Raw genomic sequence first — 113,389 nt, forward strand, 5'->3', positions numbered from 1 at the left:
TTTTATTTAAATACTTAAATAGTCATTATATTATATAATAAGTGATTTTGGTGAAATTATATATTTATGAAATGAAGGGGTGCTAAAATTATATGGGTACCTAAGAACAAAATAAAAATGATATATTAATTGATTATGTGTGTGAAATGGGATAAAATTGTTTTTTTTTTTTTAAAGAATCATTTAACATTATCTAGATAATACCTCAAAGAAGGTGATGATTACCATTACTTCTTAAAAATGTTGTTTTATTTTTATAATATTATTTAGTTATTTATGAAAATTATTAATAGGGTACATATAGGGTACATAATAATTACAAAATAATAGTTTTGTTGTTCGTCAAAATTTGTTACTCTTAATTAAATTAATAAGATATACATAATTAAGTTTAAATAGGTATATTTTCGAAATGTAATTACTAATTTCTAATTAAATTGTAAAAATACAAAATTATGTAATAACCAAACCTGAGGGAAAAATGTATCCAGTACCTATTAATATAATTTTAATAAAATGTCTTCCTGAAAGATAACATAGAAATTATTACATTCAAAAAATCATATTATTTATTATGAAATACAATTACCAGTTATACCTACCTATATTACATTATTTTAAATACACAATAAGACAGTTGATTGTAATATTATATAAATTTAACATTCATTTTTACCACGATAATAAAAAACGTATATAATAAATCCTCAGTCATCTATCAAAAAATGTAAATAATTTTAACTATCGCCGTGGAAATCTTTAACAAAATACATAGGACGTGTCTAATATTAAAATAACTATAAATTATAATTATTTATTACTAATAAGTTAATACTTAATTATAAATATAATTATTCCATATAATAATTTATGAATTTTCAATAGTTTTACCTTAACCAAAATATTTCAGCTAACTGATGTTGTATATTGTTTTGGAATTATTTGAGATTGAAATGCAACAACTAAGTTAAAAAATACAGCAAATATAAACTAAAAAAAAATATATTAATTTAATCAATTAAATTCTCTACTTTATATTATGTAATTAAATGTGTTATTATAATATATAATAATGAACAAATTTAAAAAACAAATACTTGCGTGTTGTATAAAGGAACTTACATTGAGAAAAAGTTCTCTATTAACGTCACAAAAACCACCAAAAGTAATATTCGTTCTACAAAGTTGGATCATTTCTAAAAAATCTTGTACCTGAAATAAATTATAAGTAATTTTAAAATATATCAAATATTTAATCAAAATTGCATCTATTTTGTGGAAATTATTATTAATTATTATATTGTTCCGGTCTACACTATTCCACACTAATAGCGATTGACATTCAGTGACGTAGTTTCTTTGACTATTGAAAAAAATTAATTTGCTTCTGTCTTCTGTGCAAATGTTCTTCTAAATCTTGCTGACTTTTAATAGAGTATAGTTATAAAAATTGCAATATAAATTTAAGAAATGTCTACCCCCAACTTTTAAATTCTCTTAAAATTATATATTGATGACTGACACTTTCAAATCCATTATGGAACTTTTCAACTGCTTATTTTTATTTATAACGATATTATAAGCCATTCTCTCCTCAGTTGTTTTCAATAGTTTTACCTCAGATCAATTGAAAACTTTATAATAACGAACTATACGTGGACTGCAAGCCAAATAATACAAACTATTAATTATAGACCATTTCAAAGCTTTCATAGTTTCATGAAACCATGAACTTGTATAAAACCATACTAGAATCTTCCTTTAATGGAAGGCTATTAGAAAAATCGGTGATTAAAACTTTAAAGTCAGCTAAACCAAATTAATTCACACTATACATTTATCATAAAAAAAACCTAATACTTGCATGTAACACTATTGGAAGATTTCTCCCATCAATCAATTCACCGTCACTTTTATTTTCACTTACCTATTATCAAAATTTCTGATTGATCCTACAGATTAATCTTTAATCATTAAGATATATATCTTTTTAAATAAAATAAAAAAAAGTAATTAACTATTTATTTTAAAAACAGCTGAAGGAGCACGACTTACTTCTTTCTGTGTTTGTTCCATAAGACCACCCATTGTTGAATTTAGGATTTTCCACTGAAATTTTTTTCCCACCTGAAATTTTTTTATGAATAATTTCAAATTGGTAAGTATATTAAAGTTAAGTTGTATAATTGTCAATCAAACAATAGTAAAATACTTTAGGTTAGGTATAGGCACCTCTGAAAGAGCTATGTACGACGCTTCACTATACACCATAAGTATAGAATTTGTAAATACAAGTGGCACAATTATAACGGAAACAAGGTAGTTCTCAGGGCTTATAAGTGTCATGGTGAAATAAAACCAAAATACCGTACTGGATATATATATGATAATTGCAGTAGAACAATAAATTCCACCATGAACGATCCCAAAATCTGTTATAAGATTTGACATATAACACCAAAGTTCTGCGTGCTCTCTAAACCTAGTTGACGATCCTTTGGTCACTATTAATTCCTGTTAAAAACAATATATCTAATTATTATAACCAGCTTGAGCGTTAATGGTCCAGAAACCTTCTTAATGATTAAATCCTACATCATCCTTAGACAAATAAATATATAAAATTTGAAGCATTATTAATATTTTTATTTAAATCCGTTCAATCAAACCATTTTGTCCTGTATTTTTTTTTTTTTTTTGAACAATATTTAGATTGCACTCAATGATGCACCTATACTTAATATATTGTATACTCCATTCGCGGTCAATGTTAAACTCAAATATAACGAGCGATATACAAAACGATTTTTATTTCGTATTTAAAAGTTTAAAACCACTATATGTCTATATAATAGATTTTTAACTAAAATTATAGAGTAATATCAATCTAAAAAGGGATATAGTTTATCTAAATATTTGAAATTTATCTAAAAACCTCATTTAAAACTACTAATATAGACAGGGATTGTCCTCTACCCAACTGTGGTGGAGAATACTGTGACTTCCAACACCTACTCATACATTTTTCATCTCTTTCTATCCAAAGATCTCAGCTAAAGATTCTCTTTTCCACCTCTGGTATTAATTTTTCCCCTATTAACGCTCTTTTAAACGACAATGTTAATATAATCAATCATACGCTAAATTTTGTTTTGTAATTAGGCCTCCGAATTGAAGAGTGTGAGCTTTACCACCTTATATTTATTTCAGATTCATGTACATAATTGTCGATACATTATAATTTAATGTTAAAATTTCATTGATAAAAAAAAAAAAAAATAAATAATATAGATAGGATTAAGTGATTTAGCTTTAATTTTATCTTATTTTCCATTGTATTTGAGTGATGAAAACTACAAATGAAAGTTGGTTCTATATTTCCTTGTTAGCTATTATAAGAATGATTTTAGTCGACTCATTTAAATAGTATTAAAAATTATAAATTCTTATTATAAGCTAAGTATTACAATTAGATTATTAAGTTCTTACCATGATGCGCTGGTTTATGTCCTTGCTGACATTTCTAAATATGTGGCAGTTAATATAAAAATATCCAGTTGTTAGATTTATGACGCCAAATATAGCTATAAATAATATAGAATTATTTACTTTCCACCCTTTAACAAATATCAAACTTGTTACTATATTAAATGTCATGAGAGCGGTTGGCAATATTGTCACGACCCATACTCGTTTAGTTATATTTAATTGAAAAGGTTTACGCATACACAATTCAAATTTGTCCTGAAAAATAATTGTCGATGTTTGACTATTTTTGATCAATATTGTGTACAAACTTGAAAAATGCTCCATCGATTCCAATATTCAGGTATATTTTTCATGTCGGTCCAAAAAATGGGAAATAAAAAGCAAATAAGAGCTAACGAAGATCCAGTAACTCTATGAAGTAAATTAAAAACAATTGTATCTGATTGGACGAAATATTTGTAATCCCCGTACAATTTATAAAATAACAAAATATTTAAGCATACAAAAATTGACAAACTGTATAACATAATCCAAGAGAATAATGTAAACACTGGCCCTATAAAAAATATAAATAAATACAATTTCATATAATATATATATATATAAAGATAGATACAGAGTATAGTCAATACTGTATAATAAGTACAATAAATAGGTATTATTTAATAAGATAAATAAATATTAGAATTAAATTTAAAATAAGTTAATAAAACTACCTTCAGGCTACTTACATTTATTATTCAATTAATTTTAAATTCTGAACGGAGGGATAAATGTATTGATTTTATAAAGATGTGTGGTTTGTGTGTGTAGGTGTACACGATATTTAATCCATGACAGTTTCGATTTTCAATGTTGAGGATGGTTTTGTAGGCAAATTGGATCATCTAGTCTATTGGTACTTAAGAGAGGTCAAAATTAAAAATTCTCAGTATTTTTTTTATAATCAAAAAAAAAATTTGAGGAAAAACGGGAATTTTCACGCAAATCCAATATATATTATTATTAAAATAATTGTTTCGTAATCATGATTACCTTAAAACTTTTACATATACTATAAGTTATTATTATTGAATGTAGATTAATTTATTTTAAGATATTAGGTATCTACCTATTTAAACAATAAACTTCTTCACACTGCTTTACGGTAAGGTGCAGGTATTGACTTAAAAGCTAATAATAATATGGCACGTCATAATGTCATATGTAATAAATTATAATAATTAAATAGGTATTAAGAATGTAGAATAGGTTAATTCAATGTTTTGGACAGGAATTAAATCAATTTACCGTAATATTAATGATACAATTAATTATTTTAATTATTTTATAAAAAACCATACCATGAAAAATGTACTTATTCAATTAAAATAAAGAATTAATAACTAATGATTTCAATAGCTGCATTAAAAAAACATTTCATGAAATATTACTTAGTGATATAGATTATAGGATAACGGACCGTTTTCGCTTAAAATCATTTTTGATATACAATTATATATTATTGAATTCAAATTTAACACATCCATAATAGTGCCCCACTGGAGACCAGGCGCCTAATGTACAGCAGAGCGGTACTCACTTGTCCACCTTATTTATAACAAATAACTATGATGATTTACATATAACTACGCTTCTATAATATCGACTAAAGATTACGTTAATATGTTGTAATCATCACATAAATCTTTGGAAAATCTATAAGTAATAATATATTTCAAATTAATAAAAATAGTTGAAGATTTGGTACCCGTGTAGTTATATACTTATTTATACTATTTTAAACAGTATTTAAATTTATTGACTAACACAGTTGTAAAGCTATTATTGCTTATAGATGTTTATATTTAATATTTTATTTATCTGTATAAATTGTAATATATAAATAATTTAATTTTTTTTACTATACCGCTTGTATGTGTAGTAAATGGCATTACTCCGAATAATTTTAATGCTACGATTATAGGTTTTAACTGTTTAAAGTATGACCTTTTTCTTTTTGTTCGAATCATAAAAATTGTTCTGATGTCAAGAATATAATTTTCCTGGTTGAATAATTCTTTTGGTAGCATTTTTCTTTTTTAAGATTTAAATTTTAAAATTTCAAGCACTACTAATAAATATGATGTAATAATATAATATATTGATTAAGAATAATATGACAATCACTCGCATTAAAAAAAAAAATATATATAATAAATGTATACTACGTGCAAATAACTCTATAAATAGGCTATAACTGCTGTCTGCTATTTACTTTTAAAGGTCAGTAATGTGCATGTATCCTAATCGATTTTGAACTAAAATTTTTAATCATATTGAAAAAGTTTGATTATACGTTTTCACTAAACAGTTATTAACGTTATAATTGCATAGATTTCAGTTGGAGATAAGTCGTGTACGGCGTACATAAACCTATAAATTATCAGTTTATACCCTATAATACACTATACTTAGCCATATTTCAAACAAATTATATTTTTGATGAAATTTCTCTATTTATGAGTTATTTTGTTATAATTATTTACTAATCTGAATAATCTAGGTACAATAACTTGAATATTATTACTACTAAAAAATTAGTCTACTAATATTGAAACTACAGTATATATTTATTCATTGGAACAATATTATACAATATAATTGATTGTACCTATACGTAGGGGACGTACCCCATATAAATACCCAATGGATAGATAAATATTTTGAGAATTTAGATTTGAAAGTCATTATTTTTTTATAGTATTATTATTTTAAATAAGACTGTTCAGTATTGACAGCAATATATAATTAAAAAGTGGTGTAATTTATATTAAAAGTTTTTATTTGTCATGTTAGTTTTCTATGTATTCATTCAACTTATAGCTAATAATTTAATTTTCCGAATAACATTTGTTCAATATATTTGCTGTTAATTACATTAAAAGTTATTTTCTATATTTAACCAATATTTTATTTGTCAGATATTTTCACTTTACTTATTAAGTGGTCTTAGGTCCCGGTTTTTAATATAACATCTTCAATAAAGTATTTTGGAACGGATAATTATCGCAGAATTAATTTTCAATAATTTGAATTTATGTTAAATACAATTTTAACTACATTGTTTGTACACCTAAGAACCACACATATACCTACTATACTACCTACCATACCTATTATACCTACAATAATTTTTAATTTTTTTGGAATATTGGGTGATTTGAGGAAATTATAGATTTCGACCTTTTTAAGATCTAACATAGAACATTTAACACGAAGTAAAAAATACGTCACTCTTACTTTATTCAAATAATCTAAAAAACTTGTATCATAAGTGTTGAAATTATCAAGTGTCGTGTGACCCACGTAGACGCCATTCTAATTTCTAACACCAATTTTTATTTTTTACATTTCTTTATCCGTCAGGACCATAGTCTACAGATATATTACTATATAAATATAAGACCTTAATATCTTTTCTATGATCAAGACTCAGGAATCTTGAGACAAGATACTAGGAACAGTAGGAACAAAGGAGTAATCAGCGAAAACTGAACTGCAGAATATGGTAAGAAAGCCCCAGACAGTACGATCAAATAATGATAATCACAGTTTAAAATAAACGCTGTATACTAATTGAGTCCCTATTATACGGTCTATACCTGAACAGGAGAAAAATAATATACTTATTGAATCCCGGGTACAAACGGTCCAAATACTAGTATATGAATTGAGTCCTAGGATTATTTTGAGTAAAATATAATTTTATATAGTTTTATTCAGTACATCCAAACATTTACCAGTTTATAAACATTTTGTTGAATGTACAATGCGAGACATATATAAAAATTAAAAGTGTTCATATAATTAGTACAATAAATTCTATAAAAGAAAAAGAAATCGGATATCAAATGCAGCTGTTGCAATCAAACACAATAACTAAATTTGAATATATACAATGCTTACACCATACATTTTTACCAATATAAACAATGTTATTTTATCATTATCTATATTTATTTAATTATACACAAATTATTCATATTATATTATACCCCTATATTATTATAAAATATTTTTAAGAAAAAACATTTTTAACCATAACTTACTGTAGATTTTTTTTTGTTACAGACAGTTCTAAGTCTGTAAAAATGGGAAGGAAAATGTTTTTTTTTTTTTTAATTTGACGAGACTCAGTATTAAAACATGGACTTAATTAGTATTACACCTAAAATTTCACTGGATTCAATTGGTATATACCCTAAAACAAACCGGGATTCATTTCGTCATAAAAGGTTATACTGGGACTCGTATGCAGCCAAAATAAACAATATTATAAATTATTATAATAATATAAACAATATTTTAAAGCATGATAATAAAAATATTAATAATTATACTTACTATAATAGCTGAATTATTTGGGTTCACCTGTACGCAGTTTTGAACTAAAGTGTAGTTATTTATATAATAGGTATAAACCATATTATTTTTTACCAACAAATTATAAAATCAAACAAACTCCAACTTTACGAGTAACCTTACGTACTCTTTCCTGAATATCCTTCTTTTTCAAATTGAAAACCAGTTTTCACATTTATCCTTTAATCATCTTAACCTTGATATTTCTTATTTCATAATCACCTATACCAACGGCTCAGTTTTGCCCTTATCAGCTGGAGATTCCTTCTATGTACCTACCTGAACTGCACTTATTTTACCAACAATCTGCACGCTCTATTATCTTATCCTATACCACAGAGTATTATGCTATTTACGAAGCCTTTTTATTTATTTCAAATGTCTACCTTAATAATTATTTAATAGTCTCCGACTCTACGACTTACGAGTATGTTTAATTTACAATCCCAAGAATTTAATCTATTTAATTCTAAACTATCATCACTTGTTTTTTATATCAAATCATACCTATATCCGTATATGGCTATATAAATTACCTAAACCAGTCAAATCGTGTGATTCAACTTATATTAGTCCCTCGGCACGTCAGCATACATGGTAACAAAGTGGCTGATAGGATAGCCAAATCTTTCTCTAACACAATTCACCCTTCCTCCTTTATTTAATAAACTTCTATTTAACGAAACTATCCACAAAAAAATAAAAATATGTTATGGAACCATACAATTTTTATGTATAAACGTTTATATTTAACGAATTAATTGTATGTTATTTTTCTACAACAAATCTATTGTATTGTGATTTGTTATGTACATATTATTTATTAAGTAAAAACTTGTCAGTCAAGCATACAATGAGATTAGGTAGGTCGTAGATATACACGGTCAGCGTATTTCCCGACCCTCGTACGTTTGAGCGCAGGGGGCGGAGGCAAAACGCGCTGAACCCACATAGGGTTCGTAATTTTAATATAAATACTTAAAACAAATATAATATTACATTTTACATAAATTATTTTATTATTAATATTTGTATTTATGTATTAATCGTCGTTTTGATTATGATTTAATTAACAATAAATACATATTCAGTTCAGTTACATTTTTTTAAACATATTTAGACAAACATCTTTTAAGGGTTGTCTTTAAGGGTTGCTTTTTCGTCTATTTGTCATTTGCTACTGCATACAAATATAGGGACTGTGTCATATTATTTTATAACCATGTTGTTTTACATACAGTGTTATTTGTTAATATTAATAATATCGTCGTTTAGTGTTATAATATAAAATGTATAAAAATTGTGTGATGATAATGAATTGTATAAAATGTGAAAAATGTGTAAAATGTATAAAAATTGTTAGTGATGTGTTGCATTTAGCTTGTTTGCTTGTATATTTGCACCTATAATTCTTTTAATTTTTTTTAATTTAATTGTTTCGACTTTAGATGGGCGCCCTGCTTGAATACGTTTTGATCCTTTAGTGAGTCCAGCTCTATCTTTACGACGTGCGATTGAAGTTGATTGTACACTTATATTATTTTTTGTACTCCGCTTACCGATATTAACTAAAAGATTTGATAACTGAGCAGGTGTTTGTATTTTTTCCAGATTACTATTAGTTTTTTTTTAAAAATCTTTGTTAGCTGTGACCAAATCGCAAATTGAATTAAAATTATTTTTCAATTTTTGTACTTCAGAATCATATTGTGTATTTATATCCAATAAGTTATCTTGATAGGGGTATTGTATCATTTTTTTATTATCGACATTTTTTTCAGATACATATAAATTAGTTTTTTGATTTGTTATTCAATTGCAGATTTGAATTAATCGTCATATCATCAAAAAAAGTTTAATCTGTTTTATTTAAATACCCTAGTGCAAGTTTAGCTAAACTTAGTTACTTTGTACAGCAACATTGTACAATTCGCAATGTATACAAATTTTAAATTTAACGAAACACAATCCAGTTGGTTAACGTTTCTTCAGAAAACTTGTTAATCCAATCTTGAGTTAGTTTTGATAAATCATTATTACTATCAAAGACAGTCCGTATTACAGTATTAAAATGTTCACAGATTTTAAAATCACTATTTAAAGTAACACACGATGTATCAAACTTAAAAATTTAACTTATATCCATTTTTATTTTAATGAACTATCTAATAATTAAAATTACCGCGGTAAATAGGTATACTTAAACGCAATATAAAACGTTGTGAACACACTAATATATATTTACAATTTTATCTTATTTGGGTACATTTTATAGACGAGTTTGATAGTTACCCTTTGCACACAAATAATTGCTATGATAATCGTTATAAACTTATAAAGATAACTGATAATATATGATATAAAAGATAAAATTGAGTAGAAAAAAGTTGCAATTATACTACAACATACCTATAGTAATATCAATACTACCTATAGTCATAACTATTAATATTGATACCATCTTCTTTAGTTGAAACCATGATTATGAAATTTACACCTTTATTTATACGCTGTGGATGAAAAATATTCAAACATTGGAACAGCACCACTATTATCACCAATTGATAGAGTAAGTTTAACCAAACTTGCGCTAGGTGATTTAAATAAAACAGATGAAATTTTTTTACGAAAAAAAGTATATGTTTACAAGTTACAACCCTTAAAAGATGTTTGTTTAAATTTGTTAAAAAAAAAAATGTAACTGAATTGAATATGTATTTATTGTTAATTAAATCATAAAAAAAACGACGATTAATACATAAATATAAATATTGATAATAAAATAATTTATGTAAAATATAATAATATATTTGTTTTAAGTATTTATATTAAAATTACGAACCCTATGTGGATTCAGCATATCACGCTGAATCACATTAGGATTGGTAAAAATAGGTATACATCATGCAAAAAAGTTTTGGCTCCGCCCCCTGTGCTGAAACGTACTAGGGTCGGGAAATACGTACACGGTCAAGTCAGTGCACCTCGTTAAATTGTATTAGGTACCTTAGATTAGATAATTTGGTACTTTTTATTATTATTATTTTTTCGTTTTTTTTTTTATTATTAAATTATCTAACTATCTAAGATATATAATAAATATATATATATATATAACTGATAAAGCTGTTTCTTTAGATTATATTATACATGATCTAAGGCTGTGTCACGAATTAAAATATATTTGCCCGAATAATTTAATTCGTGTCTGTAGCTGTGCTGTAGACATAAAATATTCATTCTATTATATGTCTATGGCTATGCCGAACAGTTATCATGTGTGGTTATCATGGTTAAAGATAAGACTTTCTCATAAAAAGTTGAGTTGTTATCAACATCAATTTTAATTGGAAAACTCTAAATAAGTAAATACTAAATAATAAGTTTACTGTAATACTGTATAGGTTGTGTATAATCGTTTAACACAGTTCAAATTTTGAATTTTGAAATTCCACCTTAATCGTACATCCATTGATTAATACCGAAATTCAACAAAAAAAAAAACAATTCTACTTTAGTTATTATTTAAAATGTAAACATTATTAATTAATATATATTATGTTAATTAGTTAACGAATGTTAATTTATATTTTCCTGTTTAAAAAAATGTAATTGTTATTAATTTAATCATTTAATATTGTTCCATGAATTCAAGTAGCTATTCAATACGGCCAAATCCAACAAAATGAAATACTTGATGGAAATGGTAATATGGTTTTTAACTTTATTAAAATGTACATACCAATCGGATTTTAATATTGGTAGGTTGTTTATTTAGTTAAAGTTGAATGCTTAATTTATATTGTTATAATTTTTTATTTCATAGCAATAATTGGTGGTGGCATAGGTGGAACATCATGTGCATATTTTTTAAAAGAAATATTTAAGGATTTGGTTAATTTAGATATATATGAAGGGAATAAGGTTGGTGGAAGACTAGCCACAGTAATTATGAAAGATGGCAATGAATATGAGACTGGTGGATCAGTCATACACCAGAGAAACAAATATATGTCTAATTTTGTAAGCAATTTAGGTAAGTTGCCCTATACATTTTTTTTCAGTTCAAACTATAACTAATTTTATTTAAATCAGGACTTCAAAAACGTAAATCAGTTTTTAAAAATGAAAGACTTGGTTTGCACAATGGGAAAGATTTTGATTTTATAGAGAATGACAACTATTTTGTAAATTCAATGAATATTTTATGGCGATATGGTTACAGCATTAAACGTTTGCAAGAATTTGTTAATAATATGCTTGACAAGTTTGAAAGGTCAGAAAATTAGGAACAATATATAAAAACCTCTTAAATATTAAAAAAACTGTTCTGTTATAGAATTTATGAACTACAGACCAATGGTCTAAGTTTTGATTCGACATATGACTTACTAACAGCAATGGATCCTTCATTTGTCAACTATCTTAATATATCAGTGAAAGATGCATACTCGAAAGAGGAACATTTTTCTGAGTCTTTAATCACTGAACTTGTACAGGCGTCCCTTAGAGTAAATTATGGACAAAATACCAATGTTCATGAATTTGTTGGTAAGAATTTGTAAGCAAAACTGATTTTTAATTGCATGTAATCAAATTAAGTTAATGTTACCTTATTTAAACTATTTGTATGTAGTACAATTTGACAAAATATATTTCTGAAAAAAATAATTGTTAAAATTCATTAACAAATGATCATAAAAAGGTTTATATTAACTTGGAAAAAATAGTTCATTTAGATTTAAGTTTTCAATATAAATTGTAGACTTAAAAGCTATAATAGGTTATGTATATTTTATTTTTCATATTATAATAATTTAAAACCTTTAATATTAATATAAAAATATAAGATATCATATCTTGCAATATGCTAATATTTATAATTTTAATATAGGATCAGTTTCTATGGCAGGAATGGATGGATCATTATGGTCAGTAAAAGGAGGTAATAAAAGAGTTGTAGAAAAACTACTTGAAAAATCCAAAGCACATTTAATACCTGAATATGTGGTCCAAATAATTAGAAACAATGATTCATATACATTGATAACTAATTTTAAAAAAAAGGCAACTTACAATTATGTTGTATTTGCTTCACCTCTTGCAGAAAATCAAAAAGTACCAATCACTTTTTCTAATATGCCATTGGCATTGAATAAAGTTGGTAAATACCACCAAACAGTAAGTACATTGGTTGTTGGCGAGATGAAAAGAACAAGATTTCCTACCATCTCTGATGATCTTTTACCAATTACTATTATATCAATCAACGAAAATGAGTTTTTCAATTCAATCAGTAATGTTGAAGGAGTCAATGAAACTGGCAGTTTAAATGTTTGGAAAATATTTTCTCAACAACCACTTTCCAACAACCAAATAGACTATTTATTTGAAAATATTAGTGATGTTAAAGTTGTAGATTGGTTGGCATATCCTCATTATAGCGTTCCAACAGAATCACAAAGTTTTCACATAGCTGATCGACTTTATCACATAAATGCCATAGAATGGACAGCAAGTGCTATGGAAATGAGTTGTATTGGTGCGAAGAATGTAGCACTCTTAATCAAAAAACACTTTTATAGCAAAGAACTAAATGAAACAAATAAACGGTCTCATATGGAATTATAATGAATTAGAGGCTAATATAATATCAACAACAAAAATTATGTTATGTATTTAAATAAAACATAAATTATAAGTGTAAAATATACAAAAGATTCCAGATTTAGAAACCTAAAATTAAATACTAATAGTGTGGTTTCAATGTACAATATTTGTTTAAATGTTTAATGATAAGATCTACCGCTGTTGAAATGTACCGAATCCAAGACCCAACCCTCGATGAGTATGTGTTGCCATGCGAGCGACTTCATATTGACTTTCCATTGAGTTAAACATTTCTTCTTGTTTTTTAATAATGTCTTTTGATTGTCCTTGTTGAGATGATTGATTATCAACACCTACAAGATAAAAATTAATTTGTTTAAAAAAAAAAAAATCTAGTTTGTTACAATAAACTACCTATCCCATTATCTTTGATGCCCATTAGCCTTTTGAATTTGGCAGTAACTTTACCATCTTGATCCCCAAATTTTGTGGACTGCCAAATGGTTGCAGTCTTGTTGTTAGTTATTACAGGTGGCTTAGCCTCTTCAATTTGTTTAACAACCTCATTGTTTTGTTTATTTCCCCATAAAAGTTTGCGTTTTTGAATCTGTTCAGCATATTTATTAGGATTTACAGCTACTGGATTGTAGTAAGATGGTAACTCTATTCCTGTTTGTACTTTAACTTTTTCAACTTGTGCTTCCATAGATTTTTGTAGTAGGAGTTGAGGAGTGACTGTTGTAGTTGATGGCAATATTGAATTTCCAACTGTTGGAACTTTTAATTCAATACCCAATTTATCTAAAACTAAATTATAATCATTAATATAATAGCTTTTCTTAATTTAAATTTTTTTTAAATTAAATTAAACTAAAGAACTACTTTACTTACTTTGCCGTTTATTATTAGCCTTCTTTTCTAAGAAATAATTATGTGACGATGTATATTTTTCTTTACTTTTAGACCGACTGTGTTTATTGTGATTCTTTGTTTCATGTCTATAATGAGGACTGGATCTTCTGCTATTACCATTTCTTTATCAAAAACAAAATAATAATATCAAATATAGTAAATAGGTTCTAAACTCTTAATAAATATTAAATTATTTATAATAATACCTTTCACTTCGGCTGCGTGATCGACGTGATCGTTTTTTGTTACGGCTATGACTACGAGATCGTCGAGAACGTTTTCTACCACAACTGCGACTTCTTGACCGACGAGAATGCTTTTTAGTATGACGGTCTCTTGATTTATTTCTAATTTTTGTATAATAACAATAATACATTGAATTTAAAATAAATAAAGAAAAAAAAATTATACCTTCTATGACGATTATGACTTTTTTTTTCTTCATCAGAACTACTTATTTTTGTATCACTATGATTTCCATGTTTGCTGGTATGACGTGATCTCGAAGTTTGTGATATAGAAGTAGGAGATGATGCCGAACTAGAAGGTGAAGTTTGACTTTTAAGTGGAGGTGATTTGGTTGAGCTATGGTTTGATTCCTGCTGAAAATATAGAACTAAATTAATTATTAGATAAATAAAGTATTAACATTTTTTTATCATATTAAATATATTTGTATCTTATTATCAGTCAATTATGTTTTAACATGTAAATATTACATAATTGATGAGATATTTTCAAATATAATTTAATAATTAAAAATAAGAATGTCAAAAAAAAAGTAAGAAGATTGTCAATATCGGCATTTTAAATTAATAATTAAGACCTAACAGTTAATGATAAATAAAAAAAATATACCTTCTTCAAGGCCACAGCTCACAGAGAATGACGTCTAGCGGGAAAGGGTTTACCTGATTGTTTTTGTTATTACTCACCAATGCGAATGTACAGTATTGATAATCAGCCGCATTCAATATTCCTCTTCAAGCGGCGCAAACAATCAGTGGCAAGAGACTCTCCCACAGTCGATTGACTACTCGTGGACTATTTTATATATAATTTCAGAACAATTTCGTGTTAATATTGGTTTTAACCGGAATTTACTTTTTTTTTAGAATTGAATTAGGTACATTAATTAGCTTACTTATTTTTTTTTTTTTTTTTGTATAGCCTACTTCAAAATATGTTTTACCCACCTTCAGTTTTGATAATATGAATTTAACCAGGACGACTTGTGTAATCATACTGAATGGCTGGTCTCTTTAATAAAATCTTCAGAATGAAAACAAAAATATCATTATGAGGATTTAGTGGAATTAAAATGTACGAAATTAAGATATGTAACTAATAATCTTTTAGTTTTTTAACTAATCTTCGTGAGCCAAAACAACATTATTATCATAAAAATGAAAAATACATTATTAAATACTATATTTTTAATATATTAGTACCACTACCTAAACTATATTCTTAATAAGTTGTATTATTATGAGGAAATGAAAGTTTCAAACTTTATTATGATGAACAGGAGAGAAGTATTTATCTAAATACTACTAATTTTGAATAAAGTTGTGTATGTTAACAATTAATATGTCTTAAGGATGTAGTAATAACTACTTAAAATGAAAAAATAGTCATGCCATTTATTTTTATTCTGAATATTAAAAATAAAATCTAGAGAATTTAATTATATTAATAGACACCATTAAATATTATATTTTTCTAAGTCTGCCCAGAAATAACTGATTAAAATGACAAATCATACACACTTAAAATCTAAAATATATATTCTTCATAATATTAAGATTAAGATTTTATGTTATGATATAGAAATTCATTTACCTAATGAACTTAAAAGTAATTTAAATGTCCTTAGCTAACATTAATCAAAATAGATTAATGTTGTACTTATCCATACCTCACTCATATCCATGGTAACTTGTTCATAATTTGCATCGGCTTCCATTCCATTAGTTCTGGTAAGTTTAGTCTAAAAATATTTAATAGAAGGTGTGATATAAACTTAATTAGGCATGTGTAGATAAATTTGAGTGAGTTAATTATTTAATGATCTAATTTTTTATTTCTAAAAATATCAATAATACCTACTTTCATGGTTGTAAGTAATAAACAAGTAGAATAATCAATATTATTTTAAATACTCAATGTAAAAAATTCTTCACAATAAAGACGCAGTTAGCTGCTGATTAATAAATGATAATATTAAGCACATACCTATATTATGTAAATCACCATTTAAGTCACAATTATGGGTAATTAATTATAGCCTATAGGTGTAGCTGTGTAAGTAAATATATAATATGACCATGAAGTAAATGAGTTTAGGTCTTATTAATAATATTATAACACTCGACGTCAAGATTTATGAAAGCGTGACCAAGTGGTAGATTATAAACACTAACTGAACTTACAGTGACTTCTCTTCGGGGACTCGAACTGTTGTCGTCGTCACTGGCGTAGTTGCACAGACTTTCCATATTAAGTGGTATTCGTTTTTCGATCGTCCGTTGTCCGTCACTTTTCAGACAAAATTTAAAAAACAAAGAAACAATGGAAATATTAATCGACTGACTTTAAGATCGATCTCAGACCATCGCGTAAACGATGAAAGTCACAAAACGGAACATAGACGACAATCCGTGTGAACGAAAATAACAAAGAAATTGAATTGATTTGTTAATAGACACTGACGAAAACAGGAAAATCGTTGAGTAACGATTTGAGAATAAGTAATAACGTAATAAGTATGTACTATGCCACTACGCGACCAAGAAACTCGCAAGTCCTAAGTCAATTCCCTTCTCCCGCTCTCCACGTCCACGCATAATGGCTTTGGCTCAAATTTAGTCGCAACACGGATCGACAAAATGGCGTCGCCCTTTGTCGACTCCGCCCACCATCATATGTTTCATTTTCCATGGTCACACTGTACGATTCATAAACTTAAAACTTTCAGCATAGACATATAAACATCTCTTTAAATGTATTATGTATATTGTATATAACTTTTAGTACTTGATCCGTTCTATTTCTATGCTTATCTTATTAAATAATATAATAAATTAATTAATAAATATAGTATATTCAATATTGCACAGATTAAGATATATCTTGGTCCGTAGTATACTACCATTGATTAAATATATATATATATATATATATATTATATTAAAATATAATTATAATAAAGAACATGATAAAATATAGATCTAATTTGTCATGATAAATAATAATACTAGTGTATTGTTATATTCTGTGGTAAAAGGTATAACAGTATCTTAAATTGTAAGCCTGATGCCTGTATAAATAATTTTATATCTTATTTTATATAGTATATTTGTTATATATTTATACCTGTCATTCCGGACCTCGGGAGAGACCTCTGTTTATATTATTATAAATACTATTAATATTTAAAAACGATTTGAATTTAGCCCCCTCCAAAAAAATATCCAAAATATTAAAAGCTTAATCATTAGTTTATAGGTCTATGATTAAGACTAATAGTACATATAGTAATATAGTACACACTAATACACTATTTTTCTGAACTATTACTCTATGAGTTCTTGATGTTCTTCTTTCTTCTTCATTCTTTCCTTCATACTCTTTATAGGCTAATGTGATTATATTAATTTCTATTTCCTATGCCATGAATATTTGTGTTGTGGTTCATACCCATAGTGTAATACATCGATAATATATATTATCATTTCTGGTTCTTGATCTTATCAATTATTCAATTCACCTAACCCACGTGCGCCAAGAGAAGACGGGATCAAAACAAATAACCTTAAACAGTATTCATAGTAGGTATTCATTATTTATATGTTCGGTAAACGCTAAACATTACAATACTGTATTTAAAGTATAAACATTAAACAGTAAATACCAAATTTATCATTTTTTCAAAGGCAAACGGTTAACGCACAATTTTATTATGACGGAAGACACAAGCTTAGTCGATTCGACCAACAAAAAAATTCCGTATTCAACGAGAATCAAATACCTCAATGAAATTGCAAAGCCCCTGGCAACCAAAGCGCTTACAAAAAAGATTTATAAACTCGTTAAGAAAGGTTTGTACCACTATTAATAATAAAATCTAGATTTTTTAGATAGTCTAACTTAAGAACATAATTTATATACTAACAGTCGATCATTAATCTACAATAGTCGTAACTTCATTAATCCCTTCTAGCTTCCATTTAAAAAACGAACCGAAGCGATTACTTTATTTACTCAATAACACCAAAGCATTCTCATATAAAACTATACCTTCATTACCTATATGTATTTGTATATTGTGGTGATGATATAAAGTATATACAGTCTTAAGAGAACATAATACAAGTACAACATGTCTTCGTTTTTTATAAATATGGAAAATATATGCTCAACTTGATTAAATTAATAGCATTAGTTTTTATATTAAAATGCGTTGTAAGTATTATAACATTTTAATATTCTAATATTAATAGTATGTTCATATTTTAGCATACCTATTAGTAACTCACTTTAAAATAATAATAATAAAAAAAAATGTGAGAACAGATACATTCTTAATTTATAATGGATCATTTACTGTATCTAATATTAAAACTAATAAATCTGGTGATAATTGTTTATCAACATGAATTCTGCTGAATGCAAATTTGTTATATAGTACATTTTACTTTCCATTAGCACTAAAACAAATTTTAAGAATTTTACATGTAATGATATTGGCAAAGATTTGATCATTTTTAGGCGGGTTAGTATTTTACTCGATAAAATTACTGTAGTGCATTTTGCCATTTCACATTAAATGTGACTTGATTATAATGCACTGTTAGGCGGTTTTTGGTCAGGGTTACTCACAATAGTACATAAGTAAGATAGGAAATTTAAAATTATTTTATTTACACAACTATTTTTTATTATTATAAATTTCCAAACATTTTTTCTGAGCAGAAACCATCACTTTGTACACAATCTTTTCGAATTGCATTTGATTTTAAACACACTGTAGTTAGAAGTTTAGTAAATATTATAAGCTATAAAATCTATTTTAATATGATTTATATTTCTTTAATACGTTTATATTATTGGTTGTCTCATTTGATATTAATTTGTAAATTTAACTTATATTTATAATTTAGAATGATTACTGTACTTACCTAAAAAAGTATGATTGACAATACGACATTTAATATGGCAATTAAAATAATAAATTATAATATAGAAGAATTTAAAAAGTTGTTTTTATCATATATGCAGACATACATTACATAAATTTATACACATTTTCTAGGTATTTATTTTGTACATAGCCGGAAAACTGCATTTTTTTAAGTTGTTAAGCTAATTGGCAAAGAATATTTGTAAAATATTAAACATACAATATTAAGAAATATATATATTTTTTATAATATAACATATTTTATTTTTGGATGTTTCCAATTGTATAATACCATTTTTAACTGCTGTCATCTTTGAAATCTTGGCTAGTAACTTGTACAGAGTGATCCATTCAAGTGTACACATTAGTTACCTCAAAAAGTTCTATGTTAAAAATATTATTTTTTTAACTATTTTGAATAATAACATACATATTCAAAATCATATTCCAGAGCAAAATATTGTTTGGAGTTTTTCAATATTTAAAAATTAAATTTTAAAAGAGTTACCACTTAATAAATTGTGATTTTTTTTTTAATAAAAAAAAGTTTAAAATTATGACCAGTGTGTTACCATAAGTCCAAACATGTCGTGGGAAGTACTAGAAGTACTAATATTAAATGACACAAAATGTACAAACCTTGTTGACACTATATTTACAAAAATTAATAAGTATTATTCTTTTATTTTTATTTATTTTTTTTTATTGTGGGTTACAAAGTATGAAAAATTTTAATAATGTCGCCATAATACAAAGGTTGAGAAACACTGATATTTAGAAGATTGGAGTAAAGTGATACAGAGATATCCCCTATAGCATTAATCTATTACTCGGTTCATATAAACATTAATAAATTATAATAACTGCAAAAAATGTAACTTTGGTCAGATCTGTGAAATGTTTCAAAATACTTCTGATTATTGGAATAGTGTAATAAATAATGTTTATGTGGGTAAACTAGTGAAAATGAATTTTTACCTGAAAGTTTAAAATAGTGAAATTAATTATAAATTACTATAAAATTAACTATAAATTTACTTATTAATTTTTTTAGTGAGCAGTTAATTTGAATTACTGAATAATTCTGATTTTTTTTTATTATTAATTAATAATTAATTATTAACAGTATATTTTTATTATAGCACATAAAGAAAAGACTTATTTAAGAGTTGGCCTGAAAGAAGTGCAACGAAGAATCCGAAGAGGCGAAACGGGCTTGGTAATTTTTGCTGGCGATGTTTCACCAATTGATATCATGAGCCATATGCCTGGTGTATGCGAGACAAAAAATCTGCCATACTGTTATGTGCCTTCGCGCGAAGATTTAGGTTCATTACTGGGTGTTAAAAGATCTGCAGTCATGGTACTTATTAGAAAGCATGAAAATTATACAGATTTATATGATGAATGTCAAAGCGAGATCAAAGCTCTGCCCTATGATTTTTAGACCACTGGGTTTAGATATCAACTTTTTATTAACTAAGAATAATATTACAATTAACTATAATTAAAACAAAATATATTATACAAGTAAAATAAATTTCTTTGTAATTATTTAAAAACAAAATTCGTATTAATACCCATGTATATATAATATATATATATTAACCACCAATTTGAAAATCTTCCTAATGAAAAGTGTACAAGAGTATTATAAAAGTACATATAACAACAACTCCTCCAACTATTAAAGAATCACGTTTTTTACGCATGTTAATTTTTTGAACTAGGGTGTTGAGAGCAGGAAATCTACTTGATAAATCATGAAGTCTAGATTGTAAACGTTTAAAATGATGCCGTTGCGACACTAAGTGTTCCCTGGTTTCCATTGCAATTGCAATCTGATCCGATACTAAACGGTCTGAATTACGTACATGTTCATGCTCTTTAACATACAAATCCATACGCCTGTTTTTTGTTCCAGAATTCTTGTAACCACTGAAAAATAAAATTACCCATTAAGAAATTTATTCAGGTTTGTATGTATAGAATATGCATTTACTCAATGTCCTGCCGAACACTATGCAGCAAATCTTCCCTTTCCCTTCGAGCTCTAACATTAGATTGTATTTTTTGAAACTCTTTAGTATAATCTTGTAAAATATCTCTGTGACGCTGTACAGTATGCATGTTTTGTGAAACTGTAGATTGTTCCCCATTGGAATTCCATTCGCCCATTTTTTCATTGACTGTATTAAGCTAAAAACCCAAAGACAAATGATTGTGTACATTTGTATAAAGGGAGTTTTACCTTAGACAGCAGCTCTTCAATTTCAGATGTGGCAGTTTCAAATCGATCATCAGACAACAACAACTGTGATTCATCGTCACTATACATCATAGGATTATTAGTACTTATTTTACTTAATGATACTAACATAGAGTCAATTTCTGTTTCCAGCCTTCTAGCCTGTTTTCTCAAATCTGTAAATAATAACAAATGTCAATTAAAAATCATATTATTTTTTATAGGAATTTTGTTTTTGGATTATGGTAGCTATTTAAAAACAACATTTTCCACATTTGACGATTAAAATGTGTAGTATGGACATATTTTAATTAAATTAATCTATCAAAGTTAAATTATTCAGACTGGGGCAGCACTTTAAAATAAAAATACTAAATAAAGTTAATACTAACAACACATTTTCTAAGTCTTATACATTAAAAAATAAAAAGTTATGTATTGTTACATAAATAAAATAAAACGGAAGGAATTTGAAGTTTTACTGTAATACATTTGTGATAATAGTATAATAGTTATAAATTTTTATTATTTATTTAGAAATATAACATATATCCAAAACATTTTTAGCAATACTTTCCTCAAAATGTTGTATAAACAAATTAATGAATGATCGAGTTGATACATACTTAAATGCCCCCCCAATAAAAAATATCTGGCAACATCACTGTGCTCAGACAATGTTCTGCGTCGTTCAAATACTAAAAAAAAGCCTCTATATAATCCAAACGTTATGAACGAAATCCAGAAGATAAATATTATATTGTAGTATTGTACCTTCCCATGATGGCGACGAAGCCATGTTTTGACACTTGGGCACAGCGAGCGACGATTTTGAGGCGTATTTAACTTGTCATCCGATCAAATGACCGGACCCGGTAGTAAGATAACAAAAACGATAATGCACCAAATTTAAGAGATGCGTCGTAAACTCCGACACTCATAATTCATATGAAAATCGAAAAATTATGACGAACCGTTGATTGTGTCATCATGATATATACATAGAAAAAATATACATAAGAATATAATATTGCTAAATTTTTACTTCTATTCTTGATTACAGATAAGATAATCTATAATCACACAACTCCTCTTACTAGGTGGTGGTTACTGATAACGAAGAGATATTTGAAGCATTTATTTTGTTCTGTGATTTAAAAAATAACCAATATGTTTATTTTTATGTGGTTTGTGCACAGATTATATAAAATGTAGATTGAACTTTATTATTTATATATTCTGTGGGTTTGTGTTGCAAAAGAGCCCCTGACCACGAATAGTAAAGTTATACTAGTATAATATCTTAATTCATGCCCCTGACTTTAACATTCGTTATGATTACTTTGTTATCAATTTGAATTGTTATCTTGTTCTTGTTTCCCGTTTCCTTATCTTGTTTATTTATTTGAATTTTGAATTGCTAAAAGTTTGAAAAATTTTTTTAGTTTATAGGTCTATGGTTACAACATTGATATAATATTCAAATAAAGTTACATATCTTGTTGTTATCTAGATACCACAGATATATATTAATAAATAATAATATATATATTTGTGCTAAGTACTCACTATTCAGTTACTTTGATACAATTGTTCTATTTGTACTATTGTAGCCTGTAGGTAGTGTAGGTACTTATTTTATTTCATACTTAGAATTTGTTCATGTCTGAAATGTATAAATAATAAATATTTTAAACTATTTTTAATAATTGGTCATTATTAATAACATTTATTAATTATGCTACATATTGTATAGATTGTAAGTTAAGCTTTTTCAATAACAAAATTAGAAATTTATCATTCATTTTCCTGAATTAATAAAATAGTCAATTTTAATGTAATTTTAGATGATTTTTTCAATTAGTCTTAATAATCTTATGTGGACTTGTTTGATTTCAACTTAAATTTTGAAATATATTAAATTCAGTGCTTAAAATAGTTAAAATATCTTTAGCTTGTTTTATTGTTAAAAGAAATTTTTATTTTATTTTTAAACACATGTATGATTAAGTGTATTTTCTGTAATTTTACACATTTTCACTAAATTTAATTTGTACTCTCAATTGACCGCCTAAATTAATTAAATAAAACTAATAATATTTTACATAAATATACATACTTAATTAATAGAATATATTTCTCTAAGTTAATTATTTTATAATTCCTAACTATTCTCTAAATTGCTATCAAATTATTTAAAATATCCATAACCAAGGCTTGAATATAAAATGTATTCATTAAAAAGGAATCATATTTGTGTCTTGTGTATATTGAAATTTGAAAGAAAATAGAATGTATTAGAACTCTAACCACCAAAAAATTATTGAAATAATTAAACAATGTGTAGTACATAGCTCAATTTCTATTTGATTTCTAAAATTTAACTAAACATTTAATGGAAGCCACACTGAAATTTTTCACTGGCCGTACTAGCATGCGGCCACGAATTCCGGAAAAAAGTCCGATTTTTATTTTATTGGAAAATAAGTCCGACTAGAAAATAATTATACGGAAAAAAGTCCGGTTTGATTTATTGTTCATACATGATTTGTATGATGTTATAATAATTTAATATTTATATAATTTAACACATTAAACTACAAATAATTAGTCAATAATATTAAAAAAAAAATAACTAAAACTAATATTTAATTCGTTTTCGGATACAATGGCCAATATTAATTAAAAATTCTTCTACCGATATTTCATTAATGGCCACTCTAGAACATTCGTTTTTTAAATGTTCGTCGGTGTTACTTAACTTACATTTTTTTAGTCCTGGAATCCCGTCTCCTAGTTCTTGTAACGCTATTTTAGCTCTATCTACTCCTAACTCTTCACAGATTATGATTAACTGTGTAAGCAAAACCATTCAAAATAATTTTTTTCCTAACTTTAAAAATTACTACTTCTTCCATTTTTATGTGAATATTTCGATGAGAACAATTACGAAAGTACGAATGTGGACAACGACTGGATTTCTTATGCGTTATCGTAACCTCAATTTTATTTAATATGATATATATTGGGGAATTCATACTTTATCCTATAATACAGAGTAATTGTGCTATCTTTATTACTGTATCTTCTAATACATATGATTTTTCTATCTATCTTACCTTCTATTTCTGTATAGATTTTATAATCGCACTTTTTTCCATATAATTATTTTCTGGTAGGACTTTTTTTCCGAAAAAAATAAAATAAGACTTTTTTATATTAGTGTTATATATTTACGATTAAATTTTCAAAATATTTTGACTTTTTTATAGGTATTTATAGGCAATTGAATTTTTCAAAGTTTTTTTTTAAAATGCCAATAAAAAAATTTGGCATTCCAAAAAATCTTTAAAATTTAATTGGTTTAATATAATAAAAAAAATAAAAATACGTGTTCACAATTTTTGTTTATAAACATTTAAAGTTCAAATAAAATATATTTATATTTATTTATTTATATTTAATTGCTGGAGCTAGATACAAAACTCAAGCCGTAATTTTACATATTGGACAAAACACGAGCTTTGGTCAAAGTAGCGCGGATGGATTTCTGTGCAATTGTATATTTTTTTCCTTTTAATATTTTTGGATTTTTGTCAGTTATCTCCACGAATCATCATAATTCGAAGCTAATGGTAAAATTTTTTTTGCATATTTTTGCATATTTTTGCATATTTAAAGGTTATTGCATATTTTGGAAAAATTCAAAATGTATTGCATATTGAAGCGAAAATTTAAAATGTATAAAATAATATTTTGTCAAGTAGAAAAATTAAAACTAAATTTCATAGTCACTAAATAATAATTTATATATATATAGTTATAAGATAAATAATCGATTACGACGTAAACTTCAAATATGCCCCAATAACTTCGGTTGACGTCAAACGTTCGTTCTCAGTCTTTAAAAATATGTTAATCAATAAACGACACAGCTTCACAGAAGAAAAATTTGAAGTGCATATGATTATTAATTTTAATAATAAATACAATTTTAAAAATAAATTAAGTTTAGAAAATTCCCTAAATTTTTTTTTATTAAGTATTTTAGTAATTAATTATTATAAGTTTTATTGTAAATTTTAAATAAATAAAAAGTTCTTGCATATTTTCATAATTTTGATTACATATTTTTTTTTACATATTTTCATGATTTTAACTGCATATTATATGGCATATTTCGATATTTTTAAATGCATAAAAATCCGCGCTCTACTCATTAGTCATTACATAGCATACCTGAGACAAGAAAATTCCAATTGGGTTTGCGTCAATGACACAACAGTTATTGAAAAAAGGTGGCTAAACAATACTAAGGATGTATAATGTATATGTTATCATTCTAAAAAGAATGTACTAATATTGGATTAAACAAATATATTATCATCCTCACTTCTGGCTATCTGTATATTTTTGTATTCAATACTTAAAATACTAACAACAATTATCATCATTTATTAGGTATCCATTTTGTAATATTTAAAAAATTAACAACATTTTAACACTGAAGCACTCTTGGCAATCGATGTTTATACATTCCTAATTAGTATTAGGTTAATTTAATTGTCTATTTTAACTGAGAGATCTAAATTAGCATTTGTTTAGCTCCTAGGATAACAATATAGTATTTTTCTCTATACTTACTAGCATAATCTGTGATACAAAGTGATATAAGGTACTATGATAACTACATTCAATGATTTAAAAAAAGTTAAGTAACCTTGCCGTATGGAAATATGCAACTCGTCCTAAATCATACTTAAAAATTAATTACTTGCATCCAGCGCCGGATAGGCAAGGTATCGGCCCACCGAGTTTTAGGATTTTAACCGGCCCTAAAAAAGTAAACGGTCCATTTTTCAATAAGACAGACATTAATTCCGACCCAAATTTTAAACGACCCATCGAGTTCAGCTGGGTAACTCGCTGGCCCTATCCGGACCTGCTTGTATCAAAAATAAATATATTATAATTTAAATATAGGTAGTATAATATATCCTAGACTGACAAATCATCTCCGTTCAGAATTGTTTTTTGTATACAATGATACCTGTCATTGCATTCAAATTTAACATATCCATTATAGTGACCCACTCTCCGTCTCTACTATACAGCAGAGCGATACCCACTTGACCACCTTTATTTTTCACATAAATGTATTGGAAGCAATTTTTCTGTATTAGTCTAACACAGACAACCGAATATATAATTAATTTTATATAAATATAAATAATATAATTGGTCATACTCAAGATCGTATCCATAAATATGTTTCGAGTGGGGGAGGTCCAAAATATGTATATTGTAATTTTATAAAGTACTGAATTTAGGTTTTGACACTATTAAAAATAAAACAAAAAATGATTTGACGTATTTGTCACTGTATGACGGATTGTTGCCATATTCAAGCTAGTGCCCAACAGGAAACAAAGAACAGTAGTTGCATCATTATTAATCAATATCTTCACTCCCGACCAACCCACCTCCTCCTTACCACCACAGCTGACTTTGCAGACGATAAAAATATTCTGGCTGCCATATTGATCCTGAAATACTCAGCGTAAAATATTATCCAAGCCCGCCTAAATCTATTAGAAATCTGGTATAAAGATTTGGGAATCAAAATAAACCACTCAAAGTCAGTAACACGTTATACATCCATGCACAAACATAAAGACTGTATCACTATCACCATTGCCATGAATAACATACAAACACTCCAAACTGCCCAGCATATTCGTTATTTAGAACTACACCGTGACCGCCGTCTTAACATAGGCAGTAAACACCTCACATCCGCAATAAATCAATAAATGACTCATTCAAAATAATATATTCCGATAATTTTCTCTTTAACTCAAAATACATAAATCTCCATTACAAAATATTAATCTACATTACCTTCCTACCACCCATCTAAACCTATAGGATCTAACTCTGGGGCTAAGCTAAATTTTCTCTAACATAAATCATATTCAAACTTTCCAGTCAAAGTTCCCCCGTTAAATAACTAAAGCTTCATATACTATGTCTTCAATCACTTACTTCATACTGGTCTAGTGATCTCTCTATCCTTCTTGTCTTCAAAGTCACTAATATCCTTTACAAAAGATTCAAAGCTCGTCTCCAAAGCCATCTCAAACCACTTGTGATGATGAATGTTCCATACTTACGATTTTCGATTTTAACTTCTTCAAAGATTGAATTACAATTTCTTAATTTCCATCTTTTCATAATTTAGCAAAATAAAATTGAACACTCAGCATAGTTGTTCTCAAGTAGATATAAAGAAAATTTTTTTTTTAGAACTTATCGCCTCGATTACATAGATTGGTACATTGGAAATATAATACATCTAAATTCCTATGTTGTACGTATATTATTTAATTTAGAAGTTTAAGATATTTAAGACAGAAAATCACCTTTTTCAATCCCTCGAGGATGACACACCTGTGGTATTTAGTCAATTTCAATCTAGCATAGTAGACCATTTGCCATTCGGTACACTCGGTACAGTAGAACGTAATTTCCACCAAAAGTTATTGAAGGATATTTAAAATAACACTTAAAGCCTAAAGGGATTTTCATACTAAAAATACTCAGAAGACTGCACGATTGATATCAAATTTCAATATAAGTTTAGATTCTTTATAGTCTTTGTCTTATTTAGATCCTCATAAAAACTTGAAAAAATTAAACATTATAATGTAGTGTAGTTTTGTATACTAATTATCTCTCTTTAGTTAAATTAATGGTTAAAGTTATTCGTAAAATCTAAAGTTAACATTAAAGTATAGATGTTTAAATTGGTTTTAAATATCCAAAAATCATATTTTGTGTGATTCTTGTAAAAACATATGTACCTATAGTGTCATAAGTGCATTTTTTTTAATTAGTCAACCTTTTAAGCTGTGCAAACCACCAATTTTGTAAAAAAAATCTTTGGGGCACACTAATAGCATACCTTTATACCTACATAAATATACAAAACAATTGTTTATTAAAAAACAACCTTAGTGAACCTAATTACAAGTTAAAACAATTTATTGAGATTCTTGACATTGCTATTGTCCTCTAGAAGAGAGTCCACACATAGATTAAAACCAGATAATATATTGTGTTAGTTGTGTAATATCATACTATGGTCCAACGGCCAACCTACTCGTCCATAGGTTGAAAACCGCTAAATTATATCATAATACAACTTACTCGAAACACTGTACAGCAATAACTAAATAAATTAATATAAATATTTTTTTAATATAAAAATATATACTTAATAAGTAATTTAAATGATTAATATGTAAATAATTATTTCTATTAATTTTATAATTTTTATAGGTTAATGGTTTTTGGTTACCTACATAATATTATGCTACTATACACCACTGTGATATGCATAATACATAAACTAAAACTATATCCAGCCAATGATATTATATATTTTAATAATTATTATATTTTTTAAGTTGCGACAATTTTATCAAAGATTGATCTCTCCATAATCTACGTTTTGGTAGGTCTTCCAATGGAGTATTACTATTTAATTGATCTCCAATCACTTTTACCAATGGTCCTTCAAACTTAGGTGATGGCTTGAATTGTTGGCATACACCATACATAGAGTTTGAATAACGCTCTGTATAGTTCACAAATCCTAAAATCAATATTTAATAAATATTATAAAAACTGACAAAATGAACTGCACAAAAAAAGTAAACAAATATTTACAGTTTTTGTTATGTATAATTCATATTATAAACTATAACAATGAATTCAATAGATTATAAATGTCCACAATAGGATTAGGACTACAGGGTAATTCTTTTATCATTAAACACTCATTATTTTATCAAGTATTTTATTTTTTTTTTTCAAAATATTGTGCTTCATGCTCTTTTCAAACTAAGAAATTTTTATTTTTTCCACCCTTTAATTTAGTAGTGAAACCACTATTGACTTTTGATTTTCAAATGGCAACCTATATTTATAATGTACTTAATAGGGCTATTCTTTTTCATGAATTTTAATGTTCAAATTATTATTTTCGTTAATTTTTTAGTGAGTATAATATTCCAAAGTTGGGCGGTTTTCGGTTTTTATTATACTTGTTATTTCTGGAGACCAGTAATCATAGGGTAATAAATAATAATAAGAGGTACATATTTTCATATATGTATAATAAGCTAGTTATCGAATATCAACTATTGACGCAGTGATGAACTTTGTACCTGTAGTTGCTACATCCAACCCTTAACCGAGTTTTTGAATTTCTAACATTTGATTATAGCTACAGTTACTGTACGGTTTAAATAATTCAAATCAATTATATTTTCACCCATGTTTGTACTAATTTATCACAAAAATAGACCAAACACTCAAGACCGGCCCATATTTTGGACGGCCCACCTAGTTTTACTCAGTAGCTCGCCAGACCAATCCGGCCTTGATTGTTTAATTTAGATTATAACCAACGTTCTATTCAACATCTCACAGCCATAATAACCTGTAGGACAAACACTTGGAAACCTCAAATCACTCAACTTTGAGCAGCTATAACTCACTAACAGTTAAATGAAAAATAATAATTTAAACATTAAATTTCATAAAAAAAATAGCCCTACTATTTTATGGCACTTTAAACATTGGTTACCATTTGAAAATCAAAAGTTGATAGTAATTTCACAATAAAATATAAGGGTGAAAAAAATTTAAATGTTATATAGTTTTAGAATGCATGAAACTAAAATTTTTGAAAAAGTCTACTTTTTGAAATGAGTGTTCAATGATAATATAATCTCTCTGTATAAAGACTAATATATAAGTAGTGAGTAGTTATATCAAATAATTTAATGTATTATTATAAATTTATAAACTATGATCTTTAGATCTATTATTAATATACAATATAGATAACTTAATGATAAAATTAAATATGATATACCTTCAGCATTTAAATGAGCAGTTTCTAATGGACCAAGAAATGCATAACGCATACCTAGACCTTCAGACATGACTGTATCAACATCTTTCACATTAAGTACTCCATCATTTACAAGATGCCAACATTCATTCAATATAGCATACCTATTAAATTATAAAGTTATAATTTCAATAAAAAATGTTATAAATTATCAATTTCATTTCTTAACTGAATGCGGTTTAATGCAAATCCTGGTACTTCTTTAGCAAGAGTTACAGGGGATTGTTTGATATCTTCCATAATTGTTCTCGTTTTCTTAATTACCCATTCTTCAGTCCATTCAGATGGTACAATTTCTACTAATGGCACAAAATATGGTGGATTAACCTTTAAAAGTACACAATGTTATATTAACCTTATTTAAAATAAGTAATACAGAATATAGATTTTGCATACTGGATGTGAAACAATTAATTGGTTGCGATGTTTCATTTTTTCAGAAAGAACCGATGGCAAGAATGTAGAAGTAGAACTTGAAATAATTGTTTGAGAACCAATAAGTTTATCAATTTGGTCATACAACTGTTGCTTTAAAGATAACACTTCTGGTATACATTCTTGAATAAGAATTGTATCTTCTACAACTTCTTCCAATTTAGTTACACCTGTTTAATAAAAATGAAAGTTCATGTAATACTTCAATGGGGAGAGAATTTAAGTTAATTATATTAAAATGTTTCTTTATGAATAATATAATTAATGTTAAAATGCTTACTTTTTTAATTTTAACAGAAAATTTCCAAATAAAAATTAACACTTAATCATTTTTTTTTTGTCAATAAATTATTTGTGTATTTGAACATTGGTACAAATTATAATTATATAGCATAACATGTTAATTCAATATAATTTGTCAGGTACCTTTAATAAGTTCAATTTGTTGTTCAGCAGTAAGATTGCCTCTTAGAATTCCATTCTTTTCCATTGTTTTTAATTCTGATTTAATTTTTTCATATGCAGTATTCACTAACTCTAAATTAATGTCATAGATGATTACATTGTAACGAGCGCTTGCAAATAACATAGCCCAACTCTGACCTATTAGACCACTGAAAATAAAAAAATTTCTTAGTATAATTAAGTTAAAGATGCACCTAATACAACTCATTTAGTATGGTGTTCTCTAAAAATTACAAAACCTACTTGTTATCATGTGTTCTTTTATATTCTTATAACACATCCACCTTTATAAGACAATATTTAAATAATAAAGTATATTATTCAACATATTTTAAGTTTTAGTAGACACTTTAATGCTTAATATGTAGTATTAACAATTTAATATTTATTTGTCAATTAAGAATTATTAAATAAAAATAAAAATTGTATAAATCTAGTTGAACAATTTTTTTAAATTTTATTTTATGAAACTTGATTATTTAAACATTTTAAAAATGAAAATTGAAATTTTGATAATTTTTAAGTTATAACAGATACAACATACCTTAAGTATTTTCCATATAATCGTATATTCACAATTTAAAATTATTGATGTTTTATAAAATAAATAGGTTTATTTAAAATATAATTAGTTAATTAATAATTACTTAGGTATTTTATAGTTTTTACCTTCCAATGATTCCAATTTTTCCTTTTTCAGCCATGTTAATGTAATTAATTAGATTCCTGAAATCAGTTAGTTTTATATGTTAGGTTAATAACTAAAATTATATTTTACACTGAACAAATATGTTTTTAACTTCGAAAGAAAATGACCTATTTACTACTTCTTTTAATGCAGTGATTTGATCAGACTGATTATAAGAATTATTATGAATAACAAGAATTTAGTATACCTATTAATGATATATTATCTTTGTTTCAGTTAATTGAATATATTTCAACTAGTTCATTAATCAATAATCATTATAAATTCTTATGATTATATATAATAATATATTATAATACGTTCTAATTGCCTACTTCAAGTTTAGCTAGTTAGAAAGTCGTTGGAAAAAAGAAGTAAACACTGTCTTATTAACTACTATCACGGCTATAGATAATAGTCAATATTATACTATTCATTGCTACTATTCAAACATTTCAACATGAAATAAGTTATTTCATCAGTCATTTGAAATATTAAGTAAAGGAGGTCAACGGTTCTTCGGACACCTTTTTGCCACCCACTTATGACATTAATTTTATTTCGTATTTACCATGATTAACTAAGTCTGATCATGATATTTACTATTTATGAAAGATATAGCCAATATTCATTGATATTTAATATATTAATAAGTAATAATATAATATGTAAATCATATATTTTAATATTTGTAGACTGTGGTTAACGTCTGTATTATTATTAATATTCTCTATCTTTTTTGTGATATCCTGAGGCTTCGTGCTGAAGCTGAACCATGAACCACAGAATAACCATGAACTATAAAATATACGAGTGTGATAAAAAAAATGATAACATATTATCAGGTTTATAATATATTATTAATTATTATACTCTGTAGTCTATACTCTAAGATCTATTCCCAATTCCCATTTCCCAGTTTATAATTAAAAAAAAAAAAATAAAATAATGAAGTGAAATAGTAGGTAGATAAAAGGTATATTAAATTTAAAAATTGTATATTCGTATAACAAATATTAAATAGTCCATACATCATTATCATTGATAGTTCAATTATATAATAATTATAGTTTTCTAAAATGGCTAGTTTCAATAATTCCGAAGAAATTATTTATCATTATAAGATAATACTAAATAAAACAAAAAAGTAATACATCACGGTTTTAATTTATAATATATTTTGCTATTTTGGTTCTTTAAATAATCATATCTTTATTTTTTTAGAAAACTATTTAGAAAGCTAAACACATTGGAGCCAAGTGACCAATTTGGTAATGTTACTTTAAATTATTATTAAGGTAATTTTGATTTTTTGATTTTTTATATTTTAGCCAAACTAGCAAATTTTTGCCAAAAGAATGACAAACATGATTATGCTGCTTTGTGTTGGCAAGCTGTGGCTAAATGTGAAGAGTCGATGGATCACAACTGTGAACAAGCTCTTGCTCATCAAAAAGCAGCCCGACAGTTTTTTTCAGAATTTAAGAAGACTGAATCATCTGGTTTAATATCTCCTTATAATGAAAATTTACAAGTTTGTTATTTACACATGAGTTTATATCTAATTGGTTATTCAATTATTTATAATATTTTTATACTTTAGGCTGGGCTAAGTGAAATGAGACATGCCGAGGATAGTTGGCAGGGGAACTCATTTGAAAATATTTTGAAAACTTCGATTCGTCTAGAAACTGCTGAAACTCTTGTAGGTTTAGGTAAATTGGATGATGCAGCTTTTATTGGAAGTAGTTTGATTGATGTGCCACATGAATGTCATACACTTAAATTGGCTATTCTTGAACAAATAACTTCCATTCAAATTCTTTCTGGTATTTTTATTTGTTAATAGAATATTTTATTATTTTAAATTGAGAATATTATGTTATAACTCAAATGTTATATTTTATAGAAGATTATGAAGGTGCTTTGTTAACATTCACAGAAATCGCAAATACTATTTCTTGCATAGATAATGATACAATTGGTATTTATAATGATATTTTATTCAGGTAATATATTTTATTACATTTTAATTTATGATTTTGACCAATTTTCTTTTTTCTAATTTTAGATGTGAAATATCACGAGTGTTCTTACTGCTTATACTGAAACCTACTCGTCAAAAAATGCCAAGTGATTTAGCTTCAGTGTTGGAGAAATACATGTGGATTAATGGAAACTTTGATTCTCCAGGTAATCTTTATATTTATTTTTTCATTATATAGTTATTATAAATTTTTACAATTTTTTACTTTTTCATTATTTTAGTTCCTTATATATCAGATATAATGTTCCGTCTTCTTCGTTCATTGGTAAAAGCATATCAGCTTGGTGAAACTACCTGTTTAGGTACAATTGAATCTGATTTCACTCCACATCTAACATCAGAACAAAGACATTTATTAGCAGTATTAATCAATACACTGACATAGCTTCATTTTTTATACTATCTAATTATATTTATTATTTATAATTTTTAAAATCAATATTAATTTGATATAATATAAATTATATATTTAATTTTAAGTGTTTTATACTAATTTTTGTATATTAAAAATTGTTATTGTGTTGTAAGTGTTATACATAGATTGTTAAAATTTTAAATTTAAAACAAATACATTGTATGATAAAATTCAGTTAATTTTGTAAACTGTACGCAAAGTTAATTTAAAGATGTCCGAGAGTTAATTTAAAATGTTGTTATATTAAATTTATGTATAGTGTAGACTGTAGGTTATAAATTAATATGTTTTTTATACAAATTGATATACCATTATACACTATACTTATATTGTATTCTGCATTATCAACTTAATTCAGTGGATAAAATTACAGCAGAGTAATGATATATATTATAAATAGTATGGGGTAGTCATAATCAGGGCCAAGCAAGCTGAACCAGCACAATAAAATTATTTATATTTAAAATATAATAATACATTTTCTGGATATTTTATACCATGTTAATTCATAATTTTCCAGTGAAGAAATAATTTGTTTTTTGTAGGATTATAGTATACCTAATATAATTATATTTATACTGTTTTTATACACCAAATAGCTCGGAACTGTTATTATATTACCTATTTATAGTTTGGTAGAATGCATTTTATTGGAGAAAATTTTTTAATTTAGTACTGTCAATTTGTATGAAAACGAGACATAACATATTTCGCTAAGGGTCTTACAAATCATAGCATTGGCACTCTCTATGTTCCTTACTTTATTCTCATTAACTTAAAATCAAATGCTTATTAATAAAAACTCTTAATTTAATGTTTATACATACAAATATATAGGTTTTTATTTCAAAATCAATTATTAGCAAATAATGAAGTATAAGAGTGAAAGCAATAAGGACAATATTAAATATTACGGTTGTATGTATTTTAAGTATATCATAATAAATCTTCTAAAATTATTTGATAAATTAATTGATGTGGTATTGTACTACATGAAACATTATGATTTACATTGTAATTAGGCCTTACTAGAGGTAATGACTTCATATAATATAAATTTAAATTGTTTTTAATTGCTTACTTTAAGTTAGTGCTGAAATTTAATTCATTTATATATTGTACTATTCAGTAAATTCAATATTAAACAACCAAGTAAATAATTTATGTAATATTTAATAGTTATAATTTATTTTTTTGTTTTTAACTGTTCTATATTACAGTGTTTCCTAACTTTTTTATAATGACAGCTATCTAACTTCTTGTTGGATATAAATGTATAATAGAGTAATATTAATAATAATTTTTATTAAAAGCAATTTTATCATTTAATTTTAATTTAGTGATAAAATAAAATGATACTCAATTATGTTAGCTATAAAAATTATTTTTCTTGTTATTAATTTATGAATAGCAAATTTGGTTGTAAATCAAAAATATTTTGTGATCCAATTTTGTATTGCGACCCATATGTTAGAAAAAATTGGTACCTATAGTATATATTAATTACAATTTAGGAATAATAGTTTACCATAGATGTACTAAATGTTTCATCCTTTGTAAATTAATAAAAATATTCATTCTTATCTAAAGCCTAATATGATGAAGTGCATAACAAATACACACACACATACACATATATTTATTTTCTCAGAATTGGTCATACTTACTTAAGAATTACTTATCCAAACGTTATATTATTATAAATTAATAAACTTTGTAACCTTATTTAATTGTCAACAAATATTTAGTATGAGAGCTCAGAGCATACCGTAATTAATAATGATAAGAATATTCATTAGTTCATTCAGTTTTAATATGTTTTAAAATTCAACATAAGTACATATTATACTGTATGTAATACACAGTTTTAACTAAAATAATATGGATGTGAACAATGTACATATTATATTTGATAATCCAACAGCAGTTTTTTTCCCTGGTGAAATAATTACAGGACGAGTTCTAATTGTTGTTAGCAATTTTATTAAAATAAAAAGTAGGTAAAATAAATTATTGATATATTAAATTTATAAAATAAAATTTGTTTTATGTTTCAGAAGTAAAATTAAAATTTAAAGGAGAAGGTAATGTGTCATGGAGAGAACATAATCTTATGTCCAGAAGAAATAGTAGGAATGGAAATAGAAAGCATAGCCTTACACATAATAAGGCTAAAACTGAAAGATATACTGCAAAAGAAGAATATTTTAATCACAAAATAATATTAGCGGGTGGGGAACGTAAGTGAATATTTTAATATAATTAATTATTATTAAATATTGAAATAATTATATAAATATCATAAATATTGTATGAACAGATTTAGTAGTCTGCTGAAGTTATCTATTTTAAGGCAATTGCCTCAAGTCAAAAATTGGCAGGTGGGTAGATGGATACCAGGCAATAAATTAAGTGTGATAAAAATCTTTAGTAATAAAATTTAGACTATTAAGAAAAAAATTTAGATTAAAATCTATGTATGCATAGTTGGTCAAATTATAGTTTATCTCAGGTCTAAAAATTGTTCAGTACGCTATTAAATAAATTGATTGTTTGAACAATTCATTCCATTGTTGCAATAAAATAATCAGTTAAATAGTATCTAATTTAGTATTTTTCAGTAATTTATATTTTAAATTTATAAATTATAACTACAAAACATTTTTTTTAATTTTTTATTGCAAATTATTAATAATAATAATTCAGACAATTGCATTTATAAATGTTATAAATATAATAAAAAATAAGTTGATATTTATGTAACATAATCAGATTTAATATTTTTCTAATTAATAAAAATATTTTGTATGTTTTAGGAAAATTACATTTAAATGAAGGGGAACATGTTTATCCATTTAGTGTTTCCTTACCAGACCACTTACCATCAACATTTGAAGAAGAGTATGGACGTGTACAATATACAGCCAAAGTAGTAATTAATGTACCTTGGGATATCAAAAAAGGTAAAGAAATTACATTTGAAGTTGTTTCTGCCTTAAATTTGAATGATGACCCATCCTTAGCTGTAAGTATAAGTTAAAACATGTTTAATTTTATATCGTTGAAGATTTAGGTTAATAGTTATAATATTCAAACAAGTTTGGTTTGCCATTTCCAGTAAAAATTAAAATTAAATTTCTGGAATTTAAATTTTTTATTTTTTAAGAGTTAAAAACTTGAACTCAGAACTTTGCTTTGAAATTTTTAAATAAAAATAAAAGATGTGGGTGGGTGAATAGGATTATCCAATCACTCATTAGTCATCGATAGTTGGATTCCTATGATAGATAAATTATGAATGTATAATGGCTATTGGTCATGGTAAAATTGCTGTACACCTGTACCCACAGATACATATAAATAATACCATTTTTATTGTACTCGATATAACTATATAGGTACCAAAGTTTAAAACCTTTCAGTAGGTAGTATACTTGATAAATGTAAAAAAAAACTACTTGAAAATTAAATAAATTAGAGTCAACAGGCGATAAAAACATTAACTTTCCAATTCATTTTTAAATCCTTAGAGCTGAATTTCTAAAAATCTCTTTCCCAGAGCTTGCCTACATTTATAAAGAATATAATAATATATTTATTATATAGATAAAATATACAGTTTTTCATAAATATGACAATACCATACATAATAGGTATTTATATTGTACGTTTAAATACTTGTAAATAAAAAATATGTTAAAATTTTAAACCTTCATTGTATACATACAAATATACAATATATATATGTTATATAGAAAAACCAATTTAAATACAATAATGCCTCATTAAATCTAATAAAAAAATGTCATAAATAATAATTTAGCTAACTACTAAAATTATACTTGCAGGAACCTAAAATACTAGAAAGAGAAAAGTTTTACTGTTGTTGTTGTTGCAAGTCTGGACCAATGACAATGATTGTCTATGTACCTTATACTGGTTTTGTTCCTGGAGAATCTATACCGGTTACAGTTGAACTGGATAATAACAGCAATGTAGATGTAGATTCTATTAAAATAAAACTGGAAAGAGTAATAATTATGAGATAATATATTAAATAAGATGATATTAATTGATTTTAAGAATTAATTTTGTTTTCTATTAAATAGGTATTGAGATTTAAAGCACGATTTCCAAGTAGTAAAATAAAATCCAAACCATTTAAGATTGTTAACATATGTTTAGATGGTATTGAAAAATACACTTCAAAAACCCGCATGGAACAAATTAAAATCCCACATAGTTTGACAATACCAAATTTAAAACATTGCGGTATTATAACTGATACATATTCTCTAAATGTAATTACATCACATAATGTTATGTTATGAAAATAAAATAATTCTATTGTTTTGTTTTTGTAGGTCGAGGCTTGCGTTAATGGCGGATATATAAATGAAGTAATTTCTGTTAATATAAAATTGGGTAATACACCATTGACAATAGCTACCAATGTTCGTCAATTTGATTATTCTTTCCAATCGTTGAATCAAAATTACTTTTCAAACGAACAAATTCCAACAAATCCTCTTCCATCAGTAGGGTTTACTGAGCCAATTTCAGTTCCTGGATATGCTCAACTAGTAATTCAAAGTAACTAATTATATTCTGTTCCACACAATAATCTATAAAATTGGACGATTCTCGCACAAAACAGTTAACTTCATAATCTGCACACCCAGATCCACTAACACCTTGTCAATTTTCGGATCCAGAAATAGTAACTGATATATTAATACATAGCATCTATTAGTACATTATTCATCAGGCTAAATTTATTTGTAGTACATAAATTATCGTTTATCTACTTCCATAGAAAATATCCGAAATATTAGATTCATAAAATTTATTTTTTCAACTACCAATGTATACTATTCAACTATCAGATTATCTAACTATTTATAAAATTAGAATCAAATTTGCTATAACTTGATCATGGGAGTAACTAGAATTTAATAGTTATTCAAGGGCTAGAGTCCTAGAAAACCAAAATTAAAAATAATTTGAAGGCTAATTGAGGCTAAAAAGTAAAACTTTATGGGGGGGGGCTATATATAAATGCGAGGATGCTAAGATGTTTCTCCCCTAATTATGCCGATGAACTTAATTGAAGCAAATTACACATAGTATTCAATATTTACATTAAACATATGATGTGAACTACAAATCAAAATAAAGAAATTTTAAATGAAATGGCAGGTTCTAATGGTCTTATACAGATAATTAAGTTTAATTATTTAGAAACAATTATAAAAGAAAAAATTGTCACTAAGATAACATCAAGGTATCATGGAATTATACATTTAATATTTTAATCTATACATGATGGCCGATCATAGAATTAAATTCATATTTTATTATTTTATGAACATAAATATTTTATTGAATAAAATTGTTGTAATAATTTTAATCTATCTTTTGATTTTATAAAATATATAGTTCCTTCAATAGCTTAAATCTTATTAGTATTAATGATTGAAACGTAATATTTGAAACAGTATATACTTTATTATGATGATACGTTTTTGTGATTCTAAATAATATTATATTTAAATGTTTAAATAATTTATAAAATATAAATAATAATAATACAGTTACAAAAGTTTTCATTTATAGTACCTATAATCTAAATAATAGTATATTAGTCATTATTGAAGTGGTTAGATATCTCACACTACTTACATTTACACGTCATAATATCCAATATCTTAGTTATAAATTTATAATATTGGTTTTTATAATCTCATACATTTTATTATTATTTAGTTTTATTGACATACCTACCTATATACTATTTTTTACCTGTTTAACATTGAGAGATAATTATGTTATAGATCATACTCATGTTATATATTATTATGCAAGAGATACAGCTTAGAAATGTGTAAATATTTGTTTATATTAGTATTTTAGATAAGACTCTATCATGAAAAAATACATACTATCTATCCTAACTTCAATTAGTAAATTGGGAATATCATAAAAAGTTGTGTTCTGTATCTTTTAACTTATATAGTTGTATAAAAAAGAAAATTTGTTTTTTTTTTATTTTGTCGAATATTTTTAATTTGAAATTCCAATTTAATGTTAATAAAATTGTTTAGGTAAGTACATATTTTTAGTTGTTTAATAATGCTTCCATGTGAAAGTGAATACATATTATACATATATAAGGTATACTATCCTACAGTTAGTCTATAATTCCATAGTAGCTACAAGCTATTATATAATATTAAATACTTCTTAAAATTAGATCACTTTTTAAGAAAAATTAAAAACTTATTCATTTGATATTTAATGAAAATTGTCATATTAGTTATTGTGATATAAATTTAAATATGAAATTATGATATTGATGTTGAGTTGCTAGTTTAAAGTTGGTCCTTTTTTATAAAAATCTATACTTAGTTATTTTCTTCTTTATCTAATTATCTATAGTGTATGAATGACGCAACAAAAAATAAAACGTAATATTATATTATATAACTTAAGGAGTAATTTTTCAAGATTTTAAAGTAAACAAGTGATAGATTTTTTTAATTGAATTAAAACTGGGTAAAAATTTTAAGTGTTTTTAAAATTTTAAGTTATTCAGATGACAGCAGTGATTAGGGGACAATTTTCAATATCTTCCAAAAATACTTAGTAATCAGTTACAGTTTAACTCATGTAATAACACACTTGAATGTTTTTTAAGAAACATAAAATTATGTTGTATTTAATGTAAATAATAAAAATATTTGTATTTTTTAATATTTTTAATACATATTGACACATGTTGTAATACATAGTTTTTAAATTTAGAATTGGATTGTGATGTATATTATTGAAATATTATTGTAATTATGTATTATTAAATATACTATATTCATTTATATTTGAATGAAGCATAGAAAGTATGTGGTAGACCACATATGACATGTAAAAACATGCAATAGACTGTATATAACAAGAATACCAAAATCACAATGGGTATGCAAGATATACAGATCATTTTTGATGATCCAACAGCAGTATTTAAGCCCGGCCAAACCATTACTGGACGAGTCTTAATTCAAACTAGTAGTTCTGTGAAAATCAAAAGTAAGTTTTATTAGACAAGATAGCACATGGTAGATTATAAAAAATAGTAAATTGAATGTATATTAGTAAATATTGGAATGTTAACAACTGGATGTTTTTATAGGTATAAAATTGAAATTCCGAGGAGAAGCTAATGTTCGTTGGACTGAAACTAGATCTCGGAAAAACAAAGATGGTGAAAGTGAAAATCATTTAGTTAGTTATTCTGCAAGAGAAGAATATTTTAAAAATAAGATTTTTCTGGTAGGTGCAAAAGGTAAGAATATAAAAATAATTTATTTTATTATTTTTATAACAACTTTAATACGTTGGTATTACCCTCAAAAGTGAATTTCCTTTCAGCGCCTTCACCAAAATTCTATAGTTTTAAAATTGTACAAACAAAATATCTGAGGAAGTTTTAATATTTTTTATCTCAGAAGTGAGTTTCATACCTTCAAAATGTTATAGTTAGTAACTATATTATTTATAAATTATAATTTTTCATCAAATGTAAGATTTGACAATAAAATAAAAATATTTTGCATACCATTAAAATCAACCAATGTGCAATCTTGGGTGTGCTTGTCTAGGCTTGCCACTCCTGAACTATACTGGGCTATACCTAATTCAGCAGTTTACTATTAATAATACAATTTGGTATAGGATAAGTTGGAAGTCTTAAATCTTTATTTTTATTCTATTTATATTTAATTATTATTTTTAGGTGAATCCCAATTGGAAGTCGGTGAATATGTTTATCCATTTAATTTTTCTTTACCGCATCAATTACCATCAACATTCAATGGTAAATATGGGAAAATATGTTATATAGTAAAAGTTAAAATTAATATACCTTGGAAAAAAAATATAGAGAAAGAAATAATGTTTGAAATTATTTCTCCTATAAATTTAAATGATGATCCATCATTAGCTGTAAGTATAATATTTTTATTCTGAAATTATAATTAATTCCCTAAAAATATATACAACATAACTATTAATTACATAAGATCTGTGTCATCTGTCATTCCTGGGACTCACTTGTAATGTATAATGATAATGTTATTAAGATGAAACAGCTATCTTCCATTAGGTGATCTACTGTTTCATATACTACTGAATTATAAATATGAGAATAATAAATAATCTGATTGAGCTACGATATCAGTTTCATTATGATTATTAATATTTATTTTGTCTATTTTAAACTGGTAATATAATTGATTCATTCATTCAAATATTGTGAAAAATCTAAGTACTTGAAAATATTGTCTTTAATTATATTTAAAAATTCCAAAATCAGAATTTGAAAGTATCCATGATTTAAGTATAAAAATGGGATGAGCATGCTTAAAAAATTATCGTGTATATTAACTGTTTGATTTTCTCTACTATTGTTCTTTCTCGATATTATGTAGAGAATTTTGTAGATAATTCTTTATAAAAAGCTTTAGAAATATTAATACTGATTTTAACTTATAAATTTATAATATTAAAAAAAATTAGTAGTAGCTTATAGATTTATTTTTTATTTTATGAAATTATTAATGATGCGCAATGGTTTTTATTACCTTATTGGAATTGAGAGGAAGCAGTGTACTTTGGATTATTTAAGACTATTTACGTCACTGTCTATTTCTTATATTTCTAAGAGGTTGTAGTAATAGTCAATAGATGTATATTAACGTGTCAATTTTTAGGAGCCTAAGAAAAAATTAAAAGAAAAGTTTTACTGTTGCTGTTGCTGTAAATCGGGCCCTATGACATTGATAGCATGCATCCCTTATAGTGGTTTTGTACCCGGACAATCTATACCAGTTACAGTTGAATTGGACAACAACAGCAATATGGATGTAGATACTATTAAAATAAAACTGGATAGAGTAATAATCTTTTCATAATATAATTATAATATAGATTTTAAGAACTTGTTGTATTTTATAGACTTTAAAATTTATAGCCCCTAGAAATGAAATAAAGTCTGAACTATTCAAGATTGTTAACGTATACATAGATGGTGTAGAAAAACACACTTCGAAGACACGTGTAGTACAACTTCAAATTCCAAATGGTTTAGTGATACCCAATTTAAAGCATTGTGGAATTATGTCTGATACATATATTTTAAATGTAATTATGCTGCATAATATTATGTTTTGAGCAGATAATTTAATAAATAACTAATATGTATTTTATTGTTGTAGGTTGAGGCTTGTGTTAAAGGTACACATTTAAATGAAGTAGCTTCTCTTCAAATAATATTAGGTAATACGCCATTAACAATAGCTAACAATGCTCATCAATTTGATAGTTCTTTTCAACCATTGAATCAATATTATTTTCCAAATGAACCAATTTCAACAAATCTTTTTCCATCTGTGGGTTTTAATGATTCAACTTTGATTCCTGGATATGCTCAACTGGAAGTGCCAAATAACCAACCATGTACTGTGCCACAATTAGCTTCTCAGAATCTAGAAAATAGTATGATTCTTACACAAAACAATTTACTGAACATTCAATTAGCTGGATTTCCAGATCCACCACCACCATATCAATTTGCAGTTACAGAAAATACATCTGAAATTCCTACAACTTTTATTAAGAAAAATTAGATGGTGACCTACAACTAAAAACAATGGTAGTAATAGTCAATGGTCCTAGACAATTTATAGACTACTAACTTTTAAACAATGATCAGATAATTTTGGCATGATCTTTAGTTGTGTTTATTATATTTATTTTGTTTTATTAATTTGTGAAAAACTTTATCATAAGAATACTGAATACTAACTACTTTTCAATGATAAGTTTTAAATATTTGTATTTGAATTTATAAATTATACTCTTTTATAAAAATATATAAATATTTCACAAAAAAAAAAAAAAAAAAACAATCATGAATAAATGAGAAGTTTTCTAAGATATTATGTAAGAAAAGTGTTATTTACAATAACTTGTTTTAAAACTTAGTTAATTTAACAAAATTTAAAAACATTGAAAGTAATACTATTGTCACTATAATTACTCATGAGAAAAAAAAATAATGCAAGTGTAACAATATTACTTTTGTATTTTGGTAACAATGTAAAAGTAATATAATAATCTAGTAACTTAATTACTTTTTGAAAAGTAATTTATCCAACAGATATTAAAAGAAGTATAGAAGACAGAAACTTATTGAGAAGAGTAGTATAAACTATACATTTATAACCATTTGAAAAACTAATAAACCTAAAGAAGATGAATTTAAACAACAATTTATTAATTTTATTTTTATTCCTAATGATAATCTAATTTCTCTAAAAGACTATAAATAGGCAAACAAAAGAAAAAAATAACTAATTTGATTTTATTATTAAATAACCAGTTTATAAGTTTAATCTAAGATTATAAATAAATACTTTTCTTTATCAAAATGACTTACATTTTTACCACTATTTGCATTCAATGATAAATGTTCAAAAATAATTTGAATTTTACATTGTTAAACGCAGACTTCTTTAAAAATATTTTACGATTATTAATATTGTGATTATACCAATCAGTTATATGGACATAACATGAGGCAAACTTAAAAATTTGTATTGGTAGATTATTCTTAAATTGTTTGCTAAATTTATACAAATAGATATAAGATTATATTTTCCTAATCCTTATTTTGAATAAAAAATGTTTTTGAAACGTAAAAAAATGTATAACAATCTATAAAATGATTAAATGGCTCAAAGTAATTTAAATTCATCTTAAATAATAACACTTACTAATCACCAATAATATATATAAATAATTAATTAAAATTTTAACAATACACAAATTTCCATGAAGTACTATGATGAATAATTATAGTTATCTATTATTAAATAAATAATTTGAATTTAGTTGTTATAACTAATAATTTATCAAAACTTTATTAATTTAAATTAGGAAATGTATGATAAAATAAAAAAGTATATGTGTTTATATAATTTACAACACTATTTTGACTTATATAAGAGTAACATCAGACAATTACTGATTTTCTTCCAATTTGATCAAATCATTTCCATAAATTAAATCAGTTTTAACTCCTCGTCAATCGTCAACTTTTGTATCTGATAATCTGACAAGATTGAAAAATTATTTTGCTGTATTATAGCTAATTTTAGCACGATGTAAGCTAAGCACTAGGTAGTAGTTGAAATAATATAATGATGCTCCTGAAAATGCAGCATTTGACACATATTAGCTATATCTATGTAAGGAATGTGCTTAAGAAGGTTTAATACCTAAATATATTACAAAAAAACCTTTTGAATATTTTAAATATTATTCAAATAATTTTTAAAAGTATTTTTCATAACAGTGAATTAATAATATATCCCTTGTAGATTATGATGTGAATTCTGAATGTCACATTATCTTTTGTTGAAGAGGATTTCATGGTAATGTGATGGGGATTTTAAAAATATAATAAACGTGTTGTTATATATACGATAGTAAAAATAATAAGCATTTATTTAATTAGTAATGATAAAAATTAAATATAAATTATGGTAATTTTTAATAACTTTGCACCCCAAAGTTTCCAATTTATTACATGTTATAGTTCAAACTTTAAATGTATCATAATTTTAATATATTTTCTATTAAATGAATAATTTAGTAAAAGTTATTAAATTCTCAAATATATTATAAACTAGTTCATAACATAATACAGTTTAATTAAATTAAATTTAGAACTCCAACACAATATTGATTAGTTTTAAAATATTTTTATTTACAATCATTTATTTTCTATTTATATCTAAGCGAAAGAATTCAAATACATTTTAGGATATTATAAAATGGTTTATGAAAATAATAAACAATAATTCAACCAAATATGACTATACACATATGCTTTCAATAATAAATATAAAATAAATAATTAATCATATAATATAATTTTTATAAAAACCATTGTGGTTTTAATAAAAAAATAATGAATAGAAAAAATTATAAATGTGAAGTTAAAACAAATTAACATTCAACAAAATAATTACAGCAAATGTTGTCTCTAATACACATATTTTCATTATTTTGTTTAATATACATAAAACACAAAAATTATAATATTAAATTTAACTAAATCTACATTGGATGATATTTTGTACAAATTTTATTTTAGTTATCTAAAATTTAACCCATTATAGTATTAAAAGCATAAAATATAAATTAAATTATTTATTAAAATTACGAATTTTAGTTTCATAACATTGAATAGCATATATAATGTATAGTGTAGATAAGTAAACATAATTTAAATTAAGTTTTATAATGAAAAAAAGACAACAATTTTAACAATCAATTGGTAAAATTGAAATTTACCAGTTGGGTAGAAAACAAGCATTATAATGTCTACTTATATATTAAAAATATTTGATAAATAACTAATTACAATTGAGACTCGGGTGAATTGAAATAGTGCAATTGAAATATATTTTAATTCACGTATATAGGAATTTATATATAGATATATATATATATATATTATATATATATGTAAAATACCTTTTGAAATAATAAACTGCCAATTACTAGTAAAATGATGAATCGTCATCAATTATTGTTATTATGTTATAAAAATAATCATAAATGATTTAAAAAAAAGTGTTTGATTAATTGTTATTAATTGAATATATTTCTTTCATTTTCATGTATTAAACAGTAAACTCATATTGTACTAAAATCATACTTGTTTTTACTAGAAAAGACTAGGAATTATTTGCATTATTCACTGCAGGTAAATTTTGATCATGGTCAGTTTCCATAGGTTCAACATCAGCAGTTGAAGTTGACAACCGTTGGTCACGTAAGTTTCTAGCTGTGACGGATGAATAAGTGGACATACCTGATGCTGCAGCTGGAGTCTGTGTAGCTGATGATGATGACACAAGTGGAAGTGGTAAACTAATACCAAGTTGTGTAGGCCAGTCAGATGACGTAGATGCCATATCATAATCATTCATTCCCCATACTGGATCAGTATTAGTACGCGGATTACTACGAGCTCTATTAAAATATTAATATTAATTAATTAAATCAGTAAATCTGAAAAATGCAATATTGTTAATAATTTTTAACAATTATAAAGTATAAAAAGTAAAAATATTCAATATAAATAATTATGATACTAGATTTACATTCAACATTTTAAATTTAAATGTAAAGTTTAATTACTTTCTTCATTAAAAATTTAAAAATATGATACAAATTATATTTATATATATCAAACCTAATGAGTGCTGCTAAATTAGGTCCAACACCTAAACTGATTCCTAGTGGATCTGAATTCATTGAACTTAACCCATCATCTGCTAAATATTTACGACAAATTGGACATGTACCATGCTATAAAAATAAAAATAACACATATATAATATTATTTATTAGGTATAAGAAAAGTCCAATCATCTATTAGAAATCAGATTTTACTAATAAATGCTAGGAATTTAGTAATGGCATTTAGTTAATGTTGAAGACATTTAAACTTATACTAAAAAAATTTAGTTCAGCTGATCTATCTACGATGTAAAAAATATTTTTAGTATAATAATGTAATATTTTCAGCATGTGATTAGTAAATCCTAGCATTTATTAGTAAAATTTTTTTAAATTTTTTTATAAAATCAATAATAAAACTTAAATTATACTGCAATACGTAGTCATAGGTTTATCGTATTAGATCTATACGTTAATTAAATAGTCTAATAAATGAGTTTTATCTTTTAACTTAACTTATATTTAAAAAATTATAATTTGTAAAACAATAACTAGATAAATCATAGAATTGTTTTTTTAATTAATACAATATAAAATTAATTTTAAAATTTGAATATTTAAATGAGACAATTTTTTTTATTTTCACTTGATTGAGATATCCAACCACTGTTATCAATGAGTTGGTTATAAACGCTAACATTAAAATAAATCAATACACAAAGATAGTCTAGGAAATGTGTTGATAATTAAAAGAATTTATTAAATAAATTCATATGGCATAAGATTTAAGCTCATGACTCAGAACATCATATTATGAGTTATACTGACACATAATCAACTTAGCAACTACAATCTTATCAATTTAACGTTGATGCTCTCCTAAACAGATCATTGCACATGTTTTAGGGCTGAAGAGAAAAGTGACTGTGACCAAAATACAACTCAAAAATAAAAAAAATAAAACTTACCAATTCTAACCAAGGTATAATACAGTCTTTATGAAACATATGATCACAAGCTAGTTTCATTACTTTTTCGTCAATTGTAAAATCTTCCCAACAAACAGAGCATTGGAGTTTCAAATCTAAAAATTAAAATCCTTTTTTAATTTTAAGAGAATTAATAATTTTTATTTTTAAATAATTATCAATAAATGTTATAATATAGAAGTGTATAGTTCAATTAACATCTTTGTCATACCAATTATCGAAGAGATTTATAACTAAAATCCATATTATAATAAAATATAATTATAAAAGTATTTTTACCTAAATGTTCTTGAGAAATAACTGCTGTAGGAATTTCTTGTATTTTCTCTTTTGTTAATGGAGGAGGTCCAGCTCCATCAATCTGATTTAATAACTGTGATACAATTGAATCTAATCCATCTCTTCCCCAAACATAATCACCAGGGTTACCAAGTAAAAATCTACTGCTGAAATTTTAATTTACAAGAGGTAAAGTTTTGATACTAACGATTATAATATAATTTTCTTACACTGGACTTCCACCTGATCGAGCATAATCAGCAAAGTTGACAATGACATCTTCTACTAAATTTTCAATTGTCCCACCTGAACTACGCCTTGGGCCTCTGAAATAATATATATTTTTTAGACGATAAATAAACTATGATTTAATAGGCTATATTATTTATTTTTATTATACTTGTAAATTTTTTTTTTTATTAAGTACCTTGGTTTAATTAAATATATTTAATAAATTTAAAAGTTCTATAAATACATTAAAAAATATTCTTTAAAAAAACTTGATATCATTTTATCATTTAATTTAATTATAACTCAATAAACTCCACAAAATACATGAATTGTATCTTATACTAAGGAGTAAGGATAATATAAAACAATTTAAACTACTAAATAGTAGGTTCAAAATATCTAGTTATTTCCACTGACATTGTCTAGTGTGTATAAAACTAAATCAGTACATGATAATAATAGTTTATGCATCTGCAGAAAGATATACAAGTTGAAATTGTAGAATGTGTTAAGGACAATGTAAAATACAGGCTTTATAGTGTATATACCTTGAATCCATATCCATTCATTATATTTAACCTAAGTGTTAAGATATTGGTATTTTTAAATTAAAAATAACAAAACTATATTGATTATGCTAAATGTACATTCACTGATCTATGTTATTTTAGGCTTATTATCTAAGTTTTTTATTGTTAACTATAAAGTAAATCTACTTTTAAGTTATAAATATAAATGAGAATTTCAGAAACTTAATAACAGACAAAAAAATAAATTCTGCTATTAGTTGCATCCACACATTAATTAAAATATAAATGTTATACATAATATATACAATATATAATGTAAGTTACATCAAATTTTATAGATTGTGCCTATCATGCTAAGACATAACCCGTAGACATGCCTATGAAATTGAATTGAAATAGATAAATTTTAGTAACTACTAAAAATATATCCTTAAAACATCAATATTTGTTTGTTTACCTTCCAGGTTGTAATGTCATTAGATGAGGACCTCTTGTTGTAAATCTACGACGACGAATATTTGACCTCCGTCTTCCTGCTAGTTCACCATCTCCTAATATTCCATTCACCTAAACATGTTATAAAATAAAAATTGAAGATCCATAGTCATAAATTAATATAAATCATTTAACTATAACTCTTATTTAATTTATCTATAATGGTTTCCTATAATTATTCAATAAGTTAGTGATGAGAATGTGAGATGATGGCATATTTTAAATGACTTATACCATTTTACATAAAAATAAAACGACTATTACCATTTTATATTCTGATAGATATAGAATTAACAGAATCCGAACAGTAAAATATAATATTTTTAGTTTAATATTCAAAATTGTAATCAAGAAGTATCTTAAATGTCTGAAATAATTAAAAAATAAATATAATTTTTTCAAGTACCTCTTGATCTATACAACATTTTTATGGTCGATATCTTTTTTTTATATAATATACTGACGATACCGCTATTTTTGCTACCAGTTAAAATCCAAGCTAAGTTACCAAAGTACTTCTAGATCAAGCAAACAAAATCGATACATGCGCTAAATCATGGAGAATCAAAAGGAATACCAATAAATCTTCACATCAAAAAAAATTTCCTTGAAGTGTCCTCAATTATGAACATCTCTATCCAAACAGAAATTAAATACTTAAGCATTAGATATAACTATTGATACAAGATTAACCTGGGGTTCCCATTTAAAAGTAAAAAGGAAGAGAACAAAAGACTCTATCTCCTTTGTCCTTTCCTTAACTCCAAAATACCTCTTTAAGACAACTTATATTTAAAGGAATCATAAGGTGGGTTCAGTCTTATTGAATTGCAATTTGGGGTTCTGCCAAACCTTCCAATATCAGACCAATCCAAGCTTAACAATCAATTGCACTGAGGTCTTTACATAACTTAAAATTAAGTACCACCACTGAACTCACTAAAATAATGTACAAATACTTCCATCATATTTTAAACACACTAATATCAAACATGTTCACCACCATACAGACTCAAAGGTAAATGTGTAAAGATCTATAAATTAAAAATAGATGTGCTACCTATAGATTTTATCCAGCACACTATTCACGTCAATTTTTTTTAATCAAGTAAATATCTAATTATAATATGTAGTTTATATAGTTTATAAACTATAATAATTGTGTATAAATTGAAATTTTCTTCTAAAAGAAAAAAAAATTTCTAAAATTAGTTATGTACAACATATCCGTTTTACATTTAAGATTGTATTATTTAATGTACTTATCAAAGTATTTACTTAATGCTTATTTAATTTATACATCATTTAAAAATATAATAAATTAGAATACAAGTTCTTATTTCGCACTGCATATTCTTTTTAAATAACTGACAAACAAAACTGCTAGTTTAATAAACTATTCATAGCTGAATAGTTTATTAAATTGTTAGATAGGTAAAGAATTAGTTTTTGAAACAGGATGAGGGAGTATAATCCTGTAAACAACTGCAGTCATTAGTCACAAAAAGGATTATCAAGATATAATATATATTATGTTCTTTATAATCACATGGTCATGGATCATGATGCTGATGCATTGAACTGGTAATTTTATTTCACAACACAGTATATGTATAAAGCTAAAATATAATTAAATGTTCATACCTAATTGAATTATAGAAAAAATTGATAACAGTATCTACATAATTAAAATTTTAAGTTATTCCCACTCACAATAAGAATTTTTTAATGAAAATTATAAAATAAAATATTAAACAATAAAAAAATATTTTATAATAACACGTAACTTGGTTTAAAACTATTTTAATCTCTGATAAGTTGTCACTTACTTTACTTCAAAAATAGTATGAGTAAAATCTATTAATTACATACCATAAAGTGTGCATTAGAAAAAACCAATTCGTCATCATCTAGTTCTTCAGGAGTTTGCTGTTCTTCAACTTTTTCAATAAATCCCAAATGACATGTTGGACACGTAAAATCCTTAGAGAAAATAGTTTAGTATTGCCAAGCATAAATCAATAAGTTTGTTGTAAACACTTGTAATGGGAATACTTAATACATACATCAGCTACGCTCCCTATTTCGGCATCACAGCTGTGGCAAAAATAGCGATTATCTGCAATACTGTCAATAGGTCTCGATGCACTATCCATTGTATGTAACGTAGGTATGCGGTCCTATAATAAATATCAGTTGCCCGTTTCTGGCAAACTAACGTGTAACTTTCGCGAGAGTACGACAAAATGCCTATACTTTGGCTACCGAATAATATATCGTCCACACTAAAATTGAAATATATTAAAAACGAGCTACTTTTAATATGCTATTATAATAGTTTAGTTATAAGATAAAATGTAGATGAAGAATATTAAGTTATCCTTATCCTCAACACTCGAATTCGTAATTTTGTAGTTTGTACTGATAAGAAAATTACCTTTTTTTAAGTTCTTGCAGGCTCGCGTCATCACAAAATCGATTGTTTTCTAAACGTAACATATACATATTAAATTATATAAATGATAATCTATTCTGTGATTAAACATTAATTACCATGATTTATAGATTATAGATAAAATAACTTAACTTCAATATTTCGACGAGGCAATTATTAAAAAAATTTTCAAGTCGATAAATTAAATAATATTTAAAGAAACAAGTACAAATGATTTTTATAGTTGTGAATTTTAAAAATCTAAAATTAATCAAGTTACTTACCCAATGTTGGTAAAAAATATCGATGTTTGTAATGTAGTCATACTATAATATTGTACAAATTACAGCAATTAGATACATATGTATATTATAGTAATTCTCACAACTAAGGACGGTGGACTGGAGCGGCCACAAAACGTGTGGTTTTTTCGGACTGTAGGTTATAATATTGTGCTATGATTTAAGTTCTCGTGCTATTGCCTGCACTGACCCACTGGTCATACTGATACGTTAGGACGGAAATTCAAAAAATTACGTATTCCAATTTCCGAATTCAAAATTCTAATTAAAAGTTTTTGATTATCATAAATTCATAAATCATGAATCATAATGTCATAGTCATTCTCATAAATAATAAAATAACTCATCATAACTCATATTTTTATAGTACGATATTATTAACTTTTATATGTTTGTGACCGTTCATTGTTTACATTCCGTCTGACATAGAACACACACACTGAACTCTATACTCTAGTTCAGTGAACACACATCATAATGTTAGCATTTATAACTTTTGGAATCATAACTTTGTCGTTTGTTTTAGCTACAATTTTCAAATTTAAATTCGTAGCCAAGAAAAAATGCCTACTTGGTCGTCATGTTATAGTAACACAAAATAATTTTGTATATTTTTCTAGTGCATTATATTTTTATTTTTTTCAGGTCACGGGCGGTTCCAGTGGTATTGGTAAATGCATTGCTATAGAAGCTGCTAAGATAGGAGCAAATGTGACTATTGTTGCAAGAAATGAAAATAGACTTCGTTCAGCATTGGAAGAAATTAAAGGGAAATGTTCAGATAAGAATCAAAAGTTCAACTATTTGTCTGGTATATTGTGTGTTAAATATTTGAATACCAAAAAAAAGTCCATAACTAATAAAATGACTGCTCAAATAGGATATTTATCTTTACTTTATTAGATAATGAATTATTTAATAATTATTCATTAAATAAGGTTTTTAATTATTTGATTAATGTTTAGTTGATTTAGCGGGTGATTACAGTATGGTAGAAAAAACTTTTAATAATGCAATTGAAGATAATATGGGACCTTTATATTTGTTCATAAACTGTGCTGGTATGGCTATTTGTGGAACGTTAGAAGACAGTTCCACTAGTGATATAATGGTATTTTTAATATAAAATATAACATATTATATAACTAATTAGTTATTAATTGTTATAGCAAATGATCAATACTAATTTGATATCTACGATTCAAGCCACTAAAGCAATAGTGAATAAAATGAAACAAAATGGTTATGGAAGTATTGTTATAACTTCATCACTAGCATCTTTCTGTGGTATTTACGGTTTAAGTATATACTGCGCCACAAAATTTGCATTAAGAGGGTTTGCTGAAGCTTTGAGCATGGAAGTAAATAAATATTAAAAATCTGAAGATACTTGATATAATATTTACCTTGTTATATATTTTAAAATTTTTATTTATGTATTCATGTAGACAAAGAACTTTGGAGTAAAAGTGACATTGGCCTTGCCTCCTGATACAGATACCCCAGGATATGCTAACGAGTCAAAAAACAAACCACTGGAAACATTGCTGATATCTGAGACAGCCAAATTGTTTACACCAGAAGAAGTAGGAAATAAAATTCTTCAAGATGCATTAGTAATTTCAAAACTATTTTATTCTAGTATCTCGATATATACTTTTTTATTTAAATTGTCTAAATGTATTTTTTAGGATGGACATTTCTTTAGCACTGTTGGGTTTGAAGGTCTCATGATGACTATTTCTTGTGCTGGAATGGCGCCAAACACTTCTTATTTAAAATTAATATGTCAGGTATAACTTAAATATCAATTATTAATACAGTTTAAGTTACTGGCCACAGAATTTACTAATAAATTGTTATGCATTTCAGGTTTTTGGTGCTGGAATTTTAAGGCTGATAACTGTTTACTATCAAACTATGTTTGATAAAATAATTATAAAATGTAAATTAGATAGAGAAAACGTTAAAAATAATAAAACACTATAAAATAAATTTATAAAAAACTTGTTAGGTTTTTGTTAAAAATATTTGATATTATTACTATTAATTGTTGAACAAATTATTTTAAATGTTTGAAATGACATAAAACTGTTTATTTAAAATATAAAACAAATTATAAATATATATATATATTATAAAATTATATAATAAAATTTTACAATAAAAAAAAATATATATTATTGTTATAAAAACATTGCATATTTAAGTGTTTTACAACAGTTTAACTAAACAATTTTATTTATTTATTTTGTTAGTAATAAATATAATCACAAAAGTAACACCTTAATTTGTATTATCTATTATTTTAAAAATATATAATAGATAATATTTTTAAAATTATAGTATAGAGAAATAAGTAATTATTTATTAGAAAGCTATTCAACCTGTTTGTAAGTTTAAATAATTTATACTTATTATTTATTTAGTTTTCGCATTTAAAATAATAGGTTATATAAAGTTCATTAAATATATAATTAATAAGGTACATTAAAGCTATGATATAAACTATAAAGGCACATTGATGGCATAATATATATGTATTACAAAATATTTTTAACATCTGCTATAATAAATTAATTTTTACATTAAACATGAATCAATTGTAATTCAAATTGAAACCTTAAATATTTTCTCCAATAAATTATCTTTCAATTTAATATTCTTAAATTGTATTACTGGTTATTAAATGTTTTTAAGTTAGAACAATATAATATGTTGAAGAATTTTGATATTGGAAATTTAAAAATTATTAAATACTGATCATATCTATATTAAAATTCAACATAAGAACTTAAGTAGAGGAAAGTTATGTCACAAACAAAAAAATCATCCCTGCCCGGGTCGCACTCTTATATTGAAAATAGTATATATAAGGTACAAGGTTAAAGATTAAAACTTTGAATAATAATTGTATTGAAATGTATATAATTAATAAATATAATAAGGAAAATATAGTTAGATAAATGTATAAAACATTTGGCATAACTATAATTGTTTGAAATATTTTGTTAGTATATATAGTATACAGAATAACTAAAAAAATTATAACTAGTTTAACTGAATGCTTTTCTATTTCCAGAAATCCTATATTATGTTTAAATTAAAAATAAATGTATACTATTCAAATAACTGTTAAATTATCAACAGATCTTCAATGATCTGGATGTAAACTTAATTCAGAATATCTAGGATATAACATTAAATAGAGGGAGCGGAAGGATTTACTTCTGGAGTATTCAAATTTTGAAAAGATGGATTAAATGCTGGTTGTTGTATATTCCCATCCGGATAGGGTAACTGAGATGGGTTATACATTTGTGCTTGAGGATACAATAGTGGCTGACCAGAGATTTGTGATGTGTTTGTGGTTTGTTGTGGATAAGGAATAAAAGGAGGTTGGCCATATGGTGGAATTTGCTGTGCAAATCCAGGAACAGGAGCAGGTAGATCTACGGGATAGGTAGGATTTGTAATTAATTGGCTATTTGCAGCATTATTGTAATTAGGCAATTGAATTGGAATATTAAATTGAGGTGCATCTTGAGCAATAGTTAATGGAATATTACCCATTGCAATTTTCACATTAATATCAGTGTTTTCATACATACCTCCAGCAATAGCTTCTACCTGAAAATAAATAAATAATTAAATAACTAGGTACTGTTATATAATTATAAATAATAAATTAAATTAACTATTATTTATATTACATTTAATACATATTGGTCAGTAATAACTCCACAATACTTTAGATTAGAAAACATCAAACTATTAGGAACCACCATTTGCTCTGTCCATGTTTTTGAAGCATGAGCTTCAATACCTTGTAAACGTAAAACTGCAAGCTCAGATGAACTGAAGTTAGTTTTTTCACTTGGGTGTCTTGCTTTAAATGTTAAATCCTAAAATAAAAAATTATTCGTTAGTAAAACCATAAAAATAACACATTTTAAAGCATTACTCGTTTCAACTTAATTTTAACAGCATCAATTGCTACATTACTATTGTTATCTAGTTCAATTGTAAGAGGAATAATTTGTCCAGGTACAAAACCACTATAAGGAATACAAACTACCAATGTTGTTGGACCAGACTCACAGCAACAGCAACAATAAAACTTTTCTTTTTCTTCTTTTTTGGGTTCCTAAAAATGGCCAAGTAACAAATCTTAGTAATTGTTTGTTATCTATTTCTTTAGTCTAAGTTTATTAAAACCTAAATCATATTAGATTGTTTAAGTTATTATATTCTGTTCAGTGAGATAATAACATACCGATCCTGTGAATTCCCATATGATGCCCAACTACTGAAATGGTTATAGATGGTAAGAGATCTCCATTAAGATTAAATATTGCATAGGGATACAGAGAAGAATTGATTTTTTGTCGAACCACGGTATATTATCTCGCTGAACAGAGTATTGTATTCATTGTACTGTTAAAAATATCAAATAACAAAGGTGATGTGAACAATAATACAATATAACAGACTATGCTCTGTTTAAGTTAAGTAACATAATCAGCAACGTTTTTTAAGGTGGGGAATCAGAAAACAATTGTTTGTCCCAATCGCGATGACAATTCATAAGCCTGCTGTATAGTTTTAGCCATACTTCTGTGCATTAATTAACCGCCAACTATGTTTCTTAGCTTGAACAGAGTATAGAGGTTGGAATTAATACCAAAATTATACTTATATATTTTATTTAATCTACATACCAATGAATATATAAAAACAAATTACACTTAAAATAAATAAAATATCATTAAAAATAATAAATAAATAATTTAAATAATGTGAAGAAAATTTTTTAAATTTTTTATATTATGTATGAATCAAATTGTTTAAATAGTATTGACCTAGATTTTAGCATATAATTGTAGTTTTCTAAGTGAAACCCAGTAAAAAGATGAAATATATACTATACTCTATTCAAAATGAGTATGTGTATGCACAGAGACTAGTTTTTGTTAGTGGTGGTCGAATAAAAAATCTGTCATTCCTATTGAGTTTACCATCTCTTTGCCTGCTATGTAGTGAAACCATGACCATACGCACAAGTTTACTGCCAGAGTATGAACTCATTCTGAATAGAGTATAATAGTATATTATATTTTATGAAGGGAACAATGATACATGTAATTTAGGAGAAAAAAATTGTCTACACTATATAAATATATTATACTTGCAGCTAGTGATGGTTCATCATTTAAATTTAATGGAGAAATAACTTGAAATATTTTTTCTGTTTCTTTATCTTTGCCCCATGGAATATCAACTTTAACTTTTGCTGTATAACGAACGTGTCCATACTCGCCATTAAATGTAGATGGTAATTGATGAGGTAAAGAAACATTAAATGGATAAACCTGTTCACCCGTTTCTAATTTTGATTCTCCTTAAAAACAATGATAAGTGTAAATAAAAAATGTAAAATGTAAAAAAAAAAAAACTTATTAAGATTCCTGACTTAATTTTTACCAAATTGCACTATCAGTATTGAATTACTAAATAAGTGTAATATTAGTAAATCATTTTCATTTACCTCCACCTCCAACCAAAGTCATTTTATTTTCAAAATATTCTTCTTCAGCATCATATTTGACAGAGTAATTTTGAGTTTCACCATTATCACTTCTACGAGATTCTTGTTCTGTCCATGAAACTATAGCTTCCCCTCGAAATTTCAATTTAATACCTAAAATAACATCCAGTTTTGGCCACTTTAATAATGAAAAATATACCATATACCTATTCTTCTAATAAATCACTCACTTCTTATTTTTACAGAACTACTAGTAGTTATCAATACTCGTCCAGTAATAGATTGACCAGGCATAAATACATCCGTGGGATTATCGAAAATAATCTGTAAATTTGTCACACCCATCGTAATTTAAATTTAGTAGTAGTTGATATAAGGTATAAAAAGTGAACTGTCAGACTGATGACAATTAAATTGACTGTGATCTAAATGACAATAACATAAGTAATTGAAATCGAGTGCCTACGATTATTATGTCAAATATTCAAATGACTAATTTTATGGTATGTACTATGTAATTAAGTAGGAGGTATGTCACAGACACAAAGTGGCAAGAGGGTACTAAAATCTACATCCGGCTGACAGTGAAGGAGTGGATAGCAGTTAAAAATAACATCTTGCATCGTATCAATATTTTTGTTATCACACTAGTCATTAAGCAACCATGGTTGTCATTATCGATAATATTGATATAGTAGATTTCTATGATTTCATAGACCTTTCTAAACTTTTAAAGGCTCATTCCAAAAAAAATGTTGATTTTCAAATTAGGTAACCTAACCTTCCGGGATTTTAAAAATAACTTTTCCGATTCACTCTATTTAACAATAAATTAAAATATAATAGTTTACAAGCTATGATTTTTGAATAAATATTATATAGTTCACGAACGTCATCCATTGTAAACACTATAAGCAGGCATGCAGTAAGGTGGTCTTAGAGACTAGAGAGGAAAGATCCTTAATAATATTACCAAGGCTCTCCAGGGCAGGACATGTGGACCTATAGTTTACCAGCCAGTTTTGTATTACCTATTTTTTATGTTTACCGTGGTATGTAAAGTTACTCCCTGGTTCCGTGATAGCATAATGTTAAATTTGTTATCAAAATATTACATTCAATATTGCATAATAATAAAATAATATAATATTATTATGTGTATACATATTTTTTCACTAGTTTTTTTAATCCAAACATTTTTCATAATGTGTTAATGTATTTAGTGCAGTTATAAAATTAAATCTGCACTAAAGCGTCTAAAGCAATTGATTACTTTTTGTTTGATTTTTACTTATTTCTGAAATGTTTTGCTATCAAATTAAAAAGTTTTCTTGATTTTAAGTTGTAAAAACTATTTAAATAAAATTATATAATTACCAAAAAGTAGTAAGTATTTATAATGACTGACACATTCATAAATATATATACGTTTTTAACAATTATTGTCCATAATATAATTATATTTAAACTAATGACGCATATGATAATAAGTCTCAAGGACTCATTGTTTTGCTATTACCTGTTCAATTCTTCAATGCTTTTACTATTCAATTGTTATTATAATTAAAGGTTTTATTTGGGATACTCAGCTGCTTAATATGTATTTATTATTCAATGTATCTAATCATCAGTTATATTAGTTTTTTTTATTAATACTGATTTACTAATCACTTATAACAAATATTGTGTTAGTACCTAGAAAATACTAGTAAATACCATTAGATAGATTTTCTTTGATATTATTAATTATGACAATATGTTAAAACATTTATAGTTGTAAAGACATCAATTTTATCTCACTAGGTCATTCCTTAGCTACAGATATTAATTAAGATTATAATATCAATTCTTTAAAAAGTAAAATAAAAATATATGGAATACTAAACTTTATTTTTGGGATTATTAAAAAAGACACATGAAAAATAAAATAATTTATCATATGATTATGTATGTCAGTTAATTAATTTCCATGATGCATGTGTAAGTATAAAGCCAAATAAAACATATGTCAACAACATATTCTCTTTTAAGAACTTTTAAAGTTAATTACAAATTTAAATAATAATAAAAACAATCAATCATCGCTATAGATACATATTTTTAAATATGTAAATAATATGTAATAATTATTAAAACATGTTGCAGGTACTTATAATTATACTTATAAAATTTGGCTAATTGCGTAATTAAATACTGAAATGTATAATTAGTGAAGTATGTCTTAATCAGGTAGTCCTAACACCATAATATTTATATTTTGCTTATACTTTTTTCAAATATATTCCTGCAAGTAATAGATGGAGGCAAAAAATTGGCTTTAAAAATCATATAATTTAGACTGCTTATAATAAAAATATTTGTCTTTATATCTTAACGGTAATGAATATCATTCTTTAATTCAAATATTTGTCTAATTGGTACATGCTTATATTCAATTCAAAACCTTAAAAAGTTTTTGATGGTCTTCCTATTTCTTTTACTTTCTCCGTCCTACATTCATAGTTAATTCTTTATTAAATATTACAGGTACGTTATATACAGGTTTATTATAACCCTGCCATCCATTTAACAATAAATACATCGTATAAATATAAAATAATGAGTTTATTTATTGATATTAATCTAATAATTTGATGATAGATATATTGATTTAATATAATATTTAGAATAATGATACTTTTAAAACAATGATAAATTAAAAAATGTATAAAAATGTTATTATGTTAAAAATTATGATTTCTATGATTCTCAAAATTCTTGTTTAGTTTTGATTGTCACATAAATTATTAGATTAATATCAATAAATAAACTCATTATTTTATATTTATAACATGATGTATTTATTGTTATATGAATGCTACGCGGGGCTATAACAAACCAATACCACATCACATTTTACATTCCTATATACATTTTCTTCTTAGTAAAATGTATACCAACTTGTTTATTGTATTTTATGATAGATGATTAAAGAATAACTATAATTTATTTTCCATACATATATTTATGTATTTAATTTTGTTATGAACTATTTACAGCAGCTAAATTCTACGCATAGGTTTACCATTATTACACCAGAGAAATATAGATAATCATTTTGACGGAGATGACAAATAGGTATGGTCTGACTGCCCCTTGACATAAACCAGGCACCTTTGATTACAATTCTTAACTTGAATACTGTATACATATTGGATGTATTTACATATACAAACTATGTTTTTAATTGTTTTAATTAGTAAATCAGCTACCGAGTCATTTAGTTTTTTTAATTTGTTTACTTATATAAATACTTTACAAATATTATGACATATGTATCACTTAGTCATTAAATTTTTTTTTTGGTTCAACAAACTGCAATTATTAAATTTTAATTTTAATTTTATTATTTTTGTTAGACAACAAAATATGAAATTGGCCACATAAACTCAAAAGAATATATTAATTAGTTCTATGAATTCACAAGACTTAAATATTGTATAAGCGTTTGTGCTTAATATGTCATATGGTGGAAGCAGTGGACAAGAAAGTGATAAAAATGGTATATTTATATTCTATTATATATTTATAAATAAACACTACTTGCATCCTAAATATATTATATTTCTTAAAAATGTAAGAAACATACTACCATATATTATATATGTATTATTAAATATTATTATACATAGGGTTTTCATATATGGACAACATTCCTGTTAAGATTATTGAAAAATATAAGCCTCCAAAAAAGATAGCATTACCTGGTGTGTTACAACATAAACCTACATCTAACGCATTAAAAACCCAGGTAAATAATTACAATATTCTATTTAGATCCCAGTAAAATTATGTATTCATTTTCTGAATTATGATTATTTTTATTTTAGTATGATTTTAATTTGGAAAAAAATGTACTTGAGAAAATGGCAATATGGAGTAAAATACGAGAAGAAGCTAAAACTAGACGCCATTTACAGGCTGCTGAGTTCAAAACACAAGATTATTTAGATTTAGATAAGTTAACACTGTTAAATCCAGCACAACCGCAAAATACTCAAGTTTTACAACCAATACCTGCTCAACAAATGAACTTAAAAATGTCTTCATATGACACCATGCTCACTAAAAATATAAATATATCAGATTTTGAGTCCGATACATCCAGTCCATTTGACAACATGGAATTAAAAACTATTAATGATTTGGAAGAATTAGCTTCTGTCTTAAAACCAACATCAGTCTATAATAATACCAATATTAAAAATGTTCAACCATCTGATATAAATGTTTCTCAATATTATCCAAAACCTATTTACAATAATTATTCAGAACATTTTAATAGCAATGAATTTTTACATAATCCTAATATAAAAACTAATCAGACTATTAGTTCTATTCCTAAGTCCAATTCAAATGTTATTGGTGATAAAAATAGTGTAGCAACTTTGCCACCCGTTACTATGCCAAATATTTTATTACAATTGGAGGCTGATTTAAATACTTTAAAGTATAATGATGAATCACCAGTAAGTATTATAAATCTTAAATAATTGTTATTGTGAAATAATTATTGTACACATTCTTTTCAGAATGATCCACAAAAATCTGTACCTCACATTACAACAAATGGGTCTAAATCACCTACATGCTCATTTCCTAATCCATACAGATCACTTTCTCCAACTAGCCAATGTCTAGCAGATCAAATGCATCAAATGGGTTTTCCTTTATCGCGTGCTGCACGAGCATGCAAACTATTTGGTAAAGATGAATCTAAGGTATGTGACTTAGTTACCTAATCATCTAACAAAATTATAACTATCTTATAATTTCTAGGTGATAGAGTTTTTAATTCAAGTACATTCCATTGAGGAGACTAGCGGATATACTGCTGATCGTGTAGAACAAGCACTGGTGGTTAATAATTTTAATGCTGATCATGCAATCACTTTTCTTAAAAATGTTGATAGGCTTATTGATTTTGGATTTCGAGAAGAAAATATATGCAGTGCACTAGTGAAATGCAATAATGATCCTGATAAAGCGCTTGATAGTCTTGTGTCTTATTAACTCATTTGTGCACAAGAATATATTAATCTATAAGATAACGATGTACTGTTCAGAATTATTATTGACAGCCAAACAGGTGTATTAGATTTATTGTGATATATATACATTATACACGTATTACAAAAATTGAAACATTATATTTTAAAATGGTATACATGTATAATTATTATAATATCTTTATTTCATGTAAAATTGCTTTACACTGCTTTATGTTCCCTACTTATATTCTGTTATAAAATTTGAATACAATATGAATGATTTTTATGTATACATATTTTTACCAGATTATACATTTTTATTATTATATTTGTAATTAATATACATGTGTACCTTAAATGTTACTTTTTTGTTAATTACATTTTTTTCTTATAATTTATTATATTTTTTTATTATTAAAAATATATAATATGCTGTTTTCATTTGTTGTCCTTTAAATACTTTAATCACAAAAAGATAAAACTATTATTATTATCATTATTATTATTACTTCATCTATCAGTTATCAATTTGTCATAATAATATTATATAATTAAAAATTGAAATGCATAAAAATAAAATTAGAAAATTCAAATTATTCTACATATTTATATCTTAAATTTATAATTTATAATCAATACAGTTGGGTTATAAGTTTATATACATTTTATATGCCTATATGGCTGATATCTGGAAATAAACACTGACTTTAGCAACAATTAGTTATGACATTTTTAAACAATATTTTATTTGTTATCATTACATAACGAAAAATGAGTACATTTTTATGTACCTACTTCAGCCATTTCCTTAGGCCATGTATCTAAAAACAAATACTGTCCTTCTAAAATAAATACATCTTGTCAGCATATAATTTAATTGATCTATTTTTGACAAGTTACTTCAACTTATATTGAATTACATACATAGACAAACAATAAAATACTAGTTGTTTTTATTTCATACCTAATTAACATAAGTATATTTTATACATTGTATACATAAACAGGATAACATTTCATTACGTCGATGGAAAAATTCATTCAATTTTTCTGATTTGATATCAGAATATTTTATAAATTATTCGATTGAATATATAAAATTATCATTTATTCTTCACACTGGGTTAATCGATTATTCCTTGTAAGGTTTAGCTGTTCACATAACATAATACATTATCAATGATTTTTTAACAATATATAAGAATGTAGGGTATAAATCTAGTTTAAGTCCAAGCTCATTTTTCAAATTTTTTTTTTTCAAAATGTGTGTTTTAAGGCACTGAATTTAGTGGTTTATTTTAAGAGGGTGTTTTAAAATTTAATAGACATATGGTATACCCCCCCCCCGTATTACATAAACAAATACCAGTATCGGGATATATTGATCAATATATCCCGATAATTGGATAAATTATTATATTAAGACAGAATGTGTAAGATCTACAAATTATAGAACAATTCTAAAACAATCATAGATATACTATAACTAAAATAATAACTTTTATATTCTAAATCAATAATACTAAACCAACAACTACAACCTATAGTATTAAAAAAAAACATGAAATTGAATAGAATGAATATAATGATACACATATTATGATTACTTATTTGAATTGTAAGCGACGGCATTGGAGAGCAAGTTCATCAATAACCTCTACTGTAGATATAGGTAAATCTCTATGGATATTCATTAATTCTAAGCCATTCAGCCTGTTTTCTTCAACAGTATTTTTTAAATAACTATAATATATAATATATAACATAAGTCTATGGAGAGTTGAAAAGGAGCGTTTACTCTTAGATGTAGTGACAAGGGTCGTTGCCAATATAACTAACAGCTTGTGAATTGTAGGAAAAATAATAGAACTACTATTAGGAATAATTATTTCTTGCACTTCGTGTGCAAGTTTTGGAGTTTGGTCAAATAAAACAAAATACGGCCGATGTACAGAGTGTTCTAACACCCATATTACCCCCCTCCCCGCTAAATACGTTCTTGACTGAATTTGAATGTTTGAAAAAATTGTCGCTCATCATTATTACGGAAAGTTATACCAAAAATACTGGAAAACAATTGTATTTTAAATATCATGGTATTTTCGATAATAAAAAAACTACATTTTTAACTGATTTTTGTTGTTGAAAAATTGTGTTTTTGTACACTGAAGTTTTTGAAGGAAAACAGTTTATTTGTTTGCGAGTAATTACAATGAGCGAGTGACCTCATGCGGTTTCGAGGTACACTCAAAATGCATTTGATTTTATCCAGTGCCTATTTTATAGTCTGTCCAGCCTCCAGCGAGAGAACGCGCCGATTCTGCGCAAACCTCCCCCCCCCCGCGTCACCATGATATCAAAGCTGGTTCGCTTATGGCTGAGTATCATTGGGGAAAGCGCAGAAAAACTCATTTTGCGCGTTATCTCGCTGGACAGAGTATATGTGGTTTTGCATAGCAAATCGAGGGATGTTTTCGTTTTGAACAGTCCGAGTGAGCGCAGCGAGCAAGTGACCCTATACAGTTTCGAGGCGCACTAAAAATACATTTGGTTTTACATTGATTATTATTAAATGAATTGTCTGAATTTTCCGATGACATATATAATCATTTACCATGGTTGATTTTTTGTTTACTTGCAAAGGTATTCGGGAATGGAAAAAATCCTAAATATTTATTGTAGAGGTTTTCGGATTATCGAAGTTTGAGCTGTAACTGGAAATCACTGAACAGCGAACAGTATAGTAGCAAAATGGAAATTTTGAAGTATGGTACCTTGGTGCAATAGATGTTTTCGATTTCTTTTCGAATAGTCTTCGCGGTCGTTGCATGAAAAGATCGTTCACGTTTGTTGTTCATGTCACTGAAACTTGTTTGTTACCTAACGGCTAACAAGAATAGAAAAACAAAATGCAATAATATATAACTTATTAATTAAATACGCGGAATATTAAAATGAACAAATTGTCATTAGAACAAAATTAATGTGAAGTTTATTTGTAAATTTGAACGTCACGTCGTACCTATCGTTGGTAGCATGATTGAATATTATTTTGATTTTCAGTCACAAAATAAATGCTTTAATCGTATTTGTATTATTGTATTATTAATATTATATATTTACACGGTTTTTTGCTAATTATGTAGAAAAATTGGAAGACAAATATATATTTTTTTTAAATAAAAAATTTGTATTTGATCTATAAACGAAAATCTAATTAGGATTTGTATGTGTTTGAAAATTGTATTATGATTGGTGGTTTAATCGCAATATTGCTTTTAAATTATATTCTTATCATAAAATACTTTTCATAACGTTGTGGTGAATAAATAATGACACTTTTTATTATATATTTTTAAATTTTAATATAATATTGCAGTTTTTATTGAACGCTGACACTCTCGTAAATAATTTCCAATATTTTTATTAGTTCCTAAATAATAACAAATAAAATTCATAAAGGTTTAGTTTTATACTCTAATAATCTAAAGGAAATATGGTTCAATGGTTAGTTTTAATAAATAAACACAACTTTTTATAGTTTCATAATATTCGTTTATATTATAAAATATATTTAAAAATACATGATATAATTATACATGCCTATAAAATATTTAATTTCTACGTCTTTAAATAAATTAATAAAACTAGTTGTTTAAATTAAATTAACTTAAGTACAAAATATTTATCTATCTATATGTAATTTTTTTTTGAATTTAAATTAAGTATAATATCTATTTTTTTTTTATAAAAATTGGTTAAATTAATTTGAAAATGCATAATATTATAGGCTTTGTAGAGAGCGCCTAGATTGAGACATAAATATAATCTTATTAAATTTTATATTTAAAATGAAGTAATACTCATCAAGAAGAGGAAAAACTTAATACGAATTTAATTTACTAAGGTTTTCCTAACTGTATTTAATTTTATTATAAATATTTATAATATATTATTCAAGTTTTTCATCTTCATGACAAGTATACTTTACACACATATAGTAAATAGTATCATGCATGTGTATTATGCATGTAAGTATGACTACAAAATAAATATATACAATTATTTTATAACGACGATAAAAATAATTGTATTGGGGAGGGGGAGGATCACGGACATGATGTATAAAATATATACTGTATGGAAATGCGCGAAATTCCAATAGGCACATAATCGAACTTAAATTATTCAAATTATATAGGACTTAACCTGTTTTATATACAAAAATTTTGAGTTTGTCACCAGATGCGATAACATTTACATTAGCTTATATGAATTCGATTTCTGTAATGTGTAATAGATACACTATTTTTACTGTTCCTATCGATATAAACAGTGGTAAAAAAATGTTTGTGCAGTAATTCATAAGTATACGAAATTAATTTTGTGAATTATTGCATATTTTACTTATTACATTTTTGGGACGTTACGTACATAATATATTGTTGTTTTATCATTATTGTCTGTTGGTTTTAATTTGAGTATATATTATCAACCATGGCTTATTGACAAGAGTAGGCAATTTTTTTAGTCGACACATTTTCTATGCCATCATTTTCCTTGGAGTCATCCATTTCTTCATATAGTAACAAAACACTGTGCTGACGTAAATTAATATGAGTAGCATGCACGTGATGCCCAATGCGAGTACGGACGTTTTGGTCGGGCACGGTTCCACAATGGTGATAGTTTTATCTGTAAAATAAAATGTTTACAAATAAATCGGCGGAGCAACTAGAATTTAGGTGTTCGAGGAGAAGAGAGAGAATTATTTTTTATTATTTTTATTAAAGTCGTAATACTATACAAAAATTATATACGCATTATAGTGAAAAAAAACATAAATAGATACGTCAGAATTCAAAATCAGAAAATACTACCAATCATTGGTATTGAAAATATCTAATTATAAATTAACAACGACCACAAATTAATAAAAAAAAATGCAATTGAAAAAAAAAATCAAAATGTTGATAATAATTTGACATTTAACACGGCGCGCGAAAGCGAAGAGTCCACGAATCGAGAATGGTAGACCACGATGAAAACAGATTGCAGTATCGTTAATCGAATTATAAGTTTAGATTTCAAAGGACGTAAACTATACGACGCGCGAACTGCTATAATGTATAATAGGTATTATGAGGAGTAATTAATCGATGTGCATCGTGTTGCAATCGCTATAAGAAAAGTGAAGCGTTAAATAAAAATTTGTCAATTATTGATGCGGTATAGGAGGTACTTGTCGGAAAAATTAAGAAGAAAAATTGTCAACTCATGTCACTTGTACCTGAGTGTAGATGCATATTATGGATATCACATTTGATGATGATGCACTAAACCTGTGTGTTATTGTTATAATTATTTACCTTTGTTGAAATCCGTGTACTGCGGCTCATTGCTCTTCAAGAATTGCGATTGTTTTTCATCGCCAAAGTCCAACACCAGTATTTCCTGACTGATCTGCGTCATGTCTTCACTGTTTTCGGCAGTGTCGTTGTTGTTAGGCTGAGCACTAGACACCGACCTTCTGCGCCGTCCCCAGGACTCCACTGAGTCTCGGCCCCATTCGCAAACAGCCTGATGTCCGCCGACGGAATAACCGGTAACAAAAAACGTTTCGTTGGTATTATTGTTATTTTTATTATTGATAATTATTTATTATAACCGCTATCACGACGGAAAGCGGAATCATTACCGGTTCGCACGGGCCCAGACAGTATTTAACGTTGCACTGGAATATCACGCCGTATGACTCCGTGAACCGGAACGCTTCATAGACGGACTGCAGTGCGTTGCCTTCGGGTGAGAAACCGGGGAATATGGTCGGGTCTACCGGACACCCTTCGTCGTCGATGATCTGGAACGTACTCTTCGAATCCTTGGCCATAGCCACGCAACTCCTCGCGAAGATACCGTACGGTGCTACATTGTCGGAAAAACACGCGGAAAAGTCATAAAAACCGTGGTGACAAAAACGAGGGTCAAAATATAATACTTATGCATATAGGTATGTCAGTTGGTATGTGGTATAAATTAGTCGAATTTAAGGGGGAGGGTATTATTATTTTTTTAATAAAACTTATAATATTTGAATAGGCGAAGATATTTGCATACAAATAGATCATATAAATGAATCATTTTTGAATTAATTAGTAATTAAAATATGATTTATTCTATGAAATAATAATATTTGTTAAACAGGGATAATTGTGACTTTTAAAGGGCTATGATCTCTTAAGCGTTAAGTCCCCACTCGGCCAATCATAATATCTGCATATACTATATGAACCATGAATGTATACATATTAATACAGTTGTGGGGAAAAATGATTTTCTCGCCCCAAACACAGATGATAAACGCCGGTGGATTGGGCTCAACAGATGTTTGTATACTCACTGTCTTCAGGAATTTCGATTCTGAATGTCAACTTGTCGCCGATTCGGACCGTCTCTACTTCTCTTGCTCGGGAATCAAGGATTCTAATTCTTGGTGGCGGTGCTTCTGGCGCCGAAGTAATGCTTATCATCTCCGGGTCCCTGTAAAGTGTTTAACACGTTTAGCTTCAATTAGATTACGTTCATAACTATGCTGTTATCCAGCTAACATTGCCTAACGGCGGCTTATTTAAGATTAAAACGGCATGTAATTATATCAATATAAGTTTAGGTGTATTGATAATATTAATTCGTTTACTATATTTTTAAATTTTTATAATAGTGAAGTAGCAAATACATTTCAATAATACAAGTATTTGGGAACAAATTAAGATATTCATATAATTAAAAAAATGCTATATCTAGACAAATAATAGAAAAAAACTGTTGGAGGTACTAATAATTATTATTAGTTGTATACTCGAAGAGGTGAATTAGACAAACGTGTCATTGTTGACAATCAAAAATATAATAAACATTTTAGTAGTTATATAATCTCATTTTTACCTGATTGGCATCATCCCGAATGTAATGTTCTTCGAAGACATGTCGTACGTGCACTTGACTTTGTAGATTTTGTCCGCTTTTGTCATTACTACGCTATGGTGTTGGAGGACTACTGTATTTGAGAACACTCCGGTCTAAAAAAAAAAAAGAAAACGTAATTTTTATCAAAATAAAAATCATGCTGTTTTTAATGAGAGAGTTCAATAAACCGGATTTCCCGATTCTTCTCTGTTATTTTCGGTGTAACTAATAAATATCATCTACGAACAGACTTAGAAAATCCTCAACTTATTACAAACTAATCTTCCATTAAAACTGTTTCATGTTCCAGTATCGGGTTTAAATTACTTACCACCGACTGGGTATTACAGTCTTGACCAGCCATTGTTAGATCCAATCGGAATTGGTCACTGTTGAGCACGTCTATGTTGCATGTCTCCGATCTGCCGAGCGCGTATATTCTACCGTTGAATGGTTTGTTCGTGCGTACTTGAACAGCTATCTTTGTATCTTTACAATGTACCGATACTGTAAATATTAAAAAAATTAAACTATAAGATCACGAATTTTATTTTATTTCATAAAATGTATTATGTTTTTTTTTTTTTTTTTAATTTAATTTGTCGAGTACAGTAGCTACAAATTACAATGTGAAACCATAAAATTATAAATTTACTTAACTAAATTGTATTACCTATACTTACACTATAGGCACGTTTAATAATTAGGTACTTGTTGTATAATAACTAATAATTAATTATAGTAACGTAAGTATTAAATACTCAAATTTATCTATGAATAAATGTTAAATATTTGTAAAGGTTTTTTTCATAAAAATTATAAATATAAATCAATGTACTTATTTAAACTAATGTAATGACTAATGAGAAAAAATAAATTAATTTGGTGATTTTAATTAATTATATTCGTTGTATATTGGTGATAAATCTAACATGGTAAATATAGATAGATAAAAAAAAAAAAATCAAAATTGATTAAATTCAAGATTATTATTTTAAATAAAAAATTTATTTTGCATATCTTAGATGTTATAACTATAGTTTGTTAATATCCGTAAATGCGTGCAACTAGCTTTTCAAATGTCTTTATTGCATAGTTGGAATTGTTTTTTTTTTTTTACTGCATTAAATGCACATAATTTTAATAATAACTATACATCTCAATAGTCTATAAGCAGCTATATAATTAGTGTAAATTGAAATATGAATAAAATATAAATTGTTTTAATGTAAAATAATATATAGACAGTAGACACTGACCATCGTAACACGTTCCTGTCTTGTCACAGTTCAAATCGGTTCTAGTCAAGTTCAACGCCGGATCGTCGGTACTCTCGAACACGACCGGCAGTTGTTCGTGAGGCGGTGTCGTGGATTCTGCAAAAAAAACGTGTCTTAGTGAGGTTATTTCATTATTGAAATATATGAAATAAGTACATATAATAAATTATTATGACAACGACATCGCGTGCGTTCAATGCACGTCACTCATTTTATCCGCTTGCATTATGAATATATAATTAATATTATAATATAAGTAGATACCTAATAGATATGTTATAATACACGTAGGTGTTAGGTATATATTATATAGGTACATTATACAAGGCACAAAGCATACTCAACAATGCAATTATTCAAAATTTGATTTTTGGAATTTTTAAATATAGGTAGTCAAAGATCATATTTGAAATTTCTTATACTATTAAAGAAATGTCCTATAATTTTTTAGCAGATATATTTTTTGTGAATTTTGATGTACCTTAATCAAAATTTGTATGACAAATTGTGTACTGATTACTGAAGATAATAGGTTTGAAAAATATGGTGGCTAAAATGATTTAAATTCTATATAGTTATTTAATATTATAGTTTATCCACATTTCATAATTTGAAAAATGAAGTATAATAAATATTCAATTTAATATTACATACATTTTATATTTTCGTAAAAATATTGGTAAGAAAAATTATCCTTAATATAAACATTTTAATAATTCAAGAACTACTGTTCCGAATTTTGATTTAGATATATCGAAATGTTCAAAAATATTGTCTGCTAAATAATTTAAATTAATAAGGAAGATTTTTCGTTTGAAATTTGAAAGTTTGTAACTCCACATTACACTTAATAAATTTCAAGTATCCATGCAAAAATATGATATTACGTATACTTAAAAATTTCAAAAATCATATTTTGAATAATTGCATAATTAAAAAAACATGGGTAGTATGGTCGGTAAATCACCTTGTATATATAGTAAGGAAAATATAACGTTTTAATATTTTAAATTACACATTGCACAATAAGAGACGCGGTGGTCTATGTCTATCACCTAAGACATAAACGTGGATGACCGAAGTAAAAAAAACCAACTCACTCTCGCAGTAGTTTTCATAGTAGTTGCCAATCTTTTGCCCGTCGTCGATCAATGGTCGTTCCGCAGTTTAAGTACGTGCTGGGTCCGTCTGGCAGTGTCTTGTGGTCCAAATGGAACAGCTCGCAGTTGTACGTCGTACCCTACCGGCGGTCCTTTGAAGATGAACGACCGGCAGAGGAACTCATTCTCGATCTCGCAAGCCAACCGACAAGCTGATTCGCTGGTCACCTGGGAAAATGGAAATAATATTCGGTTTACGCGAGTTTTCTTCGATAAATATGATTTGAACTTGTTTTTATTATTATTGTTATTATTTGCTGTTCTGTAGTAATATTTTTGGTCATCGATCCCAATGACGACTAAACCCATTCGCACTTATAGTATATATCGATACCAGTAATGGTATATCTAAAACTCTACTGGTCATTAGGGGAGCAATTAAAATACCTTCCTTTCTCCCTCTTGATACTCCATGCCCTTTCATAGATATTAATTAACTTCTTGAATTATTTTTAATACCTAGTTAAATTAGTTTTAGATTCTGAGCAGAATGATGAATGTATTGGTTTTACAATTATCTGTATTTTTTATTAATAATAATTTTTCTATGTATGTCTGAAGATTCCTGTTTATTATAGTAGAAATGACGCTCTGGTAGTCTTTTAGAGAGACGTTTCATGGTAAAAAATTGGATTTATAGTTTGGACTTGTAGGGGCAGTAAAAAGTAGAAAGGTATACTAACTTTACGTGTAAAATGACTAAAATAGATTAAGTATTATTTGCTGTCAAAAGTTGAAATAATAACTATGTGTAAAAACACTATAAGAACTAGTATTTAATTACTAAATAGTACAGGTGTGCTAAAGTGCTGAGTGTGGTTCGGTGGTTTTTACGTGTTCAATTGTAATAGATTTTAATTCTAATTGGAATGACAAGCTCTGTACATAGTAACTTTTTTGTACATTCAAGTTCGACATTTGAAATATAATTAATTATACTTAATAAATGTTACACTCCTACATACACGAAGATTATTTTATGCACTTATTATAGTGTTGTACCTATCGCTGTTGGCTTATTGTCTTACGTATTCCAAACGATTGGCACGCTACACGCCATAATATAATAATATATTCAGTTGACCTTTACTTATTCCCCACGATGTTAATACACTCGGTAACCGGTTAACTATTCATGTGGACAGTACCTATAGGTACCTACTCTATACACAAGCACGAGTAGACAATGTGCTATATGTAAAAAACTGTGCTAGTCCCGGACATATCTCCGTGTATAACAGGTATGCAGTAGCCAGTAGGTACCTACTTTGAAAGTTGCAAATTGTTACAATACACACAAGTGCCTTACGCATTTTAGTCAATGCGTGTATTATACTACGGTCATATTAGAATTTAATGTTACCTGCAGTTCCTTGTCGTTGTAGTAATGCAATGCGGCGTATTGTGCTACTTTGTCGTCGGCCACTCCGATCCTGGGCACTTGAAAAACGCGATTTCCTTTGCAAGCTTGATTACCTGAATACAAAAATAATAAACGTCCAATATAACGCTAAGTAATGTATAGTATTGATGGTAATAGATAATATTATGTACTACATATAGTATATTATTATTATTGCACAGTAATTATTATTTATTTATTTTTATTTTTTGATGAGAAATTAATAGTGTGTAATTAATTAATCAGCTCATATTTTATTAGATGTACGTCAATATTACGTCACATTACCTTTGATGCAGAGATTTTCAAAGTAATCAACACCCTGTGCTTCGACAAATTGCACGTACTGACCAGTGGTTCTCCTGTCCGAATCACTTAAATGACACTGGAGTGTTACGTAATTATACTCCACAGAACGGCAAGTGAAACGGTGCTACACAAAAACAAATTATTTCATATACGTTGATCAATTTAAAATATATTCACGTTTTCAGTGTATTATTATTATTATTAATATTTTTGTATAGTTTTATAGTCGGTAACGGTTGCATTTAAATTTATTTACACATTGGAAAAAATGGTTATTAATTGAGATTAATAATTACCTCATTTAAACAGGCGGCTAGACATGCTTCTTTCGTCGACGTGTAGATCAACGCGTTATCTAGTCCCCGAATCATTTTGTTTGGTACCCTCTCGAAAGACCATGGCCTCAAACATACATTATCTGAACAAACGAATTCAGTTTTTAAACATGACATAAAAATAAGACATTTTAAGATAAAATACATTTGTATAAAGAAATGCGACTGGGAAAAGTTAAATCACGCATTAGTATATTATTATCGTGTTGCAGTTTTTTTTAAACATAATATTATGTTATGTCGATATAAAAATATTTTTTCTTATTCATATACCGACTTGGGTATCTTCTATATAGTATTTAAATAATCTAATTTACATCTATTTTAAAGTATAATGTACTTAGTGCAAAGACAACAACTATATATATATATATATATACCTAGCGGTAGATAGGTAGGTAGTTCTTTAAATGTTCATTATTATAATGTCACGCTACGCTAAATCTGATCAAAACACAAAAACAACTAACGGGCACCATTTTCTTAAGAACGGCAAATTTTTTGTTAACGTTAACGACTATATAAACGCTCGGCGTTAAGATAGCAGACATTCGATAAAATAATATTACATGGTCCTGGTCAGATCTTTTATAATATACCTACTAGTCGGTAGGTACTTTAGTAGTTATTGCAGTTAGTATAGTACCTAAATAGTAGTTATCTGTGGTGGGTAGGCACACAGCAATATTACTCTTCATTGCATTCAATGGTGATACTTATATACATTTGCAGACCTAGATAATAATGTAGATACTAATACGAGTACTCGTCTGCATACAATAATATAAGGTCTACGGATAAATCACTGTTAACAAATGACCGAGATCAAAAATTCCAATACCGGTGGTATATCACGGAGGACAAAGGCGGATGAAATAGACACGCGGAACCCATAGGAATTCACAGTGTTGTGAAATTCCTGCAGAGTTAACCTAGATATACCTATACATTTCAGCGGGAACGTTGTACTCGTAATATTATAACTATGATATGGCGTGCGTGGTATAGGCACATACACTATATATTTTTTTAACCATGATCTAACTTATATGGGTTATAAAAAATTTTTTATACATTAAAATAACGGATGATTTTAAATTAACTAACCAGATCGTATTTGCATCTTCACCATGTAATACAAGTTGACAGAGCGCTGAGGGGCTGCCGCTGGATTATTGGCAGTTGTCTCATTTTGTAATTGACAAACAGTTTCTTGTATGGGCGTCAACGGGTTTAAGACGAAACTAAAATTAAATTAAATCGATATTTTATTTAAATGTTTCAATTTTAAAAACCATTTAAAAGTGATTCATTTTTTTAAATGTAATATAAGTGTAGTAATAACCTTTGGTTGAAATATTATAAAACTAATTAAATCAACTATAAGAATATTAAAAATTTTAAATGTTGAAAACAAAAATATTTTGAATACATTTTATAATAAATTGTATTATTATATTACTATTATACTATAATGATTTTATTTAGAACACGTTCATCATTTAAATTCTTAAATATTTTCTAATATACTCAATTATTTTACCTAAATGAAGCTGCTTGGCACTCTGGCTCTTCTCGGCACCATCCTTGGCACTCGTACAGCGTCAAGTTTTTTACTGTGTAATATGTAGTGCCTTTGTAATCTAATTCAGTGAGTTTTTCAAAAGCGGTTCGACCTAGAAATAAAATAGAAATTATTAATTAAATAATAAATATAGTTTCAAACAAAAATATTTTTTATTGAATAATAACAAGGTTATGTTAACAGATGACTCGAGAAAAAAAAAAAATAGCATTTTTTTTCTTATTATTTCATTAACCAGAATCTAGATCATAATAATATAAATATTAATCTTTCTTCTTTTAATGGAAATGAAAAATATTAATACGATATGTATATCATAAATGTATAAAAATCAAGCAATGTAAAATTATAATTAAATAATTAATTTTTATACAGATCATGTTCTCTCTTTTATTGGAACTGGAGAAAGTAATAAATATGTATTGATTTATGTCCAGAAAATTTATAGACCGAATATGGTGTGTCGATAAAACGACGTTAATAAGTAATAACCTACAACCTAATTATTTTTGTCCTACCATCAAGGCTTTAGCGTAAAGAGAAGATGTCCCCCATTATAATAAAGGTAGGTATTACAAGAGCGCTGCCAAATATCAATTGGCGTACGCGGACAAATTGGTTTATGCATCTTGAGCAGCCAAATGACGCCCCGCGATGTGAAAATTATCCATTTCCTATTCGTATTGAGAATTGGGTTGACGATATCGATTGTTGTACGTAACTCGACACTTTTGACCCGGAATTCCATGAGATGGGTACTCGGTGATTATTATAATAGACACGTTATATTATTGCATATTATCTAAAAAAATATATTTGTGATGGCCACAGATAAAAATTGGCGGCTTGGCGGAATCGATGAATAGGTATACGCGTATACCTACTGCGTTTTATCATCGTTACTTTCGTACATCACGAGTCCATGACTGACGGTGAATTACGAATACGTATACGACGGTTCATGACCGCGGATTGGTAGTTTTAATTGTTGCATAGTAATTGGACACGGATAATAATGGTAAACCATTAAAGTCATTGCATACACAGTGGATGCGGCAATTAAGTACCTATATAGGAAGACGATCGACGGATTGCGTCATAAAAAACAAAAAAAACAAATTAATAAGAAAAAAATGTAAACACCAAAAATTAGATTTGCTTTCCGCAAGTGTGATCCCCGACGTGTGCATCCTGAATAGATTCGGATGAACAAATCGTTTTTTTTCCACATTAAAAAATCGGTTACACTTCTCGGTGTGAATACATTGACTTTAAAGTGCGATCGATGTAGACAATACATAGATATATTTATAATAGTAACATTGTTCCTATATAAATAGTTAAGTATCTAAATTTTACATTGAAGTGTTGAATTAATGTAATATTACAAGTTTTGAATTTGTCATCTTCCTATCAACATTTCAATCTATCTTTGCGTTACACGTTAATTATATTTGTTTGTTTGGATTAAACGAAATTGCACTGAAATATCTTATTTTTTAGTTGAAAAATAATAAGGTTTGAACACCTATATATATACATTGACATTCGGTGAAATTAACATTGAACAGTTTTATACGAGTTATTTTGTTATTTATCACGGCACCTATGAAATCTATATTTTTTGTGTTTTCTGAACTAGTTGTGCGGTATAACGTATAAACACACTATACATTATTTAATTTAAATAAATACGTATAATATCATAACTTAAAAATAACAATGTTTATTATATGTCCCTACCTAATATTTTTTTTAAATCATGTACTGATATTTATCATAATTTATAACAATAATAATTTTTTTTTATTCCTCAGTAGAATTTTAAATAATTCAAGAAACTTTCAACAAAAATATTCTCAACATGACTTGGACTTCTAATTTTAAACTTATTGTATCACATACATAATACATATTATTCTATTACAATATATAATATAGATTATATATATATATAAATATGTATTTTAAAATAATAAAATACTATGCAATTTATTATTTTATTTACCATATAAACAAGTGAGCTGTAAAACTCATTATCTCAATAATAAAAGATTATTTGGTGAATATAATATAATATTATTTAAAAACATAATAAAAATTTGTTCAAATACATTATTAAAGTTATATGAAGTTTAACACTATTAATTGTTTAAAAATTTATTGCACTACTATAGTAAAAATAATTACTAGAAATAATTTACTAATTTAAATTGAAAGTGTTTTGAAATTATTTTAAAATTCCATTGTAGGTTTTTCATGATACGCCATGGGAAGAGAAAATTAACGTAATAAAAGGAATCTTCAAATAATTAGATACCTAGTATATTTTTTTTACACGGTAATAAGACAGAAAAAATCGAATTGATGAATAGGTATCTAATCAAAATAAATGAATACAGAATTATTATAAGAGAAATCAATACTATGACTATGTCATACCTATATGAATACATTAAACACACAAACTCCGTAATTGTTTAAAATTTTAACATTATTTTTATATTATTTATTTGTTTAAATTTTATATTTTTTATTATTATAGTAACTGTTCGTTTGTACATTTGTCTGATAGCGGTATACATATTATTGTGTATTACACATTGTCCACTAACAAAAGCGTTAGGAAAAACTTAATTTGAGCCGTTGACATTATAAATTCCTAAGAAAATATAATGTTGTTTCCATAAAAAAAGTAAATAATAATAATAATAGTAATGTATATATGTATAGTGAATACAAATAATAAGCGGTTATTTCCGAACTATGTATAATAACAATAAAATTAATAGGTTTTTTGAATTTCACGATATATAGCAAATATAATATAACTGTAGGTGGGTACACATCAAAGAAAATTGGCTATTCTCGTCATATACGGTCCTACGAAGACTAAATTATATTCAGACTTACTGAAAAAAAAACAGACGTTTGAGTATCGAAAAAGATAAAAGAAATATTAGTATAACGATTTCGATTTTCCATAATATATTTGTTTACAGTATGTTCTATTGTATTATTATTATTAATTTTCAATCTTTGTTGGTATACGTGCAATCTGCATGTACCGTGTAGGAACTTCGGTTCCATGCGTAACAAAGGAACTGTATCGTGTAAGTGTTTATAGATATAGCTAGCCTGGCTAGGAGCCTATAGGTTATGTTGACCTAACGATGATGATAATATTATTACGGATGACTTAAAATAATTGGAAATGTTAACATTTAATTTTAAATTAAAAAAAATTTATTTAATTATGTGACATCGGTTAGAAGTATAAAAGGGCAAACTATAACCTGCAATTGCATATATACAAGTAATCTTTAAAAATTAAAGTATGTTTTAATTTACCATAACAAATAAATAAGTTACATAATTACTCAATATGTTCCATAAATACGAACGAAATAAAATTATATTTTAATTTTTTTATACAGTATACCTAGGTAAAAGTAATTTTTACATAAACTTGTATGTTTTTCGTTAGTTCTTTCAACGGTAGTATGATACGCCACCAAATCGTATTGTTTAAACAAATTAAGGTGCTAATTAATAAGTAATATTTGCGTACCTAACGTATTTTGTTCGTCGTTCTGGCAATTATAATTATTTAACAAACGTCAGGATCAAGTGAGTATACATTATTGAGAATCACCGAATCAAATCGAACCATGATAGTACCGTACTTTTACTATAATATTAGTAGGTACCGAAAAAATATTTGAAAAACAAGAGATGGTTTAAAGGAAACGAATAATAAACAAACAATTAATCAACCCTTCGCGCCGAGTACGATTTGTAGTAATATGCACCAGTGGGTAATTATATATAGTATATTATGGAGAAGAGTTCGATTACCTCGTTGAATGACGTGTTTTTTCGTTGACTCGTCTGCACTGCGAAATACGTTCAACGAAATTTATGCGCTGTGCATAGTGAAAAAAACAAATCCATAATATACACATATATATATATATATATATATTTATATAAGTACGCACTCGAAGCCGATATTGCTGATCACTAAAGCCTACATAATAATATTATAATATACATATAACCGTCGTAACACTATGATGGAAACACGAATAATTCCGTACCTATTATGTATATAGTTTGAAGGACTATTTAATATATTGATCTGCTGCAGCTGGAACCGAAGAATATTATGCGCGCGGTTATATGCTTTGTTCTTTGGACGGTGTACACGTCAACGTCGTTCGGACACGGCCGGCGTGAGTGGTTGTTATAATATATTATGCGGACGGCAAAAACGAAAGAAAAAAAATACAAAACGCTGGGTAACGTCGTCGCTGTCTTCGTGAACATTTTTTTCCGGTAAAAAATTATCTTCTTTTTTATTGTGCGGGGCGGATGCACAAGACGGCGTCGTAAGTACCTGTACTCAAATTGGTAACACAGGACACTGAAATATTTCTTTCGTTAAATAGTATGGTTAATAGAAATAATTAGTTATTGCTGGAGCCATCAAGATTATAAACTGTACACCGCTATGCTGGTATAATATAAACGATAAAATAAAACATGATTTAATCGATATTTTTTACAAATCGATTTGTGTCATACAACGATGTCGCGTATAATAATATAGTCCCGCCGAGAGCCACAACCATCAGAGATCTATGAACATAATAATATAGATAATATTATTGGTATTGGGCAAGACGGTAGGTAATATAGGTAATATACTAATATGTATATAATATAATAGCGATCAGTTCACGTTTTAATGGCCACTCACCGATGGACAGCTTTTCACGGTACACAGTACATAAGACACGGCAACCAAAGTTTAAATGTCTAACACGCAAGTAGGGGCTTAGAAAAATATCACGAGAGGGTGGGGGGATGGTGACAATTTAGTATTACAGCACAACAAAATTGTCATTACATGTTTTAATATGTTTATAATATATACGTATTTAAAGAAATAAAACAATTCTCAAGGATAATACACCACCCGTTCTAGAAACTAGCATAATATACTTATACACACTTATGATTTTTTATTGAATCGCTTAACTTTAATTTGGATACCGGCCACCGGGACACGGAAATATAAAAATAAATAACAAAACGGACTAAAAAGCTGATGTTGAGAATCAGAATTTGTCAATAGACACAGCTTTTCCAGATCACAATTATTGAACTGAATTCAATCAAATAGAAAACGAAATTGCGTAAAAATATATTAAAACTAAGAAAAATAAAATCATACCTAATACACGATTGACAAAACGCTGAAAACAGTGAAAACCCCGAATTATTAAAAATAAAATAAAAAACAATACTTTGTGAACTAAGAATAACAGATGGTTTTTAGAAATCAAATGAAGATCCACTTATATTTGAAACACACGGAACAAACACTAGCGGTTAAGCATCTACTGACGGAATGTTGCAAGTACAAATAAGAGTTCGAAGAATGTAGAATTGCCAATACCTTCGATGTAGCCCTAGGACTCGGCCTGAAAACAACTTAAACTTAATACTTTTCTTGAGAAAAACTAAATTATACAATGACCTTCAGTTAATGTATATATATACTGTTGATAATTGCCATACAGTTTTTCTTAATATTTACGTATTTAAAGGAATCAACCAAGTCCTATGGAATAAACTACTCCCGCCGTCCCTCTCAAAACCACACCACCACCTGAATACACACACGGAAAATTTGTACTTATACTATTATTATTTCGAACAAAACACGAACATAGTGTTTAATGAATGAATATATTGTAAATTACTGTATATACCTATTAAAACATTGATTGCGAGTGCCTGTCTGTGTGTGAACGGACCGCGTCATAATTCAAAATGTCGACGGGCTTTTTATATCGTCGTCACATTTATAGTCTTATTTCCTAATAACGCAATATAATAACAAATAAATCCGTCACGTCAGTCTCGTCTTATAGTACTCATCGTACACACACACACACACGCGCGCGCGCGCGGCTTGCACATTTAAACATACCTATATATATATAATATATAGGGTAGGTACTGCACCAAAATACATATCGATGTCTCGACTACGAGACGGTCCAGCCGCAATTGTCTCCTCGACAGTGTGTTTCATATAATAATGCACATCGCAAATAATATCTATCTATCTATCCTATATATTATTGTGATGTAGGTATACATATAAAATAACGTTCGATAACATATAGACGGCCGACACGAGTGTGTTATTTCATCGATTCCCATTCGATTTCGCGTCCGTCTGTCATCCGCAGCACACACAATTGGACGTCGCTAATAAGCTGCACCGATCCGCGAGTGTGTGCGTGTGCATAATATATATATATATATATACTATAATATGTGTCTATATAATAATAATGTACAGATGGCTGGCTAGCTGCTGTAGGTATTATTGGAATTTATTTATTTTTCACTGTCTTCTAGTCAGTTATATTCTTCTATACGCGTCGTCATAATATTATCTTCTGTTCCCAGGTCGATTCACACAATCCAATTGTACATTTTTAAGTTACCGTACACACACACACACACATATTACACATACACACACACATATACACATACGATTTTATTATTAATGTCGGTATATTATTATATTATTACAGGTGCGTTTATAGTCTGTATGTAATATAACGGCCAGTGTCGCCGTTTCCGCCGTCCGTCGCGCCGTGCCTTATACTACGCGGTCATCCCATACGACAACAACAATAATCATAATAATATATATTATATTACATTGTGTCACACTCGCACATTCGTAATAATAATAATAATAATAACGACTATATAATGTGGAATACAGTTTTCGGGATTTACAAAAGCTTAAAGCAAAAACCGTTCACATTTAATCGCGTATATATGCGTTGGTATATTATGCCGATAATATTATATATTTCCCTTTGCGCACGGTAGTAATTGCCTTATACATATACATTATACATATTATACTATTATTATACCATACATACGGTCCGCCGTCCTGTACGTATACTGTATAGTATATAATTATAATATGATATTCTGATATGTATAGGTACAATGTATTATAAGATCGTACACAAACACAGGTGTATCTATACCAAATTTCGATTGAAAAAATGATTACATATGGGAATGAAAAAAAAAAATTCAAGTACCAAGAGATCATTTTATATTCAGCGTGAGCGTATTGAGGCCATTAGCGTGATGTACGTGGGTAGTTTACGACGTATAGTCAATTGCTATATTAGAACTTTCAATGCCAAAAATGAAATATTCAATAATTATTTAGAATTTTTAATTCTCAGTCGGTACTAAAAAACATACTAGATCGTTATGAAAAAATATTTTTTGAACCAATAACCAAACCAAAGTTGAAAATCTGTAACCGCGATAATTACTAACATTTTCATTTTTACCATTTAAAAAATATCCAACACAATATGCGTATACCTAATAATGAGTGAACATTTCAAAATACCTACGTTTTTTAGCATCAGATAATTCAAACTAGTTTCGGAAATTAACATAGGTACAATTTTCATGATTTTATACTGGAAAAGTATTTTAAGAAATATCCAAAAACTAGTTTTTTAAAGTACAAAGTATACTTGAACTTAATTTTCATAATAAGGGCTTAAAGAAATTATCTTTTTTGATTGAGAAGAGAACATTTTTATTTTTGACCTGTCGTGATAAGTTTTTTACTATTGTAGCCTACCACCGTGGAAAAGAAGTGCGTATATACCTACTAACATATTTTGTTAGCATGTTAGCAATACATAACTGTTTGTAATAAGTATAATATTCACATCGAAATTAATACGTATTGTAATAAGTACGCTATAAAATAATCAATTCGCCATATTCCATATTATATTATGAACATTGTTTTTTTTTATAATATTGACTCGATATCCTTACACGCTATATTATAGGTGCGTGTACGCAATTTTAATCATCACGAATAATCGTTCAAAATCAACTGTCAATGTTTATTTATACTACTATGTATACTAGACCGTCTAGACCATTTAAAGATTTGTCGATTACAATATTTTGACGGACAAAACGAGTTTATTTAGTCAAATTTATAATTTAGGTATAAGTATATTATTATAATACATACCAAGCACGCTGGCAAAGTTTGTCCACAAAATTAAAAACAGTGACCATCTCGACCAACTACCGGGATGTAGTACTACGCCGGCAGCTTTCATATTTTAAACGACTCCTGAAATAAAAATACACATACTTTAATATTATACTATAGATTTCATAAAAGTAAACTATCAACCACTTATATACTTATATAGTTATATAATATATTTCAAATATTGGATAGAACATTCTTTTTTATATTAGGTACATACTTAATAATAAAGAATATTTTTTTTATAAGTTATTCAATCATTCTTTTAATGTCCCTGCAATAATTAGAGCGGTCTCTTATAAATTATAATCATTTTAAGTGTAAGAAAAAAATATATTTTTAAGTAGATAGGTTTACTCATCGAAGAAGAAGAATACACTTATAATTATGTTGTTTTTCACGATGGTTTATTATATATTATTTTGTTTGACTTAGTAATTTATTATCAATGTATATATAGGTAATTTATTCAAAATGTCTACACCCTATTGGTCAACAATTTTCATTGACGAAATGCCATTTATATAATATAATATTATAAAAATTCAAGTTATGGTTTTTTTTATTTTTATTTTTTTTTAAATTTAATCATCATCACGAGTTGAATAGACTACTGAAATATTGCTTGAATATTTGTCGGATGTCAAAAAAATCTCCGTTTATGATTTGAATCACGAAATACCAACCATATTTTATACTAAAAACTACGTAATTTTTTTTTCTAATAATTTTTTGTCTTCTCTATCCGTTCGTATATGTATATAAATTGAATTCTCCGGAGCAACCGTATAAATCGAGTCGAATCGTTGTGCTGAGTTCAAGGAACTATCTCGGAAAATCGGTAGCCGCGTATGTCATTTTCTGTCTGCAGTATACGTTCGCAAACCACGTATGAACGATGTACCCATTGCTGGACAAAATTTTTATGATGAAAAAAAATAACAGAATATAATATAGAAGATTTGAAAAAAATGATTTCCCCGCTTAAGGAAATATTTTTAAAAATGCATAACTCAATAAAAAAAAACTATATATATGGCTGCGTGTCCGTTCACGTTTCTGACCATACGAATGTTTTTACCACGTCCGATTTGATTCCGAATATTGAGTTATTGAGTAATTATATTAAAACATTCATCCAGTAAATTGAACTAAAATAAAATTATGCCTGAATGTTCATCCTTGATTTTGTACAAAGTCACGTGCACAATTTTCAATTTCTAATTATTTCTTCGGAAATTCAAAACAGGATTTCTTATTATTATTTTAAATAAAATGTTCATCATTTTTAGTAAAAATTAGATTTTATTTCACCCATTAAATCATAGAAACCATGGTCTAACACTAAAATATTCGTTCGTGGTTTTTATTTCAGTGTTACACATTATTACTAATATACACATGGAAATGAAAGAATTTCCGAACCCTATATTTATTAGTAAATCCATTTATCCATTATATTTGATAGATATTTTATTATTATTTTTGATCACAATAAATTGATTTGTCCATTGTAATATACACGGCCAAAAGTAGCAGATTTCAAAAATAACACTCACCGTCGGTGTTATTATCATAGCGGATGTAGTAAAATGTATAAATAAAATATTTAAACTACGGTAATCGTCTAATCTCATCTAAATTGAAGAATATCACGTTAAAAAAAATACATTATAAAATAACGGAATATAACATAACACCGTCAATTTTAATGCATACTTAAATTGATACCAATTATTTTTGAAGTAATAGCTATCTAGTATACACACACCTACAATCTACATGTTCATAAAGTAAAACTTTTAATATTTCTTAAAATTCCCAAAATAAAATAATGATCCAACACGTATTATATTATACGCCATAAGTTTAAATGTATTTATTTAAAAACCGTAACCGTTTTATTTAAATTCACGCATGTACATATATTATAATTTAAGTATAACATTGATGTTTGTCCGGACTAGATGTCATATACTGATTTGATATGACTATAAGTGAGAACTTGTGTATTATTTAAGACTCACGTGCGTGTTATTATCGTCTATTTTTCTGAATAATATGGTTGTACTTAAATCGCGGGTCTGCTACAGTATATTCAGCAGAGATTTAAAGTTCTTTTAAATAAACGAACAAATTAAATTATACGCCAATTTTTTTAAAGGTGTACCTAACCATGCATGGAACCCATTAACGTTTGAATCGCTTTAATAATAATTGACGTATGACATGCGGGTATTTATTTTGGCAGACGGGGCGTTAAACTCTCTTTGAACTGGGTCAGTGCACTGGCTGTATTAAATAGTTTATTGTAATACACTATCGCGGGTAACGAAATAGTAAAATCTAATCGCATAATCGTATACAACTTACACGAGCTAGTAATACGAATATCGAGTAAAAAAGTCACATTTGTTTAGTTTATTTCGACGACAACTGTATAGCGGGCGAGTAGATAGGTATTTGTATAATACGTATATTATGATCACTGTGATGGTCAACTCGTGGTGATTTCGACAATGACATTGACACCGCGAGAAATAAATAATAGAAAGCAATCCGGTATTCCGGTCTACGATTTTGCGCACAGGTATATCTAGTTAGAATCGTGTGATCGTCTTGGATTTTTATTATATATATATATATATCTGCTGCGCCAAATAAAAAATGATAGTGCTGATGGTTGCCGTTTCTACAATAGGAAATTTCGTCGTCTTCCGAATTCGACCTGAATAATATTCGGCAGCAGTTGAGATGATAAAGATTCTAGTAAGGACCCCCCACACCATAGGTTTTTGTCCATCCGACACGGTTATTTTTCCCTGTTTAATTATATCAGCAACTGCGCCCAGCGGAAGTGTGTGGCGCGGAGCAGCAAGCAGGGGCATACCGTATATAATGATATCTGGATTGTTCGGACGACGCGTACCAAAGCTATTGTTTTACCATATACCGACGTGACGGTATACCGTTAATCTCGAGGATCTGCGGAGTTGTTAAGCCGTCTATAAAAATATAATAATAATAATAACAACGATATAATATAATAAAGGCGGGCATGTGATGATGATGATGTCTGGCTCAATTTTATTCTTTTCGGAGTGTATAGCAATCAGAATTTACACGATCTTCGTTCCGCGCGTATACAGTATATATATAATAATATAACGATGTATAATAATTGTTTATCTGTCACACTCGGGTTGCTGTAGCAGTAACACATTTTATTATGTATACCTTATTAATACGTATAAGCAGCGCGGTGAGCTCTGCCTGCAAATAAAAATCAAACACAATGGCGCGATGAAGAGTTATATTGGACTGAATTATCACCTCGATGACGATTTCACTTGGAAGTTGCAGTTTTGACGATGAATAGACGCGTCGTGAATTATAAATTCAACGAAAATTGTCAATTGAAAGATTGAGTTCACGTAGACAATGCTCCGTGACATTATACACAGATGTCCTGCACCCTGCGCAAAGCGCCGTCGCCACGATGAGCAATTGTCGTCTAGCGGGCAGACGAGAAAAATGGGCCAGTTCGACGGAAGAACGAAGGCGGGGGGGGGGAGAAAAGAGAACTGGAAATAAGTTCGCTGTTGATTTAATTAGGTTTTCTCGATTACCGGTAATTGTAACACAGTAGAACGGAGGAGACCTGGGCACGTAGTTCAATACCGTTGGCGCGTTTTTTTTTTTTAAATTTGATGAGGTCATCTTTATATGTAGGATATGCGATTTTCCATGATTTAGTCAAGCATTCTCAACATGATGGATTTTTTAGACAGTATTTGTACCTATACATATTATATACACTATAGACATATTATTGTGTTATTTGCTTGATATTAACGATTGATATTATTATATATACCTATACACATACTGATGATATGTAAGTGCTGGTACAATGTAACTTACACATTAATACATGGAATATGCATAATGCATAAACAATTTAAAAATTACGTCGTAGAATAGTATAATAATTGCTAAAGACATGATTTAATATAACATATCTATACCTACTATATAATGTCTACGGTATACTTGAATATTAATTTATCATTTTTCTATATTATAGATTTTTGTATATTATGTTATAAAAATAATTATAACTTGTGATCTATAACAGCTGTTGAGATTAAAGTTTTTATTTTTATTGTTACTGAGATCGTATCTTTAAATTACTGAATGCATCAGCGCGTCCTTTGTTTGTGTTTAATGTGTACAAAATAAATTCACTTACATTTTTAATATTTAATGCATTCCTTGATATAATGACTAATTTAAAGATTTTTCTTTAATATGACATTACTTAGTTTCCCACAGTGGCTGAATTATTATTAGATAAGTACCCATGTTGCAGTTCTCAGAGCATGTTCAGCTATGATACAATCAAATTTCAATTCGAATCTCTCACCATCATGTATCATTCTTATAAATGCAATCTTCTCACAAACATGGTTTTTATAACTTCATAAGGTCCGCCATTGCTGAAATCGTTGATAGCGTAGACATAGCATGCCTTAAGGTTTGTATATTATAGTGTCCATAATATGTACTTATTCCGTTAATATATTTATGATTTGCTGTTGATCGAATCAACATTTTTTTCTCCTTTTCTTCTCTAATTTATATTCTTACAGTTATAGCCATAAACCAATGTGTGTTAGATATTTTAATAGCTGATAGCCAATCGTGCTCGCTTGAAGCGCTCTTTAGTATTTACAACTATTAAATATATCCATCATAAGATATTTAATAATGCATCCATGAACATAAAAACATGCCACTGATTACCCATGTTTAGCTTGAAATAATATACTACATAAGATTTAAAACAAAAAGGAAAAATATTTTGAAAAAAAAAAATGTTTGTTTGAATAAGTAACTGTAATATACGTACACGTTTATTTATTACAATAAACTATGAAAAATTATACTATCTTAATTTACTATGTATAGAATTATTATGATATTTATTTCTCATACCTATTACACGTTTTTTATATTTGTTTCTTTTACATTAATAATTTGAAAATATGATTATTAATTATTTGTAATTTACTTTATATTGTATTTACAATAAATTACATAAATGCTTAGTTAAATAATTTGAATTTTCTTACTTCAATAACAGGTGGATATAGTTTTTACTCATATAATTATTGCAGATTTTATATGTGTACTTTGGCTCATAATTTCTGATAGGCATAAAAGAAAAAAGGTTAGATTGACAGATTTTTTTTTACTAAAAAAATATGTTATATTCAAATTTGCAGAAGATAAATTCCAAATATAGTATCATTCTAAGCTCGATTTAACAAAATGATTAAGCAAATTTCTATAGTTTTGTTCATACAAGCTGTTAATTGCGGTGCTCTCGACCAACAAGTATACCTATAAATATTATAATAATATTATTTTAAGCTGATCTGTTGTCAACAATCTGTCACATGATTATTTCTTATTAACCCAAATATTATATTCTTCACTGTATATCTGATATCAATATCACTGACGCGAAACGGACTACGCACAGTAAGAACACTATAAAAAGGTTTTGTCCCTGTGTTTATCCTCATTTTTTTGTATCCTGTATACTATTGTTATTCTGAGTATTATTCAATGCACGAATTATCTAGAAAAACCAATGATTTTGAGTTACCAAAAAAATAACAATAATAAATATAGGTACGTACGTATATTATTATAATCAACGGAATTAACGGGTTTCTTCTACGGTTTTGCGCGTATACGGTGTATGTCTTTTCGTTATTATTATCACCGCACCAGTGATTATGCGTGGATATCAATGGTGGGTTTATTATATTATGCGTCCTGTGGTACGGTGTCACTGTAGTTGGCTATCTTGTGTCATCCGAAGCGGAAAATCATACGAGTAGCTGTTAATGCTAACTATACCGCTAATATTTTACCATTAAGTAAGTGCGAATTGGTCGTTATTATGTTATGAACATGTGGCTTAATAATCGACTTAAACAAAAAATAATAATAATAATAATAATAATAATTTAAACTCTACGTTGCAGGGTTATAGAATATAGATTATAGGTAAATAAAACTGTTTTTGGACTTGTAGAACTACGGATTACGGTTGTTTATTTACATAACATCGTGATATTTTATAGCTATTATATTTATCTTACAAGTATTATGTTTTCCATTACTTATTTCTCTGGTTCTAAACGCTACAAAAATACCAACATCAAATTTATAGTCCTCTGAGACACCGAAGTTCAATAGACGATATTCCAAGATCGGCTTATTGTAAATACATTATTATATTATCTTTGATCTTCGCATGTGCAGTCGTTTATAATAATTTCTACATTTTCTTTTTCAATATCGACACAATTTTATCTCGGTTATCGTTTGATATAATACACGTGCAGACATTGAACGCGTACCTATATTTACAACACAAAGAAAGAGTATTCACATATATCATACAGATGACCGTTTTAATTCGACTTGACTACCCGAGAAAGCAATATATACGATGGATAATATCTAGTTCTACTATAGTTTATGGTCACAATTATATATGAATTTATAAATTTCACGCTAAACGATAAAAGGTTAAAACAAAAATAAATACAATTTTCTACAAATAGTATCAATATTTTATGAAATAAACTTGTGAAATATATTGTGTTTCATGGAACATCTGCATATGCGTATAAAGATGGTATTTATAAATAAAAATAAAACTGAATATATGCATTATAGTTACTTGCATCGAGTCGTATATATTATACAATAGTATTGATCTGCAATTATTAAGTATAATAAATTATGAATGATTGCTTAAAAAATGATGATTAACCATATGTACCTATTTCAGTTGAAAAAAATCTTTAGAAAATGATTAAAATTACTGATTTTCGGCAGTTTGTTTGGAAACTGTATAATAAAAAAATTAATTAAACGGTTGTAATAACTTTAGTAGATTAATGTTAGATATATAATGACACCACAGCAGTAGACTATACTACATATTATATATGGGTGAAGGTCTCGAGGTCTTTAAACCATAAGCTGACCATTATCTATTTACTGCGTGACAAATTAATTTGGTCCAATATATTCATAAAAGCTACCATCATGATCAAGAGAAGAGAATCTCAGATGAACATAGATGAATACGGCAGTGAACGTCGTCATTATTAGAATAGCATCTACTCGTACGTATTTAGTATATACTATTATGGTCCAGTTTAATTTTTTAATTTTTTTTTTTATTATTGTCTATTTGGCATTCATTTACTGGGTCATACCGTACACAGACGTCCCCCACGATATATCTACCTATTTCTTTTCGCATCGTTTAGCGCCCGCACACAATTCCCGTTTCTATAGTTGTCTACTGAAACGAAACAATTGTCAATTACCAATGGAGATCATTAACTAATCAATGCACCGTTAAAATACTATTATGATGATTATAATATTCTATAATATAATTGAGTAGGTATTTTGAAAAATAAAAATGCTATAAACAAATTTAAATATATGGGAAAATTATATTATAAAGGACATTTTAGATTTCCTATCAAGAACATTAGTGTTTTATCAATAAATAATAGACTGTGAGTTGATAAATAATTTAAAATAATTTATAGTCAATAATATTATATCTTAATTTAGAATTAAATCAATAGTGTTATACATAAATATATTTATACATATTACATAGACATTGAATAATTGTTGCGTTCCTTATTTGGTTTAACCATTAGTTTTTAACAAATAATAACTTTAAATTTTAAATTTAAAAAAAAAAATTAAAATATTGAATGCCTATCATATTGATATTTACGTGATTTAACTGTTGTCAACACGTCTATAAAATTTAAAAACGATGTTTTCCCTTTTTGAAATGTCGTCATAATTTGTGAAGTCTGTCAAATGTCAATACTGTCTGATTTTTACTACCCGCCATAGTCACGAATCATATTCGAAATTTCGAATTACATTTAACACGCTGTGATAGTGCCTATATATACTATAATAAATAAATACCTATAATCGAAATTCGAACACTACTCTACAAATGACCTAGAATGTGCTCATCGTCTTGTTAATATGTAGGTATTTTCGGATGAAAAGAAATAAGTGAAATATCAAATATAACGGATCATTATAATAGCTATATATACGAGCCTTCTGGTTTTTGTATAACATTATAAAGGTTGTCAGGAAGAATAAAGTAAAACGCCCCGAATTATTCTTGATGGTCTTTTGTTCATTGGCTTGCATTAAATTGTCACTAGAACACAGTGGATAAAAAATATTTGAATGATACAACGGTGGTGACCTAGTTAATGAATTCGTTTAATAATCAAAACGAAACATAACCGTATCACGATTCACGTACATATAAAGGTATATACCTACGTAGTGTATAATATGCAGGATGCAGGAACTACTATAGCTGCGATGCTGTTGGCGTACATAACATTAATTATGGTTGAAATCACATCGGAAAAATATGTTTCCAGCATAAATCGATTTTATATACAGCAGTCTAGAACATTGTCCAGCCATTTGGATTTGGATTAATGCATCAGTCTTGTTATAGCTTATAATATGAATATTTTTTCGGTTTAATTGAACTAATGACTGGGCATTTTTTTTTTTTTTTTTTTATATCCATAAACGCTCCGATTCAAATCGAACTATTCTGTCAATAATCAGTCCAATAATACAATATAATAATATATATAAATATAAACATAAATAATGTATCCATCAACAGCAATCTACATAAGTACCCACCTAATTATTGTTATTTTCAATATAAGTAGAAAGTGCAAAAATGTCAGTACTATCATGGGCGAATCATATTTTATTTAATGTTATTATACTATGCTCAACAATCATTTTTTGCGTTTATATATAAATTAGATACCTATATATTTTATATATACGTATAGACTATAGACGGACAAACGATTTTCCATAAACGTTTTCTCGTACCATTTCCACAGTTCACCGACAACCTACAACCGCATGAACCAATATACAACCGTAATATTGAAACCATTTTAAATTGTAATTTATTTTCATTTTTTATTTTATGCATTTTTCGAAAACGATTTTCTTTAAATATATTTGAATATTGAAGTGTTTATAAATTTATTAATTTGATACGGGGTAGGAGTAGATATATATATTTTATTATCATATAATATTTTAGATTATTTCAATCGAATAACACTTAAATGAGCCGTATGCGAATTTTGTGACTATATATATATACCCATTATGTATATCATCTAATAAAATGGCGAATACGCGCGTAAGATGACGGGGCCATAATAATTAATCTGTTTGTTCGTTATATTGTGCGCTGGCCGCAGATACGCAGCGTCTCGAGCAATCGGGATAATATTTTAATCGTTAGACTTATTATTTTCTACCGTGATAATGCTGACGATGATATAGTGTTTTACATGATGGTTTTCCGACGAGTCACCACGAGATGACTACCTCATCTGTATCCGCAGTGCAAGTAATCTTTGCTTTTCCGACGATACACTGCACGCGTCTGCCGGAGGAGCCTCGGAAAAGTGTATACATATAATAGAATAATATTATTATATTATATATTTGTACGTGTGTACGTCGCCGCCGGATTCCCACAAGAACTAATGCACCACAAAACCGACGGACATTAACCCGGCGGGCCGGGCCGTGTACATAATAATATAAAGGTACGCCGTACGTCGGGATGTTTAAACGACAGATATCACACACGCATATAATAATAATAATGATAATATTATATGTATGTATTATAATATAATATATGCGCGTGTATTATATGACGTGTGTTTGTTCGCGACATCGTTACATTATTATCGAGAATAAATGATATGTGTAACATTATAAATATTTTTATAAAGGTATAAGTAGGTGGTAGGTATATATATATATATATATACATATATATAAGTATATAATATGTGTTATTATAATATAATATAATGCGTTTATGTGCGGCAATATTGTCGCTTAAATATTATTATATCGTTACGCCACGCCATCCGAAACGATAATAATTTCCACTGTCAAATGTCACTTGACGTACTATATACAGTGAACGAGATCGTCGCAGAAGAAGAGTGAAAATTTACTTCTAAAAATAAGTTATAAATCCCCCGGATTTTTTTCGCACCCTGCGATGTGCGTTCCCATGATGTCAACGACATTGTGATTCCATCTAAACACACGTTAAACACTCTGCTGTGTCGACCACTCCCGAGTCAGTCGACTTGTAGGTATTAGCATTGATTATATAGACCATGGTTTATACTCGTATAATCAATGGTACTGTAGGTACTTAATAGGTAATATGTATTACAATAATAAGAGCATTGCCGCAATGGTCGTATACTGATTTTTTTTATTAACCACACGTACAAAACAAATTATGTCGCCGTTATACAACTGCAATGATATCCAGAGTCGATTGAAAACGCAATTCAGGTTCTGAGCTAATATAATCAGTTTTGAGTTTTTTACTCAAATCGTGAAATCGTCTTCTTAGATGTTCCAAAACATCATACTTAAATGATATTATATTATATTCTCTAGTTCTATGCTGTAGAATATGGCTTGCATAAAATGTGTGTTATAAATAATAATTTATAGATATTGGTATTGGTGTTGGTATTAGTATTGTGGATGTACCGTGTAGATCGAAACCTCTTGCGCGCGGGGTAATTGATCGATACAAATTGCAACTGGAGTATTCATTATTAGGTATAATACATTGTGCTAATCGGAAATTTGAAACACAGTTTCGAACCCTGAAAATATTGCATAGGATTTATACGAAAAATATAAAATGTATAGTATCAAATAACACTTGTTACCTATTTCAGAAACCATTAACTTTTTTTTACATTATTTTAAATTATTACATAACAAAGTACTTTATTGAGAAAATGTTTTTTTATTATTTTTACTGTTACCTATTTTTTTATAAAAGTTTTTTTTGTTTAATGGTAATATCCATTTTTAATTTCTTATTCTAAAACAGAATATTTTTGGAGTAGGTACCTACATCGATTTTAGCGTGCATATATAAATCGAATATTAGAGGTGTTTCGAGTTTTAAACTTTTGAACTAATATACTGATCCGTAATGACTAAGTTATTATATATTCGTTCGAAATTTGATTTTTATGTATCCAAATACTGCGAATAATTTTCTGAAAAAAAAAGTAAGAACTTTTTATGAACTAGACATTATTATGTATTCAATCAACTGATCTTTATTTTAAATACTTAGAAATTTCTTGAAAAATTAAAATATTAATATGTAATATTTATCAAGAGTAAATAAATTATATTATACGTTAATTTAACTATTTAAAGGTGTACACATTTTATTTAAGACCCAGTCTACATGAATTTATTAAATGCAGACATCTTTTTAGTGTAAATAAAATGCCATAATATCAGTATATCCTTAACATTATTTTAAGCTTTTAAAATTATGATACAGGAAAATTTACACGAATTTTCTAAAAAATGTTTAATTTAAAAATTAACTTTTTTACTTTATTTAGGTAACGAAACTGGAAACTTTAAATCATACACTTTATGAGACGCAGTATAATATTTTTTATTATCATTAATACATTTAAAATAAACAATTTATGAATATTAAAATTAAACACGTAATATTCATAAATTGGTCATGCCATTACCATAGACCGTTATTTTTATATAATATTTTATCTTTGTTATTTTCGAGAGGAAAGAAGTTGTTCAAAGTATAAGGCTGAATATTTTGCTTACCTCATGTACGCGCATTAATATATTTAGTTTTTAACTAAAAGTTGTCATCAATCAAAAAATTAAAACATTTAAAACATCGTTAATTTACACTCTGACATAGATATTAGATAATATAAGTAATATTAAGTTGATAATGGTAATAAAAAATAATGTTTACGATGTGAACAAATATTTGTATTAAATTTCAATTCGCATTGTACGAACACAAAAGGAATCTCAGTACACCTGTTATAAGATGCATCGGTAAATATATCACTAAATAGTAAATATATATAATAATATTTTACCGTTGCGTTGGTTTAAATACAATATTTTTTACGGCAGTTGTCACACGTATTATTATTGAAAACAATATCTGTGTGTGTGTTTGATTTTGGTATAATATCATGGAATGTTCAATATTATTATGTTAAGACCTACTTATCGAAAATGGTTTTTTTTCTGCTTCTTTATTTATTTAGTATTAAAGTTACAGTATATTATAGGAATAACACGATTCGTATTCGAGGTTGTTAAAAATGTTTTAACCCATCATTATGACCATGGCATGATTTTTTTTTTTAAATAGGCTTATCATTTTATTGGCATACCCGATCTTGTATTAAATACAGTGATTTTCTCATATTAAATACTTAATGACGGCATTACGGAATTTTTCATTGTAAAAACCGAGCAAAAAAAAAAAAAGAAAAATTGTTTTTACTCGTTACAGTTGTAATAATAAATTAATTAGTGGATATCTATCGTTAAACTTCAAAGGACTACCTGTACAATTAAACCAATAACCGATTCCATGATAGGTCATAGTGTTACGATTTTATACTTACACAAGAAAATAAGATGTTTATAGTCTTAAATTTATTTCATAGATTCACTACTCGTTTGATTCACATTTCAAACTACAAAAATAAAAATATATTGTCCATTGATGCGCATGTAGTATGTTTATGTGTATGGTTGTGTATATAATATAATTACTATAAATAGTTACAGGTATATGCAGTCAACCGCTAATCACTACGGCTATACAAAACAAAATATTGATTGACGTTTGACAAGTTAAACTATGTTGGGAAAATAAGAAGACTTCTGATTTTTATTTTATACGATAGCTAATTAGACAAATGAAGAATATGGAGTTAACCGTCCAGGAGGTCTAATATAAGTATAAAAGTCTCCTGCTGGTTTGCTTCTATTAACAAAACAAATCATTTTTTTTTCATACATCTTAATCTACTTGGGATTTGCATCAATAATACGCGTAATCATTTGTTGTTTTTTTCTGGAAACCACATACGTCGTACAAATGTACAATTGCGGTCCAAAACGATATTCCCACATGAATTATGGAACATGCAGTTAATGATTACATACATATATAGTAGTGTAAATGTGCATAAATGTATGTAAAAAAAAAAATCGATAAATTAAACTTTGTCCGTTTAGCATCCGGTACAATTAAGGATTGCAAATCAATTATTATTGTAATATAAAAAAATGTATAGTATAATATTTTAGTGTAAAAGCAATTACAAGATTCAAAATCAGAAAAACAATCGTTTCCGTAATAGAAATTAACACCCTAAATTTACACAACTCTTCTACTGGCAAAAAAAAAATATGTGATTGAAAAAAATTCAACATTCTATACGCTCCGGCAGAGGAAAGGTATCAAGACTCAGAACCTTGAGTCCACCATTTGCAGGGTGCTCCGCCACTGACCAGAGGTTTATTAGCCTCAGTTTAATTGATGGTTAAAAACACATTTGATGCTACAAATTGCTCTGCCGCAAAATACCGATTCTACAGTGACTATTACCAATTAAAAGGTCTATGCTCTATAATACGAGTAATGTTCGATTTTTATTTTTTTTATGTATATTCCCCCCGGAAAATAATAATACCCGTTAAGTTTTTGCAATATGCCTACCTATAAATACAACTTCACATTCCACAATTAAATGGATACGCCTGGTCACCGTTACTAATTGTTTGGAAACATAAATAATAATGCATGTTATTTTAAACCCACACAAAGAAAATATTATTGATCGAAAATGTTAAGTTTAAAGCAATTTTTATGTACAATTCCCTTTTGAGTTGTGCAGGTGAACGACGGTTCTCATGTGTAGTGCAAATTCCATTACAGTGACGAATGAGAATGCCGCCCGCTCACCCTCTTGACTCTCGACCTTACATTTCATTGTTCACGAACCTACTGCAGGTGTATTTTTGCGAAGTCTAACATATTTATATATATTATATTATATAAATGTATTTTTTTATCATTTACGACCCGTCATTATAGAAGTCAACGAGGACCATGAGAAGCAGACACTTCCCTCGATGTGCTTTGTTACGAAAAAAAAACATTTATCTTAAAATCTATAATATAACATTATTAACTCGTTAGTCATTTATGATTTATTATTAAAAACAAATGTTATAAAATATTATTTTGCTATAGCATACACATTTTTAAGATTGATTGATAAATAATTTTAGTTCAAAAGTGAAAACTAATAATTTCAGATTAATTGGTATACATGCTTAATATCAAAACGTTCAGTGTGAATGAGATGACGATGTACGTAAAAAAAATAAAAAAAAATGGATTTGTACTAGAAATATTATTCAGGACGATTGTTTGCCGAAATCGATTTCATTGGCCTTAATTTATCGTTACAATATATAAAAAAAAACATTACATGGACGGATTGTAGAACAAACAGGAAAATAATAAAACTAGTAGCTTTTCTACATGATTTGTATTCGTTCTCTTGAATAATATTGATGCATTATTCAAAAATGCTTCAATAAATCTTTATTATTGTAAATATTACATTATTATGACATAGTTTTATGAACTGATAATTATAATATTTATGAACCATTATTTTTAATTTATTTAGATATTTATGACAAAAAAATCTGACTTTTTCGTATATAATAGGCACTGTTTTTGATTATCCATATGTACTTACAAAACATTTTAATTGATCAAACTTAAATTATTAATAATTATTTTGATATTTGTTTTGAAATACTATAATTCGAATCACCCATATACCCACATTAGTTATCCGTTATTTATTAGTAGTATTTATTCAAATCAGATAATTAGCATTTAGCAGTAAATATAGGTCTCTCCATACACTGTAATTATTTCATTATTATGCTTATTACTAGGTTACTTTTCGTGCATACTCTGGAGTCTACACGTGCCGACAATTTTCAATATTCCTTATTTACTTTACAAATTCCATTGTATAATATACATATATTATAGTATATTATGTATAAACTATGAAGAAGAACACATATGATTAAAAAAAATAAACTGTTTTTACAGTAATAACTAGTCGACAAATATCTGGTCTACAAATTCACTATTAAAATATTCCGAACGTAAAAATTAAAAAAGTTAGAATTTCTGTTCTAGTTATAGGTCACGGTACTTCTGTATAATATATTAATTTAAAACGCATTCTAATCACGGACCTGAGATAAAATATTATATAAAATGTTAAAAGTATTTAAAGATGTGTCTATATGTTATTGAAAATAATATGTTACAAATGGGTCTTTAAAAAACAAATAGATAATAGTAATAAACACACATCGTATAATATAATATGTCCAATAACAGTGTAATACTAATAAACCATTTCCATTTACGGTGTTCTCGATTCATATACCGCAGGGGATATAATATTATCTTTATGTTTTATCGCTTTAAAATTATGGGGATCATTTCCCGCTAAAACCCTTAATTTAGAGGTGTATGCGGGTAACATCGGAAAAAAAATACGGAAACGCTTGAACGAAACCGAAACGTAACGGGACCCACGCATATCGCAACTGGTTTATAACGCGTACCGTGAACTGGGCAATTACCCCCGCGGGAGTCAAAGTTTTACGTTCGATGGAACATACTGAAAACGAGGCAAACCGGTTTATTGTTTTTGTCGGCTCGCATGTTACGTACTCACTTTATGTACATCATCACCCGAAAGAGTTCATCTTAAAATAGTATTAACGTCATGTTTAGATAAACATACATAATAATTGGATCATTTCCTATAGAACACATGAGAGATGAAATGGACTGCTGCTTGTATTCATAATAATATCACGTTGTCGGTCTAGTGTCTGCAGCCCGTGCAGCGACAAGTCGAATAATAATAACTATTATTCCATGTACTCAGAGGTTAAGAATTTAAATCAGAAGACAAGAGGCTACGAGAAAATTGCAGTTTGCGTTCACGAATAAACGTAAATATAATTATTATATAGGTACACCGTGTATACCTATAGTAATCGCGTTTAAAAAAAAATTAGAACGTCGTTCGTATCCGTAGTAGGTATTTTATATATTTTAAGCGTATTACATAAGTCTTATTACGATTTACAGCCAATTTCAATCGAAATACGGAATTTTGTCGTTTTCTGTATATTACGCTGCAAGCCTAAAACAAAAACTCATCCGTGTAAGTGTAATAGCAGGTACTGTACCATACGTTTAAGTCTACACGTTTTTGAACGACTACGTACCTACGTACACGCACACGTGTCGATGTGTGTTCACAATATTGCTTTGTAAAACATGCGAGTGCATATTATGTTTTAGTACGCGCGCGCGTGTGTGTGTGTGTGTGTGTGTGTGTGGCTTGCGTGCAACCTATGCGCTATGAATTAGTGATGATTCAACTCATTACTGGAGTATACATACACCGATGCACTATGTTTATGCATCTCTACTAGTGGATGCATTGATTTTAAAACGGCCAACCTGCAACCATAGTCGCCGTGTGGATCCGAGTCGTGGCTTCTGAAAATTCTGATTATTATTATTACTACTTATTATCGTTATACGCTAACAAGTGCGATGTTACACTCGAATTCAGCAGCAGCCTTACTTTAGTATAGTCTTAAGTGTACGTAACTGCACGCGCAAAGTATGATGATTGTACACAGCAAGTCCACTTTAATAATATAGATACGGTATCTACCTTATACACCAGGTGCAGTACGACTGTACATGATATCATTATACGAACTGGTAAAAACTTGTTTCAATTTTTTCTACGCCATTACCTACGCACACATCCTATTTATACACCGGCATAAAGTGTTAAAAATTAAAATATATCATAAGAAATGAGAAAAAAGTGAAATACCGCAAACCACAAAGTCAATGACTTTGCAATTTTGATTTTATTTCCTGAGATGTTCGTACGATGTTACTCTACAACACCGCAAAACGGTAAATATTAATAATAATCGTTCATTGATGTTTGTTCCATATGGCGTATCTGGTGTTTGGATTCGTGCGGTTTCACGTTTTTGATTGTCACCTATTTTAATTCACAGTAAATGCAGGTACACCTTCATTTTACTGTAATAAAAATGTTTATCGATTGGTTCGTGTTTGTAACAGTAATTTAAATAAAACGAATATGAGTTTGAAAATTATTAGACGAATTAAACAGAATAACTCAATGGTGGCTAATTTTTAAACATATATACATATATATATATATATATTATATATGATTTATCTAACATTCTTTAAGGCTTTTCTTACGAAATTAATATTAAATATATCATTTATTATGGTAGATGAAATGATAGTTATATTTATTTGCTAATAACAAAAAATTGCCTTTATTTTAAATTACTAAAATATATTTCTTTATGTCATTGAGTATTGAAGTATTAGACAATTATCTACGATGTCTATATATTTTAGTTGCATTTATAAGTGTTTGTAGATATAATATATCAACAACATACATTTTTCAGAGAATAAAGTTGTTTCTGCTGAAAATTTCGATAGTAAAACATTAAAAGAAATTAAAGTTTGTTAAGTAGATCTTGAAATTCCAATTAAATAATGTTTTAGGATCAAAGTAAGTAAGATTCAATGTATGTTAATTTTTAAAAATACGTAATGCTAAAATATCAGTATATTACTCAGCAAAAATAATTTCTTCAGCAACTAGACGTGTCTAGAAAGTGTCTGGAAAATATACAATATTGTATAATATAATACAATTTTTTTAAATTTTCAGACCCAAAAATTACATATCGCCAATTTATAAACCAGTTGTTATTAAAATAAAAATTAATGAGTTGAAAAACATTTAAAGTACTTAGTCTTAGAAGTATAATCGTTTATTATTTCGATCTTTCGGATTTTTATTAATAGTTATCAATTCCCATAACCTTATTAACATCAAATAATATTTTTGAATTAAATCTTGTAATTAATATTGCCTAATGAGAAATTACAAAAAATAGTTTTATTTAAATAATAATTAAGTACTTGTAATAATTAATTGAATATATATATAGTGTATCAGTATTTCATTCATTATGATTACTGTATTGATATTAAAAAATCATTATAATAATTATAATATTATAATATTATATTTTTTGTCAGAAGCTTTTTTTTTTTAATAATTTGATTTTTAAGAAAGTTATTAGTACCTACTTAACATTTTAATTTTTTGTAATTTATAATAATTAACTGTTTATTTTTTTAAATAAAAACCGATGATAATGCTATTATTTATGAAAATATTTGTAACAAGTATATAATATCTTTGTCTAAACAATGTAATCGCCGTTATTGGAATACTAATAAAGATTTTAATTATATTATATATGTGTAAGACAGAAAAAATATTCAAATGGTGTGCTCTCTAAGTTCCCATATCATAACTTAATGATCAAGTATAAATAAAAAATGTTAAATATAATTTTAACAAAATAAAATAATTTAAATATCAACAATATTAATAGATTTCGTATACCTAATTCTGTGGTTTATTATTTCATTTATTTAAATATATCCATCGCTCTGTTTAGAATTTAAAATATTAATGATAATGATTGTTTTGTATACACAAAGAAAAACGCACACACGCCAAACCCAAACGGTATTTGTCCAATCATTATATTATTACATTTTCCTTCAAACAGTGAATATTATTGTTGCGAAGATGAGTGGGAGTTAACGGACTGAAAGTAAATAATGACGATGGCACATTTTTAACACTGGAAACATAAAAATAATGTTAGGTTGATTCCGGTGCCGTAAGAGCATTTTACTTAAATTACTCATGATTTAGAGTGCCGGTGTATGGTTAACTATCGAATCGGATTATCTTTGCAGAGTTTTTTTTTTTTATTTCGATTTTTACCTCCAGCACTAGGTCAAGTTGGAAAAACACGCGATCGATTTTAGACCGCTAATAATGGATGAAAAAAAATATAAATTCATACGGTTAAATAATTTACGGCAATAAGATATTATAATATTATAATACACGCGTGTGTTAAGCTATTGGACATAGAGGACACCACGACAATGGAAAGTGTTCCGGATAACGACGGCATAATCGAATTCTCATTTGCGTTTATCATTAGCGTATGGGTGCATGTGGGTGACGATGTGGGCTGTCTTTCAAGTATTAACACAGTTATAAAACGCACATTGCAATAGTAGGTCAACCGTATTAGACTGTTTTATTGTTATAATTTTTATATTTTTTATTTATCGTGTTGAATATTAATATTGTAATAATAATTAATGAGTATAGAAGGTAGTTACCTCATGTATCCATCTACTGGTTAAAATGTGTACAAACAATTACATTGTTAATAATTTTTCATTCACTTATTCATTTTATTTCGGCGATAATTATTATTTTAAAACTTAACCATACTACGGCTGTCATTCCCATGATTACATGGATCATCTTTCATCAAATCCTCAAAGACAGTCATTAATTTTACAAGAATGGGCGGTCATGTCAACAAAGATTTTCTGCATTGAATAAATAGGAATTTATTTTTTGTACTTTAAACAATTAATATCAAAATATTCGGAGCTATCAACTATTTATCAAAAAGTTATTATATATTTAATACATTCAAATCTACAATACTCAAAATATTAAACTGTAGAATTTAAAAATTTAACATTGGTTTAAAATAATTTAATATTGAAATTCAAATTAAAAAGGTATACTTATTGAATATAATATTTTTAAGACTTATGAGTTATGACTAAAGAAATGTTCAAAATTGATAAATAACAATATTAAAGAATCTTAACGTATAATATTATAATTTTACATTGTACAAATAATATAGTTAATTTTTATTCTTTATATGAAATTTATTTAATTTTCTAAAATTGTGTTCTTATCATTTATTGTGCTTTTATCATCGTTATTTTTACCATTATTTTTAAGGTTAATAATTACATTTTTACTATAAGTTTTAGTAATACAACAATAGTTATGGATTATGGTTAACTAGTGAATAAAATTTTCATTAGCAATATTATGAAATGTACTATAATGTAATGTAGTAAATTAATAATCATAGTTTACTTACAATTTCTTCCTTCACGTATCGTCCTATACACCTATCGCTGGAATATTCCCGTTCCACCAATATTCACACTAAACTGCTTTGATTTTTACACAATTTACGTATATTATAATCACTATAAATATACAAATGCAATAAACGTGAAATTATTTTATTATGACGAAGAATTTATAAAACTAAATTATATAAATATATATAATAAAACCGACTTCGGTATACGCGGAAGCGTTTAAGTCTCGGAGACCAGACCGTACTATAATCGTAACAGTAGTGATGACACCAGTGCACAGCGCGACATCGGTCAAGGACTGGTAAACTGCACTGCGTCCAAGATCAATGCCACCGGTTCCTTTTATAACTTCTGCCCTACCACCAGGCGCACGCTAGGCCGGTCATTTATATTAAGCGTGCGGTTGGCTGTTCGTTTTCCATCTATACTTCATTTCTTCTATTTTTTTTTCTTTTTATATCATTATAGTGCATTGAGTACTCTTGTATTCGCATTCTTCATTCGTTGTTATTATCTTCATTACTATTATCATAAAATGGATTTGTGTTTTTTTTCTACTTATATGGGTAACGACAACAACATTTCACATCGTTTGTTTCGCCCCAGACATGTTCGTTCTAAAAAGAATATTTATTTTTTCCCTGCTAAACCTAATGGGTGCTATAAATAAATAATGAACTTTTTACATTCAAACAGAAGCCATAATAAAGCAAAAAAAAAAAAAATTACCAATAGGAGGTACACTCCTAACTATAAATCAATTATAAAAATAAATAGGTGTAGATATTAAATTGGTAATTAGGTATATTGTAATTTTTTATGACATATTTATTTTATTATAAACCATTATTCAATAGTATTTATTATGAATATTATGACGATACATATAATTGTATTAATATAATTCAATTTTTAGACATTCATTATAAATAGCAAAACACTAGCATTAATTTGTTTTCTTGATTTTTAGTTATATTTTATAAAAAAATATACAATCGTTTTTCTAGACATTCAGTAACATTAAGTTTGTAAGTATATTATGTTCAATTTCGATTTTTCAATTAACGCATAACATTAAAAAATATTATATCATTGATACGTCTTAACGAGGTAATTACTAATCACATAAGAATTTTCATGCCTATCTTTCTTCGATAATGTTGTAATTTAAAATCTGATTTTTAGAATAAATTCGACTTTACTTAAAAACTATATTTTTAAATTCTTAATATTGTTTGTATTATTTAAAGAGTGTCATATGGAAATACAAATTTTTGTTTTCAAATGGAACCCACCTTTTATAGTAAATTATTTAGCAGATTTTTTTTCATAATTAAAATTCAAACGAATAATGTTAGTTATTCAGTTTTGTATAATAGCTACAATAGATCCATCTAATAATGGATTTAGAAGTAATAATTATTTTAGTGATCTAAAAATGTTAATAATTAATATTAATCGACGGACATTTATAATTTGTAAAAATTGTCTACACACAAAAAATACTAGATATACTAAATGTATTTCATAATATTGAAAAACCATTTTTAGAAAAATATTTTATTAACTGAGAAACTATTCGTTCAATTGTTTTAATTGGTATAATTTTAATTAACAAAAATTATCCACTATCACGAGGTTATCATCAAAAAAACTGAAGTTTTATATCACCGTAGGACACTTTTTAATAGTACAAACTATCTTAAGAATTTAAAAATACGGTCTTTAATATTTAAAAACTCCAGAAATCAGAATTTAAATTCATCATTAAAGAAGTGAGCATATTTAGTAATTACGTTTAAAAATAATTCACCACTTAATACTTGAAATTAGATTGTGTTATATCATTAATATTAGTATTATTTAATTACCGTAGAATTTAAAGACTCTGCCAATTGATAAGTAGCAAGTGGTAACAAACAGAAAACGGATAACTCCATACTAAAATGTACTTTATAATAAACCAATGACAGTAAAAATACTTTTAAATTTAAAACTTGTGATAAAAAATGTTGTATTAAAAATTCGGCACATTATTATAGTTTATGAACATTATATAGTGATACATTATTAATTATTTTGTATATATTATTACCAAAACTAATCAAAATTAGCGGGGGAATGAAAAATATATTCTTAAAGTATTCAAATGCATATTTTGAATAATACCTTCTCATTTATCCTAATAGTTCTGAATACAAAACAAAAGTATTCTTTACAAGACTCTAAAAATTGAAAATTAATTATTTACCGTCATTAATAAAATTATTAGTATTTTAATCATTTTACTGAGTTTACTTATTTTTACTGAGTTCAAACTATATAGGTTAAGGTATGTAACAGAGTAGTTCACAAACTATACTGCAATCTATTTAATAATATGAATTATGAATATGTTATGACCTTATATTTCCGGTAATGCACTGTGGCTTTTCTCTCCCGTTAGAAAACTGTTATAAGTTTAGTGAATAGGAAACTTTATGAGAAAAAAAGATTTTAGTAAAACCCTCATTGAATGCTGACCATAATATACTGTATACACGCACCCACCACAAAAATCCGTAAGAATAAAATAGTACTGAAAAACCAAAAACTGATACCACATAATAATTGTGTTTTTAATCCGGAACTAGAACATGTAATTGACGATGAGCCAAGTTATTGAAAAAATAGCGATGTGCAATATCGGAATAACATGTTCCTATTCAACGCACCTCGATAGGTATAGGCATACAAGGTATCTATTTACCTATTATTGTTTATGTGTGAAACAAAACCAGTTTAGAAGAATATTAAATATAAACTGAAATTCTATGGAATTTACCGGAATTTTTTTTTAAATTTGTTTATACTTTATACGTATATACACATATATTATTATTTATTGTAAATTTATTATACCTACAAATTCCTAAAAAAATATTTTAGTACGATTCTAAATATTAAACGTTACTAATGAAACCAATCATGCAAAACCTTCTAAGAGGTAAGAGTAAGTGAATTTATCTTAACAGTTAACAATCTTATACAGATGTATGTACCAGAGGTCAGAGGTGTGTATTTAAAAAATATAATAAATAAATATAGGAACTAAGCAAATTTAAATTATCATTGATTATAAATAGCGTGAATACAAAAAAAAATATACGAAGTGAATAGTTTAAAATAATACGATTTTAAAATACCTAATAACATGTAAATATATTATATAATTTATCTAGTTTCTTGTATTTCGAACAAAATGCAGGTATTCACTACGTTGGAATTCTGGCAGACTATAGTAGACATTCAAGGTACCTATCTGTCATGCTGATTGTAAAAATAATGCGATTTTATTTTAAAAAATCAAAACAAAATAGTATGGTTTTTTTAGTAAATGGAATAAGATATTCCGTCTAATGTTTTGGAACTAAAAATCTATTATTATATAAACATTGATCGTTACAGATAATTACAATCTAATCGAGCCCATCGACCGTTCTAAGACATTAAACATGTTTATTATCATTATTTCACTGAATGGGCAACGACCTCATCAACACTCAATGTGAACTTAATTTTAAATTTTTATTTAATTAAATACTTCATTGAAATTTCGTAGGCATTTGTGCACTGTAACAAAGTATTATAGGTAATAGATTAATAGATGACAGAATACTAAAAATGTTTACGCAAATCTAAAATATTAAAAAAAATAATATTTTCTCTCGTTTCATAACGTCATTCGCGTATATATACCAATTACCTACTATATAATATATTAACACTAACTGTATAGTGAACACAAATATAATGTGCATAAGGGAAATTGTTAAGTTTGTGAATAATTTGAAAAGTAATTTTTATAAGTTTCCATCGAATAAAATGTTTTATGATTTAGCTCAATATGTTCCACACCATCATTGACTAATGTTGTTTATTGCACGTGATGATGCAATTAAACATATATAAATATATATCTTCAATACTGTTCTCAAGAGTTCATTGTACCTCCTACAAGTACCAAAATTCAATAGAAAAATATTGTGAAAAAAATAGAATTAACTATTTCAAAAAGACGTAATAAGCAGCGAGTGGACACTGTTATACAACTGATAGCGACAGACTAAATGCAACCAGTAATTTATTTAATAAATATTAACAATAATATTATAATAAACAAACACGTTTTAAATATTATATAAAATACATTTTAACATATTATGATAGCATATGCGTATTATTAAACTATATTTAAATATTATGTTATCATATAAGGTAATTATTGAAAATCCAATTTTACGCTTATTAAATCAATGTGCGACAACGTAAAATTCGTCAAGTAATCTTTGTACGAAAGAAACGGGACCAATAGACAGTTCTTGTGTACTTATTAAATTTGATAATTGGATGAATACGTGTTGGTACAAACTGTATGGCAACAATGTATAATAATGAAAATTATATAAATAATAATAATAATAATAAATGTTGCCCTTTTGTATAGTTTTCAATCATTGTTGTATACAATTATTGTAAAATAGATACGCCACGTGAGCATTAAAAAGTCTTCAGTGTGTCGCTATATTTTTTTACGTAGGTGTACAGGGTGATTTACCAATCATACTCAGTGAGCATGATCACCTGAGAGGGGACACCTTTTTTTATCCTTTAATAATACATTTATTTAAATTTGATCTTTGAGTACCTATAAAACAGTGCTTAATTCAAAAAATAAATAATAAGTTTATAATATCTGAATCTATTGGTAGAAGTACTCTGATAACACATAATATACACAATTTAACTAACATCTAATTAAAATACTAAATATACCAAACCAAGAAAGGCTTTTTTTATAAAATGAATATATTATATTATATTAACTTTATAATTTATAGAAAAAAACCAAAATAAAGTACTCAATATTTTATGCATCATAATATCATACAAAATAGGGATACGCTATAGTGCCTAGAATATCTAAAAATGTAATTGAAATAAGTACCTATTCAGTTCCCTGCCAAATTCAAGCATTGCTTAAAGATTATCAAGTTAAAAACACTTAGATTTACATCGGTGATATAAACACATTTTTTTCAAATAACCACGCCATTTCTTAATGCAAATTGATAAATTAATTTTTCCAATGTTTTAATGCTTATAAATTGAAATTTGAGCAAGAGTTATTAAACTTTATGTTGGCACTAAGTTAAGGTTAGATCCTTAATAATAAGGGTTTTAAATAAAATGAAAAATAATTATAATTCTAAGTTTGGTACTTACCGCTTTCACACAATTTAAAAAAATTTTATAATGTTATTAGATGGATATTTATTAGTAACTTTTTAAAATTATTTATTTCATTATCACATATTCTAAGAGTTATTTAATTATGATCAATTGTCTCTAGAACATACAGTTTAATAACTCAAAAACGCACTTATTCATAATTCAATTTAGTGACATCATAATATTGAAAAAAATATGTTAATTTACATTAAAAAGATTAAATCTCATTTAAAAAAAGATGGTTATCTATATTGTTAAAGAATACTTCATAAATGGTACCTATAGTAAGTCTAAGTATTTGAAAATATAGTCTTAAGTGCATTTAAAAATTACGAATATCAGAATTTGGAAAATAAAGTTTTAGAAATCAGAATTAGAATAAACACACAGTTAAAACTGTTAAAAGAAAACACAAAGGAGGGAGTATGGATTGGTATATTAATCCAGTATACACCATTTTTATATTCTATCTTTGAAGTTCAAATTTAAATTTTACTACAGCTGTATTCCTAATATATTTCTATATTTTCATAAAACATTTCTTTTTGTATCTAAGTTTTGAAAATCTAATACATAATTCTCCATAAGTAATTCTTACTAAAACCATAAAATTTAAAAAATTATAAGGACAATTATTTTTTATAGACATTTTAAGTTCCAATTTGGATAGAATTTAAACGATGAATAATGATGTGTTAATTATTTCGTAATAATTTAAAAACATTATTCGTGGTAACTTACACTTTACTGTATTCCATATTATTATGCATTTTACTATATGCAATAACATTTTTGATTTATTTTAAAATATTATTTATTTACAGATATGTACTATAAATCTATTTTTAAGGTATTTACAAAAATATATTATTAAATTTTGTGTTATATAATATGCAAGTTGATATAATTGTACAAATATCACATATGTATTATTATAACAATTAAATACTAGTAATATAAATAATGAATGCAACATCTTTGGGAAAAGTTATATCAACCTACTATAATACTAAAAGTAAAATAAATTACTTTAACAGATATATCAAAATATATAATAATATCACTTTATGGCTTAATTATATTATTGAAGGAGAAAAAGATAACATGTTTGGTAAATCACCCTGTGTAATCCTATTACCAATACAACGCGCTACAACAGTTCACGTCGCACTCGGACACTTTGTGCAAAGGGCTGATGTAATACTATACATATATATATATATATATAATATACTATATTAGATAAATATTACAATAAAATATGATGTTATATAGTTATTTTCGCGGTAGCCACTGTAGTGACCTCAGGTACTTACACTACGTTTTAATAAAACCTCAGACATCTGAGAACATTCTTCGGTCTCACGTTGGTTTTGAGTAGTTTGAATCGAAGAGGTGAATAAACTATAAAGTGAACAGCAGTAGTAGAGTAATAAGAGTAATAGTTTATTAGTATTAAATATAATATGTTTAAAATACTTATTTAAAATTAAATAATATGGAAAATACAAATATATAAAATAACATGTCAATGTGTTCCCATTGTTCATTGTGTCTGTGTAAGTTGACGTAGGTTTTTAAATCCCACTACACCATAATATACTTAAAAGATGTTACTATTTCAATAGGTCCTCTGTTCTCGTAGTATATACCTGATGTTTGTAATAGTTTTTCGTCTGAAAATCATTATATTCCCGTAGTGGAATGTTTAAGTTTGTTGTCATTCTGAAAATTGAATCAGATCATTAAGTTAATAATTCTAATTACATTTTATCTAATTATATACTTTAAAATACTATCATATATTTATATATATTTTTTTTAAGAATAATATATTTATTATTATAAATCTCTTATACCATTTTGTATATATGTTTAAAAATTTAAAAAGTATCATTATTATTATTATTATGCATATATCTAAAGTATTACTAGAATTTGTTTATTGATTAATTTGTGTACATTTCTTTTTTATATTATACTTTTTTTATAATTTGTGCGCGAGTTACTTCCGGGTAGGTAATTCCACAATAATATATTAAATAGACAACGTGTCCATATTACATCTGTACCGGGGTCGTGTGGGTGTATAATGGTGTGCTATTTTTTATACGATAAGTCATGTGCCTCAATCAAATTTAGTGCCCTTCCTCTTTTTTTATTATTCCCCTATGTGGTGGGACATAATTATTACCGTTTTCATCGTCATATTAATTAATTTTAAGTCAAACATTCTATTCTGAAAAATGTCTCATAATCTCAAATTGTAAGTGTTTTGGCCATTTTGGATAACCCTGAGTAATTTTAGTATTGTACTGTGAGTGCTCCTCTTCTATAGTACGATCCCGTCTTTATTTGCTAAACGTTATGTTATAAATTCTTTGGTTAGGTTATGTTCCGTTGTGTGGTTAGAATCGAATCATAAATCTACGCGAGCAGTGAGTACATGCGTTTTGGTTTTTTACTAAAAGTTCTCATTATATTCTAAACCATTTTTTCTCCACTTCTCCTGAGCGACTTTTCGCTCTTCTCTGAGTACTAATAGCCTGCCCTCTAGTTTTATAATATCATAAAGAGTCGAAAATGTGTTATTATAGAAAATTCTTTAGTCCTACATTATTAATAGTACAACTATTTTGATAATTGCTTGC

At 26.9% G+C, this 113,389-nt stretch overlaps 14 protein-coding genes across 26 annotated transcripts; 7 read left to right on the forward strand and 7 right to left on the reverse strand.

The window, feature by feature from the left end:
- Positions 1-906: 906 nt before the first annotated feature.
- On the reverse strand, positions 907-5,561 carry LOC113557722 (gustatory and odorant receptor 24). The gene is made up of 8 exons (XM_026963277.1): positions 5,399-5,561; positions 4,003-4,045; positions 3,798-3,900; positions 3,490-3,744; positions 2,233-2,514; positions 2,056-2,127; positions 1,123-1,212; positions 907-990 (listed from the first exon to the last, which is right to left on the reverse strand). Exons 1-8 carry the CDS (start codon positions 5,559-5,561, stop codon positions 907-909), a joined length of 1,092 nt encoding a protein of 363 aa, XP_026819078.1.
- Positions 5,562-11,230: 5,669 nt separating this feature from the next.
- Positions 11,231-13,589, forward strand: LOC113559222 (prenylcysteine oxidase 1-like). 2 transcript variants are annotated; one of them, XM_026964858.2, is made up of 6 exons: positions 11,231-11,425; positions 11,549-11,654; positions 11,720-11,929; positions 11,989-12,169; positions 12,233-12,444; positions 12,788-13,589. In XM_026964858.2, the coding sequence occupies exons 2-6, from the start codon at positions 11,579-11,581 to the stop codon at positions 13,522-13,524; spliced, it is 1,416 nt and encodes a 471-aa protein (XP_026820659.1). In that variant the 5' UTR covers positions 11,231-11,425; positions 11,549-11,578; the 3' UTR covers positions 13,525-13,589. The 2 variants fall into 2 exon arrangements, with proteins under 2 accessions (XP_026820659.1, XP_026820658.1); XM_026964857.2 differs by having other exon boundaries at positions 11,552-11,654.
- Positions 13,576-17,258, reverse strand: LOC113559223 (arginine/serine-rich coiled-coil protein 2-like). 4 transcript variants are annotated; one of them, XM_026964862.2, is made up of 8 exons: positions 16,848-16,915; positions 16,334-16,405; positions 15,612-15,687; positions 14,827-15,014; positions 14,622-14,762; positions 14,395-14,537; positions 13,918-14,310; positions 13,577-13,856 (listed from the first exon to the last, which is right to left on the reverse strand). In XM_026964862.2, exons 3-8 carry the CDS (start codon positions 15,657-15,659, stop codon positions 13,696-13,698), a joined length of 1,074 nt encoding a protein of 357 aa, XP_026820663.1. In that variant the 5' UTR covers positions 15,660-15,687; positions 16,334-16,405; positions 16,848-16,915; the 3' UTR covers positions 13,577-13,695. The 4 variants fall into 4 exon arrangements, with proteins under 4 accessions (XP_026820661.1, XP_026820660.1, XP_026820663.1 ...); XM_026964860.2 differs by lacking the exon at positions 15,612-15,687 and having other exon boundaries at positions 13,576-13,856; positions 16,848-17,258; XM_026964859.2 differs by lacking the exon at positions 15,612-15,687 and having other exon boundaries at positions 13,576-13,856; positions 14,827-15,017; positions 16,848-17,258.
- Positions 17,259-18,090: 832 nt separating this feature from the next.
- Positions 18,091-21,137, forward strand: LOC113559225 (H/ACA ribonucleoprotein complex subunit 2-like protein). 2 transcript variants are annotated; one of them, XM_026964867.1, is made up of 3 exons: positions 18,091-18,245; positions 18,351-18,515; positions 20,740-21,137. In XM_026964867.1, the coding sequence occupies exons 2-3, from the start codon at positions 18,377-18,379 to the stop codon at positions 21,042-21,044; spliced, it is 444 nt and encodes a 147-aa protein (XP_026820668.1). In that variant the 5' UTR covers positions 18,091-18,245; positions 18,351-18,376; the 3' UTR covers positions 21,045-21,137. The 2 variants fall into 2 exon arrangements, with proteins under 2 accessions (XP_026820668.1, XP_026820667.1); XM_026964866.1 differs by lacking the exon at positions 18,091-18,245 and having other exon boundaries at positions 18,256-18,515.
- On the reverse strand, positions 21,129-24,769 carry LOC113559224 (Golgi SNAP receptor complex member 1). Of its 2 annotated transcripts, XM_026964864.1 has the most exons (6): positions 24,612-24,769; positions 23,415-23,511; positions 23,188-23,265; positions 21,849-22,021; positions 21,600-21,796; positions 21,129-21,535 (listed from the first exon to the last, which is right to left on the reverse strand). In XM_026964864.1, exons 4-6 carry the CDS (start codon positions 21,975-21,977, stop codon positions 21,226-21,228), a joined length of 636 nt encoding a protein of 211 aa, XP_026820665.1. In that variant the 5' UTR covers positions 21,978-22,021; positions 23,188-23,265; positions 23,415-23,511; positions 24,612-24,769; the 3' UTR covers positions 21,129-21,225. The 2 variants fall into 2 exon arrangements, with proteins under 2 accessions (XP_026820665.1, XP_026820664.1); XM_026964863.1 differs by lacking the exons at positions 23,188-23,265; positions 23,415-23,511; positions 24,612-24,769 and adding an exon at positions 22,620-22,895 and having other exon boundaries at positions 21,226-21,535.
- Positions 24,770-29,267: 4,498 nt separating this feature from the next.
- Positions 29,268-33,006, reverse strand: LOC113556888 (lambda-crystallin homolog). Of its 2 annotated transcripts, none has more exons than XM_026962104.1 (7): positions 32,988-33,006; positions 32,398-32,454; positions 31,690-31,877; positions 31,225-31,433; positions 30,998-31,155; positions 30,790-30,932; positions 29,268-29,502 (listed from the first exon to the last, which is right to left on the reverse strand). In XM_026962104.1, exons 2-7 carry the CDS (start codon positions 32,430-32,432, stop codon positions 29,291-29,293), a joined length of 945 nt encoding a protein of 314 aa, XP_026817905.1. In that variant the 5' UTR covers positions 32,433-32,454; positions 32,988-33,006; the 3' UTR covers positions 29,268-29,290. The 2 variants fall into 2 exon arrangements, with proteins under 2 accessions (XP_026817905.1, XP_026817903.1); XM_026962102.1 differs by lacking the exon at positions 32,988-33,006 and adding an exon at positions 32,625-32,684.
- Positions 33,007-33,313: 307 nt separating this feature from the next.
- On the forward strand, positions 33,314-34,885 carry LOC113556889 (factor VIII intron 22 protein-like). Its single transcript, XM_026962105.2, has 7 exons — positions 33,314-33,563; positions 33,641-33,687; positions 33,748-33,950; positions 34,020-34,245; positions 34,326-34,425; positions 34,488-34,609; positions 34,685-34,885. The coding sequence occupies exons 1-7, from the start codon at positions 33,496-33,498 to the stop codon at positions 34,846-34,848; spliced, it is 930 nt and encodes a 309-aa protein (XP_026817906.1). The 5' UTR covers positions 33,314-33,495; the 3' UTR covers positions 34,849-34,885.
- Positions 34,886-36,623: 1,738 nt separating this feature from the next.
- Positions 36,624-40,211, forward strand: LOC113556884 (arrestin domain-containing protein 3-like). The gene is made up of 6 exons (XM_026962097.2): positions 36,624-36,874; positions 36,936-37,118; positions 37,695-37,903; positions 38,727-38,909; positions 38,988-39,179; positions 39,243-40,211. The coding sequence occupies exons 1-6, from the start codon at positions 36,760-36,762 to the stop codon at positions 39,477-39,479; spliced, it is 1,119 nt and encodes a 372-aa protein (XP_026817898.1). The 5' UTR covers positions 36,624-36,759; the 3' UTR covers positions 39,480-40,211.
- On the reverse strand, positions 38,764-53,570 carry LOC113556885 (E3 ubiquitin-protein ligase RNF126-like). Of its 3 annotated transcripts, XM_026962100.1 has the most exons (11): positions 53,429-53,570; positions 53,148-53,196; positions 52,777-52,995; positions 52,583-52,693; positions 50,673-50,782; positions 49,685-49,780; positions 49,455-49,621; positions 49,155-49,270; positions 48,200-48,315; positions 47,816-47,976; positions 38,764-38,900 (listed from the first exon to the last, which is right to left on the reverse strand). In XM_026962100.1, the coding sequence occupies exons 3-11, from the start codon at positions 52,864-52,866 to the stop codon at positions 38,890-38,892; spliced, it is 978 nt and encodes a 325-aa protein (XP_026817901.1). In that variant the 5' UTR covers positions 52,867-52,995; positions 53,148-53,196; positions 53,429-53,570; the 3' UTR covers positions 38,764-38,889. The 3 variants fall into 3 exon arrangements, with proteins under 3 accessions (XP_026817901.1, XP_026817900.1, XP_026817899.1); XM_026962099.1 differs by lacking the exon at positions 38,764-38,900 and having other exon boundaries at positions 47,583-47,976; positions 49,455-49,618; XM_026962098.1 differs by lacking the exon at positions 38,764-38,900 and having other exon boundaries at positions 47,583-47,976.
- On the forward strand, positions 40,832-44,755 carry LOC113556883 (arrestin domain-containing protein 3-like). Of its 3 annotated transcripts, none has more exons than XM_026962095.2 (7): positions 40,832-40,982; positions 41,767-41,961; positions 42,065-42,217; positions 42,668-42,876; positions 43,644-43,826; positions 43,888-44,073; positions 44,148-44,755. In XM_026962095.2, the coding sequence occupies exons 2-7, from the start codon at positions 41,847-41,849 to the stop codon at positions 44,556-44,558; spliced, it is 1,257 nt and encodes a 418-aa protein (XP_026817896.1). In that variant the 5' UTR covers positions 40,832-40,982; positions 41,767-41,846; the 3' UTR covers positions 44,559-44,755. The 3 variants fall into 3 exon arrangements, with proteins under 3 accessions (XP_026817896.1, XP_026817897.1, XP_028044500.1); XM_026962096.2 differs by having other exon boundaries at positions 40,835-40,982; positions 41,772-41,961; XM_028188699.1 differs by lacking the exon at positions 40,832-40,982 and having other exon boundaries at positions 41,622-41,961.
- A 147-nt stretch (positions 53,571-53,717) lies between the features above and the next one.
- Positions 53,718-55,445, forward strand: LOC113556887 (3-ketodihydrosphingosine reductase). Its single transcript, XM_026962101.1, has 7 exons — positions 53,718-54,034; positions 54,092-54,257; positions 54,412-54,557; positions 54,616-54,807; positions 54,895-55,062; positions 55,138-55,239; positions 55,319-55,445. Exons 1-7 carry the CDS (start codon positions 53,924-53,926, stop codon positions 55,433-55,435), a joined length of 1,002 nt encoding a protein of 333 aa, XP_026817902.1. The 5' UTR covers positions 53,718-53,923; the 3' UTR covers positions 55,436-55,445.
- A 682-nt stretch (positions 55,446-56,127) lies between these two features.
- On the reverse strand, positions 56,128-59,584 carry LOC113556635 (arrestin domain-containing protein 3-like). 2 transcript variants are annotated; one of them, XM_026961708.1, is made up of 6 exons: positions 59,225-59,584; positions 58,995-59,147; positions 58,639-58,847; positions 57,411-57,593; positions 57,160-57,351; positions 56,128-57,076 (listed from the first exon to the last, which is right to left on the reverse strand). In XM_026961708.1, the coding sequence occupies exons 1-6, from the start codon at positions 59,337-59,339 to the stop codon at positions 56,648-56,650; spliced, it is 1,281 nt and encodes a 426-aa protein (XP_026817509.1). In that variant the 5' UTR covers positions 59,340-59,584; the 3' UTR covers positions 56,128-56,647. The 2 variants fall into 2 exon arrangements, with proteins under 2 accessions (XP_026817509.1, XP_026817510.1); XM_026961709.1 differs by having other exon boundaries at positions 58,995-59,172.
- A 602-nt stretch (positions 59,585-60,186) lies between these two features.
- On the forward strand, positions 60,187-64,283 carry LOC113556944 (ubiquitin-associated protein 1-like). Its single transcript, XM_026962188.1, has 6 exons — positions 60,187-60,380; positions 62,393-62,535; positions 62,666-62,784; positions 62,864-63,502; positions 63,566-63,754; positions 63,813-64,283. Exons 2-6 carry the CDS (start codon positions 62,493-62,495, stop codon positions 64,044-64,046), a joined length of 1,224 nt encoding a protein of 407 aa, XP_026817989.1. The 5' UTR covers positions 60,187-60,380; positions 62,393-62,492; the 3' UTR covers positions 64,047-64,283.
- Positions 64,284-67,817: 3,534 nt separating this feature from the next.
- Positions 67,818-105,768, reverse strand: LOC113556053. Its single transcript, XM_026960773.1, is given in 17 exon segments — positions 67,818-68,719; positions 69,394-69,604; positions 69,723-69,949; positions 70,425-70,564; positions 70,970-71,103; positions 71,322-71,497; positions 72,250-72,366; positions 73,371-73,434; positions 73,436-73,510; positions 73,512-73,598; positions 74,794-74,906; positions 75,121-75,265; positions 75,438-75,559; positions 76,584-76,720; positions 77,020-77,152; positions 85,184-85,288; positions 105,461-105,768. Coding segments are annotated over 16 exon segments (2,124 nt in total). The 5' UTR covers positions 85,275-85,288; positions 105,461-105,768; the 3' UTR covers positions 67,818-68,567.
- Between the last annotated feature and the right edge of the window lie 7,621 nt (positions 105,769-113,389).

The sequence above is a fragment of the Rhopalosiphum maidis genome, chromosome 1 (genome assembly GCF_003676215.2).
Source record: "Rhopalosiphum maidis isolate BTI-1 chromosome 1, ASM367621v3, whole genome shotgun sequence".
NCBI lineage: Eukaryota > Metazoa > Arthropoda > Insecta > Hemiptera > Aphididae > Rhopalosiphum > Rhopalosiphum maidis.

What these genes read in the sequence shown, in the direction of transcription:
- LOC113559223 (XM_026964859.2), bottom strand. Translation starts at nt 16,913, where the DNA reads ATGGAAAGTCTGTGCAACTACGCCAGTGACGACGACAACAGTTCGAGT. An exon ending in GTCCCCGAAGAGAAGTCACT is followed by an intron (nt 16,406 to 16,847) that starts GTAAGTTCAGTT and finishes AAATATTTTTAG; the next exon opens with ACTAAACTTACCAGAACTAA. An exon ending in AGTCATAATCGTCATAGAAG is followed by an intron (nt 14,763 to 14,826) that starts GTATAATTTTTT and finishes TACAAAAATTAG; the next exon opens with AAATAAATCAAGAGACCGTC.
- LOC113559224 (XM_026964863.1), bottom strand. Translation starts at nt 22,644, where the DNA reads ATGGCTTCGTCGCCATCATGGGAAG. An exon ending in TTCGTCGCCATCATGGGAAG is followed by an intron (nt 22,022 to 22,619) that starts GTACAATACTAC and finishes TATTATTTACAG; the next exon opens with ATTTGAGAAAACAGGCTAGA. An exon ending in AGTGTTCGGCAGGACATTGA is followed by an intron (nt 21,536 to 21,599) that starts GTAAATGCATAT and finishes TTTATTTTTCAG; the next exon opens with TGGTTACAAGAATTCTGGAA.
- LOC113556944 (XM_026962188.1), top strand. Translation starts at nt 62,493, where the DNA reads ATGTCATATGGTGGAAGCAGTGGACAAGAAAGTGATAAAAATG. An exon ending in CTAACGCATTAAAAACCCAG is followed by an intron (nt 62,785 to 62,863) that starts GTAAATAATTAC and finishes TTTTTATTTTAG; the next exon opens with TATGATTTTAATTTGGAAAA. An exon ending in TTGGTAAAGATGAATCTAAG is followed by an intron (nt 63,755 to 63,812) that starts GTATGTGACTTA and finishes TATAATTTCTAG; the next exon opens with GTGATAGAGTTTTTAATTCA.
- LOC113556887 (XM_026962101.1), top strand. Translation starts at nt 53,924, where the DNA reads ATGTTAGCATTTATAACTTTTGGAATCATAACTTTGTCGTTTGTTTTA. An exon ending in TACTTGGTCGTCATGTTATA is followed by an intron (nt 54,035 to 54,091) that starts GTAACACAAAAT and finishes TATTTTTTTCAG; the next exon opens with GTCACGGGCGGTTCCAGTGG. An exon ending in CTGAAGCTTTGAGCATGGAA is followed by an intron (nt 54,808 to 54,894) that starts GTAAATAAATAT and finishes GTATTCATGTAG; the next exon opens with ACAAAGAACTTTGGAGTAAA.
- LOC113556884 (XM_026962097.2), top strand. Translation starts at nt 36,760, where the DNA reads ATGGATGTGAACAATGTACATATTATATTTGATAATCCAACAGCAGTT. An exon ending in ATGATGACCCATCCTTAGCT is followed by an intron (nt 37,904 to 38,726) that starts GTAAGTATAAGT and finishes TTATACTTGCAG; the next exon opens with GAACCTAAAATACTAGAAAG. An exon ending in CTGATACATATTCTCTAAAT is followed by an intron (nt 39,180 to 39,242) that starts GTAATTACATCA and finishes TTGTTTTTGTAG; the next exon opens with GTCGAGGCTTGCGTTAATGG.
- LOC113556889 (XM_026962105.2), top strand. Translation starts at nt 33,496, where the DNA reads ATGGCTAGTTTCAATAATTCCGAAGAAATTATTTATCATTATAAGATA. An exon ending in GGAGCCAAGTGACCAATTTG is followed by an intron (nt 33,688 to 33,747) that starts GTAATGTTACTT and finishes TTTATATTTTAG; the next exon opens with CCAAACTAGCAAATTTTTGC. An exon ending in CTTATAATGAAAATTTACAA is followed by an intron (nt 33,951 to 34,019) that starts GTTTGTTATTTA and finishes TTTATACTTTAG; the next exon opens with GCTGGGCTAAGTGAAATGAG.
- LOC113556883 (XM_026962095.2), top strand. Translation starts at nt 41,847, where the DNA reads ATGGGTATGCAAGATATACAGATCATTTTTGATGATCCAACAGCAGTA. An exon ending in TAGTTCTGTGAAAATCAAAA is followed by an intron (nt 41,962 to 42,064) that starts GTAAGTTTTATT and finishes ATGTTTTTATAG; the next exon opens with GTATAAAATTGAAATTCCGA. An exon ending in CTGATACATATATTTTAAAT is followed by an intron (nt 44,074 to 44,147) that starts GTAATTATGCTG and finishes TTATTGTTGTAG; the next exon opens with GTTGAGGCTTGTGTTAAAGG.
- LOC113556635 (XM_026961708.1), bottom strand. Translation starts at nt 59,339, where the DNA reads ATGGGTGTGACAAATTTACAGATTATTTTCGATAATCCCACGGATGTA. An exon ending in TTAAAATTAAGTTGAAACGA is followed by an intron (nt 57,352 to 57,410) that starts GTAATGCTTTAA and finishes TTTTTATTTTAG; the next exon opens with GATTTAACATTTAAAGCAAG. An exon ending in CTGACCAATATGTATTAAAT is followed by an intron (nt 57,077 to 57,159) that starts GTAATATAAATA and finishes ATTTATTTTCAG; the next exon opens with GTAGAAGCTATTGCTGGAGG.
- LOC113557722 (XM_026963277.1), bottom strand. Translation starts at nt 5,561, where the DNA reads ATGCTACCAAAAGAATTATTCAACCAGGAAAATTATATTCTTGACATC. An exon ending in ATCGATGGAGCATTTTTCAA is followed by an intron (nt 3,745 to 3,797) that starts GTTTGTACACAA and finishes ATTATTTTTCAG; the next exon opens with GACAAATTTGAATTGTGTAT. An exon ending in ATAGAGAACTTTTTCTCAAT is followed by an intron (nt 991 to 1,122) that starts GTAAGTTCCTTT and finishes ATTTTTTTTTAG; the next exon opens with TTTATATTTGCTGTATTTTT.
- LOC113556888 (XM_026962104.1), bottom strand. Translation starts at nt 32,432, where the DNA reads ATGGCTGAAAAAGGAAAAATTGGAATCATTGGAAG. An exon ending in TTTGCATTAAACCGCATTCA is followed by an intron (nt 30,933 to 30,997) that starts GTTAAGAAATGA and finishes ATAATTTAATAG; the next exon opens with GTATGCTATATTGAATGAAT. An exon ending in TGCTCATTTAAATGCTGAAG is followed by an intron (nt 29,503 to 30,789) that starts GTATATCATATT and finishes TATTGATTTTAG; the next exon opens with GATTTGTGAACTATACAGAG.
- LOC113559222 (XM_026964858.2), top strand. Translation starts at nt 11,579, where the DNA reads ATGAAATACTTGATGGAAATGGTAATATGGTTTTTAACTTTATTAAAA. An exon ending in CCAATCGGATTTTAATATTG is followed by an intron (nt 11,655 to 11,719) that starts GTAGGTTGTTTA and finishes TTTATTTCATAG; the next exon opens with CAATAATTGGTGGTGGCATA. An exon ending in TAATTTTGTAAGCAATTTAG is followed by an intron (nt 11,930 to 11,988) that starts GTAAGTTGCCCT and finishes TATTTAAATCAG; the next exon opens with GACTTCAAAAACGTAAATCA.
- LOC113559225 (XM_026964867.1), top strand. Translation starts at nt 18,377, where the DNA reads ATGACGGAAGACACAAGCTTAGTCGATTCGACCAACAAAAAAATTCCG. An exon ending in TTATAAACTCGTTAAGAAAG is followed by an intron (nt 18,516 to 20,739) that starts GTTTGTACCACT and finishes TTTTTATTATAG; the next exon opens with CACATAAAGAAAAGACTTAT.
- LOC113556885 (XM_026962098.1), bottom strand. Translation starts at nt 52,866, where the DNA reads ATGGATAGTGCATCGAGACCTATTGACAGTATTGCAGATAATCGCTAT. An exon ending in ATGACATTACAACCTGGAAG is followed by an intron (nt 49,781 to 50,672) that starts GTAAACAAACAA and finishes ATATTATTTCAG; the next exon opens with AGGCCCAAGGCGTAGTTCAG. An exon ending in TATTTCTCAAGAACATTTAG is followed by an intron (nt 49,271 to 49,454) that starts GTAAAAATACTT and finishes TTTAATTTTTAG; the next exon opens with ATTTGAAACTCCAATGCTCT.